Source organism: Amblyomma mixtum, chromosome 1, assembly GCF_055824585.1.
Source record: "Amblyomma mixtum isolate Tamu chromosome 1, ASM5582458v1, whole genome shotgun sequence".
Lineage (NCBI taxonomy): Eukaryota > Metazoa > Arthropoda > Arachnida > Ixodida > Ixodidae > Amblyomma > Amblyomma mixtum.
This window is the reverse complement of record NC_143012.1, coordinates 60,569,493-60,708,209: the sequence shown is the minus strand read 5'-3', so window position 1 is coordinate 60,708,209 and position 138,717 is coordinate 60,569,493. Positions and strand designations below refer to the sequence as shown.

The 138,717-nt window shown below is 46.1% G+C and overlaps 4 protein-coding genes, 1 long non-coding RNA gene and 2 pseudogenes across 6 annotated transcripts; 5 read left to right on the top strand and 2 right to left on the bottom strand.

The window, feature by feature from the left end:
* The first annotated feature begins 2,816 nt into the window (after positions 1 to 2,816).
* LOC149366430 (uncharacterized) lies at positions 2,817 to 8,929 on the top strand. Its single transcript, XM_089550771.1, has one exon. The coding sequence runs from the start codon at positions 3,567 to 3,569 to the stop codon at positions 4,206 to 4,208; it is 642 nt and encodes a 213-aa protein (XP_089406897.1). The 5' UTR covers positions 2,817 to 3,566; the 3' UTR covers positions 4,209 to 8,929.
* Positions 8,930 to 9,017: 88 nt separating this feature from the next.
* Positions 9,018 to 30,275, top strand: LOC149366429 (uncharacterized). The gene is made up of 3 exons (XM_089550745.1): positions 9,018 to 13,038; positions 15,234 to 15,321; positions 18,906 to 30,275. The coding sequence occupies exon 3, from the start codon at positions 23,227 to 23,229 to the stop codon at positions 24,262 to 24,264; it is 1,038 nt and encodes a 345-aa protein (XP_089406871.1). The 5' UTR covers positions 9,018 to 13,038; positions 15,234 to 15,321; positions 18,906 to 23,226; the 3' UTR covers positions 24,265 to 30,275.
* An 11,336-nt stretch (positions 30,276 to 41,611) lies between these two features.
* LOC149366428 (uncharacterized) lies at positions 41,612 to 47,160 on the top strand. The gene is made up of 2 exons (XM_089558851.1): positions 41,612 to 43,436; positions 46,341 to 47,160. The coding sequence occupies exons 1-2, from the start codon at positions 43,354 to 43,356 to the stop codon at positions 47,122 to 47,124; spliced, it is 867 nt and encodes a 288-aa protein (XP_089414977.1). The 5' UTR covers positions 41,612 to 43,353; the 3' UTR covers positions 47,125 to 47,160.
* Positions 47,161 to 70,122: 22,962 nt separating this feature from the next.
* LOC149366427 (serine-protein kinase ATM-like) lies at positions 70,123 to 82,184 on the top strand. The gene is made up of 3 exons (XM_089550739.1): positions 70,123 to 72,763; positions 76,514 to 76,697; positions 78,996 to 82,184. Exons 1-2 carry the CDS (start codon positions 72,619 to 72,621, stop codon positions 76,678 to 76,680), a joined length of 312 nt encoding a protein of 103 aa, XP_089406865.1. The 5' UTR covers positions 70,123 to 72,618; the 3' UTR covers positions 76,681 to 76,697; positions 78,996 to 82,184.
* A 1,956-nt stretch (positions 82,185 to 84,140) lies between these two features.
* LOC149366426 (uncharacterized) lies at positions 84,141 to 91,340 on the bottom strand (annotated as a pseudogene). Its single transcript, XR_016283851.1, has 2 exons — positions 89,871 to 91,340; positions 84,141 to 89,409 (listed from the first exon to the last, which is right to left on the bottom strand). The product of XR_016283851.1 is annotated as an uncharacterized LOC149366426 (transcript).
* A 10,508-nt stretch (positions 91,341 to 101,848) lies between these two features.
* Positions 101,849 to 128,429, top strand: LOC149366424 (uncharacterized). Its single transcript, XR_016283848.1, has 3 exons — positions 101,849 to 102,005; positions 103,002 to 103,106; positions 127,137 to 128,429. It is a non-coding gene; the product is annotated as an uncharacterized LOC149366424 (long non-coding RNA).
* On the bottom strand, positions 117,171 to 120,819 carry LOC149366425 (uncharacterized; annotated as a pseudogene).
* Positions 128,430 to 138,717: the final 10,288 nt, after the last annotated feature.

The following is a 138,717-nucleotide window of genomic DNA, read 5'->3' as shown; positions in this document are numbered from 1 at the left end:
GATGAAATGAGCACGAAAGGTGTGTGTGGCTGCACAAAAAGTATCAAAGTCTCGAACATTGTTCTTAGAAGAGTGGAAATATCAGAGAAGATGGCTAGTACACAGCATTGATCAAGGCTAGCTTGCCATAAGCACAAAAGCACGTTGCTGGGATGAACACAAAAGGTTGTCATGAAGGAAAACCGGCTGCTCCACATGGTCAGGCAGAAGTAGCTCCCTTCTAGCTGAAACGACTTCTCCTGCCACAGAAAATGCCCTCTCAATTGGCACTGAACTGACACGTATTGCGAGGTATTTCGTACACAGCTCTGACTATACCAGCTCGCAGGTATAGCCACAAAGAAGCTCACCAGTGCAGTCAGCTACTGCATGGCCGAACGTTACGCATTGCTATGGGCGCTGCCATGTTGTTATGTCTCTGTCGATAGGACTTGCAGACCGAAATGAACGCCGGTGCTCGCAATAGTATATTCGGCTAGATACAAATATTCGTGTCGTGTCGAATATTCGAAACAACATGAATACTTGAATTTCGAATCGAATACGAATACTAAAAATATAATATTCGAATTAAATTGGATAATTTTGAATATTAGCACACCCTTAATCAAGACATGTCCGGTCGCATCTCGCGTCACAAACAAAATGCTAAAGCTGCGTACTCGTGGCTTCGAGCATCAATAAACACATAGTATGATGACGCAATATCAGCAGTATTAATTTTTTTGACTGCCTTAGTGTTTTTACCTGTAGTTTCGATAAAACTCGTGCATCTCGTATAGTGTGACACTCATTACTGCCACTGCATGCTGCCTGGGTGGCATATAGTCGCATCTACAGAGTTGCATGGTTACTATACGTGCACATTCTGTCCTCGATGTCGGGGTTTTCAGACATAGTCTGCCATGAGAAAATGAGACTATGATAATGAAAATATTCGATTTCAAATGGTTCTGCCGCATATCAAAACGCCACAGCGTAGATTTGCTACGCTGTGGCTCTCAATTGCTACAGAAAAAATTAAGTTGATAAAAGTCAGCAGATTCTCTTTTTAACATATTACTGCTGCTTTCAGTGCTTATTCTAATCAACTTCTCTGCTCTGTTGCATTTTGCAGGCATCAAAACCAGTGTTTGCAACCAATGAGTACACAAGCTGCCCAAAGGACCATCTTGCAGAACCAGTGCTTCCAGCATTTTCAGGCTGAACTGCCTGATGTTCATAATGTGGATTAGCATAGCCAGTGATCTCAGACTGTGGTGGTGGTGCATAAAAATGGGCCGTATTAGTCCCTGCCTTGTTGACGCCTAGATCACAACCATCATTGCAACGAGCCACGGTGACTCAGTGGTGTCGTTGCTCGGCTGCTCACTCGAAAGATGTGGGTTCGATCCTGGCCGATGTGGTCACATTTTGATGGAGGCAAAATGTTAGGAGGCCCATGTACTTTGTGATGTCAGTGCACGTTAACGAACCCCAGGTGGTCTTAATTACCGGAACCCCGCCACTACGGTGCCCCTCATAGCCTCAGTTGCTTTGCAGTGTCAAACCTGATAAACCAACCAACCATCATTGCCTCATTAAAGGGGGCATCAAAGGGGGCAAGGGCCTTAGTCAAGCTGCTTAACTAGCAGCTTTTAGTCCTTGCTCTCGCATTTTTTCTGTACCAGGATAAATGTGGAATAAATGAAATGTGAAAATGTGAAAATTAACAGTGGATATTGTGTAACATTCTATGTATGACATCGTGCACGAGTGCAGAGGAAACCTTGTTATCTTACACATGTACTGTACAAATGCACTTCTCTTTGTTCTTTGTTCTGTTTAGCTTTTTCTAAACAGAGTACACAATCTAGAGAGTACACAGCTAAAGAAAAAAAATACCTGCAGTAGAAAAAGTTGCCTGTGTTTGCGTGGCTGTGCCTTTTGTGCATCATACTTGGTCTTGGTTTTTGTGCTCTAGTCTCACCAGTTTAGGTCTTTGGTTCCCACTGTGGTTCTACCACCCTTTGAGGTTCGATGTCTCATTATTTTATGGCTTATTGTTTTCTGTATTCTTCTGTATACAACATCCTTATGAAGTGAATTCTGAAAAGCAGTAGCAATACCTTTTTGTTTTGCTGTCAGGTGTTTTGGGGGAATATTAATCTACTGTTTTACATGATGTGTACAGGAGCTTGTAGTGCATGTGCTTCTGATTCGATTTGCTGTTAAGAAATGTTATCTAGTTTGATTCATTTTGGATTTATATTAATGATTCATGATTATTTTAGCGTTATGTGTTACATTGGTATCACTGCTGACAGTATTGGTTTTGTCCCTATGGTTTGCGGTGCGACTGCTTCTGTTCTGAATTTATTTTTTGTGACCATCGGGCCTGATTATACTAGATTTAGTATAGATGTTTTGTTTTCATAGTTGCTTTTTTATTTTGCTTTCTTAACATTCAGAACTGCTGTGTATGTTTTAATTATTTATTCATCGCAATTCAGTTTGGTAATATTGTTACGAAGACGAAGCTGGCAGTGGCACGAGACGGAGCGCTCGCGCTAGGCCAGCGGCCATTAAATCATCTCATAGCCATCTGTCATAGCCAGGTGCCCACAGCCAACGTCCACGGCAGGCACAGGATGCCGAAGCTCCGGGACCAGGATGGCGATGAAGGGAAACCCGCACCAACCACCAATGATGCGTGACGGCCAGCTGAGGAATGGGACGAGTTGACAGATGGCTATGAGATGATTTAATGGTCGCTGGCCTAGCGCGAGCGCTCCGTCCCACGCCGCTGCCAGCTTCGTCTTCGTAACAATATCAACCTGCTGCTATTTTTAGTCATGAAGCCTTGTTTTTTTTTCGGCTACAGGAAAAAAATTGTTTGCTTATGATGTTCCCAGAACAGCTTAGGAGGTTCTTGCTTTGTTGGTACAGTAAACTAATTATGGTAGCTGCCAGACGTGCACACTGTGAAATGATACCCGAGATGGTGCTAATTACTGTGTTGTTTTCAATCATGATAGGTCAGCTTAGATATATATTTTGAGCTTTTGGCTACATTTAGCGAAAGGGAATCAGTCGTCTAGCGGTTTTTCTCCAGCAGTTTGCTCAAGGTTTATCTGCAACATGCAGGGTAATGAACGTTTAAGATTTTATAGACAAAAGCTAAGCACTCACCAGCAGTGTACTGTGTCACGAGTGAAAGCTCACAGACATTCTGTAATTCGTGAAGAACTTGCACAGACTTGCGAGATCCCTCCCAAGAAGCCAGGCATTATGTGAGCACTTTGTCTAAGTTGCTCTGACTCTGAAGTTGGCTGTAGAGTATGCTGTGTACTTGTTCGAAAGCTAAGACATTATCCGTCCACCTCCATGCTAATTTATAAGTACCAGAAAATTCGGTTAAATTTTTTTTTCAGGAACAACTCATTGACCCTGAAATGAAATGTTAGCCTAATGTTGTGTAAAATTGTCTTCTTCACTTACAGGTTACTGGCCGCCCCTCCAGATGGGCTGTAGCACGCTATAAGTACTCTGATTTTCTTGGTGCAGGCCTCGTCGCGGCTGGTCCCATGCTCAGAGTCTCACCTGGGGAAAACACCAGTAAGCAGCTGCACCAGTCCTCCCTCTGCAGTCGGAGTTTCATGAAGAAAAGCCCCCAAGAGTCGCACCTTCTCACCCAAACGTGTGACCGTCCGTTCCAGTGCGACCAGTGCGGGAAGAGCTTTACTGTGAAGCCCACCCTGGTGGAGCATCTTCGTACTCACACGGGTGAGCGCCCGTACAAGTGTGACTACTGCGAGAGCGGCTTTGCTCGAAGGAGGAACCTGGTTGTGCACCTTCGCACCCACACTGGCGAGCGTCCTTACAAGTGTGACCACTGCGGGAGCAGCTTTGCTGCGAAGCAAAACCTGATGGACCATCTTCGTACACACACGGGTGAGCGTCCATACAAGTGTGACTACTGTGAGAGCAGCTTTGCTGTGAGGCACAGCCTGGTGGAGCACCTTCGCACCCACACGGGTGAGAAACCATTCCAGTGCCACCTCTGCCCAATGGTCTTTAAACAGAGTTCACACCTTGCAAGGCATGTGCGAGCCCATAGCAGTGAAAAACCTTATCAATGTCAGTTCTGCACGTCGGCGTTCAAAGAAAAACAAGATTTAAAACGCCATGAAAAAAGTCAACATGCTTCAAAAACCACAGTTCGTTGAGGGATGTCAATACCATTGCTAGCTAACCTCTCTCACTTTTTAATTTGCTATGTTGGGGAAAAAATATGTGAATTTATGTGCCTTCAATGTACAAAGCAATTCATCGGTCTCTTTTCCTTCTCCATAATGAACCTGAACATACCAGGCTGGTACTTTACTACTTTAGTTTCAACGCATTGAGTGATGTGCGTGAACTGTGACTGCATTGCTTGGCACTAGGTTGCAAACTGACATACTCACATCAGAGCAGTTCTGTGTTCTTTTAAAAGCGAATGTAATGCCACCAGAGAGGCATGCTGTTTTATTATTGCTTCCATGCTTGTGTTGTGACTGTATTATTGGGACAAAAGAGCAGAGAAACCAAGCCCAGACTCCTGATGATAATCATTGCTCGCTTTTCTTTGCAGGTCTTTAGAGCATTCTCTTGGTTAAGATTTTAAGAAATGAATGCTTTACTGCACTAGATTCCTGTGCGTTAACTTTTGTTCAAATATCCGCTATCTTTGCATGTGGCATGTTTTTATTACAGATTATGTTGACAGCATTGTCAGTCTTGACAAACATGCTGTAGATTTGGAGGCAAACTATCACTGTCTCAACAGCAGTTGTTCTCATTCCATTTTATGGTAATGGTTTCGAGGCATTTAAGCATTTCTACAGCAAGTTCTTGCATATTGTGTTGTGGTTACGAAAACTCGAGTAAACTTCCTTTGGCAACTGCATTGACATAAAAATTGACATAAGTGGACCATTGACATAAAAATTATTGCTATTTATAAAAGCTTGTGGAGTTTCGTTTGTTGAAAACCATTGAGGGACACTGAGGACGATGCCATCATATTTTTTCTATTAGCAAAATCCGATAGTTCGGCACTTTGTAGCTTTGTTACGATTTGTCCTGGAGTGAAAGGTGCATTTATTGCCAAGAGTTCTGGATTCGTAGTTGAAAACCTTTTTCCTGCTCCTACAATTCAGACTCAGGATTCTCTGATGATGAAATAGGAGAACCCCCACCGCGGTGGCTCAATGGTTATGGCACTCGGCTGCTGACCCGACAGGTGCGGGTTCTATCCCGACAGCAGCGGCCGAATTTCGATGGAGGCAAAATTCTAGAGGCTTGTGTACTGTGCGATGTCAGTGCACGTTAAAGATCCCCAGGTGGTCGAAATTTCCGGAGCACTTCACTACGGCGTCCCTCATAGCCTGAGTTGCTTTTGGACATTAAACCCCAATAAACCAAACCGAATAGGAGAACAGTGACTCCGTGACTGCTGGCTGCGGGAGCGCAGCAGCCGAAATGAAAACTACTGCCAGCCTGATGCTGCAGTCCTCTATCACCCATCGTTACTTCTTTTACATTGCCACCAATGTTACGATGGATCCCTTTCCTGATTCCGGCTACGAAGTTCTCGCAGAGAATTTAGGCATGCGTTCAGCGACCTCAACCCCACACAGCACCCGATGCTTTTGAGGGCTGAGGCGGCAAGTCTTGCAAGAAAGTCCTAGTGGAGAGGAGTCGGCAGCATCGCTGTCACCACCGAGCCACCGTCACGACTAATGTGTAGCAACTGGTATGTGCGGGCGTATTGAAATTCTGTGGTAATAATCCTTATAGGGCTGGTTATGCAGCCTAGTGTCTTGGTACGTTGACGAAGCAAACGCACTGAGCGATGTGTTTGCTAATGCGGAGGCACGATGAACATTGGCTGCACATAGCTCTTTTTCCTTGTCACAGTTGCATACCATTGCATGAACTTCGTCCAAGGAGCAAGCCACTCTGCCCTTGTAAAACAAGGTGCATAATAAAACCATACGGGCACGCAGAATGCATAGCTGCGAAGCACCCCATAGCATACCAAAACTCAGTTGGTCGCCTATTTCGCCGCCACTTGCAGGCTTTCTTTCACTTTCAACATTTAAGTTGTCTTTTTTCTGTCTTCCTCCTGTGATAAAAGTGCGCACTAGTGGCTTGAAACAAAACTTGTATACTTCAATATTGATCAAACTCTTACCCTTCATGTACGTTTGTCAGCCTCGGAGTTCTGTGGTACTTTTCGCCTATTTCATCATCACGCTTGTACTTGCGAGATTGGTCCATGGTGGCAATACCTGTATTTTAGTTCTTGCTCTTTTCTACCTTACAAGAGCTTTATTTTCAAAAAGAGCGGTCTTTTTGTGTTTATGAGCTGGTATTCTGTCGATACAAACCAAGTTCATTTTCTCCTCAGTGTCCCTTTAAGGAACATTTACTCCATCCTTTTAAAGACATAGTTATGCGTTGTGAGCTCTAATACTTTGGAAAACAGAGACACCAACGAACCAAAAAAGGTCTTTCTTGACGTTCCTGCTCCCAGTAAGGGGTCCTTGTCCATGGCAAAGATGCAGTCCCCTGCATAAACCACAACTGAGTTTACTTGGAGGAGTCAGGATGCTACAAAAAGTAATTGGAGCAGCGAGCTCATGATATGAAAAATAAATGGATTCTTAACAACGCCTAATCAGCACCCAGTAACGGATAGCCACAGGGCTGACTGCGACAAGGCAAGGATCGTTGCAAGAAAAAAAATGACAGCATCACGGCTGCATATGGAATCTCTAACCATATGTACAGAACACATCACACAAGCTGATTCGAAACGACGAAAATCTAGGCCCGATATACACATGCTCCTTCTGGTGATTTTTTAAGGCTATATAAAATAGACAACTTTTGGTGATGCCTTCATTGTGAACGCAGCCCCCATGCTGGCAGCTGAAATGTCAAGAAAGATCTTTTTTTGCTATTTGGTGTCTGTTTTCAAATGTAAACCCCCCAACAGGATTCTGTCACTCTCTCAACTTTGAGCTACAATATTACATTAGCTTTTTTCGTGATGCTGGTTAGTTTTGAAATGGTTTACTTGCTGCTTTCGAGGGTTTTGTCAGTTGTAGTTGTGTGTTGTAGTAGTTTCCAGCATTTGTGACCGAATCAATAAAATTTTCTTTTCATCCGTACAAAGCACAAGGATGGAGTGCCTGCAGAAAGCTGAAGCTATTGACATCTTGGCAAAGCAACTGCCTTTACACATGATGGCAGCAAAAGCACATTACGGACATGACATGGACATTTGCTGACTAACAAGTGATCTCTTTATTTATAGTGTTTTGAAATCTATGGTTTGAAAGATGGCCCAAAAATACACAGGTGATATAGAAACAAATACAAGTCACGGATTAACCCTGGCTCAGATAGAGTGGAGATATGGCTCAGAGCGACCTAAACCAAAACAAAAACTAGCACAAACAACGCAAGATTTCCTTCTGTTTAGATCCAGAACACTTGTTCCTTTGTGGGAAAACGGGACACATACTGTATTTGTGATTGTAGGTCGACCTTCACTTTTTTTTATTTGGAAATCTGAAGTGGGGCGGTCCACTTTCAGTCGAAGCCACAGCTGGGCACCGTAAGTAAAGGCAAGACAAACGAGATATCAGCAATGTTATAGCGGGGTTGCAAATTTATGTTTGCTCTATATCTCTGCCCAGTAGCATTCAGTTAAAGGATTTTTCATTTTTTCTTTTTTACTTTCAAATGCACACTCGGTGCTCAAAGGAGTGTCTATAGTTGGTGGATGGGCCGCTGTTCGAATCGTGGTTGCACCGTTCATGGAGGGAAAAAAGTTGCGCTGCCACTCGGAACGGCAGTGCTTCTGAGGCATGTTTTGGTAGCTGATGGGAGAGCTGACGTGCTCACGCATTTGATGGCTACTAGCAACGTTTTACCAGTTATTAATGTAGCGTTTCGTCTATCGTCATTTGTGCCCCGGGTCTGGTAAGTGTCCAGCGCTCCTTCATGGCTACATTCAAGATGGCTGTCATTCTTTGCACCGAAAAAAAAACTGTGTGCCGGGACACCAGTTCGACGTCTCGGAACGGGTGGTACAGGTGCGACGCTGCAATGAGGCAAAATTTTCTGCTGTTTCACGTGGTGTCGTGGTGTGGCTCTTTGCAAATTGCAGGATTTCGTGGGACGACGACGTGGTTTGGTTGTTTGCGAAATGGGGGATTTTGCTGGACAACGACGTTACTGCAGGAGCGATGGCAACAGCAGCGTTGCTGTGGGCGATGGTGCAAGCTTGCAAATGTGGACGAGTAGTCCAGTGACTAAAACATTTTCGGTTTGGAAAGGGCCCACTAGCAGCTGACGATAAGTGGCGGCGTCCGGATCACGCTATCGCATTCTGCTCTTCAAGGGGCTCTGAAACATCATGGTATGCCTGGCATGTTAAAGCATGCCGCTTTATGAGTATTGTCCAGCAAGGATTTTTTAAATGTGCTTTGTAGAAGCTGAGTTATCTGTGGTAAAAATTTGAGCTTCAGCGTCATCGCTCCTTTCCCTCTTCTCTCGTCATCTTTTGCACGCTGGAATGTCAGCGCTCCTCCACTGGCCTCACCACCAGGAGCAGAGCTTTCTGACCCGCTACATCTATGCGGCTTAGCCGCGGCCACGGTAGCTGCCTGACGTCTGAAAAAATCTAACCAATAGCCATCTCTCAACTTGTATTTGCAGGTGCGAGCATGAAAAAGTAGCCGGAAGGGCTCGCCAGATTATGGGTCCTCTGCGGCCTGTATAACTGTATTGTTTTGCTCAAGTTTTCATGAAAACACAGTGCAGTTATTGAGCGAGTTGATGTGCTCTTCTTGGAAGGTGTTTCACAGCCCCTTTAAAGGCAAAAGCTTAAGCAACCGCCAAGTTTCTTTTTTTGCCGACCTGCAATATGGGAGTGGGAGGGGGGGGGGGGGGGGGGGCGAATTACATGTGAGTTCACTTACAATCATGTAAATACGGTACGTCCTACTTTTTTTCTTTGCGATCTTTTGAGTTGTGAGCCTAAAACAACTGCATCAATTGCTTTGATATTTCTAGTGCCAGCTTGTGGATGGCCAAAGAATCTTTTCTGCGTTTGTTTTAACAATATTCATCTGGTGGCATCACATACACTTATCTCAAACAAAGCATTCCGCTTGCATGTGTTGCACATGTTTTAGAAAGGATTTTGACAGGATGTGTCATGTCTAGGTAATGGCGCAACTTAAGGGAGCAATTGGACACGCTGACTGAGAGCTGAGAGGCAGAACACTGTCGTGTTTATTTCCGCCTTCCTTATGTACCGGCATGGCATGACAAGATGTGTACATCTGCCACATTACCACTGTTGCACACAATTCAGAGTAACACCACATTACCCTTTTTATTATTTCTCTGCAATGAAAACCCCACTACAGCCTGACCTAACATGTGCCCATATGCGCATCTGTAACCAGAAATACCGAAAAAGCCATTGACATTAACAGATGCCCGGCTAACCGCGGGTAGTCGTTCGGAGAGTTGACAAGAGAAGGCTCTGAAACGTCCCGTAGGGAAAGGCCATTACTGTCCAGCTACCCAGCTTCAAACCTGCATAGTGCCCTATGAGCACAGTTCTTTTGTGTGCTGCATTGTTTAATGGTGGATGCTTTCCATTTGTGTAGAATGGTACATCGTCTGTGTTCGTGACCTACGAAAACCTGAATAATTGAATGTACTGTACGTTTTCAGACAACCTTTGAGTAACCCATGTGGATGTGGTCTTTGAGGCTGCGATTTCCTCTGATTGGGAGAGGGCTGGGATAGTTCAGACTTTATAACAGCCCACACTCAAAGGGGAGCATTCTCCTTATGTAAGAATGATATGATTCCATATTTCTCACTGCTGTGCGAAGCCTCCTCACCACGTAAGTAAAGCTGCGTGCACCTCGAAGCAAAAACGCTGTTTATCATCTGCTTGCCTGACCCGCTAGCTGAATCAAACCCAAAATTCGTGACAAAGCTCTCATAGTCCGCTATGACGCTATATAAGCACTAGTGTGGTTATGGGGGGAACAGGTTACGCTTGCGCTAAAGCCATTGTTTTTAGGAATAAGTGTCGCCTCGTGAGCCACTGAAAAGGATGGCAAGCAGTGCTCATTTCGCAACCCGATTTCTGCTGTTGTGCTCAGCTTGAGTAGGCACTCGTCGCTGGTATGAATCTGTGGTTGCCCTTCTTGTTTCTAACTATTCTTTTTCAGCTGCTACACAGGTGCTTTTTTGCTGCTCGTTGTTTCTCTCTATTTTTCCTTTCAAGAGTGAAGTTTTGTCATGAAAAGCAAACATACCTGTACGGGCCGACCGATTGAGCACCAAGCCAGGCCGGGCCGGTCATTAGAAATTTATAGTGGACTGTGTTCAAGTCCTAACTGAAGAGGTGGCTAGTTGGGCTGGACCCGGTCTAAATAATGGCCTGTGTAGATTTTTAGCCCTGAGTATAAAGTTATGTTTCGTAGCTTTCATCACATCTAAGGCCCGCACTGTGCCGATTAAAGATTCCATTTCAGCACTAGTCTATTTCTGCACCGTTTGAACAGCAACAATTTCTCATTCTGTGTTCACGGTCTCCATATTACTTTATTTTTGGCTCAAAAGACTCTTGACCCTGATATGGTTGAGAGGACATTCGCAATTTTCTAATCTGACCGGCTGTTTTAAGAAAGTGACAGTATTGGACATTGCTCAATGTGTTTCACTTATTTCCTTTTTTTGAAATAAAGATGTCGAGTTGAGATGAAGTAGCTTTATGCATTCCGTTAAGTGAGAGTCACACCTGTCGGAGCCCGTCTCATGCACTGTTATTACGTTCGCTAGGTCCGAACAAGAAAAAGACCCCGAAGAAGGCTTCGAGAGTATGTGTGCTGCTGACCCTCGAATGCGCACGACTGCCATTTAACAACTCTTCTCAATCACAGATTGACTCGGTGCCACAAAAGCAGAGGCTTTAAGTTAAATGCAACCACTTGTTGTCACGGCACGTCCAAGAGCATGAAATGCTGGGCTATGGTCGAATACAACTCAAGAACGAAGTTGCAAATGACCCTCGATGGGGGCTATCCAATCAGTGGTGTTGACTGATTCTCATGATGTCGTTAATTCCCGTTGATCTGCTAGTGTGAAATAGCAGGAGGTTACAGGATAAAGGGGATTAACCACGGCTTAATCAGATTAACCGCTGTGTCATGAAAAGCAAACAACGCCACTGGCTGAAGGGTCTCCTTTAAAGGGGCTGCGAAACACTGCTTGGGGGGATACCGGCTATACTTCAGGTGGGTTCTTTATGTCACACAGATGCTGACTTAAAAAGAATTACAGGAATCGATGCACACGAACGGGAGTTATTCAGTGAAGAAATTTCAAAATACAAGCAAACAAAACGCTGCCCTCAACTCGATTTTGGCGGGGCTTCCCACTCCTATTTCGCTCTCCCAATGACGGCACCTGGCGCAACCAATCAAAACAGCCAGCCAGAGCACGTCGCGGAAGTTTGTACTCCATGGTTGTCTGCTCTCTGTAACTCGTTCTTGCTGAGACTGGCAGCGTCGTTTCCATGCCAGAGCGCCCCTGGTGGTGTATTTTTATTTTACTTGCTTTGCAGGGCTTTCATCTAAGACAAACAAGTTGTTTTTGTTGATCTAATATAAAACGCAGACAGGTGACAAAATGTGTCTATTTATTCACACAATTTGCAGTATATTTACTGTTTGTCCGATCATCAAGCTCGCGCCAGGTGATGTCATATCCGCTGCTAAAAACCCGCCACTGTGTGGCGTCACCATCAGAGCCATGAAGTTGTTTTTGGGAGGACATTAAAATATTAAAAAACGGAATATACGCGGTATTACCGACGCTAATAGCACAATTATAACTCACTGTATGCAAACAACAGGCAAAACAGTTAACTAAGATTGTGTTTCTGGGCCCCTTTAAGTGGTATCTGCCGCTTCGTTCTTGAGTTGTATGTGACTATAGTTGTTTCATAATGCACAGAAGTTGAAACCAACAAAAATGGATACAGGACAGAGGACGCACACACATACAACACCAGCGGCGTTGTGTACGTGTGTGCCTGGTTTTTGCTGGTTCCACTTTCTGTGTATCATGGCATGTCCATTGTTGTAAGATTATAGTTATGACAACACTGTTTTTCAAACATCTGATTTTGCTGAGCCGTGCTGTCGAAGCTAGGGAATGTTGACAGCAAGTGGATGTAGCAAGAACATTTCTTGACTATTTTGTCATAGAAAGTAGGGTTTTGTATGTTCTCTCATTTGCCCTTGTATGCCTACGTCTAGTTCACATCAGATGTTAAAAATTCTTTTTTTTTTTTTCGTGAAGCCCCTGTGTTTCAATGGTCAGTGGGACACATAAGACCCACTTTTTCAGGTGCTTTCACAGGGCAGTGGGATGCATATGCTACACTTTTTTCTTGAGAATCGTAACACCTAGAGAGCTCCCAGTGATGGGAATGCTGCGCCAATTGCGCCAGTCTGTGCCATTTCGATAAAGCTGCTACATGCTGCTCCAAACAGGGGCCTTTTTACGAAATTGCGCCAAAACGAGCCGCCGCCAACGTCAGGTACTACCCTGTGAAGAAACTATGCTTGCGACTGTTGTCCGCCATTGAAGTCTGAGAGTAGCCGGTAAAATCCAATACGATCCAGTTCTCAGTCTTCGTCTAGAGTGCTCCGCATGGTGCTTCGTCTCTGATGGGAGAGTGTGACTGAGTGAGGAGGGTGTCATGCGGACGCGTCACGCTTTCCACCGCGTCCGAGCTCCGAGCGCTTCCGGCGGGCCGGCACCGGAGGCCAGTAGTTGGTGGAGTGGGCCGTGGTTTTGGCGCGTCGGTGCGCGCTCTTGCTCTTTCCCGCCGCTCGTTCGCCTCGACGGCGTGGTTTCAGCGGCATCGTGGTGGCGTCACGATGGCGCTCTCGAAACAGAAAGGTAAGCTTTTTCTCTTTTTTTACGCATTTTAGTTTATTCAAATGAGTCTTTCTGGACATAAGAGCTGATGAGTTAGTGTGGCGGGGTTCAAATTTAGAAACTGAACATGTCTTAACAGTAGCAAATTGAGCGAATGGCGGCGGATGCACGTTGCAGGACCGTGGTAGTTTGAGCCTGCAAGAGAGGGTGCTGTTAATTTTCGGTTTGTTTACTTTTTATGAAAGAGTACTTGTAGTTTTGTGGCGTTCGTCTTACGCTAGTATCAGCTTCGAAAGCCCTGGAGCACGTGGCGTGCTGGGCAGCCGTGTAACGTCGCTAATTTCATATTGCCATCCGCAGTTCTACGAATTCCATGGTTGAAATAAAGCTACAGTGACGTCCGGACTGCCCATAACAACCTTGCGGCACGAAATGCATAAAACTCGCCGGCGACCGGGCCATTCACGCGCTCCTTATTCACTCGGCATGCGTGGTCGCTTGATAGTTTCGGATTGTCCGGCTGCGGAGCCTACGGAATGCGTTTTCCTGACATCACTTGGCTTATTGAAAGACGTTCTTAAAGCAGTACCTTTGCAGCGGGAGCTGAAAATGTTATATGGATATGAACACTGAACTCATGCTAAGGAGTTTTATGTAGCGGCTTCTGAAATAAAGTGTATACCGCGGGCGTATATGACGCCGTACATTTCTCACGGAGTTGGTGGGCCTTCGTGTTGCTGCCGTAATCAAAAAACTTTCGAGGCGAAAATGAAAGAAAGTGCCACGGAATGCGGTATTTTGCGGCCCGCCGGCTATACGATGAAGCAACAAGCAAGCGTCTTCTGGCGCGCCCGCGACGTTCGTACGATTTTGGCGCTGCGCTGACGGCCCTGTCTGTTGTCGAAGCTTGGCAGGCTTCGCGAATTTACGGCGGAAGCTTTCAAAAAATTAGGGGAAACAAGGTCGTTTTTCAGGGCAACAATTAACGGGCGGGTAGGGGATACGTGGTAGAAAGCCTCCACCCTTCCTGGGCGGTCGAGGACTGATAGCGCGATCGCGCGCTCAAAGCAGGTGCGCTCTTTGTCGGCGAAAGTGGTACTGCTTTTATAATTACACGGGTCCGGTTTTTGGAATGGAGCTTGCTCTGCCAAACATCTACATAGACAGAAGCCTTCAATACTTTGCAATTAGTGAGCTGCAAATTTTTGGCACTTTGCTTATTCTGGATTTATCACAAACTGCTCTTTTGTTTTTATGTGTTCAAATTAACGTTTATTCATGCTCTTCATCAAATTAGTGCAGGAAAGATTGCCGGTATGTGCAGCTCAGGTGCACTGAAAGCCCTGAAAAAGCTACTTTTGCAGCTGTTGGTGCAACAGCTATAACCTCCTTTTATTAAATTCTTAATCACTGGATAACATCAAATGAAGGACAGATCAGCAAGTGATGAAAACATGAAACCCTGCATATCAGGGCCGTCACGTATAACAAAAACTCAGGGGGCACTTTGGCTCTCTAAAGTGCTGCAAGGCAAAAGCGTTTCCTGGCCACTGTTTGTTTTTTATTTACTTTTTATTTCTCACATTTTATTTTTATTTTGTTTTTATTTTTGATTATTTTTTTATTTTGTTTTTGTTCACTTTACTCCTTTTATTTGCATTCACTAGACGCGCCTTTATTCATGCTGGAACCTTGAGCCTTTTAAGCAGTGACGCCGAAAGGCGGACGAATCTGCCGACACGGCTGCCGACGCGTCTGCTAACAATAGTATGAGGCGTTAAAGGCTTTCGTCTTAAAATCTTCTCTTCGGTATGTTGGTTTGTTTGTGGCATTTAATGTCCCAAAGCAACTCGGGCTGTGAAGGACACTGCAGTGAAGGGCTCTGGAAATTTCGACCACCTAGGTATCCTTAACGTGCACTGACATCGCACGGCCCTCTGGAATTTTGCCTCCATTGAAATTTTGTTTAAGTTAATTTTTAATATTCAGTTCTGTATCGAGGAACGTGTTTCTATAACTTGTGCTGCCACGTTTGAATGAAGTGTATAATTGTTAACCATGACTGTTGTGGGAAAAGAACCGTAGTGTTTCCTGGGTCTTTATTTTTTTAGAACACGTTTAAGCACTCTACAATTATTCTCTAATTTACAGGATCATATTGCTAGTATAACAGCTTTTTATTTCATCAAACTAACATTATTATTTATCGTTTGCAGGACGCAACAGCAAGTTTAACTCTGGCCTATTGAAAGATGTCGACTTCAATGGAGATTGCTTCGAGGTGTGGTGCAGACCAGGAAAAAGGTAAAGAAAACGCTTATTGCATTATTTGTAACCAGACAATCAACTGTTCACAGCATGGTGTTACAGCAGTGAAACGGCATTCACAGAGTAAAAAACACTTGGAGCTGGCCAGTAAGCTTCGGGGCCCTGACGGGAGTCTGAAGAGGCCGGCTGCTGTTCAAGTAGCGTTGGATTTTTCATCATCGACAGGCATGATGACCCATGCAGACCGTGTCACAGCTAGCGAAGCACTTTTTGTTTTGGCATTGACGATAAAAGATCTCCCATACTCATGGGCCAATACGGCTACACCCCTTCATCGCTTGATGTTTCCCGACTCAAAGGTGGCTAAAGACTTCTCCTGTAGTAGGAAAAAAGTCTTACGTTGTGTCAGATGGGCTTGGGCCTTATTTCAAGGGACTTGTGCATGAGGAACTGAATCGTCCTGGTGTGTTTTACAGTATCAGTGTAGATGAAACACCAATGCCAGAACAGCGGTGCCAGCAGTTTGATGTTCTCGTGCGCTACTTTTCTGATGCTGAAAAAGGAGTAGTGGTCGAGCACCTGCAGTCGTTTCGTTTGGGGAGGGCAACGGCTGATATCCTTTTGAAATGTGTAAATGAAGCCACTGAAAATATTCCTCGAGCAGGGTTTTTTTCATTTTTCAGTGATGGTCTAAATGTAATAAAGTGTTTAAAGAAAAAATTGACCCAGGAAAACGGCCCCTTAATGGAAATCGGAGAGTGCTCGCTGCACAAGGTGCACAACGCGTTTTCATGTGCTCTTGATTCATTCGGTAGTGAAGTTGAAACTGTAGTCAGTGACATGTATTACTTTTTCAAGACATCTTCGGTGCAAAGTGCCCAGCTCCAAGAAAAACAAGAGGCTCTTGGATTGCCTGAAACTGTTTTTGCATCATGTCAACTGTCGCTGGTTGTCTCTTGTACCAGCCGTGGAAAGACTAGTCGAGCAGTTTTCTGTCCTAAAGAGCATCCTAGACTCCCAGAAACCAGTGCGTGCTGCAGGTGGCATGAGGGCGAGACTAAACAGAAACCTGAATGACAAAAGTTTCTACGCAAAGGCTCTGTTTGTGAAGAATGCAGGTGACCTAGTTGTGGGATTTCTGACGCTGTTTCAAAAAAGTGAACCTTTGCTGCGTGTTCTTTATGATGAAATGGTGATGATGTTGAAGAAAATTTTGGGCAGATTTCTGAGGCCTCAGGTGTTCATGTTGAAACAGGGACATGAGCTCGCTGCCATTGATGTCGAAAGTTAGCAGAATTGGAAGGAAAGCATAGTAGTTGGGGCAGACACTGAGGAAGCTATGAAATCTTGGTCTGCTTCAGAGAAAGCTGAATTTTGACTAGGAGCAAGGTCATTTTACATAGCGTACTCAACGTACCTTCTGACAAGGCTTCCTCTTCAGAATTTGACACTTCAGCACCTCAGGTGCTTGCACCCAAACACCCACTCCCAGGAGTCTTCAGCAGAATCCTTCAGATATCTTGCAAAATGTGCAGCTCAAGTGATACAGCCTAGCCAAGTTTCATCTCTCCTTGATGAGGTGACACTCTTAAGCTCTGAAGCGCTGAATATGGGCACTGATGGGCCACTTGACAAATACTGGCATAATATATTTATCATCAAGGGTGCTCAAGGTGAGAGAAAATATCCGCTTTTGACTAAGCCTGTCAAGGCCCTTCTTTCGCTTCCGCATGGGAACGCTGATGTTGAGCGAGGCTTCAGCCAGAATACAAGGGCTTTGAATGAGAGGTCAAACCTTTGTCTGGCAAGCATGAATGGTATTCGCCAGATTATGTCATTTGCCAAAAGGTACAACAGTGACCCATGCCAGCTTTCAATTTGTCCAAATGTCATTAGGGCCGTTCGAGGCGCATCAAAACGGTATGCAGAGCGCATTGCCTGCGAACAAGAGAAGTCGAAAAGGCCACGCGCAGGTGCGGATCCAGTGCTAGAAAGTGCCAGCTTGTCTAAAGCACAAGCGAAACAGAAGGTAGATGAAGCGCAGCACATGTTCAGAAATGCTGAATTGTTGATTGAGCGGGGCATGAAGCTGAAGAACTTCAGTGACATTGCGAGTGGCCAGGCAATATTGAGCCAAGCTAGGGAAAAAAATGAATGATAGTGTCTCTCACCTGGCTGCCTTTAATAAGGGCTCAAAGAAAGGAACATAGGCCTGTCCATCTGATATCAGTATTTTTAAAGCACATGCCTAATTCACTTTCATTTCTCTTGATTCTTGTGCGAAGGGTTGTCATACATGCTTACTGCAATCCAAGATGGTCAGTTCCTTATTTTTTTCTCGAAAGCAGGTTTAGTTCAGTGGCTGCTCCTGTTTACACTAATAATTTATTTTAATATTTTGAGTACTTCGGTCTCAATTCTTTGTTGCTGGCGAAGACAATATTTCTTTGTCTTGCGGTACAATTACCATGGTAATGATAACCAGTGCTAGTCAATATACACTGTGTGTGTTTCTGTATTGCATTGCATTATATGTATGCTCTGCAAATCAGCGTGTAGATTTTTTTATGTCTAGTTTTTTTGCTATGACCTTTTATTATGCTTTTACTTAAAATTTGTGTTGCACAGTGTTTTGTAACTGTTACTTTGCCCGGTTTTATTTTCAAGGTGAATTTTGTTTGAGTTGGTTAGCTTTTGTTTATTATGTGTTGTACTTGGGCTGTTTCTGTCGTAGATGGCAGAGCAGTTTTTAACAGTTGTGCTGCTAGATCTATGTTTTGCTATTCAATAGTTCCTTTCCTCGCTTCTTTTACACGTGTAGTGTGTCATGAGCAAGTCGCTGCAATATTTCTGATACCATGAAAAATCTTTCCTGTTTTCTTGAAGTGTCATTACGACTTCAACATATTCAAATAATTTTGATCTGCTGCTCTGTGCTTAGGTGTATTATTATTTGTGATATTTACAAGAGATGCTGTTACAAATAAAAAACTATAAATTTGTCTTCTAAGCTTTTTTCGGAAATGCCGACTTGCTACAAAACAAGTGACGTTTGCTTGGGGGGAAGGGGGGGAGGGTTCCATGGAACTTATTGAAGGCTTTTGGGGTTCCTCCAAGCAAAAAAGTTTGAGAACCCCTGATCTAAGGGAGCAGATTACCATCGCACATTGCCACTTAACATGTGCATCCAAATTTCACGATTTAATATGCAGTGATATTTAAATTCATTTTGTTTGTTACTTCTTTCTTAGTCATAATTATGTGCCTGCATATGTGTACTAATCTGAGCTGTGTGTGAGAAACGTTGCTGGATTTAAATAGCTTGATAAGAATAAAATGTCCTGTGTTTGTTCATTTCATTTCTAAATTATTGGTTTCCTTTTATACCTTCTGATTTTGTTATTGCATTTAGGAACTCAGTTCCTCGTTCTGTTTAAATTGCTTACACCGTTTAGACCGCTGCAGTTGTTAATTTGTTGCTCTCATTGTCATATGTTTTGTGTTCAGGCTCTGCACAGTTCATTTAATCTGCCATATTGGATTGTTTCTTGTTATTCTTGTTTAATTTTGCACTGTATGCTACATCTTATATTGAAAATGCGAGGTTTACAAATTTCCAGGAGAATCTTCCAAGGGGAACTGCTGCCAACATCAGGAGACCCACAGGTTGATGCTCGTACCCTGCAAAACCCTGTATCCTTTGATCTGAATGTGTTGACCATAGTCCAATATATTTAGGGTGAACCCTTAAAGTGGACTATATTCTGGTTAGAGAGTAATTACATATTAATATCCCCCAGAATGCACCCATATGGTTGCTTCAGAAAGTTAGATTCAAGCTATTCCATTATTCTGCAAGTGTTCTGTCTTACCCGTTTGGGGTAAATGTGCCTTGCTGCGGCTTTCTTTCAGTCATTGTTGCATTCCTTGTGCATGTATTTCTTTGCAGCATCGCACTGCTGCTTGCAGCTTTCTGGGGAAAACGTATGCAAAGGAGAAATTGCAAAAGCTGCAGTGCTCTGGGCTAGGTTGCCCGCAGAAATTTTTGCAAGGTGGGGGGCACCCGATGGCTGGGGATGGGGGACGCAGCAAGTTAGCACCAAAAAGGCAGCACTATTTGTGGTCTACACTACCCACATGAAACAAAAATTACAAACAGCCAATTAGTGCTAGGCTTGGAGAACATGCACTTTATTTTATTAATGAAAAAGAATTAAACTTAATAAGCAAAAGGCAAAAAGTTACTATAATCTAAGAGTGCTAATCAAGCTGTGCAGTTGTTTTCTGCTAGTGCATAAAAAATATCCAAAATTCCAGGAAGGCGGGGCAACTGCGCCCCCCCTCTTGGTGCCAATGGCTCTAGGATATTCAGTGTTCAACGCTAAATAGGGTGGTAGGGGTTTACCATAGTTAAGCTGACTAGATGTGCAAAGGCATGTGTTCATTCTTCAGTCGGATGGGACACTTAAGCTCCTCCTTAAGGGTATGACGCGACAGTTTTACTGGGTTAATGACCATATATGCAAAATTGGTCATCGTCTATATAACATTCACAGACTGCGGTGAGTACTCATACCAATACCAGCGCAGCGGTTAAGCGATGTGCCACTGCACTGGCAGATGGCTGCTTCTATCACAGCCACCGCTACGGATTGTGCAACCATGTTGCTCTTCCTGAGCAACCTCTCGCGCCCAGTCATTAATTTAACTGCCACCTACCAGCCGCCGCAGTGGGTCAGTGGTTATTGCGCTCAGCTGCTGACCCAAAAGATGCGGTTTCAATCAGCCGCAGAGGTTGAATTTTGATGGAGGAGAAATTCTAGAGGCCCGTTTGCTGTTCGAGTCAGTTCATGGTAAGGAACCCTAGGGGTTTTAAATTTTTGGAGCCCTTCACTACAGTGTCCCTCATAGCCTGAGTCGCTTTGGGACGTAAAACCCCCATATACCATAAATCATAGCTGGCACCTGCCACGGTGGTCATTTCGCTCACAATCCGGTGAGCAGGTTGTGGTTTAGTTCTTTTTATTGAGTTTAATGTTCCAAAGCTATGCAGGCTGTGAGAGACACCGTACTGAAGGGCTCCGGAAATTTCAACTACATGGGGTTCTTTAAGGACGCTGGCTTTTTATGACACGGTGCCCTTAACACTGTCGCATTAAAACTGACCTGTTGCAGCTGTTGTCTTGTGAACTCTGCAGTTCCACATTTTCATGCATCCAGGCATGCAAGGCATCCATATTTCATGATTTAAGATGCAATAATTTGGAATTTGTTTTTTGTTGCTTGTTTGCAGTATTTATGTGAATGTGTGTATGTGTGTTCCTTGCTAGTTTAAAATGTTTGTGAGTAAATTGAGTACTCAATATGCTACACTTTTATATATTTTTGTTATTTTTCTAGAAGAAGCTTGGACGGCTTTACTTTTTCTTTTTTAACTAGTCAGCATTTCTAGCATTGCTTAGCCATGCTTTCTCCTCATTTCTTGTAACATTTAAAAAAAAAGACTGCTGCTACTTACTGCCAGCGACATCATGCTGCTGTTGCCAGAAGCAGTTGCTGGTATCTATTTATAGATGTCACTTAGTGGTAACGGGAGTTCGGTGAGCAAGAAGGCAGCAAAAAGCTTCCAAACGAAACTTGACTGGGCAGATCTGTGCCCACAAAGAACTTAATGAGTCGGTGGCTGTGTAGCAACAAGCCTGCTTGGCCGTTGTTGAACAGAATGGCTGCAGCTGTTTCTATGCGGGTATATCCTGTCCTTGATATTGGGGTTTTCAGACACAGTCTGCCATAAGAAAACGAGACTACGATAATGAAAATATTCGATTTCAAATGCTTCTTCTGCACATCGCAGCACCACAGCGTAGATTTGCTTATTTGGACAAGGAGCTCTCGAGTTACAGAAAAGAATAAGTTGATAAAAGTCAGCAGACTCCCTCTAACAAAATACTGCAGCTTGCAGTGCTTATTCTAATCAACTTCTCTGCTCTGTTTCATTTTGCAGGCATCGAAACCAATATTGTTGACCAATGAGTACACAAGCTGCCCCAAGGACCATCTTCCAAAACCAGTGCATCCAGCATTTTCAGGATGAACTGCCTGATGTCCATAACGTGAAAAAAGCACCATAGCCAGTGATCTCAGACTGTGGTGCATGAAAATGAGCCGTATTCGTTTACTGCCTTATTGACGCCTAGACCACAACCATCATTGTAATAATGAGCTACGGTGTCTCAGTGGTTACGTTCCTCGGCTGCTCACCCGAAAGGTGTGGGTTCGATCCCGCCTGAGGTGGTCGCAATTTGATGGAGGCAAAATATTAGGAGGCCCATGTACTTTGTGACGTCAGTACACGTTAAAGAACCCCAGGTGGTCTTAATTACTGGAACCCCTCCACTACGGCACACCTCACAGCCTGTGTCACGTTGCGATGTCAAACCTGATAAACCAACGAACCATCACTGCATCATTAGCAGTAATTACTGTGAAACATTTCATGTGTGACATCGTGCACAAGTGCAGAGGAAACCTTGTTATCTTACACATTTCTGTACAAATGCACTTCTCTATATTCTTCGTCCTGTGTAGCTTTTTTCTGAACAGAGTACTCAAGCTAGAGAGTACTCAGCAAACAAAAATGCCTGTGTCCTTTTGTGCACCATACTTGGTCTTGTTTTTATGCTTTAGTCTCGCCAGTTTGGGTCTTCAATTTCCATTGTCGTTCTACTGCCCTGTGAGCTTCCATGTCTCATCGTTTTATGGCTTATTGTTTTCTGTATTGTTCTGTATACATCAACCTTAGAAAGTAAACACTGAAAAGCACTAGTATTACCATTTTGTTATGCTGTCAGATGTTCTGGTGTGAATGTTGTTCTGTACTCTTTTACATGATGTCTACAGGAGCTTGTATGGCATGTGCTTCTTATTTTATTTGCTGTTAGGAAATATTATCTAGCCTGGTTAATTTTAGCTTGATATTAATGATTCATGCTTATTTTAGTCCTATGTATTACATTGGCGACACTGCTGACAGAATTGGTTTTGTCCTTGTGGTTTGCTTTGTGACTGCTTCTGTTCTCAATATTTTTATGTGACCATCGGACCTGATTATGCTAGATTGAGTATAGAAAATTTGTTTTCTTAATTGCCTCTTTTTTATTTTGCTGTCTTAACATTCAGAACTGCTGTGTATGTTTTAGTTATTTATTCATTGTAATTTTGCTAATATCAACCTCCAGTTGTTTTTTTGAGGATACAGGAAGAAAATTGTTTGTTTATGATGTTTGCATGAGAGCTGAAGAGGTTCATGCTTTGTTGGTACCATAAAATGATCATGGTAGCTGGCAGACGTACACAAGGTGAAATGACACCTGAGATGGTGCAGTGTGCAGAGGTGAATGTGCTAATTACATGTTGTTTTCGGTCGTGGCAGATCAGCTCAGATATAGGTATTGAGTATTTGGCTACATTTAGTGAAAGGGAACTAGTTGTTCAGCAGTGTTGCTCCAACAGTTTGCTGAAGGTTTTTTTGCAACTTGCAGGGTAGTTAATGTTCGAGCTTTAATAGACAAAAGGAATGCACTCATCAGCAGTGTACTGTGTCATGAGTCAAAGCTCACAGACATTCCGTTGTTCATGTAAAACTTGCACAGACTTGCAAGATCCTTCCCATGAAGCCAGCCAGGCATGACACGAGCATTTTGTCTAAGTTGCTCTGGCTCTTAAGTTGGCTAGAGTGCATGGCAAGTAATTGTTCGAAATCTAAGACATTATCCCTCCAACTCCATTCTGATTTATAAATAGCAAAAAAAATCTGTTTAAAAAACTTTTAGGAAAAAGTCATTGACCCTGAAATGAACTGTTAGCCTAAATGATTTGTAAGATTGCCTTCTTCACTTACAGGTTACTGGTTGCCCCAAAAATGGGCTGTGACACGCTGTAATGTATTCTGCATTTCTTGGTGCAGGCCTGGTCACAGCTGATCCCAAGCTCAGAGTACCACCTGGGGAAAACGTCAGTAAGCAGCTGCATCAGGCATCCCACTGCAGTCAAAGCTTCATGAAAAACCCTATAGAGCTGCACTTTCATACCCAAGTGGTTGACCATCCCGTCCAGTGTGACCACTGTGGAAAGAGCTTTGCAAAAAAGTCTGACTTTGTAAGACACATTTGTACCCACACTGGTGAGCGTCCATACAAGTGTAATCATTGTGGGAGCAGGTTTGCTCTCAAGGCCACCCTGGTGGCACACCTTCGTACTCACATGGATGAGCGTCCATACAAGTGTGAACACTGTGAGAGCAGCTTTGCTCTGAGGGGAAACCTTGTGACACACCTTCGTAATCACACAGGTGAGCGTCCATACAAGTGTGACCACTGTGAGAAGAGCTTTCCTCTGAGGCTTAGCCTGGTGAGACACCTTCGTACTCACACGGGTGAGCGTCCATACAAGTGTGACCACTGTGAGAGCAGCTTTTCTCTGAGGCATAACCTGGTGAGACATCTTTGTACTCACACGGGTGAGCGTCCATACAAGTGTAATCATTGTGGGAACAAGTTTGCTCTCAAGGCCACCCTGGTGGCACACCTTCGTACTCACACGGGTGAGCGTCCATACAAGTGTGACCACTGTGATAGCAGCTTTGCTCTGAGGCGAAACCTGTTGACACACCTTCGTACTCACACGGGTGAGCGTCCATACAAGTGTGACCACTGTGAGCGCAGCTTTGCTCTGAGGAAAACCCTGGTGACCCACCTTCGTACTCACACAGGCGAGCGTCCATACAAGTGTGACCATTGCGGGAGCAGCTTTGCTGTGAAGGCCACATTAGCAGCCCACATTCGCACCCACACGGGTGAGAAACCATTCCAGTGCCAGCTCTGCCCCATGGTCTTTGCACATAGTTCAAACCTTGCAACGCATGTGCGGGCCCACAAGAGAAAAACCGTTTCGATGTCAGCTGTGCATGATGCTGTTTAAAGAAAAGCACAGTTTAAAGCTCCATGAAAGCAGGAAACATGGTTCAAAAGCCACATTTCGTTGTAGTTTTGATGCGTTTTCCCAACAGTACGTCAGAACCATTGCTAGCTAACTTGTCTCACTTCTTAATTTGCCTTCAAAGTACATGAGCACAGAGCAATTCTTCGGTTGCTTTTCCTCCTCCATAAGAAACCTGAGCATACTAGGCTGGTACTTTACTAATTTCAACGCATTGAGTCGTGCATGAATTGTGGTTACAGTGCTTGGCACTAACTTGCAAACTGACATACTCACATCAGAGCAGTTTTGTGTCCTTTTAAAAGCGAATATAATGCCACCAGAGAAGCATGCTGTTTTAATATTCCTTCCATGCTTGTGTTGTGGCTGTAATTTTGGGACAAAAGAGCAGAGAAACAAAGCCCAGGCTCTTGATGATAAACACTGCTTGCTTTTGTTTGCAGGTTTTCAGAGTAATCTCTTGGTTTAAATTGTTAAAAATGAATGCTTTACTGCACTAGATTCCTGTGTGTTATCTTTTGTCAAATAATCGGCTGTCTTTGCATGTGGCATGTTTTTATTACAAATTATGTCCTCAGCATTGTCAGTCTTGACGAACATGCTGTAGATTTGGAGGCAAACCATCACTGTCCCAAGAGCAGGTGTTGTTCTCATTCCAATTTATGGTAATGGTTTCGAGTTATATAAGCATTAGTACATCAAGCCCTTGCATATTATGTTGTGATTATGGAAACTCAAGTGAACTTGCATTGGCAACTGCACTGACATAAAAATTGACATAGATTGAGCATTGACATGAAAATTATTGCAATTTATAAAAGCTTGTGGCTTTTCATTTCTTAAAAACCATTAAGCTTTAAAGGGACATTGATGACAATGCTATCAAATTTTTTCTGTTAATGAAATGCGGTAGTTCGGCAATTTGTAGCTTTGTTGCCACTTGTCCTGGAGTGAAAGATGAAATAACTGCCAAGATGTTTGGATATTGCCAAAACTTGTGTGCTTCAATATCGATCGAATATGTAATCTTCATGAACGTTTGTCAGCCTCAGAGATCTGTGGTGACCTGGAATGCTCGGTACATTAGGATCGAGTTCCCATGGTAAAAGGACTTCAGATTCCTCTTTAGTGCACCTTTAAGTGCACCATGTGTTGTTCATCTTCATTTCTTTGCCCATCTATGTCTCACAGTATCATCTCACGGAGCAGATTACCATTGCATATTGCCACTGAACCTGTGCATCCAAATTTCATGATATAATATGCAGTGGTAGTACAATTCATTTGTTTGTTACTTCTTAGTCATATTTGTGTGCCTGCATGTGTGTACTAATCTGAACTGTGTGTAACTTTGCTGGATTTCACTGGATTTATAAGAATAAATTCTCCTGTATTTGTTCATTACTAAATTATTGGTGCCTTTTTTGATATATATATACCCACCGATTTTATTATTTCATTTACAGTTTTCGTTGCATTCCTTGTTCTTTTCAGTTTGCTTACACAGTTCACTGTCGACTTGTCACTGTCGTATGTTTTGTATTCAGTCTTTACATACTTCTTTTAATCTACCATGTTAAATTGTCCTTTTTGTGATTCTTATTTTTAATTTTGCACTGTATGCCACATCCTTCCTGTGTAAAACTGTTAAATTAAGGCCTTAGGAGGTAAGCTGAATAAAGTAACAGGTCCCAGTGGAGAGTCGAAATAGTTTCCAGCCAAAGAATTTCTCCCTCCTACCAAATTCATTTCCGTGCTTCTTTAGATGCCATGGCAGCAGCAAAGATTTTTTATGCCTACTGTTGCACATGATGGAGTTCAGAGAGCAAATTTTTGGGCATATGTTTTTTCCTTTTGAATAGTGCGCAAGACAGCAGTATGTATGTTTCACTGCATGGAATTTGCCGATGCCGGCTGAATAATTAGTAAATAAACTTGTCACATATTATTTAGTTTACGACAGCTGAACAATGGCTGTGTCATAAAAGATGATTTGAACTCAAGCAAGGCAGGCAGGAGAACATGAGCTGACGTGACGTTCTTTTAAGTCGTCTGATTGGTGTTAGCTTGTGGTTGGCCATTGCCAGCCACTCGGAGTAGAGGCATCCGAATCCTGCCTTCAGTCTACAGACAGTCAGGCATCCAGCCACTTTCTATGTAGTTTGGCGTATGCGACAACTCTAAGCTTGATAGGTGGATGATACACTGTCAAGCATCTAATTTGCACTGGAAACTGGCACTTGCGGCAGATTGGCAAAACGGACGGCACAAGATGCAGCACAAATGAAAATCTCACCTCCTCCACAGCCATGCATGCTGAAAAATTGCTATGATGATAGAAACACGCAACTGTCGTTATCTGACAGCACCTCGGCAAATGCATGCACATGTGTAGAACAGTTGATTTCAGCTGTTTTATTATTATTGGCTGCCAAGTTCAGGGAAGTGGCCTATTCATGGGTCTCTTGACCTCATATATGCGGTATATTTTTTCTGAAAAAACTTCAGATGGGCTAATTTTTTCTCTTGCAACTTGTCACCATTTCTAGGATAGCTGAAACATGCACAATTAAGCTTTCCATGCTTTCTCATCATCTCTTGTTATATTTTAAGAAATGATGACTGCTACAATGCTGCCACTGGCTCTGTGCTCCTGCTGGCAAAAGTGCTTGCTGGCGTCTGTGATGGTATCAGGTGTACTGTTTTATCGATATTAATTTCAAAACAACCACACTTGTCATTGCCACGGCACAGCCTCTAAGCAGTGGTGCAGTGATGTCCACAAAGTTGCATGTAGTTGCTGTATCGACTACAAATTACGTGCCCAATGTCGAGGTTTACGGACACCATCTACCATTAGATAGTTAGACTACCATGTCAAAAAATTAAAATTTAAATTAATCTGCAGTGTTTCTCTGTTCCATAAAAAAAATTAATAAAAGTGAGCAGACTGTCCCTTTAACAGAGTGCTGGAGCTTGAGACCGTTGGTTGTTATTATAATCAAGTTGTTTGCTCTCTTTCATTTTGCTGGCATTGAAACGAATATTGGCAAGCCAAAGAGTACACCAGCTACCTGAAGGCGGATCTTCGAAAATCTCTCCTACAAGTATTTGCCGCATGAACAAGTTGTTGTTTATGAAATGGCATACCCAGTGATCTTGGGTTGTGGTGGCAGTGTACAAATTTGCGCGTAGCATACCCGGCCTTGTTAGCATAAAGAGCACAGCATTGCAACATGAACAATGCTGTCATGAAACATATGTATGTCATGAAACATTCCACGTCTAATACTGTACATGAGCGTAGCACGAGTCATATGATAACTTGGGATCCAGCAAACTGCAGTGCAAGTTGCACTTTTTCTCTAAATTTCTCTGTAATTAACAGTAATGAAAAAATTATGCAGGCGATAGAAAAATTGCCTGTTATGTGCCTGTGTCCTTTGTGCATCATGCTTCATCTTGCTTTCTTTGCTGTAGTCTCTCCAGTTTGAGTCTTGGGTTTTCACTGTGGTTCTGCCATCTTACAATTCAACTCTTTTGTCTCATTATTTTGCTGGTTATTGTTTGATTTTCGCTACTGTATGCTATTTTTTTTGCAAAACGAGCTCTAAAAATCTGCTACATTTTAGTGTTATGCGGTTGTATATTCTGGGATGAATCTTGAAGGGACGTTTGTCAAAGCTTAGCGTAAAAGTATCGGCGTGGTAGATTTTGTCCTTTGGTGGCAATAACATCTGCAGAACTTGTGATTTAGGAACAACTTTATGTATCTTAAATTGGAAAAAAAATTCACGTCCGAGTGGATGGGAGCACCAAGCTGTGTTCACTCATTATGGCTAGCATGGTATGCGCCTTTAGTAAATATACTGCATATCCTGTTTATGCGCCAGCGTCTTACAGACAGGTATTTTAGTTTATATAAAGTTAGGGCAGCGTAGTTATTTGCTCTTTCAGTAAATTGCAGCGACTTTTATTCTTTAAGCTTGCTCGGTCATCTTTTAAAATGTTTTTGAAAAACAAATTACAAAGCCAACCGTGTTGCTATGCTTGCAGTGGTGCTGCCATCGGCAGAAATGCTGACTGAAAGAGGAGATACTGGCATCTGTGATAGATGTTGCCAGTGTTATTTTATTGATAGTATATTGTTACGGGGCAATATTTTTATAAAACCACCCTAGTGCACTCAACTGTAGATTTAATACAACTTATGCAGCTCGGTTGATGAACTGAATTGAATTTATTTCAAACAAGCATGCTTACATACATGTCTGAGGTGTGTGGGAGTAAAAGCCGATCAAGACATGACAAAATGCAGATTACACTAACTAGATAACAGATGGTTACAGTGAGACTGAAAAAGCAGTCAGAAGCAGTACAGTGTGGTAACAATAGTGCAAATACAATGTAATTCATACCTATGTGACGTAGAGTGCATCGTGCCTGGGAGAGACTTTTCAGAGTTTCAGGCAGTGCGCATTATGTGGCCCCCATTGTTGCTGTCAGCTTTTACGTTTATATAGTCCTGAGTTTGAAGGAATACTGTCTGGCGAGGAGCGAACATAGTGTAAATAACAAACATACACTCGCCTAAATCTTTCAAAAAATTAAACGATGTTTCGGGGCCCGTATGTGTCCCCTTGATCACAAGAGTGCTGCATGGAACGACAGTGGCTTATATACGGTTAAAATTTCCTAGTGAGCGATTATAGATTTCCGGCAGATTACCACATGTCCTGTTAAGAGCATGCTTTGTGCTATGTATATGGAATGATTCCAAAAGGAGGCGCGATGACAAGTTTTACTCTGTGGCAATGATAGATGCTTCGTCCCAATCAATGGGGTGTCCTGTTGATGCGTTATGTTCCGCCAAAGCATTAGACGTAGAGCGGCCGTTCATGACGTCATTCTGATGCTCTTTGAGCCTTCGTCTGAAATTTCTAGTTTCGCCGATGTAGGCAGCGTCACAGCCCTGGCATGGTGTCTTGTACACCACACCAGGGTATCTTGAGCGTTCTAGGCAGTCTTTAACTCGGACCAGCTGCTGTCTTAACTTGCTGGTAGGCTGATGAGCAATGTGCACATCATATCCTTTGAAAATGCATGCAAGGGCCTCGCTCACCCCCGCAGCGTACGGGATACTTGCACGTTTGGTTTCCCTGTTTTTCTCTTTTTGGCCAAGTCTGGATGCTTGGGCGGAGCGCCCTTGGCTTTTCAGTAGCTGCTGGGGGTATCCGTTGCATTTGAGATCTGCTTTCACTTTGGCGATTTCACAGCGGCGCTTTTCCGGGCTCGAGCATAGGGTGAACGCGCGATTAAACAGTGATTTGTCGACCGAACGTTTGTGTCCAATAGGGTGTGCTGATTCAAAGTTGAGGTACTTTCCAGTGTGCGTCGGTTTTCGATACACCGAGGATTCAAGTCTAGCGTTGTTCCTCTGAATGAGGACATCAAGGAAAGAGATTCGTCCATTCATTTCCTCCTCCACGGTGAATTGTACAGTTGGCTGGATTGAGTTTAGATATCTCAGGAAAGGCTGTACGGCGCTGCGGTGCATGATGCTGAAGCAGTCGTCCACGTAAAGCAGGGATAGCTTCGGTGAAGGTTTGAACGTGGAAATGGCTCAGCTCTCAATGGCTTCCAATGCGAGGTTAGCACAAACCACGGATATAGATGCGCCCATTGCTGTGCCTAAGCGCTGTCTGTACGGTCTGTAGAAGGTCCTATTGAAAACGAAATACGTATTGTCGAGACAGAGTCTCAACAGGCGGCACAGATCGTCCACTTCGAACGGGGTCCTTGAGGGCAATGTGGCATCTGCGCAAAGAGCTTCCTTGCAACACTGTACTGCGAAGTCCACTGGCACGCACGTAAACATGGATTTCACGTCAAATGAAACCATGACGTCCTCGTCTTCAATGGAAACTTCGTTTAGTTTTTGCACAAAGTGGCGAGAGTCCTTAATGTAGGTCGTCGTTTGTCTAACTAGTGGGCGTAGGACCTGATGCAGATGATGGGACAGTTTGTACAGTGGAGAACGCCTGTAGTTTACTGTTGGTCGTAGTGGTACACCCGGCTTGTGCACCTTGGGAACTGCGTAGATCGCGGGAGCCGAACCGTTGTGGCAAAGAAGCTTATTGTACAAGTGTTTTCTTTCTGGAGGTACGTACGTGAACACTTCAGTCAGCAGTTTCTGCAGTTCCAATTCAATTTTTCTTCTTAGATCGCGATTGATTTTTATATAGGTATCCGCATCTTCAAGGAGCGCAGACATCTTTGCGACGTAATCGGATCAGTTCAAAATGACGTTTGTTTACGTTTGTTGTAGTGCATTTCCACTAGATTTTTCATTGCACCACTCAGCCGTTGACTGTTATGTCCCTCTGCCCACCGGGTTGAGGGCAACCTGGCCAAGGTGGAAGGTGGGCCACCCAGGTCATGTGACATGATCACAACCTGACCACTGGATTGTGAGCAGACTGCACACCGTGGCGGGTGGCAGGTCAGTTAATGACCGGTCGCAAGAGATTGCTCAGGAAGAGCAAGTTGAGCCTTGTAAGCCTCACCAGTGGCAGCACCTTACATTGCAGGGAAGTGGCGCATTGCTTAGGCACTGCACCACTGTGCCAGTAGTGGTTTGACGATTCCCAGCTATCTATGAATGTTGAGAGTGACCAGTTCTGCATATATGGGCATTCACACACCTAATAAGCATTTGTCCTAACCACGCTAAGTCATCCACCATTTTTTAAACTTTTACCTTTGAGTAGCCAGCTCTATCTCTAGAATACATAGAGGGAAAAAAAACTCGTGAGGGAGCGTCCGGCGATAACCTTCACGCCTAGTCAGAAAAAGTGAAAAGGAGAGTGATATCTATTGCTGCTGTACACACGCATGCACGGACCAGTGTGGCAAACTGACTGTAGACCAACCTCACTGCTGTAGACGCCCGCGTCATGGGCCACACAGACGCATACACTAAAACCTGCCAACACCGAAACGTTAAGGACTGACTCTAAGACCGAAAACCCGAGGGAGGGAATGACTTCATGAGAACTTGGCTTGCAAACGCTGCCCTCGTGACGTCATGCTCTCTCGGGAGTTGTTTTTCCTCCATGCTCAAAAACGTTTCCAAATCATCAGTGCGGCTGATGGATTGGATTTGATTCAAATGCCGTGCACGTTTGCCGTGGTTTCAGGATTTTCTTATCTTTTTCCTGAGGCGATCCTCATTGATGTCTTAATGCATATTTGAATTACAGAGTGAGCTGGCAGCAAATTTCATTGTCTTTTCATTTGTAATGGCTTTCAATCACTATCTCTGCATCGTGGTCGCAACGCTGTGAGAAATGCTCTGCTGACAGATGTGCGGCTCTCTGTGGAGGCTTCGGACACCTTTCAATTGGCTCTGCAGCGTGTTGCTAATAATGTGCACGTTGAAATTAGGACACAATGTTCACCTTAGGCACACACACATTTGTGAAGGGGAAACAATTGAAAAGTTGACTTCCTGTTCGTGTTGCAGATGGGTCGCTAAAATGTAAATCTTCGAGAAGCTTTCTGGCTTCTAGAGAGAATGCCTACTGTAAATGCACTCAGTTTGTACCACTCTCACAAAAGACTCGTATTCTGCAATGCATTCTTGTGCGCTTTTAAGGTGACCTTAGAATTGTATTAGTGATGGCTTCAATTGAAGTTCATGTATTACAGCCCTAGCCTTTTGCGGCACGTTTGTCCGCTTCAAGGCGCTAGACATCCTACGGGCAGAGTAAGCACAGCTGCAAGCCATCGTTAGATTACGTGGTTAATAAGGGGGCAGACAAACAGATATGAGCGAACACAGGAAAAGCAGGCACTGGAATATCGGACAAGTTTGAACTTGTACTTGAATACAGAGCACACAATGGAAGTCAATTGCGAAACTTATAATATCTTGTTGCGCAAATGACACTGAGTATTAGGCTCTCTTAAGAGCAATAATAAACATAATAAGATGCACACCGTAGGACAACAGCTACATCCTGTTTTTGGGGCATACAACCTTTCCCGTCCACTGCCATCAAACACCCACACGGGTCTCACACCTCCTCAGCTTCTCCACCGTCCACACCTCACTGACAATTCGGAAAGCTTTCCGAGAGATCACGCTGGCTACCTGAAAAAATAAAGTAAAAAGAAACAAAAAGTACCACACCTGCGCGGGGGTCATGTGGTACACACTGCTGACATTCCAAAAAGTGTGTCCCATCATGTCCATAAGTTGAATAGTCACTGCACTGACTTCACTGGCTACTCTCCGACATCCCTGTCCACTCCCTGACACCACGGTTCACAGAAGCAATCTATCACGAGCAAGGGAGACTGCCACATGGAACAAATTAGACTTTAAATTGTTCTGCTCTGCTTCTCAGTGCTATAGTTGGATGTTTGTTTATTTGGGAAATAAATTTTTGATATCTCTAAAACATTTTGTCGATAAAAGTTAGTAGACTGCCCCTTTAACCTGAATTTTTTTGACCTGATGTGTACAGGAGCTTCCAGTGCATGCATATGCTTCTGATTTTTTCTGCTATAAGGAAAATTGTCTTGCCTGGTAGTGCATTCAATGATTTATGCTTATTTCATTGTGTCCATGTGGTTTGAGACTATGAGCTGACTTTTGTTCCTCTCCTTTTTTTTTCAGAACAGGCGGCCATATGATGCTAGATTGATTGGGAAAGCGTTTCCTTTGTATTTTTTTTCTCTTAGATTCAAAACTGAGTGTATGTTTTAACTATGTACTGATTGCATTTCAAGATGCTGCTATCAACCAATATGAAACTTTGTGTCGAAGGCTCTTGTCTTTTTGTGGGGCTGTACGAAGAAAATTGCTTCCTCCCATTTTCTGCAGAACAGCTGTAGAGTCGCTTGCTTTTTTGGTACTATAAACATTTGAACAAGTTAGCTCCCATACATGTACACTCTCAAATTGTACCCGAAATGGTGTAATGTGCAAAAGCAAATTTGTGTAATTACATTACTTTTGGTCGTAAGAGGTTATCTTGAACTCACTATTAAACATTTGGCTACGTCGCTAGGCAGGGAACTAGTCCTTCAGCACTTTTTCTCCAGCATCATGAACAAGGTTTTCTTGAAATGTGCACAGTAATTGATGTTGAAGTTTTAAAAGAAGGAATGCAGTCATTAGCAGTGTTCTGATTTGTCGATCAAAGCTCATTGAGTTTCTTTTATGGAATAAATTCTGTTGGGCATGACTTGCAAGTTTCCTGCCGATGATACGAGCAGTTTGTCATAGCAGCTCTGACTCTTAGGTTTACCGCAGAGTATGCTCATTGCTCTCAGTAATTTTTCGAAAGCTAAAACATTATCCCTTCATACAGATATATGAATAGAAAATTGTGTTTATAAGGGTTTTTTTGGGTGGGGGGGGATTAAACATTTGACTCGCACGTTGCCTTCTAGATATGCAGGTTTCTGGTCACATTACCAAACGAACTGTGACATGTCTTAATTGTTCAGCATTCCATTGAAAACTCCCTGTCTTTCATTGGTGCAGGCCTGGTTAAAGCTGATCCTAACCAGGGTGTGCCGCCTGAGGAAAATTTGCAGGGTGACAACACCCATATGCAGCACTCCATGCCAAGTGTTCGTAACACTGTTGGAAACCAGCAGGATGGACATGCGAACAAGCAGTTGCTTCACTGTAGCCACTGCAGTAAGGGCTTCATGAATAAAAGCCACCTAGAACAGCGCATTTGCTTCCACACCGGTGACCGCCACTACCAGTGTGACCACTGTGGATTGAGATGTGTAAAAAAGTGTGACTTGGTCAAACACATCCGTACCCACACAGGTGAGCGTCCATACAAATGTGACTGCTGTGGGAACAGCTTTGCTGAAAGAGGCAATCTGGTGAACCACCTTCGCACCTACACGGGTGAGAAGCCATTCCGGTGCCATCTCTGCCCTATGGTCTTTAAACAGAGATCAATCCTTGCAATGCATGTGCGAGCCCATAAGAGTGAAAAACCGCATCAGTGTCAGTTCTGCACATCGGCGTTCAAAGAAAAACACCATTTAAATGCCATGAAAAAAGTCAACATGCTTCAAAAACCAAAGTTTCTTAAAGTTTTGATGCGTTTTCCCAACTTTAGATACCGAAACAATTGCTGGCTAACCAGTCTCACATTTTAATTGGTCAGGTTGGGATAAAATATGCAAATTTACTTGATTTCAAAATGCATCGGCATGGGGCAATTCTGCGGTTGCTTTCCCTGAACTAAGCAAACTGCTGCTGTCATGAATGGGACTTAAATTGTGGCATGTGCAGATGTCATCATGTCATCATTTTACTACTTTCAGTGTGTTGAATGGTGTGCATGAATTCTGGTTGCAGTTCAAGAAGGTGATATATTCTTGTGAGCAGGACTTCGTTTAACTCTGAAAAAATAACCAATAGGTAAATATGTTTTATAAAACGTGGATGTTTTTTCAGGTCACAATAATTATTTCTCGCTCCCTTTTCATTTCTCATTTTTATCAATGCATTCATTTCTGTGTCCCCTGATCATTTCAACTTCGCTGTTTTTTTTAGACAAATGTTTAAATAAATAAAAGAAATCAGTTTCTGAAATGAGGTTTTTAGCAACAAGTCTAAAAGTTGTGCATCTATGTATGTGTCCTACTCACTTGGTTTCTTGTGCCTTAATCCAAAAAAAAAGCTTTTGATGGAGAAGAAAACAAGTTCTCGGTGTTGTTACAATGTGTGTATGTTTTGTACTAAAACTTTTGGCGCTAGCTAACGAACTGACATACTAATGTCCGAAAAATTCTGTGTTCCTTTCTGAGTGTAATACCACCACAGAAGCATGCTGTCTTATTTTTCTTTCCATGCTTGCGTTGTGGCTGTATCATTGTGATGCAAGAGCAGGGAAGCAAAGCCCAGCATCATGATGATACACTCTGCTCATTTTTGGTTTACTTGCTGCTTGGGGGTGTTTTATTAGTTTTAATTGTGTGCTGTAAAAGTTTCTCGGATTTGCAACCAAATCAATAAAATTTTCTTCTCATCCAATCAAAGTCAAGGATGGAGTTCCCGCAGAAAGATAATGCTTTGGCCAGCTTCACAATGCAGCTGCCTTTACACATGGCGGCAGTGAAAGCACCTTGCGGACATGACACGGACATGCACAGACTAACAAACGATCACTCTATTTATAACGTTTTCAAATTTGCAGGCTGCAAAATATGCTGCTAGAATATACAGATGAACTATAAGAAATACAGATCATGAATTAACCCGTGCTTAGATGGAGCATATATGTGGTAAAGAGCGACGGGTCAAAGAACTAAAACAAAACCAAGTAGTACTCCACATTGGGGGATTCCCCTAAACATCTGACCAACCCTCCAAAAAACCTGTTCACATCTAAAGCACTGTTGGATCATACATTACATAAGATGGGCAATAAATTACAGATGGTTTACATGTTCAGTGACCGCCGCAGTGGCTCAGTGGATGGTGCTTGGCTGCTGACCTGAAAGACGCGGGTTCAAGCCCGGCCATGGTGGTCGACTTTCGATGGAGGCGAAATTCTAGAGGCCCGAGTTCTATGCCTTGTCAGGTCACGTTAAAGAACCCCACGTGGTCGAAATTTCCGGAACCCTTCACTACGACGTCTCTCATAGCCTGAGTCGCTTTGGGACATTAAACACCACAAGCTAAGCCGCATTGGTAAAATGCTGGCAAGGTTGACATAGAAAAGAAAGCTGCATCGCTATGAGCTTCAACAATGGCAAGGTGCAGGCCGAGAACATTCCAAGTGGATGCTTCAGAGAGGTGGCAGAACGGGCCAAGGCTAAGCTTTGGAAAAACATGAAAGGTGAGAACCTCATGGTTCTCCACGCAGGGGTCAACGATGTGTTGCAGGAAAGAGGGAAGCACTTGGGAAAACAAATACAGACAGGGGTGGAAAAACTCAGGGCGACCTCCGAGGCAGTGCACATTGCTCTGTGCACAGTCCCGGAGATCAGGGGACAGGGCCCATACGTTGAGGACCAGGCCATGAGGGCCAACTCAGTAATCAGAGAGATGGGAAAGTCCCTCAGGTACGATGTGATAGATGTCAACCTGATAATTGACGGAGACGAACTCCCACCCATTCTGCCCTGATGGCATCCATTACACCGAGCCAGCGGGATGGCAGGTTGGGAAGAGGATGGGCCGTAGGGCACTGGCTTTTTTACAGGCACGCAGGATACCCTTGCAGGCCAAGGAGTAGACAGCAAATGTGAAAGGGGGGGGGGGGGGGGGGGGCAGGAGAGGGCATGGCGAACGAAAAGGAAGCAATCTCTCAGTGTTGGGTTCATCAACATACAAGGGGGAAGAAGTCGAATTAAATGGGATGAAATCGAAGAACAACTAAAATCTGAAAACTTTGGGTATATGGGGTTGCGGAAACTCACCTGAGAGACATGGAAGAACCGCCACACATTGCAGGTTACACTTGGATAGGGTGTAACAGAAAAGAGAAAGACCGTAAAGGTGGAGGCCTAGGAGCATTAATAAAGGGGCAAGATTGGGAAAGGATAAGAGATAACTGCAGAGCGCATCTATGGCTTCAGGGCGTAGTGGGGAGTCTAAGAACAATAACAGGGTTTGTATACCTTAAAACAGAGAGTGAGGAGAATAAAGGGCATTTCGAATGTATGTCTAAAGACATCACGGACCTAGGCTCGCATCAGGAAATAATCAACTTGGGAGATATGAACGCTCACTTCGAATACTTTGACGAAGCTGCAGATGCAACGGGGAAGATGTTAGGATAATTCTGCGAAGCCCATGATCTAGTAATGGTTAATACGGAAATAAAATGCAAAGGGAAAGTAACATGGGTAAGAAGTAATTCGCACTCAACTATTGACTATTATTACCGAAAGTCACACAAACTGTATAACAGGTTAGAGGACATGAAGATTGACGAAGAAGGTATGAAAAGCCTGGGAAGCGACCACACAAGAATCAAAATTACATTTGGTAGCGCAATACCAGCAGTAGGAACTCAAGGGAGGGAAAGCAAACATAACCTCACTGATGCACAACTGCAGGAAGTGTCGGGACACATTGAAGACATAGTGTCCATGCAGCCGGATAGGGAGTGGACATATGATGCCCTAGTAGGCATTTTTCAAAGGGAGTTAGAGAAGGCCCAAAGGAAAAAGGGAAGAAGAAGAAAAGCAAGACACACCAAAAAGCTGGTGGGACAAGGAAGTGAAGGTGGCCATAGCACGACGACAAGAGGCATCTAGGGAACTTCAGATTTGCAGAGAAAAAGGGGGCCCCACCAGGCAAAGTGGATGCAAAATGGAATGAATACCTTGAGAGCAAAAGGGAGGCACCGGCATTAGTCCAAGCCAAAATAGGAAATGCAGGAGTCCAGTGGACGATGGAGGTAAATAAGAAAGATAGGAATGCTGCAAAGAGGTTTTGTGAGCACATAAGGCTACAAGAGAAGAGGACAGAGGGCATCCAACACATTCTGAAAACACAGGATGGAAAAAGAGTAGAGGGAGAGGAAGCACAAGAATTTCAGACAAACAATCGAAGCAGCATTGGCAGAGCCTGTGGCGGATGGACTTGGGGAGAGCAGGGACAGCAATGGGACAAGGGAGGAAGAGCTTAGGGAGAGGACAGCAGGGGACTGGGACAGAATAGAAGGCAAGGTTCCCATCAGAACTGTGACAGGACCAGACGGCACACCTATGAGATTAATTATCATACTAGGCGAAAAAAGCAAATTGAAATTACGACAGATGATTGAAAAAGTAGTAGGGGAAGGAGGCATTCCAAAAGACTAGAAAGTGATCAGGATGAGACTAATATACAAAGGCAAGGGAAACAAGGACAATATTAAATCCCACCGACAAATCACGGTCACATCAGTTATATACAGGCTAGCAATGCAGATGGTGAAAATGAGAATGGAAGAATGGGCAGAGCGTGAGGAGATCTTGGGAGAATTGCAGAACGGTTTCGGAAAGGACAGACGTACGGTTGGAGGACAATCTATTTTTGATAACGCAGTGTATAGAGATAGCTGAGGCAAGTCGGAGGCCTCTATGGATGGTATTTTTAGACATTAAGGGGGCATGTGACAATGTGAATCAGGAAAAACTTTGGGACCAATTGAAGAGATATGGTGCTGATAGAAATCTGGTTAACTTTCTACAACGTGTATATTCAGACAATGAGGTGGTAGTAACATGGGAGGGAGAAACTACAAAACCAGCTAAAATTAAAAGAGGGCTAAGACAGGGCTGCCCACTATCACCCTTACTTTTCATGGTATATGTGAGTCCAATGGAAAAGAGGTTGGAAGAGAGTAGGGTAGGAGTTGACGTGAGTTATATGCATGAAGGTCAGCAGACAAGCGAGATAGGCTGCAGGAACTGGTTAAGATCTGTGGTGAGGAGGGCAACAAGCTAGGACTCCAATTGAGCAGAGAGAAGTCTGGGATAATGGTATATAATGATGAGAGGGGAGACCCACTAGAAATACAGGACACTATGATAGACCATGTGAGAACTTATAAGTTGCCAGGTGGCTAAGTGAAGGGAAAAAATATCTGGAAGTGCATCAGAGGATTCTAAAGGATAGAGCAAAAAGGAATTAAGACATTAGGGTCATTTTTTTTTTTACCTACACTGGTTACACTAGTGTAGCAAGTGTATTATAAAATTATGATACACTGGCTACACTAGTGCAACGGTGTAGGTAAAAAGAATGGCCCTGTTATGAAACATAGAGCACTATGGATGCGGTGGTTAGAGTGGTATATATAAGAGAATCATGGTACCGGGCCTCACATCAATGTTGTCTCACATTTGGAAATGCATTCCGGTGCATGAAATCAGAAATACAGTCAAGTTTGGAGGTCAGACAAAGAAGTGTAGGAAGGCTAGCTTTGGAGCCCATGGGAACACACTGAATGAGGGAGTCCAGGGAGATATGGGCTGGGCGTCGTTCGAGATTCGGAAGGCAGGAAACAAGGTGGGCAAAAAAGGTGTCGTATCTATACATGAATAGTATTAACACAAAATGGACAAATAGAGCCCGAAAGCTAAGAATGAAGTATTTACGGGCAAGGGATGGGACGCAACAAAATACTAGCGTGAAAGCGGAGGTAAAGGACACAAAAAGAAAGATGTCGAAAGAAAGAATGCAAGAAAAATCGGCGCTAGGTATATGTAGGACACGAAAACGGGACATAAAAAAAAGAGCGGTTATTTCATAATTCGCGGGGCAGTTAATTGCTTTTTGAGGCTAGGACAGGGACTCTCAGAACAAAAACGTATAGGTCCAAATTTCAAGAAGGGGATATTTTGTGCTCTGCTTGTAAAACGAAAACGGAGACCATTGAGCACTTGGTTCTGAGTACTAGTTCACTATAGTTCTGAGGTGCGTAAGGACAGCAACAGACATAGGGACAGCGCTTGGATTTGCTGGGGAGGACTGGTGAGTGGATGGGATGGGCGTGACATTGACGAAGGGGTGGTTGGAAGATTGGTGGAGGAAATCAAGGGAGCGGTGAATTTGGAGGGGAAAAGGTATCCAAACTAGACATTGTAAGAGCGAAATTGAAAGAAAGGGAAAAGAAAAATCATTTAACAATGGGGGAAGTATAGGCTAGGTGGCGTAAGCTGCCGCCCGTGGTAAAGCCATTGTCATCCATCCACCCATTCCACAACGCTGTGCGACCAAATACGAAGGCGACCAGCTGCTGTCATGGCAAGTAAACTGAGGGCGTTCGCAAATTTGTGGGTCACAAATACGTGTTTTCTGTGTTTATACTGCTGGTCTATATGCATGTCAAGCCGCAGCATGTCATATAGAAATCGTGTTTTGTCTTCGCGCGTGCATGGCGGTTTTCCGACTCGTTGGCGCTTTTGCCGGTCGGAGCAAAGCCAAAGCTTTGCAAATGTCTAGCCACAGATGCAAATCATTTTGCGCAGTCAAAGCTACTTGTGTAACCAGAGTTAAAGCAGTTAACTTTGGTGCAGGTTGAAGTACTTTGCCGTTCGAAGTGGATAATTCATCGCGTGCACCCGCGTGCAAGTAAACGCAACAAGTGCTAAGGTGGCGATTTGCACTGGCTAGCCGCGAAAAATTGAATGGATCTCCGTGTTCTTATGTGACAGTTTTGCTGACACAGTCGTGATAGAGCTTTTCGTAGCTGCTTTCAACTCTAGCGGATCTGACTAAAGTCGATGCGCCATCTACTCTGTTCCGAGGTTTATGCGGTCCATTCTGCCTTTAATCGCTGAGTGAGTGCAATTCTGCGATTGTCGTGGTGTGCTTGCTTTCTCGGGGACTATTGTAGCCATAAAAGGTATGGTTCACATGTGCCTAGACACTCGAGAAACTGTGATACCGTGCTTAAAGCTCTGCTGTCTATTCTGGGGCCCGATATAGGTGATACAGGTGGCGGTACTTGTAGCCAACTGATCGCGCCGACAAGTTAAAAAAAAAAAAAGAGCATTTCAATTTTAATGTTTTTTTTTGGGGCAAAGAAACCACTGCAGTCTGCTGTTATAGAATCATTTAAGAATTAACAACTAAGCGTTTTAATAGTCTGCTCCGAGCAAGGACAAACTCTTTACACTCTTCCATCGCATTATTTATCTTCCCTTTGACATGTCCTCGTGGCATTCATGTTACTATTGTTAAATGCAAGTAGCTTAACAATGCTGATTGTGGCTGTGGGACACTATTTTCATTTGGTCTGCTTTCCTGTGTTCCATCTCACAGGTGTCATAAATGATGTTGAAAAGATGACTGCAAATTGCGAGGAGAATCTTCCAAGGGGAACCGCTGCCAACGTCAGGAGACCCATAGGTTGATGCTCGTATCCTGTAAAACCGTGTATCCTTTGATTTGAATGTGTTGACCATAGTCCAATATATTTTGGGGGAACCATGAAACTGGAATATATGCCAGTTAGAGTGTAATTACTTGTTAATATCTTCCAGAATGCACCCCTATCATGTGTCGGCACACTCACTCATGAGTGCACTCATATCGCCTCACTCACACTCACGTCTGTGAGTGTGAGTGGACGTGAGTGTGAATGCGAGTGAGTGTATGTGAGTGTCGGTGGTCACGAGTGTGAGTGCGAGTGAGTGGTTGTGAGTGTAAGTGGAGATGAGTGTGAGTGCGAGTGAGTGAATGTGAGCGTGAGTAGAGGTGAGTGGTGAGTGGACATGATTGATGATTGGACGTGAGTGGCAATGAATGGATGCGAGTGGTGGGTAGACGCGACAGCGAAGTCGGTCGCGTATTTTTTGCGACAGCGATACCCCCTTAGCTATGTTCATGTTGTTGACAGCTGAGGGAAGCCAATATTCACTACTGATGGTGCTCGAGGCATCATGCCGGTGTCTTTGGACAACCGAAGCAGAGGATTCCGCTGGCACGGGAACGGCAATCTTTCGTTGCATTTGTAGTTCACCACTGGCACGGGCGCAGACGCTTTGCAGATGCAGTGAGCTGCTACTTGTTTTTTGAGATTCTTTATCGAATTCCGCATTTCCAGTCCTGGAAATATAGACAGGTGTATCTTGCCACGCTCCCTGCACGGCTCGATCACATATACACAAGAGTTACAATGCTTACTGCTGAAACAACGATCGTCCGCTTCTTGGCAATAACTACTGTAAGAAGGGATCTTGAGTGCTGCAGTGGACTCGGGTTTTTTTCTGGGCCCAGGTGTGCGCATTGCAGAGCTCTGCTCTGGCCATAATTTGTTGATTGGGCCGGACCCACGCGAAAACCTGACCTACTTGGCCCAGCTATTCAACTGCACAAGCTCGGCTCAGGCCCGAAAACGACGCGATAACCAAGTGCGCTTTTCGGCAATGCCAGAGGGTTCTTGTTTCTATCATGTACCTGAAGGCGCCCAGCATCACAAATCAAACATGTGGTTTTTATTTTTTTTTTATGCATAGCATCAGACATGGTGATGTCTTTGACGCCAAGAAGATATCCAAAATGGTAATATTTTATGTTTTAATTTGCGCCAGAAATTATTGTTTCGTGCTGATGGTGGTAGTGAAGTTCACGGTGCTGAGCATTGTTTGAACCGGTACGTACTTGCGTGAAGAAGACAGGACACAAAAAAGGAACACACTTTGTTGTGTCCTGTCATCTTCGCACCAGCACATACCAGTTCAAAGATGAATCAACTCGCCGAAACAAGAGCATTACTTGTGCATTGTTTGCCGAGTCCGGGTTCGCGATAAAGAAATGTCCACTGGGTTTTTTTTTTTCCTGCCCTCCGCACAACTGCAGAGAAGGGGGTGAGTCACACTTGCCATCCAGCTGGATAAGGGCAGCCGGACAGCGGAGGATTCCGAGATTACTGCAAAAGGTCAAACCCTCTCCGGGAACGCTTACATCAGGTCGCATCCCACTATACACGTTCTCGCGGCAAGGCCGACCCGCGTCTCGTCACGTGGCTTTTGTCCCATGTCTATGGCGGCGCGCGTTGTCAGCTTGAGGCGGGGTCAACAGGACATTGCCATGCTACTGCAGGCATGAAGACAGTGTGTAAGTGAGGGTACTGAACAGATGGTGACCAGAGGTTGAAACGACTTGCACCGTGGGAAAGCGAGAATGTTCGTGAAACTCGTGGGAGGGAGGGAAGGATGCTCTGAAATTTTGATGATGGAAAGTGTACTGTGACGTAGTGCAAGTCATGCACACGCGCCTAGCCGGATAGAAGCCGCCCCCATTTCTGTTATCTAACCGCTTTCCTATATAACCGCTCGCCTTCTTGAATAAAGCGTCATTCATGCACCATGCTTCGTCGTGTCCACATGGTGTCAGAAGTGGCCGGTTAGCGACCGCGCAACGCAACCGGGCAACGTAACCGACGGCAGAAGCACGGCAATCCGGGAGGCCCGGGTAATTGCATCGGACCAGAGCCATGACAGACGCCGAGCAGCACGTCCCCCAGCCTACCGCCCCCGTCACTTCGCTGCTGCCACCACCGAAGGCCCTGGATACAACGGGAGATGTCTGGCATAGCTGGGAAGCATGGAGGCAAGAGTTCGAGCTCTTCTCAACTGCAACCTACCTGGACCAACAACCGAAAGAGGTACAGGCAGCAACCTTTCTCATCAGTATTGGAGAAGACGCACGCAAAACGTACAGCACTTTCGTATTTGATGCTGGAGAGGATAAAAGCGACATTGCCGTCCTGAAGCGAAAGTTTGAAACGTTCTACAAACCAGCACTAAACCTAGCTTATCACGAGTTTCGATTTGGAAAACGTGACCAGAAGGAAGACGAACATTTTAACGATTGGTTAACGGAGCTGCGTGTACTAGCAAAAAGCTGTGAATTCGGCGAGCTGGAAGAACGCATGCTAAGAAGCAGAATCATTCTGGGAATGAGAGACAAGAAACTTCAAGAAACGCTTCTTTCAGAAAATGCTTCCTTCACCAAAACTTGAAATTTGTCGAGCTCGGGAACACGGCAAAGAGCAAAGTGAAGAAATACACTCCAGCAAGAACCGTCAAGTGGAGGTCAATGCAGTCTTTCAAATGCAAAGTCGCTGTAACAAATGTGCTCGCGTTCACAAAAGTGCGACATGCCCTGCTAAGGGACGCACGTGCTTAAAATGTGGCAAAAGAAATCATTTCGCAGCTGCGTGCAAAACGAAGAGCGCGAACCTCTGCGTGAAAGAGCAAAAAGTGGCGTCACTAGAAGCGCATTCAGACGGACAGACAGATAATTTCTGGTTGAAAACTTTATCGCCAAGCAGCAAGAAAGACGACCGCTGGACTGCAATCGTGAAAATAGAAGAAACGCCAGTTGCCTGCAAGCTTGATACAGGAGCCAATTGCTCGATCATATCACGTAGCCAGCTGCAGAAGATAACTCAAAAGCAACCCGAAAACTGCGCTGTCGGGCTGAACACATTTTTTGGTTTTCAGAAAAAAGCAACGAAACGTAGTCACCTTCATGTGACCGGACCCGAGGGAACATTTGAAACAACATTCTTCGTAATGGAAGACGACGTATCCCTGACTCTTAGCGGCTCAGTCGCCGAGAAGCTGGGCTTGATTCGCCGAATTGCTTCACTGGAGCACCAAGAGATGTACGACGTAGTCAAGCCGTATGAAGACGTCTTCTCCGGATTAGGCGAGCTCAAGGGTGTCGTTTACCACTTGAAGCTCAAGCCAGGTTCCCAAGGGGTGGTCAAAGCAGCACGCCGGATTCCGTTCGCAGTCGAGGACAGAGTAAAAGCGGAACTGGACCGCATGGAAGCAGCCGGAGTAGTTTCCAAGGTGACCGAGCCAACCGAGTGGTCCAGCCACATGGTTACCGTCATAAAGAACGCCAAGGTACGCATATGTCTCGATCCATCTGATTTGAACAAAGCGCTGCTGAGGGAACATTATCTTATGCCAACGCTAGAAGACATTGCACCGTCTCTGTGTGGAGCACAATACTTTTCGACTTTGGATGCCGCTACGGGATTTTGGCAGATAAAACTGGATGAGGAAAGCTCCAAAATTTGCACAATGAGCACTCCGTACGGTCGTTACAGGTTCCTACGTATGCCTTTCGGCATTTCTTCGGCTCCCGAAATATTTCAGCGCGCCATGCACAAAGTACTAGAAGGTCTCACTGGCACAGCAGTCGTAATGGACGACATTCAAGTCTGGGGTCGAACTAAAGAAGAGCATGACGCAAATCTTGTCAATGTGCTGACAAGATGTCAGGAGCACAACTTGAAATTGAACAAAAAAAAGTGTAACTTCTTGCAGGAATCCGTCAAGTACCTAGGCCACGTGTTGACGCGCGACGGGTTGAGCCTGGATCCAGGGAGACTGGAAGATATTTTCCACGTGCAGGCCCCTTGCAACCGGAAAGAGCTACAGACATTCTTGGGTATGGTGAACTTCGTTTCCCGCTTCATTCCTAATATGTCAACGCTCACAGCATCGCTCCGAGAACTTATGAAAAAAAATGCTGCATGGGTTTGGGAAGACAGACATCAAAAAAGCTTTGAAGCACTGCGCGAAGCACTAGCAGCGGCTCCCATATTGGCATATTACCAGAAGGGCAAACCAATCACCCTATCTGTAGACGCCAGCCAAAACGGAATTGGCGCTGTGATAATGCAGGATGGACACCCCTTAGCTTACTCATCTCGCTCGCTGACAGAAGCGCAGCAAAGGTACGCGCAGATAGAGAAAGAGATGCTAGCAATCGTCCACGGCTGTGAAAAATTCAAGGACTACATTTTCGGGCAGCCAGAAGTCATTGTGGAATCTGATCACAAGCCGCTCGAAATGATTTTCAAGAAGCCATTATGCCAGTGCCCTCTCCGCCTGCAGCGTATGCGTCTAAACCTGCAAAAATACCATATAAATGTCAAGTATACTCCGGGAAAACAACTGTTCATCGCTGACGCGTTATCACGTTTTCCTAATAAAGCACAGCTCGTAGAACATTGCGCGCATTTCCACGTTAACACTATCGCTTGTCTTCAAGCTTCAGAAAGGCGCCTGGAGCAAGTTCTGCGGGAGACGGACCGTGACCCAAGCATGGTGAAACTTCGCCAGTATGCAAGCACAGCGTGGCCCATTGACAAGGCTGACGTCACTCCCAAGCTACGCAGCTACTGGAGCTTCCGCGACGAGCTGCATACTGAATCCGGCCTTGTGTTCTGGAGCAATCGCCTTATCATTCCTGCCAGACTGCGCAGTGAGGTACTGGCTTCTCTTCATGCTGCGCACACAGGAGCAGAAAAAATGAAGGCACGCGCCCGAACCGTTGTCTTCTGGCCAAGTATAAACAGCGATATTGAAGAAGTCGCTCAACGCCGTCAAACATGCCAAAAGTACAAATCAAGAAATGTGCGACTACCGCTGTTAAGTCACGAGATACCAACTCTGCCCTGGGAGTCAGTAGGAGCTGATATTTGTCATCACAACGGTGCCGAGTACTTAGTTGTTGTTGACTTCTACTCTTTCTTTTTTGAAATCAGGCTTGTGCAAGCGCCGTCAGCCAACAAGGTTATTGCAGCATGCAATGACATCTTCGCAACACATGGCTTCCCAAGGCGACTTTGCACAGACAACGGACCACCCTTCAGTAGCCAGCAGTTCAAGGATTACGCCGATAAGATTGGCCTGCAACACGTCCGGTCTAGTCCGTACTATCCCCGCTCGAATGGAATGGCAGAAAGAGCAGTACAGGAAGCTAAGAAGCTGTTAAGGCGGTTCCGTTTCGGCAGCACTGAGTTTTGTGCCGCATTGCTTGAGTGTCGAAATTCACCTCGGGACTCTTCTCTGAAGTCCCCTGTGCAGAGGCTCATGGGCCGACAGACAAGAACTCTGCTTCCTGTACCAGCCAGCCACCTACAGCCACAAACAGTGCCACCCAAGACCGTGCGACGAAGGATAGAAGACATCAGGAGCAAGCAACGCTGCTTCTACAACAGAGGTACACGGCCTCTTCCAGAGCTTCGCACTGGCTCGACCGCAACTATGTACAACGTGCCCTCAAGATCGTGGTCCCCTGTCATGGTCGTACAGCGGGCTGAGACTCCTCGTACCTACATCGTCAAAACGGAAGAGGGTCAACAGTTAAAGCGCACAAGAGAACACCTCAATCCGGCTCCTCCTCCCTCGTCTCCAGACCACGAGACTCCCGCGCCGCTGCCAGCTGTGGGAGTCCCAGACACTACAGGGACATCCGAATCTACACAACTCCGCAGGAGTGAACGGAAGCGCCAACCACCACGAAGATACCTGGCGCCTGAGTTCTAAAACTCTGCTTGTTTCGACGATAAAAAAAAAAAAGAGAGAGAGAGAGAGGGGAGATGTGACGTAGTGCAAGTCATGCACACGCGCCTAGCCGGACAGAAGCCGCCCCCATTTCTGTTATCTAACCACTTTCCTATATAACCGCTCACCTTCTTGAATAAAGCGTCATTCACGCACCATGCTTCGTCGTGTCCACATGTACATATTTGCACAATGACAGAAGCCAACAGCCACAGAAACCAAGGGGCACAGGGGATTTTTTTTTAAATTTATTTATTTAATTTTGTGGTGTTGATCAATTTAGAATATTACTGAATATGTTATCAGTGATAACATATGATAACATATTCATTAATATTCTAAATTGATCAACACCACAAAATTAAATAAATAAATTTAAAAAGAAATCCCCTGTGCCCCTTGGTTTCTGTGGCTGTTGGCTTCTGTCATATTTATAACGAGCCCCTCATTCCCCTTCCCTTGTTTGCATATTTGCACAATGTTTGTCGAGATGAGTAATCTTCTTTCCAAAATTATTCATTGGCTGTGTTGTCCTTTCCCAATTGTTGATTGGTGATGTTTTCCTTTCCCAATGATTTATTGGGTTGATGTTTGTGGGGTTACCGGATCGGTTATTGTCCCCACCGAGGGCGGGGACATAGGTTTTAAAAACAGCTATTTTGGCGGGACGGAGGGCTGTTTTCGTCGCGTAAAACTACGAGTCAGTCGAACCTAAATAAGTTTTCTCCTTGCTTGTACCTTTCTTTGTTTTATTACTTGTTAATAAAAAGTTAACCTATCCAGAAGTGTCCTCTAGCAACGTGATTGAGCAGTATTGAATCTGCAAGACGTCAAGCACCTTTCAATAATATTCAACGAAATTCCCCTCCACCAGATTGATAGGGAAACTCAACTGTGATGAAACATTGCGGCGATTTTCGGCTCTGGATATGAGGTGGCAACCAAATTGGCCGCACCTTTTTGTTTTTGGTTGGACGTACAGTTCAAACTTAATTTTTATGAACTCGAGAAAGGGATATAAAATAGAATGTCTCTGACTATTGTCACCGTTTTGCTAGAAAAAAAAACTACAAAAGAAAAGCAGTACAAGTGAATTAAAGCTAATAAGAATCAAGATAGGGTGACAGTTTCGTTTCGCCTAAAATTATCGTGCAAGCGAGTGCTGCAGTTCAAACAGCCAATACCGATAAGGCAGCGAATAATAAACCGTCCGATGGGCGCCACAGCCAAAAATGTGACCAGAAGAAAAATAAGGATGAGGAGGTCAACATTTTTTTATCTTCTTTAAACCACAGTTTTGACGTATTGGCATTCAGTGAAACTTGGTATGCAGATACTGCCGACATCGTCCACTTCGAAGGATACAGGTGCGAAACAATGTCTAGAAAAAATAAGAAAGGCGGTGGAGTTGCACTGTACATTAAAAATAATCTTTCGTATCAGGCTATGCCTGAGTACAGTTTCTCAAGTCTGCACTATGAGACGCTTTTTATCAAAACAAGTGGTTTTGTGTTTGGTGTTTTTTATCGGCCCCCTTCCGCGTCTATGCAAGAATTTTGTTAGATATGCTGTCTTCTGATAAGAAACCAATTGTAATTATGGGTGATTTTAACATAAAAATGTTGGAAGAATCACCGGCAACAAATTACTTTCTCGACATCATATCTTTATATGGCTTCTCTAACATTATTAATGTGCCTACATGTGTTACTGGCTCGAGTGAGACCCTAATTGATTTATGCCTGACTAATTACGATGAACAGGACCCGACATCAGGTGTCTTGTTAAGCGATTTTAGTGACCACCTGTCAACCTTTTGCTTTATTCCAAGATCGCGTGCACAAATCACTGCACTTAAATGCTTGGAAATTACGGTTCAGCCTACAACACAGGAAAAAATTCAACACTTACGAAACTTTGTTTCCTCTGTAAATTGGAATGACTGTCTTTGCGAAATCGACCCTGATGTAGTATACAATACTTTTATAGAAAAAATAATAGAGTTTTACAATTGCACTTTTCCTATAGCAATCTTAACCAAGTGCAAAAAAGCACGAAAACCTTGGATTACTTCTGATTTAGTAAAGCGCATAAGAGCCCGAAACCATCTGTTTAGCAGATTTATAAAAATGAAAGATCTGTCAACTTTAGAACAGTATAAAAAAGTTAGGAATAAATTAGGCTCGGACCTAAGAAAATCTCGAATTCATTACTACAGTGGAAGGTTTTCAGAAATTTACTACGATCCGCAGAAAACCTGGCGTACTGTCAAGGAACTTCTGCAAAGATTGCAAACACAAATCTCGCTTGAAATGGAAATAGCGGGGGAGGTCCTAAGAGGTGAAGCTCTTGCCAATGTAATGAACGAACACTTTTTAACTTCTGGAAATTTTGATGGGGCTGACTCTGGACATTTTGAGAAATACTTAGAGCATAGGCTAGCAGATACGATGTTTTTGTCTCCAACTAGCCCTGCAGAAATCTGCAGCCTAATATATAGCTTAAAAAACAACTGCTCCTCTGGTTATGATGGTATCAAAGCAGCACCAATAAAAGCAATTTCTGACTTGATATGTGTTGTGCTCTGCCGTATAGCAAATCTTACTTTAACAACAGGCATTTTTTCCAGAGAAAATGAAAATAGCAAGGGTGGTTGTCCTTTACAAAGGCGGCACGGTGAACGATCTTGGAAATTACAGGCCAATTTCAGTACTTCCTCTGTTTTCAAAAATCTTTGAAAAGGTTATTAATTCTCGGATTACTGGTCATCTACAGAAACACAACTTGATATGTAGCAGTCAATATGGGTTTCAGAAACATAAGTCAACTGAATCTGCCTTACTTAGTATAAAAGAAACACTTATTCAGAACATAGAAACTCATATTTACACCCTGGGCATATTCTTAGACTTCAGCAAAGCGTTCGACTCCATTAAACATGACATACTTATTAAAAAACTCCTGTTTTATGGAATACGAGGTATTTCCCTTACACTACTAGAAAGTTATCTCTCAAATCGTTCCCAATATGTCGTTGCCAACAACATTAAATCTGAACTAAGAAACATAAAATATGGTATACCGCAAGGCTCCATACTGGGTCCTATGTTATTCCTTCTCTATATTAACGACATTGTATCAATACCAGGCATGCCAGAAATCATTTTCTATGCAGACAACACAAGCGTTTTCTTTTCTACACCTGACTTATCAACTGCAGTTGCTACTATGAATATATGGCTGATGAATTTGTCACAGTGGCTTGCAGCCAACCAACTAGCACTCATTGTTAATAAAACCAAAATATATTGTATTCTCTTCTAGCAACAGACCAATTCACCTCGCTAATCTGATAATTTTTCAGTATCGACCTTTAGAGCGCGTTACGCAAGTAAAATTCTTAGGTGTACAATTCCACGAAAATCTCCGCTGGACACCACATATTCAGCGCATTAAGCGTACCATAGCACAATGCATTAAAATGCTCAACAGGCTTCGCCCATTTCTACCGCTCCGGCTCAGGCGCCAGCTTTATTTCAGTGCAGTTCATTCAAGGTTGCGCTATTGTTTGCTTACCTGGGGAGTCACTGGAAAAGCAAATCTTGAAAGCCTTTTTTTATTGCAAAAGAAATCTATTCACTTTATTGAAAATTTATCAAGATATGACTCCATATCTTTCTACTTCAGCAAAAACCAAATACTACCTATACAAACATTATATTATGGCCGCCGCGGTGGCTCAGTGGCTATGGTGCTCGGCTGCTGACCCAAAAGACGCGGGTTCGATCCCGGCCGCGGCGGCTGGAATTTCTTTGGAGGAGAAATTCTAGAGGCCCGTGTACTGTACGATGTCAGTGCACGTTAAAGAACCCCAGGTGGTCGAAATTTCTGGAGCCCTTCACTACGGCGTCTCTCATAGCCTAAGTCGCTTTGGGACGTTAAACCCCATAAACCAACCAACCAAACATTATATTATGAGCGACTGTCTCAGGTGGCATTCTTGGAACTCGTAGCCAATCGTCAACAATTTTTTTCTAAATACACGACTGATCAAACACAATACGAGTTCAGACGCACAAATATACAGAAACCAAGAAACAGAACAAATTATGGTAGGCAGTCTTTAAACTGGCAAATCCCAAACCTTTTGATCTCCCATCACGAGTTAATTAATATTATGGAGAAATCTTCCTCTCTCTTTGCTTTTCGTAAGTGGGTGAAAATTTATTTTCAGGAAAATGCACTATAATTTTTTTTTCTGCTTACATCTTTCTATTGATCGCACATTTGTTTTATTTTTTATGTACACAGTTAGTTTCTATACATATGTGGGATGTGTATCTTCTCTTGCACTGCTCTGCTTTGTGTTTTTTCTTCTTTCTTTTGTTTTTCTAGGTATAATATTAGTTTCCATACGTATCTTCGATCTATGCTCTAGCACTGTCCTTTCCTGTTATTTTTTTAGATGTGTTTTCTGCTTAATAAGAATATAATGAATGTTTATATTAGGAAGTTGTGTTGTGCAAACATTTACACTGTGATCATTATATTGTTTATGTATGTGTATGTATGTGCCCCTTGCTGTTGTGTTCGAGTGGCGTTTAGGGCCCAGTCAGGCGGATTGATTTTCGCCTTTTGCCCTCTGCACCAAGGCACTGTGTTGTCTAAATTTCTTGAATAAGAGAACAGAAAACTGAGGGTGGCGGGTGGAAGGAGGGCCAGGAGCGTTTCATAAACAGGTCGAAGGGTGCCAGTATGTTCGGCACTGGACAGTGCCCGTAGAACAGAAAAGAGTTGAAAATTTAGCTCCCGCACGCTCACCCAGAGTCCCCCCAAAAAGGCTTTTTTTTTTTTGTGGTAATGAAAAGGCTCCCGTCAGCATCATGTAAGCGGAGCTCTGTCGCCGGCAATTTTAGCGGGTGGGGGCTGCCCTGGCAAGTCAACCACTGCATACAAGTTTCCATGTATGTGTGCAAGGCGTGGTTCTGATTTCTGGCTCCTAATTTTTGTCACTGTGGGAGTGAAATCGAAATGAGCTTGTGAAATGCGATTTCGTTTATTTTTAATGTTTTCAGTGAAGTAAGTGGATTAACTTCTGTTTGCACGCATCGATTTCAGCCATGGGCGTCCGGAGGGGGGGGCAAGGGGGGGCGGTTGCACCCCCCTGGAAAATCACTCACTCGAACCGTGAGTGATGGCCGCACACCAGGGGCGGTGGTGCGCTCAGTCAAAAGGGTAAAAGCAGCCCCGCATGGTCACATCTGCGAAATGCCGCGTCCGGGCGTGCGTCGTTCCGCCGTTTTCAAACCACGCCATCGTTAGCTCTACTGAAGGGCGACCTGTTCCAGACATACAGCGGCACCGGCGAGCATGTGTTTCGAGCCGCCTTGAGATGGGTGTCTGTTTCTTTGATCTCTAGAGAGATAGCGACACGGAGGCAGACAGTGCACGGGGCATCTTGTTTTCGCCTATGTCGTTACGCCGGTCACCGATGAATTCTTAAGGAGGGAAGGACAAATCAGCCGTGTCCACCCCCGCTTTGTCGGGCTGCTCAGGGGCAAGCGGGCGATGAGTTGGTGCCGCCGCCGCTCGCTGTCTCCTCCGATCCACGTGTAGCGCAGTTCGGTAGAAGCGCCGCTTTCAGAATCTCCGGCAAAGGGGATTAGCTGCTTTTGTTCACGGCGACGCAGTCTCCCGAGGCGCCCCCACACCAGCGTTCTTTGCGTCTTCTGTGAAAACCAGCGCCTTTGGTCAACGCAGCCCGATGGCGCCTGCCTGGCTCGCCTGTCACCTCTGGCTGGGCCTCAAATCACAACAGCGCCCATGTACTGTGCGTGTCAGTGCATGGTAAAGAGACCCAGGTGGTCGACATTACCCGGAACTCCGTACTACTCCATCCCTCATAGCCTGAGTCGTTTTGGGGCTCTGAACCCCATAAAAACACAAAAACAAATTTTCCGATCGGAGTGGCGAGTGTCCCTTCCCCTCGGAAGTTGCGCGGCGTTCCTTTCACCCCCAAAGTGCGCATTCGGGGATACTGCGGCAAGTAAGCCCTCGCACGTGTGCGCGCCTCTGTGTTTGTGCTTGGGTGTTTTTAGTGGCCGGTTGTCAGCGAAGCTGAGAACAACCAAGACAGCGGACGAGAAAACGACGAGCGGCGAGCAGTGTGTGTGGGGTTGCTCGACTGTGCGGATGCGCGAGCAAGATGGAGCGAGGTGTATGAAGCTGCGAGCGTGCATTTATCTTGTAAATAAGTTTTCGTTGTATATATAGTCATCTTTTGTTTTCAACGTACGCGTTCAACAGTTTTTCCAATCAATGTGTATGATGAGTGTGCACCGAGAGCGTGTAATGAAGCACAGAAGTGAATTTATCACACGTGTAATTACGCAATTCGCCCAGAAAAATCCGAGGCGCCTACAGTTGCTGTTCAAGGAAGACTGACTGAGTGACTGTAGTTGCGTGTTTGCGAACATATTGTGCTGTGTGCTGGTCATCAATCCGGGTGAGTCGAGAACCCGTATGCAGGAAGACTGAGCACTCTTCTCCACGAAGTGATATAGCATCTTTTTGCATTTTTTATTAATTTTAGTTGTTTCTTCGTTGACAAACTCCAATGTACCTCTCCTAGCCGCGCTTTAATTTGCTGTTTGTAATTTTTCTTTCATGTGTGCATTTTGTTTAATTTTTATTTATATATAAATAAATAAATTTACTCCGCAAATAGCGCCTTTTTGCTACGAACATACCCCCCCCCCCCCCCGGGGCACCAACGGGGCCCCCCCCTGCAAAAAATTCTGCGGACGCCCTTGATTTCAGCAATCCTACGCACACTGATATCTCGACAGCATGAGGTATCCTTTGAACCGGATACTACGATTTCCTCTAAGAACTTCTGGATAGCACTTTTTCGCAGTAAAGTCCGATCGTTTCAGAAAGGCATGCACTACAAAATGGCTCACAAGTTACCTGCATACGCATTCTTCCGTGAACGACGTTGGATAGTAATCAGGTGCAATGTAAGCACCCCTATTGCCAAGTGGATGCGCACGTTGCTTCCGCATGCACTGGTCTCAAAAACACCGTGCCGGTTTGTAAAACCTCCTTCAGAAAGGGATTAAGTGCAATGCAGAAAGCGTTGTGCGCTGTAGACATGTCCACAGATCGGTCACACATAGTAGCTTGGGAGGTTTTGTAAATGGTCTCCTAATGGCAACTTCCCCTAGCATCGTTATTACGCGGGGAAATCCTCTACTTGCGGCCCATTCCAGCCAATTTCCTTTCCGTGAGGAAATCATTCGATCGTTTGAAAAACACGCTCCATTTTCCATGCCGCCAAAAGTATTCATGGTCTCTACTTGACTCCGATGTGTTTATGCAGAGTCACAAAACTTCATTGTCAAGGAAGACCAAATGTCGGTAATTAGACACCATCCAAGACTATCGTCAAGGCAAACTCAGTACTGTGACTTAGACACCGTCATATGTGCACGCACAAGGGAGAAGGGCGCCCCCCCCCCCCCCCCCCTCGCCATTGTCTAAGCCTCCTAATCGCCAAGTCTGCGCCATACATGTACCCTGTCGGACCTGTTCCGTCATTGTTTACAGTGCAATGCTATGGCCAATCAGGTTTTCTAGTGGCCGAAGACCCACAATGTTGCGTTCCAAGAACTGTTTACTTACCGGGCCATTTTGAGGCAAGCTTTCCTGGTTCTTTGTTGCAGTGACAGTGACAAAAAACAAATCTCACATTTTCTGAGGTCTAGAGAGAATGGAAATTACTCCGGAAGCGCGATGTTGCATTGATGCTTCAGCGACGCAGTGAGTGCCTTCCTCTGCCGGTACTCGCGTGTTGAACAAGGGAGGGAAAGCCTCAGTGTGCTTGCGGAGGTTTCAACAAGAGGGCTGTCTTCGTCTGGGTGAAGACGAGACCTCTTGTGGAAATGCTGGCAAGCACCCTGAGGCTTTCCCTCCCTTTGTTCACATTTTGACTGTGAAGAAACCAGCGGCTTATCCTCTCTATACCCTATATTCGTCTGCCAATGTTACAGATTAAAATTAAAACTACTGCTGAATAATATCTTGTATGTTTTGAAATTACACCTCATGGAAATAAATATATAGTCATTTTATAGTCATTCCTCACCTTTGCGCTCTGTTATAGCCGTAAGGGCCTAGGTGAGAGGAGGTTGGGGTGGGGAGCACTGTGCTGAAACTTGGCTCATTCTCATGGAGAACCCTGTGCCCGCCTATGCACACAGTTAAAGGGATACTGAGGCGGTTTTCGAATCAGCTAACCTTCTAGGGTTTTGAAGTAGTGTCATTGCTGATCACGTCTGTGAAATTATTTTTTCGATTTTGGCTAAAACAGTGGCGCAATCACCAATTAAAAACGCGATGTTTAAATTTCCCGCGCCCCGCGCGAGCGCAGGAGACGGGAACAGCGGAGAGGGAAACCTCGTCCATGTCGGCCAGCGTGACGTCATGTTGAGGAGCCGGGGATGCTTCGGCGCACCCGAGCGCGCTTTCAGCGCGCGTTGTTTCTCGTGCTGCATGCGTTGTTCCTCGTACTGCGTGCGTTGCGACGTACAAAGCGTGTCAGCCGACCTTGAGAATCAGATTCAACAGGTACTACTCTGCGTTCGTGTCCACGAACAACTACGGCCGCGACTGTGTCGTCTTCCACTGTTTTCCGCAAGACCACAAGCTCGCAGCGCAACCGCTCGCTGCTGTGACGAAGAATTCAAGCCGACTAAAGCAAGCTTACTCTGCTCGAAACACTTTCGTAATAGCGGCTACAGGCAGAGCTTGTCCTAGTGTGATCTCTGGAGATTTCTGTCGAAAAGGCGCGGCTGAACCATGACACAGTTCCATCGATTTCCTCGCGCATAAGAGGCGTGTCACCATTCCGAAGAAGCGCCTCTTTTAAAAGTAGAAACATGCTCACTTAGCCCCTGAAGAAACCTTATAGAGGCTTAAGCATGTGTCGCTCTCCTCAGCTTAGGTGCGGCCAGACCACCTGAGGCGTGCTCAGCAAGGCTCGGTTAGTGATTTTATACTCGGTTCGACGTGTCCAAGCAAGCAAGCAAGCAGAGCAAAGCACAATAAAGCAAAGCAAGCAAGCATCGAAGCTCTTCATATGCGGCATCTCGTTTAATCCTAGCTAAGCAATTAAAATGAAAGCGTTCGACGTTGATTTCGGATGCAAATTTATGAGAGAAATGAATGCCAACCGAGTTTTTGCAAAAAAAACACCGCAACCTTACTCGGTTTCTTCATCAAGTTGTGGCAGCGGGCGAGTTGCAGCTAGCTTGGCTTTTAAACACACATATAGTTGGCAACTACTTCACTGAACCTAAACTGCAAATCTAGGAAGGGCGAACGTTTCTGAGGCAGCGATTAATATTTTCTGGCATCTGCTGAACGCGCCAGGAGTGAAGCGCATTTGTGCGCGTATTTGGCGTGGTTTCCAGCGCACCATGATTGCGTCACTATCTTGTGGTCACACGCCTCGCAGTGCTTGGCCACTGCGCTTCGCTAATTTTGACACCAACTTTGTGCTCCTTCATCGTTCACTTGAAATACTCGTTCACTTCATCGTTCACTTGATGAATACGAGCCGATGTTGTGCTGGCACCTTTTACGCATGGTCTGTATCGCGTCTTTGACGCTGGCGTATGCTTGTGCTAGGCATAGAATTTTTTGCTTGTGTCTTTTTTGGTTTCAGGCGATACGTGGAATGCGCAAACTGTAGTATCCTTTTCTTCGGTGATCAGTAGAAAAAAAATAGCCGCCGTATTCGCTTTTACAACGACACGAAAAGCTGCGATCTGCCCTCAACGCAGCGCCGGATCCGCATCGGCAGCTTCTCCGGTCCTCAAAGTGACGTCACGACCTCTCTTGACCAATCACGGGCGGCGGCGCGCCGCGCGGCGTGCCCCGCGGCACAGGCCGCATATTTCGGCTCAAAAAGGCAATTCGCGCTTGTTTTTGCCTTATTTGGATGCGATATTCCAGTATACAGCATGAAAAACTATAGGATGCCACTGCCAGCCCGATTTTCAGAAAAAGTGCTTCAGTCTCCCTTTAAGAAACGTGTCCAAGCATCTTAGCTGACGCTGAACAGGCCCTCATCATCTCAGCAGAAATCCCGGGAGCACACGTGCGCAACATTCGGTGCATGGAATATACGTGATGAGTGACCACTTCCTTTGAGCATCGAAGCTGTGAAAATTGTCCAAATAGCCCAACGAAGCCTGGGTGGCTCACCACTCCATCTTACCGACTCAGGCTATGCTAGGGGAGTCACGAGGGCAGTCGGCTGCTGCAGTAAATCTCTCATCCCATCCATTGTTAGCAAACAAGGAAAGAGTGAGTGAACCTGAATGAGAGTGAGCGGACATGAGTGTGAGTATGAGTGGTCACGAGTGTGAGTGCGAGCGGTGATGAGGTTGAATCAGTGGCGGTCCCAGCGATTGGTTCTAGGGGGGGCGGACGGACTTCCGCATACCGAAAAACAAAAAAAAATAGAGAGAACAGTTTAATTTTTGCACTCTATTTGTACAACAATTTTTGTGCGCTTCTTTGTTGGAAAATCAATGGCAAACTATAAAATGTTGTACCATCACTTATGCTTTGAATGCTAATGGCTACGTGAACAATACTCATACGTAATTCGTATCTATTTATGATTTCTATATGAATATTGCTCACATGACCATTAACTTATATAATTCATGTACATTCACGCGGTGGTCGAATTTCGATCGAGAAAAATTCTAGCTCCCCGCGAACTGTGCGATGTCAGTGCATGTTAAAGAACCCCAGGCGGTCGAAATTTCCGGAGCCTTTCGTTACGACGTCCCTCATAACCTGAGTCGCTTTGGGACGTTAGCCCTCATAAAACACACAAACAAAACAGATACATTTATCTTTCAAATTTCGAATTGAATGACAGTGCCAGTCATGAAGCACAAAAGTAACTGTAAGGGCACGGCAGGGCCACGATACCTCGACAGTCACGTACGGAAAATTGACATCCGAGCAAGTTGGTACAGCATGTTGGAAAATTTCCAGCGCACACAGGACTTCAGCGCTTGTGAAATCACGTATGAAATGCACTCGTGTAACTACCAACCTGAACAACTAATACTGTAGTAAGACTGTATTAGCTTACAACGTGACTTACTAGCAGTAGGAAACTGGTGTGAAAAATGACAAATGTCTTTAAATATTGCTAAGTGTAAGGTCATGCGTTTCCATAGACGCTCCAACTTAATGCCACATAGCTACTTTATCTGCGGTTCTCGCTTACATGCTACTAACGAATACAAATATCTTGGATTACGCCTGTCTGACAATCTTACGTGGTCAACGCTTATCAACCACATCACTGCAGCGTCCAGCCGATCCCTGGCTATCTTCAACGCGCAATGAAGTGTGCCCCAGCACATGTAAAATTATTAGCCTACACCATATTAATGCGCCCAAAATTAGAATATGCAGCCGTCATTTGGAACCCACATGAGGAATAAATACCTTTCTGAGAGCATAGCAACTATCAAAATCACGCCATAGATTTGTTCATTCCGATTATTCATCCTACATAAGTGTAACCAATCTGAAGAACCGATCCAGCTTGCCATTATTAAAGCACCGTCGAAAACTAGCAGTTTTGCCCTTTTTCATAATTTCTACTATTCATTTCTTTTAAGCATCTACGTCACAAAACACTCCCTGTTTTCAGCTCGTCATAAAAACAATCAACAGGTGTCATACCCCTGCCCAAAAACACAAACAGTTGCACAGTCTTTCTTCATCCGAACAGCAAAATATTGGAACGGTCTTCCCAATGCCGCTGTAATAATAGAAGACACGCTTGCATTCAAAGATAAACTTAAATCTCTAGGCATATTTTTGGCTTCCGTGTACCTTTCCCCTCTAACGTTGACCTATTGCACTTTGTTTTACTATGCGGTTTTTGCTGTTGTCTAATCCGTTACTGAATTCTTACCCACCGTTCAGCGCTTCTTCCTGCCTTTTATTCTTGTCTTGTTTTTTTTTTTGTATTCGAAAGCATTTGAGCGCTTTGCATTTTGATTTTCTGAGCTGTTTGCATGTTTCATTTGTATTTTGAACCTTGACGTTGGCATTGTGCAGAATATGTTCGTTGTTGATATTTCTGTGCAACCCACCCCTCATGTAATGCCCCGCTTTGGGGTCTTGAGGTACTAAAATAAATAAATGTGTATAGAACGTATAATTGTGTGAAATAAGGTAGTGGCTAACACGGTGAACGTACAGTAGGGGACTACTTGACGCATCACAGATGAAAAATCTTTCCATTCAACGTCAAAAATCACATCTCGCCCTACGAGAGCCCAAAAACGGATGTTCGGGAAAATGTGCAAAGGCTTTTGGAGGGGATGGGGGGGGACCGCCCACTCCGCCCTCCCCCCCCTCGGACCGCTACTGGTGTGAATGTGAGTGAGTGATTGTGAGTGCGAGTAGTCAAGAGTGTGAATGAGTGGATGTGAGTGCGAGTGGCCGTGAGTGTGAGTGTTATTGAGCCACCTCTATTGGTGCTGAGGTATGACCCCTATGGCTGCTTCAGAGAGTTAGATTCAAGCTATTCCATTATTCTGCAAGCATCAGCTGCCTTACTCGTTCGGGGTGAATGTGCCTTTCTGCAGCTTTCTTTCAGTCATTGTTGCATTGCTTATGCCTGTATTTCTTTGTGGCATCACATTGCTGCTTGCAACTTTCTGGGGAAAACGTGTGTAACAGAGAAATGGCAAAAGCTGCAGTGCTCTGGGCAAGGGCGTCCGTAGAACTTTTTGCAGGGGAGGGCAAACCGATGGCCAGGGATGGGGATGCAGTAGGTTGCCACCAAAAAGGCACTATTTGTGGTCTAAACTACATACATGAAACAAAAATCACAAACAGCAAATTAGTGCTGTGCTTTCAGAACACACAACATTGGATTTTATTAATGAACAGAGAATTGGTCTTAATAACCAAAATGCGAAAAGTTACAATCACCAAAGCGTGCTAATCAGGCTGTGTAGTTTTCTGCTAGTGCATAAAAAATATCCAAAATTTCCGGAGCCCTTCACTACAGCATCCCTCATAGCCTGAGTCGCTTTGTGATGTTAAACTCCCGTAAACCATAGCCAACACCTGCATGGTGTTCAGTTTACTCACAATCGGGTAGGCAGGTTGTGATGATGCCACAAGGTTATGTGAACTAGGTGGCCCAGCGCTCTCCTCCGTACAAGACAAGGTTCTTGCTAGGGATTGGTACGTATAGAGTGGTGATTTTGCACTAAAGCTGGAGGAGACTCTTAAGATCTGCCTAAAGGGTATATGACCTGGTAGCATTGTTGTGTTAGTGGCCATATATGGGGATGTGGAGATGCTCTACGTTACATTCATAAACGCGCCGCCGCGGTGGCTCAGCGGCTATGGTGCTCGGCTGCTGACCCAAAAGACGCGGGTTCGATCCCGGCCGTGGCGGCTAGAATTTCTTTGGAGGAGAAATTCTAGAGGCCCGTGTACTGTGCGATGTCAGTGCACGTTAAAGAACCCCAGGTGGTCGAAATTTCCGGAGCCCTTCACTACGGCGTCTCTCATAGCCTTAGTCGCTTTGGGACGTTAAACCCCATAAACCAAACTAAACCAAACATTCATAAACCCCTGGGAGTCCTTAATACCTCTCCTATTGGTGTGGTTAAACAATGTGGCACTTCTCTGCTATGGCAGGTGGCGCCACCGGTGGGGCTTGTGCGACCCTGGTTGCTATTCCCAAGCAACTTCTCATGACCAATCATTGATTAAAACTCGCGATCCGGTAGGCAGGTTTTGATAGTGTCACAACGTCATGTGACCTAGGTTGCGTCCCTGGGCATTTTTCATGGATTTTTTACTCGAAACCAGTGACGCCAACAACGCTGCTGGCTTTTCTGTGACACGATGCCCTTAACATTGTCGCATTAAAGCTGACCTGTTGCAGCTGTTGTGTTGTGAACTCTGCAATTCTACATTTTCAGGCATGCAAGGCATCCATATTTCATGATTTAAGATGCAATGGTGTTGGAATTTATTTTTCGTTACTTGTTTGCAATATTTATGTGAACATGTGTACGTGTGTTCTTTGCTAGTTTAAAATGTTTTTGGGCAGCTTGAGTCACTTGAGTCAGTATGCTACTCTTTAAGAGCCTTACTCAGAGTAGGAAATAAGTATATTTTTATTTTTCTTCATGAAGCTTGGACGTTTTTACTTTTTGTCTTGCAACAAGTCGGCATTTGTAGCATGGCTTAGCCATGCTTTCTTGTCATTTCTAACATTTTCAAAAAGACACTCTGCCGCCACTTACTGCCAGTGGTGTCACGCTGCTGTTGGCAGAAGCGGTTGCTGGTATCTATGTTTAGATATTGTCACAAAGTGGTAATGCCAGTCCGATGAGGAAGATGTCGGCAAAACGCTTCCAAACGGAACTTGGCTGGCCAGATCTGTGCCCTCAAAGAACTGAATGAGTCGGTGGCTGTGTAGCAACAAGCCTGCTTGGCGTTTGTCGAGCAGAAGGACTGCAGCTCTTGTGCACACTCAATCTAAAGCTTTGCAAGAAACCTTTGAGCTAAGGAACCAAAGGTATAACCACAACAATCTGGAAAAATGTGGAAGGAGTTCCTTGTGGCTATGATTAATCAAGACATGTCCGGTCGCATCTCGCGTCACAAACAAAATGATCAAGCTGCGTACCTGCGGTTTTGAACATCAATAAACACAGTATGATGATTTGCGGCAATATGAGCAATATTAATTTAGTTATAGTATGTTTAAGACTGCTTTAGTGTTTTCAACAGTAGTTTTGATAACACTCGTGCATCTCATGTAATGTGACACTCATTACTGCCACTGCATGCTTCCTGGGTAGCACAGCAGTCGGGTCCACAGTTGCATGAAGTTGCTATACGTGTATATTCTGTCCTAGATGTGGGGGTTTTTAGACACAGTCTGCCATGAAAAACGAGACTACGATATGAAAATATTCGAATTCAGATGCTTCTGCTGCGTATTGCAGAGCCACAGCGTAGACTTGCTTATTCGGATAAGGAGCTCTCAATTGCTGCATAAAAAATTAAGTTGATGAAAGTCAGCAGGCCGTCTCTTTAACAAAATGGTGCAACTTGCAGCTTGCAGTGCTTATTCTAATCAACTTCTCTGCTCTGTTTCATTTTGCAGGCATCGAAACCAATATCGGCAACCAATGAGTACACAAGCTGCCCAAAGAACCATCTTTCAAAACCAGTGCTTCCAGCATTTTTAGGATGAACTGTCTGATGTTCATAACCTGAAATAACAGCATAGCCAGTGATCTCAGACTGTGGTGATGGTGCATGAAAAGGGGCCATATTAGTCCCTGCCTTGTTGATGCCTAGACCACAGCCATCATTGCAGCAACGAGCCGCGGTGTCTCAGTGGTTACATTGCTCGGCTGCTCACTCGAAAGATGTAGACTGGATTCTGGCCGAGGTGGTCGCATTTTGATCGAGGCAAAATGTTAGGAGGCCCATGCACTTTGTGATATCAGTGCACGTTAACGAACTCCAGGTGATCTTAATTAAACTGGAACCCATCCACTACGGTGCCCCTCATAGCCTCAGTTGCTTTGCGGCGTTAAACCTGATAAACCAACCAACCATCATTGCATCATTAACAGTGGATATTGTGTAACATTCTATGTATGACATCGTGCATGAGTGCAGAGAAACCTTGTTATCTTACACATTGCTGTACAGTTGTTCTCTGTAGCTTTTTCTGAACAGAGTACACAAGGTGGAGAGTACACAGAAAAAGAATACTTGCAGTAGAAAAGCGCCTGTCTGTGTGAATGTGCCTTTTGTGCATCATACATGGTCTTGCTTTTTGTGCTCTAGTCTCACTAGTTTAGCTCTCGGTTTCCATTGTGGTTCTACTGCCCTGTGAGCTTCCATGTCTCATGATTTTATGGCTTATTGTTTTCTGTATTCTTCTACATACAACGGCCTTTTAAATTGAGCTCTGAAAAGCAGTAGTAATAACTTTTTGTTATACTGTCAGATGTTCTGGGATGTATATTAATCTGTACTATTTTAAATGTCTGCAGGAGCTTGCATTACATGTGCCTCTGATTCTATTTGCTGTTATGAAATGTTATCTAGCCTGGTTCATTTTGGCTTGATATTAATGATTCGTGCTTATTTAAGTGCTATGTATTATGGGGTTAAAAATAGGGGAGATAAATCCGTTCTCCCCGCTTAAGCGCGGCAGACCTAGTTCAAAACCGTGCGGACCCCACCCTGTGGTCGCGTACGCTACCGAATGCACGCCGACCACGGCGGGCCTTGCTCTGCGGGAACAAAGGAACGACACACTGGCTGACACAAAGAAGGCATTTATTGCTATAACAACAATAACGCCAGCTAGCAACAAAATACACCGAGGAATCGAGGATGTCCGACTCACCAGCACGGTTACGAGTGAATGTTCGCCCACGCTAGGGCAGGGGAAATACTCCGAGGCCGGACGGGACGAGCTGAGGGGAACATGTTTCTACACAAGGTCGTCGCCGGCGAAGAGCGGAGCGGAACGCGAAGTGTCCGCGTCCTTTTCCGGTACCAAGGAGAAGCCAGCCGGCTATCCCCCGCGCGCACACGCAGCAAAACGCCATCCGTGGCGCTGGTGTCGCCGCGACGCGAGCGCCCTCCCCTGTTAGTTAAAGTAACCGAACCGAGAAGAGTGCTTTGCGGGGGAGCTAACCACAGGGAACTAGTGCGTTGCTGGAAACTGAACGCAGGGGACGAAGGCGTCCCCACATCCCCCCAACCTTAAATAGACCCCTGCGCCTGCAAGTTACATGCTATGGAGGAGTCTCCTGGTCTTCATGTGCTTAAGGCAGGTCTTGCAGCGGAGGTCACGCCGACAGCGTGCACGCAGTCTTCCGCGGTATTCCGAAGGCGGCGTGAAGGTCTCCGCTGGGACGACTTGCATGGCCCACGGACTACGTGTCCGCAGGCCCGCGAAGAGGAGGGCCGGTTGACCACTGCAGGCCAGGATTCTGCAGTAGTCGCCAGGGTAATCGCAGCCAGAGGTGGCTGCTGTCTGGTCTCGCCACGGCTGCCCCGGATGGATGCGGCGAACAGGATACAGGCCGCTCCATCGTAGCAGGCGGCAGCGAGACGATGTGCACAGGACAGCAAGCCGGAGTGGCTCCACTGGATCTGCAAAATTTCCGAAACACACTCCGCATGCCTTTAACGTAGGTCACGGGAGGGGAAACGGCGTACACAAGGCCCTCGTGGCTCAATGCTCAACTCGCTAGCAAAACGTGTCGGGCGGCTGTGCAACGCAAAGTTCGAGTGAACAAAGCCCTTTCTTGAGTTGAACGAGAATGCTCGGTTCATGCGAGGTTACAAAAAAGGTGGGCAGCAAAGTGCGCCCCCTCTCAACACCACGGTCCGGTGGTCGTGTCACTTTTGACATGGTGCAGGCAACTCTGAGAAGCCTTAGGCCTCACTACCATAGTGACGGTCGACGTCCCCCTTGAATTTATTTCAAAGAAGCATGCTTACATACATGTTTGAGGTGTATGGGAGTAAAAGCCGCTCAAGAGTAAACTTGACAAAATGCAGATTACGCTAACTAGATAACAGATGGGCCGCCGCGGTGGCTCAGCGGTTATGGTGCTCGGCTGCTGACCCAAAAGACACGGGTTCGATCCCGGCCGCGGCGGCTAGAATTTCTTTGGAGGAGAAATTCTAGAGGCCCGTGTACTGTGCGATGTCAGTGCACGTTAAAGAACCCCAGGTGGTCGAAATTTCCGGAGCCCTCCACTACGGCGTCTCTCATAGCCTTAGTCGCTTTGGGACGTTAAACCCCATAAACCTAAACCTAAACCATAACAGATGGTCACGGTGAGACAGAAAAAGCAGTCAGCAGCAGTACAGTGTGGTAACAATAGTGCAAATACAACGTAACTCATACCTATGTGACGCAGAGTGCATCGTGCCCGGGAGAGACTTTTCAGGCTATCGGGCAGTGCGCATTACGTGGCCCCCATTGTTGCTGTCGGCTTTTGTGTTTGTTTTAATGCGTTGCCACTGGATTTTCCATTCCGCCGCTCAGCCGTTGACTGTGGTGTCCCTCTGCCCACCAGGTTGAGGGCAACCTGGCCAAGGTGGAAGGTGGGCCACCCAGGTCATGTGACATGATCACAACCTGACCACTGGATTGTGAACAAACTGCACATCGTGGCGGATGGCAGTTCAGTTAATGGCTGGTTGCAAGAGGTTGCTTGGGAAGAGCAAGTTGGGCCTTCTAAGCCCAACTTGCAGTGCTTAGGCCCTGCACCACTGCACCAGTAGTGGTATGAGAATTCCCAGCTGTCTATGATTGTAGAGAATGACCACTTCCACATATACGAGGGGGTACCCAAAAGAAACCGGACTTATTTTTGTTTGAACTTATTTGTTCGCATTTTCAGCACAGACCTTCAATATCCTTCAAAGTACTCCGCTTACAATGATACGTTTGTCGAATCTTTCATTCCATTTTTCAAAACATTGTTTAAATTCATCTTTTGTGATGCTTGACAGTCACTCCGTCGTTTTTTTCTTCACCTCAGCAACATCAGCAAAACGCTTTCCATTCACCTGTCTTTTCATTCTACGAAACAAAGAAAGTAGCACGGGGCAAGGTCGGGTGAGTATGAGGGTTGAGGAACAGAGGTCATGCCATTTTTGGTTCGAATTTGTCGTAGAGACAAGGCTGTGTGAGCAGGGGCATTGCCACGGTGGAAAAACCAGTCACCCGTCTGCCACAAATCTGGCCGCTTCCACCGAACACTGTTGCCCAATCTTTTCAAAGCATCCAAGCAGAAAGCGTGGTTAACTGCCTTACCCTGCGGAAAAACTCTGAATGGACGACTCGTCTCAAGTCGAAAAAACAAATCAGCATTGTTTTGAGGTTTGGTTTCACCTGACGAGCTTTCTTGAGGCGGGATGAATTTGAAGTTTTCCATTTGCATGACTGTTGCTTTGATTCAGGATTTAATTCAGGAACACTTGAGTTGTCCCCATAGCATCGTCATTGTACGTCTTTCTGAATATTTCAAGGGTTTCCGTTCCAATTTTTCCGAGAAAAAATCAGAATTTCACCGGCGCACGCTGTTCACGAAAATCAGCCATTGCAAAAACGACACTCACACAAAACAGTCGTCACTCTAAAACCCTGCCTAAACTAGTCTGACCTCCTTCAGCGAAGGCACTCGGCTTACTGACTCTGAAATGTTCGTTCTATGCACTCCTAGCGGCAAAACGCAGTACCACAGAAGCTGTGCCGATTCAAAAAATTAGTCCGGTTTCTTTTGGGTACCCCCTCGTATGGCCATTAGCACATCCAAGTAGCATGCCCCAATCGCACTAAGTCGTCCACAATTTTTGAATTTTTATTTTTAGGTAGCCAACACTGTCTCTAGAAAACACTGAGGAAAAAATACTCGGGAGGGAGCATCCGTTGACAAACTTCAAGTTTAGTCATAAAAAGTATAAAGGAGCGTGATATCTATAGCTGCTATGCACACGCATGCACGGACCAGTGTGGCAAACTGACTAGACGAACCTCACTGCTGTAGGCGCCCGCGCCATGGGCCGCACAGATGCGTACACTAAAACCTGCCGGCACCTAAATTGGAATTGGTGGTGGTGGCGTGACAATTTTATTAGAACATCCTTTCTATTAGGCATTCAGTACATTCTGGGCCAAGGCGACGAGGGCACGTTGCAGCCTCAGATCCAGGGAGGCGAGCCAGATGGGCCACGGTCGGGGTGGGGGGAAAGGATAGGCGGGGGACTGGAAGGCTGCATGGCACTGTGTAAGGCAGTGTTCTATGTCTGCATATGTGTGTGGACAGTTTGGGCACTGAGGTGTGGAAGTGTACCGGTATAGATAAAGTTTGGCTGGTGTCTGTAGGAGATTAAACTGTATTCAGGGAAGAATGCGAGCTTCACGGATCGATAAGGATGGATGTGGGGGTGGTAAATCAGCTAATTTCAATTTTTGCTGCACGTAGTATTTGTTAACAGTGCGTTTGTAAGTCCTGACCACCTGCTCCGTCGGTGGGCTCGTTCATGGGATCCCTGGCGCCCGGTGTATAGTTTCGCAGTCAAGCTGATGACCCAGCTCATTGCCGGGGATGCCCATGTAACCAGGGATCCACCGAAGGGTCACCGGTAGTGGGCTTAATGCTAAGAGGGTGCCATCTAAGGCCGATCGGGTAGGGAAAGGGAGGGCTCTTTCATGGAAGGCACGCAGAGCTGCCTGCGAGTCTGTATAGACAACGTATTGGGGGGGGGCGGGGGTAGGGTGGCGAAGTGTGTGATGGCATCGGTGGTCCCGTGTGTTTCTAGGGCGAGCGTAGAGGGTGCGGAGGTGTATGGACAATACCTCGTATGGACCGGTTGTGTGAGTGCTGGTTGTAGAGAGGCAAGGGTGGAGGAAGAAGGCTGCTGTGGAGCCCGCGGTTTCCGTGAGACAGGCGTCTGTGTAGGCCACCGCTGCAGCGTCCAAAGGTGGCTTGTGGTTGTATGCGTATGCTTGGCGGCGGCCTGCGTGTGTGTGTGCGGACATGTTGCGTGGAATGGGTGCGAGGCGGAGGTTAGGGGGTTAGATTGGAGACTGCGGTGGGTCTGGGAAAGAAATGGGTGTGTAAGGAGTCTGGGATAGGATCCACCGCCCAGCTGGTGTACAGGCGGATGATTTGTCTCTCCCCGTCCAGGTTAAGGAGGGCTTGAAGAGGGTGGAAAAGGCCTATTCTGTACAGGGTGTCTGCAGAAGCCTGAGGGGGGAGTCCTGGTGTTGCTTTATATAGTGTATCGAGGGCCCGGGTTAGTTTATCTTGTTGTGTACTTGTAAGTGGGCAGTAAGGCATGTAGTACAGGAATTTGTTCAGAGCCAGCGCTTGAGCAAGGCGGCTGGCGTGTGTCTCGGAGAGGCGAGCATGTTTTAAAACTATGCGGTGCAGTAAGTGTGTTATTGAGTGGCATGTGCTTATGGACTGATTGATGGCAGAGGGGAAAGTGTTAGAGTTGATTGGCATACCCAGGATGCGACAAGATTCGACGCGGGGGATGCGCTGTCCGGCAAGGGTGAGGGAGATGGAGGGGTTCATCGTCCGTTGATATTTACTGCGTGTTATGAGTTGAAGTTCTGATTTCTCTGGAGCGGGTTGCTGGGCCGCTTGGGAGAGGTGTGAGGAAATGGTGTTAAGTGCATGTTGGAGTGTGGTTTGGACCTCTCCCAGTGAGCCTGTGGTGACCCACAAGATGAGATCGTCTGCATAGAAGACCAAATGAAGGTCGGCATTACCGGCTAAGGCCTGGCCGAGCGGGACCATGCCTAGGTTAAAGAGGATGGGAGATAGGACAGCACCTTGTGGAGTGCCACGAGTGAGCGGGATGGGTTGAGACAGTTTGTCGAGGTAGTAGATACAGGGAGAGCGGTGGGAGAGGAAAGCTCTTATGTAATTGTGCATGCCGCGTCCGCACTGCGTGTCAGCTAGTATGGTGACGATGTGGTCGTGTGATATGTAGTCGAAAGCCTTGCGTATGTCAACGGTTACTAAGGCTTTGACCTGCACAGCGTCTGAGGCATTTGAGTTAAAGAAGGTGTGTTGAAGGAGAAAGAAAAGGTCTTGGGTGGATAGTGCTCGGCGAAATCCAATGAGGGTGGGGGGAGATAGTTGGTGGCCTGGAGATGGGAAGTGAGGCGGGCAAGCACCATGTGCTCCATGAGCTTGCCTGCGCAGGAGGTGAGGGAAATAGGGCGGAGGTTATTGATGCTGGAGGGTTTATTGGGTTTTGGTATGAATGAGACCAGGGACGATGTCCAGTCCACTGGCAGGGTGCCATAGGGCCAGGCGTCGTTGATGACATTAAGAAGAAATGTGTTGGCTTCGGGAGAAGGTTCTTGTCTGCACCGGGGGCAGAGTGTGTGTTACAACGCGTGAGTTCTGTGTGTGTGAAGGGGACATCTAGTGCGGGAAGGGCTGGGCCATGATGTGGTGAGTTTTGAAGAGGATTGTAAAGGTGGGAAATAAAGCTGTTGGAGGTCAGTGAAAACCTCTGTTGGAGTATGGGAGGCAAAGAGGCGTTCAAGAGTGGGTGTGGGATGAGGTTGAGGTCCGATAAGGGAGCGGAGAAGGTAGCAAGATGATTTTTGATGTAAAGTTCCGTCTAAGCGGTCGCATGTTTGTGACCAGTGTTTGGTGTCTAGTGTCTTGCAGTGGGAGGTAATGTCGTTGCGGAGTGCTTGTATTCTGTCGGGGAGTTGTGTGTTGTGTGGTTGTGTAGCTAATGCGCATTATTTTCTCCGCTTCCATAGTCATAGAAGGTGAGGATCAGGGTTGTCACGGGGAGTAGGATTGGAAATTTCACATGTTGCCCGTGACTGGGTGTTTCTGTGGTCACTAACCCATGAAACGTAGTCGGAGAGGTTAGATGGGGGTGGGGGTAAGAACCGGCGAAAGTTTGAGCACGAAGTGTGTCGCACCTTCGCCCTGTGTCGGGGGTGTTGTGTGGGTATGTTGATGACAAGGATGGAATGGTCGCTGAGTAGGTATGTGTCAGTATTGTGCCAAGTAACATGTGGAATGCATAGAGTGAAGGTCAGGTCGGGTGTGGTGTCTCTTTGATAGGAGGAACGCTGTCTAGTGGGGCCTAAAAAGTCGTTCAGCAAACAGTAGTGTTGCGAGTATATATGATCGGGGAGTAAACGCCCTGCCTTGTGTGTGGTTCTGTAGCCTCACTGTGTGTCTGGTGCACTGAAGTCGCCTGCCACAAGCAGCGAGGAAGTGATGGTTTGGAGGAAGTTGAAAAGATGGGGTAGGAGGGAATGCTGTTTGAGGGGGTTGTAGTATTTAACGAGAATGGTGGGAGGGGATGTAGGTGCGAGGAAGAGCTCGACGGCAACTAGATGCTGTGAGAGTATATCAGGAATTTGGAGGACTGAGAATTTGAGGTCTCTTCGGATATATGTTGAGATCAGCGGTATTCGATCCGTAGAACTCGCATGAATCGCTCTGTATCCCGGGAGGGTGCGTTCGCCTCTGGTTTCCTGGAGTAGGAGACCAGAGGGGGGTGTGGAAGGGTAAGGAGATGCTGGGAAAGGGGCGTACATGCAGTGCGAATGCATCGGCAGTTCCATTGGAGAAAGCTATGGAATGGGGGGCGTGTCATAGTCTGATATGTCCTCGGGGTGGGGGCTGTGGGGACGGCCACAGGCTTTTTCTTTTTAAGGAGTGGGGAGTCAGATGGGGAGGAGAGGGCTGTAAGTGTATGCTGAATTTGTTCTATGAATTCCGCCTGCTTGGCAGTGGCGTTGGAGAGTGTAGTGACTAGAGCTGTGAGTTGAGTTATCTGCAGTGTTTGTGCCTGTATTTGTTGTTTCAGGGCCTCTTGGCGTTGTGGTATGGTGTCAAAGAGGGAGACGAGGTGGTTCATGTGTGTCTCAAGGGCCTGCATGTCAAGTTGAAGCTGGTCTAGGGTATCGCGTTTATCGGGTTGTTGTGGGGGGGGGTGACGGAGTGTGCTGGTGCAAATAGCGAAACTTGGTGAAGGGAACAACTTTATAAGCACTTGGCTTGCGAAGGCTGGCCGTGTGAGTTCTTGCTCTCTCAGGAATTGTTTTTCCTCCTTTCTCGAAAATGTTTCCGAATCTTCGGTGCAGCTGATCGATTGAATTTGGCTCAAATGCCGTGCACGTTTGCAGTGGTTGCACAATTTTCTTATCTTTTTCCTGTCACTAGTTTGTCTGCTTTCTTTCTTTTTGGTGAGGGGATCCTCATTGATGACTTAACATATGTTGGAATTACACAGCAAGCTTGCTACAAATCGCATTATCCTTCCATCTGTAATGGCTTTCGATCACTATCTCTGCATCGTGGTCACAATGCTGTGGGGAATGCTCTGAAGACAGATGTGCGGCTCTCTGTGGAGGCTCTGGACGCCTTTCAGTGGCTTTGCAGTGCGTATCATAGAACATGTACATTCAAATTAGCAAGCAATGTCACCTTAGGAACACACAGAATTTGGAGGGGAAACGATTGAAAAGTTGCCTTCCCTTCCATGTTGCACATGGGCAGCTAAAATGTATATCTTCTAGGAGCTTGCTGGCTTCTAAAGAAAATCCCTACTGTAAATGCATTCAATTCGTACCACTTTCACAAATGACTCGTATTCTGCGATGCATTCGTCTGCGCCTTTAAATACAGGGGTGCTCCTCTGTTTTCCAGGTGACCTTAGAATTGTATTAGTGAAGGCTACCACTGAGGTTCATGTATTACAGCTCTAGCCTTTTGTGGCACGTTTGCCCACTTCAAGGCGCTGGACGTTCCATGGCCAGAGTAAGCACAGCTGCTGGCCGTGGTTAGATTACGAGGTGAATAAGTGGGCAGACAGAGATATAGCGACCACTGAAAAATCGGACAAATTTCAACTTTTCATTCATTAAAAATACTGGGCACGCAATGGAAATCAATCTTGAAACTCAAAATATTTTATTTGCTAATGACACAGAGTATCAGGCTCTCTTAAGAGCAATAATAAACACACTTACAAGATACAGCGGAGAACAACAGGTATCTCCTGTTTTTGAGACATACAACCTTTCCAGTCTACTTCCATGAAATACCCACACGGGTCTCACACCTGCTCAACTTCTCCCCCATCCACACCTCACTGACAATTTGGAAACCTTTTTGAGAGATGACGCTGGTTGCTCAAAAATAAAAGTAAAAAGGAACAATGTACATCTGCGCAGGGCTCGTGGTGCACACTGCTGACATTCCAAAAAGTGTGTCTCATCTTGTCCATAAGTTGCATAGCCACTGCACTGACTACTCCCCGATATCCCTGACTTCTTCCTGATATCGAGATTCACAGAAGCAATCTACCACGAGCAAGCGAGACTGTCACGTGGAACAAATTAGACTTTAAAATGTTCTGCTCTGCTTCTCAGTGCTATAGCTGGATGTTCGTTTATTTGGGAAAGAAATTTTTTATATCCATGACAAATTTTGTCCATAAAAGTTAGTAACCCTTTAACCTGAATTTTTTTACCTGATATGTGCAGGTGCTTGCAGGGGATGTGTATGCTTCTCATTCTGTGTGCTGTAAGAACAAACTGTGTAGTCCAGGAGCGCATTCCTTGGTATTAATGACTCATGCTTATTTCCTTGTGTTCCTGTGGTTTGTGACCTGACTTTAGTTCCATTCCTATTTTTATCACAACAGCCGGCCATATCATGCTAGATTGATTAGGAAAGCGTTTTCTTTGTATTTTTTGAAAACTCCCTGTCTTTCATCGGTGCAGGCCTGGTTAAAGCTGATCCTGACCAGGGTGTGCCGCCTGGGGAAAACTTGCAGGATGACAACACCCATATGCAGCACTCTATGCCAAGTCATTGCAACACTGTTGGGAACCACCAGGGTGGACATGCGAACAAGCAGTTGCATCATTGTAGTCACTGCAGTAAGGGCTTCATGAAGAAAAGCCACCTAGTACAGCGCATTCATTTCCACACAGGTGACCGTCGCTATCAGTGTGACCACTGTGGATTGAGATGTGTACAAAAGTCTCACTTGGTCAAACACATCCGTACCCACACGGGTGAGCGTCCATACAAGTGACCACTGTGGGAACAGCTTTGCCGAAAGAGGAACTCTCGTGACGCACCTTCGCACCCACACGGACGAGAAACCATTCGAGTGCCAGCTCTGCCCCATGGCCTTTACAAACAGTTCAAACCTTGCAAGGCATGTGCAAGCCCATAAGAGTGAGAAACCATATCACTGTCAGTTCTGCACATCAGCGTTCAAAGAAAAACGCCATTTAAAACGCCATGAAAAAAGTCAACACGCTTCAGAAACCACAGTTCCGTAAAGTTTTCATGCGTTTTCCCAACTTGAGATACCGAAATAATTGCTGGCTAACCAGTCTCACATTTTAATTGGTCAAGTTGGGATAAAATATGCAAATTTACATGATTTCAAAGTGCATCGGCCTGAGGCAATTCTTTGGTTGCTTTCCCTCCTCTATAAGAAACCTGAACTAAGCAAACTGCTGCTGTCGTTAAATTGTGGCATGTGCAGATGTCATCATTTTACTAGTTTCAGTGTGTTGAATGACTTGCATGAATTCTGGTTGCAGTTCAAGAAGATGATATATTCTTGTGGGCATGACTTCGTTTAACTCTGAAAAAATAGCCAATAGGTAAAAATGGTTCATAAAACCTGGTTTTTTCAGGTGCGTCACAATAATAATTTCTCACACCCCTTTTATTTCTTATTTTTATCTGTGCATTCATTTCTGTGTCCCCTCATCTGTTCAACTTTGCCATTTCTCTCAGACAAATGTTTAAAGAATTAAAATAATTCACTTTCTGGAATGAGGTTTTTAGCAGGAAATCTAAAATTTGTGCATCGATATGGAGTACTCACATAATTTCTTAAGCCTTATTCCCAAAAAAGAAGCTTTTGAAGGAGAAGAAAACAAGGTCTTGGTGTTGTTACAATGTGCATATGTTTTGTACTAAAAAGTTTGGCGCTGGCTAACAAACTGACATACTAATGTCCGAGAAGTTCTGTGTTCTTTTCTGAGTGCCATACCACCAGAGAAGCATGCTGTCTTATTGTTCTTTCCATGCTTGTGTTGTGGCTCAATCATTGTGATGCAAGAGCAGGGAAGCAAAGTCCAGCCTTTTTATGATATACTATGCTTATTTTTGGTTTACTTGCTGCTTGAGAGTGCTTTATCAGTGTAATTGCATGCTGTAATGGTTTCCAGGTTTTGTGACCAAATCAATAAAATTTTCTTCTCATCCATTCAAAGTACAAGGATGGAGTACCCACAGAAAGCTTATGCTTTGGGCAGCTTGAAATGCTGCTGCCTTTACACATGGTGGCAGTGAAAGTACATTATGGACATGACACGAACATACGCTGACTAACCACCGATTGCTCTATTTATTGCGTGTTCAAATTTATAGGCTGAAAAGTATGGTGCTAGAATACACAGAAGAACTAAAAAGAAATACAAATCGTGAATCAACCCGTGCTTAGATGGAGTGTATATGTGGTCAACGGGTCAAAGAACTAAAACAAAACCAACCAGTCTCTGCCTTTGGGGATTCCCCTAAATATTTGACCAACCCTCCAAGAAACCTGCACGTTCGGCATCTTCATCTTGGAAAGGAACGGCCTTCAGTATTTGGGAACAGTGAATGACCAAATGGCTACCTGTTCATTGTTTCAAGGAACAAGTGTGTTCACATAGCCTCCTTATGCAGAAGTGCAACATAAGAGGTTGAAACGTCTTGACAGTAGTGACGATGATGCTGCTGATGGCACAGTTGTCCTTGGGCTGGAGAGCTGGAGAACAGAGGGATTCTTTTAGAAGTAGTTTGCTGAAGAAGCAGAAATGTAGACTGGGCAAGTTCGTCATCATATCAGCCTTACTACACCCACTGCGGTTCAAAGGCCTCTAACACGTCTTTCCAATTAACCCTGTCCTTTGCCAGTTGCGACCACTGTATCCCTGCAAACTTTCTGCCACCCCCTGCTACGGTTGTGTTCTCTTGGAATCCACTATGTTACCCTTAAGGACCAGCTGTTATCTTGCCTTCGTATTACATGCCCTGCCCAAGCCCATTTCTTCCTCTTGATTTCGACTAGGATGTCATTAGCCCGTGTTTGTTCTCTCAGCCAATCTGCCCACATCTGGTCTCGTCATGTTTCACCCATCATTTTTCTTTCCATAGCTCGGTGCGTTGTCCTTAACTTAAGCTGAACCCTCTTCATTAGCCTCCACGTTGGGCAAGTTGGTTCATCACCAATGGGAATGGCTGCAGTGTGAACAGCAAAACTTTTAAACCTGTTTTAATTACCAGTATGTGGTGTGTGTGCGCACGAGCGTGCCAGCCCACACGAGAAAAGGGAAGAGTGACTCAATGTTTCTATTTTTTTTAAATTAATAGTGCATGATTATTGTCACTCAAACATAATGAATTAGAAAGCAGAAGAAAAAACAACCATGTTTTTTATGGTGTGTGTGCACGTGTGCATGTGTGTGTGTGTGTCTGAAAGTGTCTTTATACCGCAACCTCATGTGACGTGAAAACAAAAAGCACTGAACTACCGGAGAATTCCAATGAAGTATGCTCAACACATTGCATGCCGGAGGCTGAAATCGTACACCTCTGTGGGGTGGCAGCATTATTTAGGTGGTGTTGCTAATTTAGTTTGGAATCCACATGTTCTTGATGGTTGAAAAAGAGTAAAATGGTGATTAGACACACCTGTACACAGAGGATGTTAGTTAGGTCTGCCGCGGTGGCTCAGTGGTTACGGTGCTCGGCTGCAGACCCGTAAGGCGAGGGTTTGATCTCGGCCGCGGCAGTAAAATTTCAAAGGAGGCGAAATTCTAGACGCCCGTGTTTTGTGCGAAAGAACCCCAGGTGGTCGAAATTTCCAGAGCCCTTCACTACGGCATAATCACTGATTTGTTGAGCACAAATCTGCAAATGCTTGAGTTTGCGGTCGTGGTTTGCAATGACAGCACTGCTCTCATGCTCCAATTGCTTTCTTGTTTTGTTGATGTTCACCACGATGCAGCTTTCTTTTCTGTGTTACCCATGCCAGCATACCCACCATTATCCTAACATTTCCCAGTGTGTTCACTAAACATGTAAATTATTGCCAAACTTTTGTGTGTGTATGATCCAACATCGCTTTAGCTGTGACTGTTGTGACCCAACCAGTTGAATGAAAACTGGCAGCCAGCTTGCAGATTTCATGGGCCAAATTTTGTCTATGGCACCTTTGCCGGTGGCCTACAGCACGTTCTTCAACTTGCAGTATTTGTGCACGAAGAATGAAGAATTGATACTAGGGAAAGCGTCAGGTATTGTTGTGCTTACGGATCAGGCTGTGGAGCAAGTTTCCCGCACAAATTTTTTTTCAACGCTCTTCACAAAATACATGGATAAAAATTACACAAGTGCTGAAGGGATTGTTTTACATGAAATGACATATTTAGAGTCTGCACACAAAAATGCATATTCCCTGAAGATTTCTCAACTGTGACTTCATTGATAATTTTTTTTTTCAAGACCAGGCTGCCCCCTTGAGAGTCATGTCGTCGTCTTCTTCAGAAGATTTTACTCCCGAGATGCACGCCATGCCTTCTTTGTGCCCACCAATCCAAGCAGTTCATGTACAGGGATTGTTCGTGCATCCAGTGTCACCCCCTCCCGTGCCACTTTTCTTCCGCGTGCAGGAAACCGGCTGGCGAGGCGCATGCTCCTGCGGCTGGAGCAGAAGCTCCGCGGCGTAGAGGAAGGGGCCCCGTTGAGCGTGGCAGGCCAGGTGAACCTGCTCATCCAGCAGGCCGTGGACCCGCAGGACCTCAGCCGCCTGTTCCCCGGCTGGCAGCCCTACGTCTGACCTCCACTTCCGTCCAGGTAACTATACTGCCGCTGCTGCTGCTGCTCGACAAACTGCTGTACTGCTGTGCTCTTCTCCTTCAAATGGTTCACCTCATAAGTAGTTAAATTCCTAATTATTCATGCTGATTTCTCTCTTTCCTTTAATCTCTCTTCCCCAAGCTCTGCACAGAGGATAGCCCCATGCTCCTTTGTTGGGCATAGGCACTTTCGTAGGGGCGTGTTTACTGTGCTTGACTGTGACTGCGTCCTTGAATGTGTGATTGTGACTGGGTCTTTGACTGTGTGACTGACTGGGTCTTTGACTGTGTGACTGTGCCCTTGACTGTGCGACTGCGACTGTGTCCTTGACTGTGCAACTGTGACTGGGTCCTTGACTGTGTGACTGCGACTGTGTCCTTGACTGTGTGGCTGCGACTGTGCCCTTGACTGGGTGACTGCGACTGTGTCCTTGACTGTGTGACTGTGTCCTTGACTGTGTGACTGTGTCCTTGACTCTGTGACTGCGACTGTGTCCTTGACTGTGTGATTGTGACTGGGTCTTTGACTGTGTGACTGACTGGGTCTTTGACTGTGTGACTGTGTCCTTGACTGTGTGACTGCGACTGTGTCCTTGACTGTGTGACTGTGACTGGGTCTTTGACTGTGTGACTGACTGGGTCTTTGACTGTGTGACTGCGACTGTGTCCTTGACTGTGCAACTGTGACTTTGGTTTTGTCTTGATTATGTTTTTATTTTTCTGATTTTCTTTGTCGCCAGCACTCGGCGCTTTGTTTAGACTGTGGCTGTGCCCATGACTTTGCAGCGACTTCGTTTTTTTTTCTTTTTTATTATTATTATTTATTCCGCGGACTGCACACTGTGCTTTGGCTGTCTGCCTGTGACTAGCTTTTACTGTGATGAGCCTTTTGTTTTCTCTTCTTTTAGTTTTTTTTTACTGCTCTGTTTTTCACTTTAAATTTTTTTCTTCTTTGGAACATTTGCTTCTTTTTCATTTATCTTGAAATGGCGTTAAGCCTGGCAAAGCTTTGCTGGTCCGGGCACCCTCTCTCTTTCTTTTATGTTTTTTTTTTACCTTTTCTGAGAGGACCAATAAAAGGGTAGAAGCAGTATGACAGGGTACACGCAAGACTGCATCCGATGTGTGAGCAGCCGTAAGTCTATTCAGAAGGGCTACCGAGTGCTGCGGATATTGTTTCGAGGAAATGTTTACAGAGGGATGCAATCAGGTAGTCTAAAGCCCATGGCCATGTGAAATCTCACTCTTCACTCATCCACACCACTGGCCCGTTCTCGTGGGAGTTAGTGTAACGCTTACAGGGCTTGATGCCGCAAAGTTGGCGTGCAGCGAAGACAAACATAAGGCCATGCAATAGTGGCAGATGTTCTATGAGTTAAACAGGTCAAACGACGATATTAATTAATTACGGCGATATTAATACAACGAATTAATGGCTGTATTGAATTGTTCCTAAATATTTTTAACATGCACGATTCTTCTTTTATATATCAAATGCGGCTTGCCATAAAACAGATATATCAAACTGTCGGGCATCAAGCTGTGCGGTGCCCTGCTTGGATGACAGGCGGCAGACTTTGCCTCACTACACGAGTGACTGGTGGTGATGCGGTAGCATTTGCTCCACAGTGTCACGGTACATCTCACACCAGCTAATAATACCATGGAAAATATGGCTGCATGAACATTTGGTAGCCAGGTGTTCAGCACCTGTTTGCACCTCTTGCTCCAGTCATTAGCGCCCCGTAACCAGCGGCATGGTCGGTTGTAGCCTTCCAGTAGGCATCCTATGCTCTCTGTGAGCTGTCATGGAGGTGATGAAAACGGTGATAGCCTTAGTTCTGTAATCTCATGTTTCACGCTAAACCACTTTAACGTGGGGAAGCCACCCTAGCTGACGTTTGACCTGCCACCATCCCGTGCTCGCACTGGCACGTGGGGAAGCCAACCTAACTGGCATTTGTCAATGTTTTTTGTGGCCTCCACGAGCGGTTTTGAAACAGCTCTAAAGCTTTGGAAAAGGCCTCTCCCAGTTGCCGCCCTTTCACCAACTAAATTTCGTTTCTCCTGCACAATTTGTTGGCAAAATTTATATTGCTAACTTATGTTACAATTGTGTTATTTTGCTGCAAAACTAGCTGCCAATTTCTTGCTGTCTGATAAGTGGCGCATAAAGCCTAGGTCACAGCGTCTTGCTATTTTCTTTTGTTTTCTTAGCAGTCGCTCACCATTTGTATATCATCTTCAAACTCACCTTGTATCACAGAAATATTGTACGCTCCTATACGTCTTGCAGGAATAGCGCCGTCCATTCAGTCGCCACCGCCAGGTGTTCATGCGCCGTTATCCAGACTGCCATTTCAGCGCACACTGTTTCCCCCTGGTGTGGTGTGCCGGGACACGTGCCTAGTCGAAGCTCAAGGTTTGCAGTCGAGGGTGGGCCTTCGGTCACAACTCCACCCTCTTTTGCATTTTGTCACAGAACTGGCTGTTGCACGGGTCCCAGTCCTGATTGTTTGTGACAGCATTTGTCTGTGATGTTTAAACTTTTCCAGCTTTGCATTCCTTTATAGCCACAGTAGCTAAAAAGCATTTATGTTGCATGCAATGCTGGCATCTTTGCCTTACGCAGTCTTATTAACTTGCGTGCTGTGGTTTCTGACTGTGGTAGAGAACAAATGCGGTCAGAGTGTCGTTACTGGAAACGCTGGTCGACTCCGAGTATAGTTAGGATGGCTGTAGAATGGTTAATTACTCTGTAATTACCAGTGCGTGTAGGATGTTAGTCTTTGACTGTTAAGGATAGTATAGTGACCTATAGGGCTTTCAGCTTTCCTGAGTCACAGTGCGTCGTGCAAGGCTTGCCACATATCTGTGAGGACCAAACCCATGTGGGGTCCTTGTTGTGCTTCTTATGCCTAAGAATGTTGAGCGTCGTGTTTTTGTTGCATAAAAAAAAAACTTTTTTGCTCACTTTTTCTTCCTTTGTCAGTCAACTGATGTTGCTACCCAAATACCTAGACCACTTTTGACGGCATGCATAATAACACAGTGTGCATAATGTGTAGGAGACCGCCGAGTAGGTGGTGTTGTGTGTTGACCATGCAACTTATGTGTTCACATTGATGTTGCCATGTTTGAAATGTGCACCGTACTGTCTTCATTACGAGTCTCATGTTTGCATTTACTAGTACCAGCAGAATTTTCAGTTTTTTTTTATTATTACTTTGTATTTAGAGTTTTGTGTTTAGTAACTTCTCGCTGTCAAAAGGTCGGACAGGCTTGCAGTTTGTTTCTTGCAGTTAAGGCCACAACTTTGTTTCTGCACATTGCAGTTGTGCTATACATTCTTGTTGTTCATCTATACAGTTAAACCTGGATGTGACAAAATTGAGGAACGTCCGCACTTTTTCATTACATGCAGCTCATGCATGAAAACTCTACGGAACATTGCAGAACCAAAACGAAAATAAAAAATGTAGGTGAAATTGCCATGCAAACATTCACATTCAACCCCTGTAGCGCAAGTTTGTAAACAGAAAACATTTCACTGTCACGTTGACAATACGCGTGAGGCAGGGCAGCCGGAGGTTCCCGCCAGTACGACACTGTTCATCCCCCCCCCCCCCAGTGGGCTGTAGAACTCCTTTGGACATCCTCCGGATGTCCATGGGACATCTTCTACTGGATGGAGTGTCAGTGCCCGCTGAGCCATGTCTTATAGCTACATCCAGTTGTTTTACACTGCTTGGTTTGAACACACGACCTGGTGTGGCGCTGCATTTGCCATGAAGAGGCGCTGATCGTGCTCGGCCCTGAGGCGTTGTGTCAACTGCATTCGCTCGTCGCAGTCATGGCAGTTCTTGTTTTGTCACTATGAAACTTTCTCATGTTTCGGCCAAATTTCAAGTTACACAGCACCAGCTAATAGATAGTCTGCATCGCAAGTTTGTTATATCAAGTTCGAGTGCCACAGTATCTTCCTTACAAGGAACTCATGAATACACACACCTCGGTTGGGGGTGCACTGGGGAGTAATATCGAAAAATCAGCTTACATGGGGGTTTGTTACGTCCAGGTTTAACTGTTGTCATATTAATAATGTGCGACAGGTTAGGAAGGCAACAGATGTCCGTGTTCCGTGGAAGTGAGCTTACCCATTCTAAATGCTTTGCACTATTGCCTCAGTTCATTTGCACAATAAAATTTAGTACAAGTTGCTCGCTGCTATATGAGGTTTAATCTCACTTTACGCTGGCCTTTTCATGACCTCACAGTAACGTTGCATTTATGTTGTTTTTTAGAGGCTTGTTCTTTTAAAGCCATTTTCAGCACTGAAGTGTGCGTTTACCCTGTAGTATTATTTTTTGCTTGTCATTTGCTTACAGAGATCACCTGGTCTTTGTGCAAGCATTATGACGCTGATTTATTTCTCTCAGGATTGATTTTTTTTTTCATTCAAAAGGCATACTGTATACCTACCTCAGGTTCATTCTTTTTCTGTGAATATTGCTTTCACTTTTTTGGTTACCTCACGTAAAACTAAAACAACATGAACGTTTTCCTGGTGCAGTGTTGCGGTTTTATCAGTGTTTTTTTTTTGCATTGGCATGACACTGCCTACATACGCCTACATTTTTAGGGGTTTTCTAAGAATCCGTAACCTCTGAAGCTACCTCTAATGTTCAGTCAAATATGAAAGGAGTACTTTGTTTCGCTCCATTCTAAACAGTTTTGCGACTGGCAAATGATTCTCATCGTACTTTTCCAGGTTTGATGAGACAGCAAAACGAATTCTGGTTCTTTAGGAGGAACTGTTTGTCCTCTTTCATACTGGGCTAGACTGTAGATCTTTTTCTCATGCCAAAAAAAAAATGTTTGGGCATGGCCTGTTTCTACCAGATTCTTTGAAATTTTCCCCGTTAGAGACATTTCTCACATTTTTAACACATTCCTTACTGCAGACAGTGTTACCCATCCACCTAGCATATCACTTTTTTTTTGTATCTTTGGTGTTTTTAAATCCTTATCACACACAGTCCAGGCACTGTGTGTCCATATTGTGAATATTGTTGTCTTCTACACAGTTTGTACTGTAGTTGAACGGCACAGAGCTTTCGCACACTTGCAAAAAAAGGATAGTGAGCTGCATATCAGGCCATGTCGGGAGCAACCTTAGATCGTAATGCACGAAGCTCACTAAAGGGCGAGTCACTTTGTTGTGCCAAAACTTGCGACACCCTAAACATGCAATTGTAGTGTTGTGTGAACTTCTAACGAATGTTGTCTTTAGAGCTCACAATTGGTGGCTTGTTGTGCAGCAGTTTATGTATCCTCTGTTTCACCCTTTGCATGCTTTCTGCAATGTTAACTGTTTGCAGCTTTGATTTTGTTGTGCGCATTACATAGATCAGCCTGCTGGAGAGCAGCAGGTTGTCTGAACAAAAACTTGAATAAAGTCTTTATCGTCCACAAGTTTGCTCAAGATCGTGCTCTTCCAAAGCTGAACGTGTTTCGTGCCGACTCAGAAAATGGAAGTGTTCTGCTGCCTCAAATTCTTGTGCTGTGTTGCAGCAAATGAAGTTGGAGCAGGTGAAGTAAAGCCTCATTATTTTAGACTTTAAGGAACAAAAAAAAAACGCCCGAATGATCTTCAAATCAAATGGTCTCCAGAGAAGTTTGAAAAATAATTCAGATCGTAATAAATTTAATTGCTGAAAACTCATCAGTGATCTTCCATCTTTATAATATTATATATAGAGCCTTGTTGCATCCCTAGAGCCACCTAGCGGTGACTCTAGTGACTACATATATATATAGCCTCGCTGCGTCACTAGAGTCACCCAGGTGTGACTATATATATATATATATATATATATATATATATATAGCCTTGCTGCATCACGAGTCACCTAGGGGACCTGTACTCCGTTTCATGCATAGCTGCTAACACCGCCAAAGCTAGCGCACCTGTTGCGCAAGCTAAGTCCACACCCGAAAAGTAATTTGCCATGCAACAAAAACGAACGCAGGCATATTTCGTTTCGACAAATGACGAGTACCGTGACTGGCAACCTCCTGCACTTTGTTCAACGCGACAAGGGAAGAACGTCCCCTAGCTCCTGCTCTCCTAGAACACGCAGGACTGTAGGCTGTTCTCCAAGCCCTGAGCATGCCAGAGGAGCTCCTGCGGCTGCTGCAGGCCCTGTATGCAGACACACAGGCCATCATCCATTGGAGAAGTGCGCTAAGGCTGTCCAATGTCTCGTGCGTGATCGAACGGTGGCTTAGAGAAAGCAGGCTGGGTTTTGATCTCGGTTTCATGGAGGGGGACATCAGCGTAACACGTCTGCCACTGCCAGCGCTCTTCTATGCAGACGACATTGTCCTGCTGGCTGGAGGCCCAGCAGAACTCATCTTTGCTGGACCTATGTGCAGAAGAGGGAACTTCTGTAGGATTTGGTTTCAGTGCCAAGAAATCGGCGGCCCTTCTCTTTCCCAGCGAGGGGGTGAGTAAGAATTCGTCTCTCTGCCTCCAGAGAGGCTACATTGAATGGGCTGAGAGCTACCGACACCTGGGGGTGGAAATCATGGCACAGCCTAACTACATCCGGCGTTACGATGAGCAGCTTGGAACGAAGGCAACAGCGTGACGATCGTTTCTGGGAACATGCACACTGTGGGCCTTCAGCCGCTCTGAAGTCACACAGTGTTTGTGAGAACGGTGGCCGTATCTGCCTGGACATTCGCGAACGCAGTCATCTGTGTGTCAGTGGCGACGAGACGACTGGTCCTCGAGACCAGGCAGTGAGAAGCTGGCCTTACCGCCCTGGGAGTACTTCGTTGCACCCCAACCGAGGCCGTACAGGGGTAGCTCGGCTGGTCATCTTTTGAGGCATGGGAAGCGGTCACCCAGCTCGTGTATGAGAAACGCCTGTCTCACATTTCCAAAAACTAAGACATTCTTTGTCAAGACGAAGACGACGAAGTATTTTAAGTGTTTTGGATCCATAAAGAAGGCAATGCTTGCATTCACATCCCATCAATAAGCGTAGCAGTGCTTGGTTTTGTTTTAGTTCTTTGACATGTCACTCTTCGCCACATCTGTGCTCAATCTGAGCATGGATTAATTCATGATTTGCATTTGTTTTTAGTTCATCTCTGTATTCTAGTGTCTTATCTTTCAGCCCATAAATTTAAAAACATTATAAACAGGGCGACCAGTTAGCCAGTGTATGTATGTGTCACATCCGTAATGTGCTTTCACTGCCATCATGTGTAAAAGCAGTTACTTTGCCAAGCTGCCCATAGCTTCAGTTTTCTGTGAGCACTTCATCATTGTACTTCGTATGGATGAGAAAAAAATTTTATTTGGTTACAAATCCTGAAAATGCTACAACACACAATTACAACTGATAAAACACTCCCAAACAGCACGTAAACCATTTATGAACTGATCAACTTCATGAAAAAACCAGATGTAGTATTGAAGCACAAAATTGAAATTGCAACAGAATCCCTTCAGGCCAGGGGGGGGGGGGTTCATTTGAGAACAAACAGATGCCGGCCGGTAAATTGCATCTTTGTAGTTAACAAGGACCCTGTGGGAGCATAAACGTCAAGAAAACTTTTTTGCTGGTTGCTGCCTCTGTTTTCAAAAGTATTAAAGCTCACAACACATAGCTATATCTACATAGATGTTTCGTCAAGCTCTGGTTTTTAACAAATGCAACTCCACAAGCTGTTTATTAAGTGCAATAACTTTTGAGAAATGCAGGCACCAAAGCAAGTTTAATTGAGTTTTCATTAACAAAGCATAATATGCAGGGGCTTGCTGTTGAAATCGTTAAACCCGAAACCGCTGCCGTAAAATGGAATGAGAATAACTGCTGCTGAGGTGATTAATTGCCTCCAAATCTACAGCATGTTTGTCAAGACTAACAATGCCGAGGACACAATTTGTAATAAAAAAAAAGCCCGCCACTGCTGGAAGACTAAGTAAGGAGCATAGCTGTTTGGCTTAGTGGAATTGATATGAATGAGATTAAAGCATACGGCAGGTGGTTGTTTCTAAAATGCTATTGTGGATGGCACTAAAGTCTCAACGAGAGATGTTTTTAGTTGCTGCCACAGATGGCGCTGTGAACTCGGGGTGGTAGCAGACCCCACGAAATCTCGAAACGTTTTGAGTAAGACTAAGGCTAGTGGATTATTTGAGAAAAGATAAAGCTTAGGACTACAGCACAGTAAAGCATTCATTCTTTTTAATTTAAACCAAGAGAAAACGCTAAAAACCTGTAAACAGAAGTGAGCAATGTTTATCATCAGGAGGCTGGGCTTTGTTTCTCTGCTCCTGCATCCCAGTAATACAGCCACAACACCAGCATGGAAGGAATAATAAAGCAGCATGCTTCTATGGTGATATTACACCTACAAAAGAAAACTTCTCTAACATCAGTATGTCAGTTCGCTAGCCAGTGCCACACTGCAACCACAATTCACGCACATCATTCAATGCGCTGAAACTAGTCAACTGACACCTGCACATGCCACGATTTCAGTCCCATTCATGACAGTACCAGCCTGCTACGGGTTTCATATGGAGGAGGAAAAAAAACCGAAGAATTGCTCTGTGTCGATGTACTTTGAGGGCATGTAAATTCGCATATTTTTACCCCAACATAGCAAATTAAAAACAGACAGGTTAGCTAGCAATGGTTTTTATATATAATGCTGGGAAAAGGCAACAAACTTCAACGAGCTACAGCTTCTGAAGCATGTTTACTGCTTTCGTGGAGTTTTAAACTGTGCTTTTCTTTCAATGTTATTGTGCACACCTGGCACTGAAACGATTTTTCTCTTGTGGACTTTCATATGGTGTGCAAGAACTGATCTCTGTTTAAAGGCCATGGGGCAAAGCTGGCACCTGTATGGACGTTCTCCCGTATGGGTGCGAAGGTGTTGCACCAGGTTGACCTTCTGAGCAAATTTGCTCCCACAGTCGTCACACTTGTAAGGACGCTCACCAGTGTGGGTGCGAATGTGGTGCATAAGAGCGGTCTTGAAAGCAAAGGTGCTCTCACAGTGGTCACACTTGTATGGACGCTCACCCGTGTGAGTACGAAGGTGCTCCACCAGGGTTTGCCTCACAGCAAAGCTGCTCCCACAGTGGTCACACTTGTATGGACGCTCACCCGTGTGAGTACGAAGGTGTACCACCAATGTGTACTTTACAGCAAAGCTGCTCTCACAGTGGTCACACTTGTACGGACGCTCACCCGTGTGAGTACGAAGATGCCCCACCAGGGTGGTCTTGAGAGCAAAGCTGCTCCCACAATGGTCACACTTGTAAGGACGCTCACCCGTGTGGGTGCGAAGGTGCGCGATAAGGCTCCTCCTTTGAGCAAAGTTGCTCTCACAGTGGTCACATTTGTATGGACGCTCACCAGTGTGGGTGCGAAGGTGTGCCACCAGGATTCGCTTCAGAGCAAAGCTGCTCTCACAGTGGTCACACTTGTATGGACGCTCACCCGTGTGAGTACGAAGATGCTCCACGAGGGCGGCCTTGATAGCAAAGCTCTTCCCGCAGTGGTCACACTGGAAGGGACGGCCACACGTTTGGGTGAGGTGCGAGTCTTGGGGGCTTTTCTTCATGACACTCTGACTGCAGTGGGAGGACTGGTGCAGCTGCTTACTGGTGCTTTCCCCAGGCGAGACTCTGAGCTTGGAGTCAGCTGTGATCAGGCCTGCATCAAGAAATGCAGAGTACTTTACAGCATGTTACAACCCATTTGGTGGGGTGGCCAGTAACCTGTAAGCGAAGAAGGCAATCTTACACAACATTTAGGCTAACATTTCATTTCAGGGTCAATGAGTTGTTCCTCAAAAAAAAAATTTTTGAACCAAATTTTTGGGTACATATAAATTAGCATGGAGTTGGAGGGATAATGTCTTACCTTTCGAACAATTACTCGGTATACTCTGCAGGCAACTTAAGAGTCAGAGTCACTTAGACAAAGTGCTCGTATGCCTGGCTTCATGGAAGAGACCTTGCAAGTCTGTGCAAGTTTTTCACGAATTACAGAATGTCTACGATCTTTCACTCATGACACAATACACTGCTGATGAGTGCATTCGTATTGTCTATTAAAGCTTGAACATTCATTAACTTGCATGTTGCATATAAACCTTGTGTAAACTGCTGGAGAAAACCTGCTGGACGACTGATTCCCTTTCACTAAATGTAGCCAAATGCTCAATACCTACATCTCAGCTGACCTCTCACGACCGAAAACAACATGGTGATTAGCTCATTCGCCTCTGCAGACTGCACCATCTCGGGTGTCATTTCAGAGTGTGCACGTCTGGATGTTACCATGATCAGTTTATTCTACCAACAAAGCACGAACCTCTTCAGCTGTTCTGCAAACATCATAAGCAAACAATTTTTTTCCTGTAGCCTCAAAAAAAAACACGGCTTCGCAACTAAAAATATCTGCAGGTTGATATTACCAAACTGAATTGCAATGAATAAATAACTAAAACATACACAGCAGCCTGAATGTTAAGACAGCAAATAAAAAAGCAATTACGAAAACAAAGCATCTATACTCAATCTAGCCTAATCAGGCTCAATGATCACAAAAAATAAGTTCAGAACAGAAGCAGTGACACCGCAAACCATAAGGACAAAACCAATTCTGTCAGCAGTGTCACCAATTTAATACATAGCACTAAAATAAGCATGAATCATTAATATCAAACCAAAATGAACCAGACCAGATAATATTTCCTAACAGCAAATATCAGAAGCACATGCACTACAAGCTCCTGTAGACATCAGGTAAAACAGTACAGATTAAGATTCACCTGAGAATGTCTGACAGCATAACAAAAAAGTATTACTACAGCTTTTTTACCACATCTTTCAGGTCAGCAGCTGTGCACCATAACCACTGAGACAGTGGTTCGTTTTAGCTATGATACGGTTATATTCTAGGCGTTAACAAGGCAGGGTCTGATATGTCCCATTCTGAGCACCAACACCATAGTCTGGGATCACTGGCTATGCTGCTATTTTACATCACGGACATCAAGCAGTTCAGCATGCAAAAGCTGGAAGCAGTGGTTTTGGAAGATGGTTCTTTGGGAAGCTTGTGTACTCAGTGCCTTGCCAATATTGGTTTCGATTCCTGCAAAATGAAACAGGGCAAAGTTGATTAGAATAAGAACTCTGCAAACAATGGTACTGTGTTAAAGGGGCAGTCTGCTGACTTTTATCAGCTTATTTCTTCTGCAGCAATTGAAAGCTCCTTGTCCAAATACGCAAATCTATGCTATGGCACTGCGATATGCAGCAGAACCATTTGAAACCAAATTTTTTCATTATCATAGTCTTGCCTTAACATGGCAGACGGTGTCTACAAACCCCGACATCGAGGATATGATATACATGTATAGTAACTCTGTGGACATGACTGCCGTGCCAGCCAGGTAGCAAGCAGTGACAGTAATGAGCATGACATATTGGGCGCATAAGTTTTACTAAACGTATGGATGGAAGCACTAAGCCAGTCTTAAATATACTACAATTAAATTAATACTGCTGACATCTATCATAGACACCAGTAACTGCCTCTCCTAGCAGCAGCGTAGCACCACTGGCAGCAAGTGGCAGTCTGTCTTTTTGAAAATGCTAGAAGAAATTGAAGAGGAAAAAACACAGTTAAAGATTTAACCATCATGGAACAAGCTCACGTCATCAAAAAATTAAAAGAAAAATGGCTGGGGTTCAACGTGGCTTGAACCTAGTTATTTATTTATTTATTCAAAATACCCCCAAAGGCCGTCATTTGAGGGTATTACATTGGGGGGGGGTAAGTACAAAGCATTGTTATAAGGTTAAAAATATTGCACTAAAATAAAATAGAAATCACAAAATATTAATCATAAATAGGCATTCACAGAAAGGGTCGCAACAATGCACATAACAGCAAAATTTGAAAATAAATAAATAACAGCACCGCTAGAAAAAGAAAAAGACGACACTGGAAAAAGTGCGCTGAAGTACAAAACTAACAAAACAAGTACAAAACAAAAAAGAAGACAAGGCGGAAGAAAGAACCCTGAAAAAAATACCTTTTTAGTTGTTGAAACATGAGTGCATAAGATGTTGGAATTTATTTAGATCAGATTCTGTGGCAATTTCTGATGGCAAAGCGTTCCATTCGGTTATTGTGCGTGGTAAAAAAGAATAGGCATAATGGAATGACTGGCAGTTAATGCGTTTAACTTTGTAAGGATGACCGCAACATGGAAAGATAACTGGCGGTGGGTGAAAGAATTCATCATGAAGGGAAGGATGGTGATAAAGCTTGTGGAAGAGTGATAGACGGAAATTTTTTGGCGCAGTGCTAAGTTATCTAACTCGGCTTTAGTCTTCAATGAGGTGACGCTGGTGTAACATGAATAATCAGAAAAGATGAATCGCGCAGTACGGTTTTGCAGGGCTTCGATGTTACTGATGATATAATTCTGATGAGGATCCCAAATGGCAGACGCGTACTCGAGTTACGGATGGATACGAGCGAAAGCTCTGTTAAGCAGGATACAAGCATGAATTGTGGGTCTCCTCAAGTAGGTAGCATTTTCTCTTGGAAGATTTTCCTGGCAACTTGCACTTCTCGTCTTTTCAACATCATTTATGACACCTGTGAAATGGAACAGGAAGGCAGTACGAGTGAAATGAAAATCCCAACGCCACAATCAGCATAGTTCATATGCTCCATATCCCAAACTAAATGTCAAGGTCATGTACCCAAAGGTCATAGTCATGATCACGTGGTGATACTACCATAGCATTGGCTATGCCACCAAGCAGTTAAGTTCACTTTGACCTTATGAGGCATTGAAGGTCATTGTCAATGTGGTGCCCATTGTTTCAAAACAAAGGTCAAAGTCAGGTACCCAGTGGTCGTAGTGATATGATCATATGGTCATACTACCATTGCTTGGGCCATACCACCATGCAGTTGAGTTCGGTTTGACCTTGGAAGGCATTAAAGGTCACTGCCTCATTCACATCGAAACTGAAGTTGTACCCCGAGGAGTAGAGCTATCGCTCCAAAAAAAATAAAAATTAAAACTCATTTGCTGATTCGTAAGCACATACAGGCATTCATCACGTTCCAAAAGTCCATTCTCTTGCTTAGTCAAGGCCCCGGAAGTGCTGCTCACAAATAAGTCTGCTTCCTGGAAGATAAGATAAGCCTCTATTTCCTGCACAAGTTGGTCTCTGTGGCGATACAACACAACAGAGTTGTCGAAATACAGAGTGTATGTGCAGGTTTTGCAATGTAACAGCTAGTTCAAAGTTCAGCATCTGTGCCTGTCTTTTTTCTTTCCCTGGTCCTTCATTTTAGCTGCGCTGTTTCGTTCTTTCAAGATGCAATACCAACATGCCCACCATGCTGTGCTGCTGAAATAGAGTCCAGTTTCAGGGTTCACCCTAAATACATATCACCAGGGTCAACATATTCAGATCAAAGGATACTCGATTTTACAGGATACGAGCATGAACCTGTGGGTCTCCTCAGGTAGGCAGCAGTTTCTCTTGGAAGATTCTCCTGGCAACTTGCACTCCTCGTCTTTTCAACATCATTTACGACACCTGTGAAATGGAACAGAAAAGCAGTCCAAGTTAAATGAAAATCCCAACGCCACAATCAGCATAGTTCATAGGCTCCGTGCATTTAACAGAAACAACATGAGTGCCTTGAGGGCGTGTGAAAGGGAAAATAAACAATTCGATGGAAGTACATCAAGAATTTGTCCTAGCTTGGAGCAGGCTTTTAACACACTTAACTGTTAAACCTTGAACGAATTTATGTGGTTTCTTCGCCACAAAAACCAATGCTGATATGCTCTTTCTTTCAACTTGTCGGCGCGATCATTTGGCTAAAGTACCGCTGGCTGCATCACCTACATCGAGCCCCAGAATAGAGAGCAGCACTTTAAGCACAGCATCACAGTTTCTCGGGTGTCTAGGCGCATATGAACCATGCCTTTTATGGCTACACTAGTCCTCGAGAAAGGAAACACACCACGACAATCGGAGAATTGTACTCGCTCTGCGGTTAAAGGCAAAAGAAGTAAATGGCACATCGACTGTAGTCACGTCCGCTAGAGCTGAAAGCAGCTACAGAAAGCTCACCCGCGACTTTGTCAGCAAGGCTGTCACAGAAGCACACAGAAGTAGATTCAATTTTCAGCTGGTGCGCGCGACGAATTATGCGCTTCGAATGGCAAAGTACTTCAACTCTGGTTACCCGGGCAGCTTAGACCGCGGCAAAATGATTTGTATCCGTGGCTAGACATTTGCAGAGCTTTGCTCCAACTGGTAATAGCGCGAACGGGTCGAGAACTTGACAAGCACGCGCAAAGGCATAGCACGATTTCATTACTGGCATGCTCCGGCTTGGCATGCACTGAGCTGTATGAAGCCAGACCTGCAGCATAAGCACAAAAGAAGACAGATTTGTTGAGCGACATTTGCAGTCGTGGTTTACAATGACAGCACTTTTCTCAAGTTCAGGTCTTGGTTCATATATGGTTCATGATCAGTTGGATGGATGATGGATGGATGATAATGGCTTTACCCTTTGTACCGGGCTGTAGCTTTCGCCTCCTAGCCTATACTTCCCCCATAGTTAATTTATTTTTCTTTTCCCTTTCTTTCCCTTTCGCTCTTACAATGTCTAATCTGTCTATCCTTTTCCCCTCGAAAATTCACCCCTCCCTTGATTTCCGCCACCAATCCTCCAACCTCCCCTTCGTCAATGGCACGCTTTTCCCATCCACTCGCCCGTCCTCCCCAGTAAATCCCAGCGCTATCTCTTCGGCTGTTGCTGCCCCCTCTGGGAGGGTTGGGCGGAGTTCTGCGCACTTCAGAACCAAATGCTCTATGGTCTCCATTTCCGTTTTACAAGCAGAGCACAAAATATCCACTTCTTCAAATTTGGACCTATACGTTTTTGTTCTCAGAGTCCCTGTCCTAGCCTCAAAAAGCCGTGAACTGCCCCGCGAATTATCAAATAATCGCTCTTTTTTGATGTCCTGTTTTCGTGTCCTATATATGCCTAGTAAGGTAGAAAGTTGGGCGAGTTGAATCTTATTCATGATGAAGCGCTCGTGTTGTGTCTTCACTCCTACTTTGTCCTCGTTTTTGGCGCTAAACTTCATCATGTATATATGCCTAGCGCCGATTTTTTCTGCATTCTTTCTTTCCGTCTCCTTTACCTCCGCTTTCACGTTAGTATCTTGTTGCGTCCCATCCCTCACCCGTAAATACTTCGTTCTTAACTTTCGGGTTCTATTAGTTCATATTGTGTTAATACTTTTCATGTACAGATACTTGTACACCTTTTTTGCCCACCTTGTTTCCTCCATTTGAGTTAGCCTCTGAACATACTTCAGTTTGTTGATGGATTCCCGAACCTCGAACGACACCCAACCCATATCTCCCTGGACTCCCTCATTCGGAGGGTTCCCATGGGCTCCCAAGGCTAGCCTTCCTACACTTCTTTGTCTGACCTCTAGCCCTGACTGTACTTCTGATTTCATGCACAGGACTGTATTTCCAAATGTGAGGCCCGGTACCATGATTCCCTTCCATACCCCTCTAACCACCTCATACCTATTATAGTTCCATAGTGCTCTATGCTTCATAATGTCTGAATTCCTTTTTCCTTTATCCTTCAGAATCCTCTCATGCTCTTCCAGATATCTTTTCCCTTCACTTAGCCATACACCTAGATACTTATAAGTTCTCACATGGTCTATCATAGTGTCTTGTATTTCTAGTGGGTCTCCCTTCTCATCATTATAGACCATTATCCCTGACTTCTCTCTACTGAACTGGAGTCCTAGCTTGTTGCCCTCCTCACCACGGATTTTAGCTAGTTCCTGCAGCCTATCTCGCTTGTCTGCTAGTAGAACAATATCATCCGCATACATTAGTCCAGCCAACACTTGGTTTACCTTCTGACCATCCTGCCTATAACTCACGTCAACTCCTACCCTACTCTCTTCCAACCACTTTTCCATTTGGCTCACATATACCATGAAAAGTAGAGGTGATAGTGGGCAGCCCTGCCTTAGCCCTCTCTTAATTTTAGCTGGTTTTGCAGTTTCTCCCTCCCAGGTTACTACGACCTCATTGTCTGAATACACACGTTGTAGATATTCAACCAGATTTCTATAAGCTCCATATCCCTTCAATTGGTCCCAAAGTTTTTCCTGATTCACATTGTCATATGCCCCCTTAATGTCTAAAAATGCCATCCATAGAGGCCTCCGACTTGCCTCAGCTATCCCTATACACTACGTTATGACAAATACGAGGGGGTGCCCAAAAGAAACCGGACTAAATTTTTTGGTCGGCAAAGCTTCTGTGGTACTGCGTTTTGCCACTAGGAGCGCATAGAACGAACATTCCAGAGTCAGTAAGCCGAGTGCCGCCTTTGAAGGAGGTCAGACTAGTTTAGGCAGAGTTTTAGAGTGACTACTGTTTTGTGTGAATGTCGTTTTTCCAATGGCTGATTTTCGTGAACAGCGTGCGCCGATGAAATTCTGATTTTTGCTCGGAAAAAGTTGAATGGAAACTCTTGAAATATTAAGAAAGACGTACAAGGACGATGCTATGGGGACAACTCAAGTGTTCCTGAATCGAATCCTGAATCAAAGCAACAATCATGCCAATGGAAAACTTCAAATTCACCTTGCCTCAAGAAAGCTCGTCAGGTGAAACTAAACCTCAAAACAGTGCTGATTTGTTTTTTCGACGTGAGAGGAGTGGTCCATTGAGAATTTGTTCCGCAGGGTCAGACAGTTAGCCAGGCTTTCTACATGGATGTTTTGAAAAGATTGGGCAACAGTGTGCGGAGGAAGCGGCCAGATTTGTGGCGGTCGGGTGACTGGTTTTTCCATCATGGCAATGCCCCTGCTCACACAGCCCTGTCTCTACGACAATTTTGGACCAAAAATGGCATGACCCCTATTCCTCAACCCTCATACTCTCCCGACCTTGCCCCGTGCTACTTTCTTTGTTTCCTAGAATGAAAAAATAGGTGAATGGAAAGTGTTTCGCTGATGTTGCTGAGGTGAAGAAAAAAACGACGGAGGCACTGTCAAGCATCACAAAAGATGAATTTAAACAATGTTTTGAAAAATGGAATGAAAGATTTGACAAGCGTATCATTGCAAGTGGGGAATACTTTGAAGGAGATTGAAGGTCTGTGCTTAAAATGTGAACAAATAAGTTCAAACAAAAATAAGTCCGGTTACTTTTGGGTACCCCCTCGTAGATTGTCCTCCAACCGCCTGTCCTTTTGGAAACCATTCTGCAACTCTCCCAAGATCTCCTCACGCTCTGCCCATTCTTCCATTCTCATTTTCACCATCTGCATTGCTGGCCTGTAAATAACTGATGTGACCGTAATTGTTTGGTAGGATTTAATATTGTCCCGGTTTCCCTTGCCTTTGTATATTAGTCTCATCCTGCTCACTTTCCAGTCTTTTGGAACATCTCCTCCCTCTACTACTCTTTCAATGATCTGTCATAATTTCAGTTTGCTTTTTTTGCCTAGTATGGTAATTAATCTCATAGGTATGCCGTCTGGTCCTGTCACTGTTCCGATGGGACCCTTGCCTTCTATTCTGTCCCAGTCCTCTGCTGTCCTCTCCCTAGGCTCTTCCTCCCCTGCCCCATTGCTGTCCCTGCTCTCCCCCAGTCCATCCGCCACAGGCTCTGCAAATGCTGCTTCGATTGTTTGTCTGATAAATACTTGTGCTTCCTCTCCCTCTACCCTTTTTCTATCCTGTGTGGTCAGAGTGTGTTGGATGCCCTCTGTCCTCTTCCCTTGTAGCCTTATGTGCTCACAAAACCTCTTTGCAGCATTCCTATCTTTCTTATTTACCTCCATCATCCACTGGACTCCTGCCTTTCCTATTTTGGCTTGGACTAATGCCGCTGCCTCCCTTTTGCTCTCAAGGTATTCATTCCATTTTGCATCCACTTCATCCGGTGGGGCCCCTTTTTTCTTTGCAAATCTGTGTTCCCTGGATGCCTCCTGTCGTCGCGCTATGGCTGCCTTCACTTTCCTGTCCCAGCAGCTTTTTGGTGTGTGTCTTCCCTTTCTTCTTCCCTTTTTCTTTGGCCCTTCTCTAACCCCCCTTGAAAAACCCCCACTAGGGCATCATATGTCCACTCCCTATCCGGTTGCCTGGACACTATGTCTTCAATGTGTCCAGACACTTCCTGCAGTTGTGCAGCAGTGAGGTTATGTTTGCTTTCCCTCCCTTGAGTTCCTACCGCTGGTATTGCGCTACCAAATGTAATTTTGATTCTTCTGTGGTCGCTTCCCAGGCTTTTCATACCTTCTTCATCAATTTTCATGTCCCCTAACCTGTCATACAGTTTGTGTGACATTAGGCAATAGTCAGTAGTTGAGTGCGAATTATTTCTTGCCCATGTTACTTTCCCGTCACATTTTATTTCCGTATTAACCATTACTAGATCATGGGCATCGCAGAATTCTCCTAACATCTTCCTCGTTGCATATGTAGCTCCGTCAAAGTATTCCAAGTGAGCGTTCATATCTCCCAAGATGATTATTTCCTGATGCAAGCCTAAGTCCCTGATGTCTTTAGACATACATTCGAAATGCCCTTTATTCTCCTCACTCGACTCACTCCCTGTTTTAAGGTATACAAACCCTATTATTGTTCTTAGACCCCCCCACTATGCCCTGAGCCATAGATGCTCTCTGCAATTCTCTCTTACTCTCTTCCCAATCTTGCCCCTAGGCCTCCACCTTTACGGTTTTCTGTTACACCCTATCCAAGTGTAACCTGCAATGTGTGGCGGTTCTTCCATGTCTCTCAGGTGAGTTTCCGCAACCCCATATACCCCAATGTTTTCAGATTTTAGTTCTTCTATTTCATCCCATTGAATTCGACTTCTTCCCCCTTGCATGTTAATGAACCCAACACTGAGAGGTTGCTTCCTTTTCGTTCGCCGTGCCCTTGTCCTGCCCCCCCTCCTTTCACATTTGCTGCCTACTCCTTGGTCTGCAGGGGTTTCCTGCGTGCCTGTAAAAAAGCAAGTGCCCTACGACCTATCCTCTTCCCAACCTGCCATCCCGCTGGTTCGGCGTAATGGATGCCATCCGGGCAGAATGGGAGAAAGTTCCTGTCTCCATAAATCACCCGGTTTACATCCATCACGTCGCACCTGAGGGTCTTTCCCAGCTCTCTGATTGCTGCGTTGGCCCTCATAACCTGGTCTGCAATGTACGGGCCCCGTCCCCAAATCTCCGGGACTGTGCGCAGAGCACTGCCTCGGAGGTCGCCCTAAGTTTTTCTACCCCTGCCTGTATTTGTCTTCCCAGGTACTTCCCTTTCTCCTGCAATACGTCATTGACCCCTGCGTGGAGAACCACGAGGTTGTCACCTTCCATGTTCTCCCACAGCTTAGCTTTGGCCCGCTCTGCCACCTCTCTAAAGCACCCACCCGAAATGCTCTCAACCTGCATCTGCTCACTGTAATTGACTGTTTTAAGTAGTGCTTGCTTTACCCTATGTACGTTTGAGCTACCCACTACCCAAACCTTCCTACCACTGCCTGGTTTTGCTCGGTCTACACCTTGCTCCTTTTGCTTATCTGGTCTTGGAGCCTGGGACCCCTCCACAGTACTTCTGTTCTCTGCCTTCTCCGGCTGCTCCCCTCTCTTCGGCGCGCTCCACACTGACGCGTCTGCCCCCCAGTCTGTTATGCCGGCTGGCCGTCCTGCCTTCCTCTGCTCTGCCTCCAACCTTTCCGACTCTCGTTCTCAGCTCCACAGCCTGCTTTGCCAATTTGGCTTTTCTCTCTTTCCTCGCTCAATTCTCGCTCTCCCTCCAATCTTTCTGCCTCTCTCGTTCTCAGCTCCTCAACCTGCCTTTCCAATTGGGCTCTTTTCTCTCTTTCCTCGCTCAATTCTCGCTCGAGGGACGCTACCCTGCTGCTCCATACCCTCTCGACTCTAGTCTCGGATTCCGCACGCCTCTCCCTTTCCTCGCTTAATTCCAGGCTTATCTTATCCAATTCGCTCGCCAGTTGTTTTTGCAACTTCGCGACTGTTCCACACAAGTTGCACACAAAGCCTCCCCCTCCGCCTCCGTCACATTTTCGAACCGCGTTTCGTCCATGTAGCACCATCTTTTGCATGACTCGCATTGGACGAGGTCTTCTCCTTCCTCCTTGGCTTTTTTTGCCGGACGCCCCATGTTAGCCCTGAACGAAGGGCCCTGCCCCGCCAATGTACCGTATTGTGCGTTTTTATCGTAAAGATTTTCAAAATTTTTCTTACCTCAACCGCTGGCTCGTTTGCGCTGAAACTGCACACAGAGCTTGCGTATTATGGTAACTTTTGTATCGTAGCAAGTTTTACAATGGTACTTACTTAGTTGAGCCGTGCATGATGCAAAAGCGCAATCGTCTGCGTCGAGATCGGCGAGCCGAAGCTCAAAACACCGAGTTTTTGCTGAATGGCGGCAGTAGCGCCATCTGTCTTCCACAATGAAATTAAACAAGAAAAACACAACTCAGGACATCGCGACGTCGTCCTCCGACGCTTTAGGAGACCCACGAAAGCAGACGATATAAGCTGAATTGGATAGTCATTGGACGAAAAAAAGAAGACGTAAAACAATATACTTTTAATGGCACAGCCGCGTTAAAATAGTTGTTTCTGTCATTTTTTCCGCTCAGTTGGCCGAAGCGCTTAACCCCGCGCTCCTTGCAACGCTCGCCTTGGCGGCTTGTGACGCTTTCCACTGCAGAAGACAGATGGCGCTACTGCCGCCATTCAGCAAAAACTCGGTGTTTTGAGCTTCGGCTCGCCGATCTCGACGCAGACGATTACGCTTTTTTATCATGCACGGCTCAACTAAGTAAGTACCGTTGTAAAACTTGCTACGATACAAAAGTTACCATAATACGCAAGCTATGTGTGCAGTTTCACCGCAAACGAGCCAGCGGTTGAGGTAAGAAAAATTTTGAAAGTCTTTACGATAAAAACGCACAATACGGTATGCTGTCTACATGCCCCAGATCAAAACACACTCAAAAAGAGAAGCTACACCAGTCAGAACAGTAACCTGCACATCCAAGACCAGATTGCACACACAAAAAAGAAAAAAAGGCAGAAAAGATCGAAAAACTTCTTACATAAAGGCCTAGCACATGGTTCACGCTAACCCTACATGGGCCCAACGCTAACTTCAACTCCCTGAAACCTACTTCCTATTCTGCTTCCCTAGTCATGCCACCTGTTTAAATCTGCCGCCGCTTTCTAGTCCATAATCAACCCAAACAAAACAAAACAAAACAAAACATAGATGGTACTTAGCCTGCGAATGGATCGATGCTGCGACGAACGATGGTGATGCTGCGACGAACAATGCGACTATCAGTTCTTGTTTTGTTGATGTTCACCGCGATGCAGCTTTCCATGCCAGCATCCCAGCCATGATCCATCATTTTCCAGTGCGCTCACTATGATCCAACTCTGCTTTAGTTGTAACCGTTGTGATTCAACCAGTTAAATGGAAACTGGCAGCCAGCTTGGAGATTTCACGGGCCGAATATGTGAAACACAAGAAAACTATATTAAAAATGCATTGGGTGGTTTTGTTTTCCCTACGGCGCCTTCGCCGGTGGCTTAGCGCGTTCTTAAAAACTTGCGGTATTTATGAGCGCAGGGAAAGCGTCAGATATTGTTGTGCGCACGGATCGGACTGTGCAACACGTCGCTGTCACGTGGTCGCAAACTTTACTTGCCTTCAATACTCTTCCGCTGAAACGAATCTGGCAGAGCTCAATACGTACCATGAGCTCTTCCACTGAAACGAATCTGGCAGAGCTACGTACCATGAGCATTTGGAAAATTGTTCTTCCTGAGTTTAGCAGCAAGTATAGCACAGAGAATTCATTGATTGTAAAACATTTTACCGTATTTTTCGGTGTATAAGATGCACCCTTGTATAAGACGCACCTGCCATATATGCGGGCTGTCTTTGAAAAAATTGGTATATAAGACGCACCCGTGTATAAGACGCAACCCAATTTACCCAGTTAGGCTAGCGAGACTTAATTAAACATGCTTGCGTGACCATCGTGAAATGCACCGTACCTGTGAGTTCTTAAGCAACGCTAAGTGATCGATAAGGCAACACTCATGCCATACCCACCCACGTTTTAGCAAAAAAAACGAAAGAACTCTCCTTACGTCCATAACAACATTTTATTTTTACTTAAAACCTTCGAAGTCTTCATCTTCGGATGCACTATCAAAAAGTTTGCCCGTTCCTAGAGGCAATGCAGCTGAAACATTCTCTTTGCACTACGTACACGGAGCAAACAAAGTTGCAAAGGGAAACTAAAAAAAAAATGCCGGCGTGTCTTCACAATGGCGAAAAGCGCGATTGTCGCTATCTTTTGGCATTTCACATTACTTTTGCTTGGGGCCTCCGAAACGGCTGCTTGTTTATGATCCCGGAAGTCATCATCCCCGCCGTTTCATGATAAAGTTCACCTAAAAAAGTTGCGCATGGCAGTCCCCATATTATAGGCGTGTTACAACTGCGTTATTCGTAGTGATATTTTTCCGGTGAAAAAAGCTTGAACATGAACCTGAGTAATTTCTGAACTCGCAAAAAAAAAGCTGAAAAAATTCGCATATAAGACGCACCCTTGTATAGGACGCACCAGAAAGATTTTTGAAAAAAAGCCGCGCCTTATACACCGGAAAATACGGTATTCGCCGGGAAGAGCTTGGCAAGAGGTCGCGTTAAGTGGTCGAGAGTACATAGCCCTCGACGACTGTCAGCCCACTCCACCGCCAAAACTTGCGTTCTGGGATCAGAGCTAGCCAGCACGGTCTCCCACCGCTCGAGAGAAGGAGCTGTAACTAGATCACCCGGAGGTGGCGTTGCTTTAAAACGAGTATTTGATGTTGCCGCCACATACAGTATTTGTAAAATTCAGGCACTAAATTCTGCGAATCACCTCACGAAAGCAAACACCACGAGAATCAGAGAATCGTTTTTCGATTATAAAAATTTGCTGTGGCTTAGCTTGGTTAAGCCTGGTGGCCATGGAGGAAGGAAAGAACTAAGGAGAGGCCCTGACGTCACTGTTTGTGAAGCCGCCCCGCAACCGGAAGTTGGCTCGGCTCTCCTCACTATCTTTTTCTCCACCGAGCTAGGTATCAAAGAAACCGCGCCGCTCGCCGCTACACTCCTACAAGTTGGTATATTAGCTCTATGCTCCTACACCTCCCTTCCCGCAAACACTCACCTAGACACAGACCAGCGCACAGGTGCGCTGAACCTTCTCCGACGCCAGGCAAAGGAAGACGACATTGCGCGTCGCTTATAGCTCTGCTCACCATCCTCCTCGGGCTACCGTACAGCCGCCGTGTGGCCTTCGAAACGCAGCTCAGCATCGCCGAGAGCGGCTTCATGTTTCTGTGCTGTTTGGTGAGGTGCGAAAGTTCGCTGATCAAAACAATCAACGCTTCTTCGCGTGTCGAAGCGCGGTTCCGGAGTGCCACGAGATTCATTTCAATGCATCGATCGCTCCGCGTAACGACACCAAGTTTGATGAACAAAATATCAAATGAGCGGTTATTTGCTGCATTCAAAAGCAATCTTAGATGCGTGCGTAACGTCACGACGCCAGGCATGTAGGCTTTAACACGCAAGGCCGAACACACCGTGCCGAAAGCCCGTCCACCGCCACCGAGAAACACTCGGGCCCCTAGCAACAACGACGCTAACGACGCCGTACACCGTTGCTAGTGGCCCGAGTTTTCTTAGCAACTAGAGGGAAAGCTGGCAAGCCGTCTATGGGAGTTTGCATGGAGACACCACGTGACCACCTCAGCCACCATGGGCGCTCAAAGCATCATGGGGCGGTGAGCTACTTGTTGCGGAACTGTAACTTTTGGCCAAAAAATAATAAAAAAACAAAGCTGTTTGATAGCTACAAACGTCCTAACATTCAATATCTTGCCTAATAATTGCAACAACCGAGCAGAAAAGCATTTAAGTGCAAAGTTTGCCTAAAATAAGAGATGACTAGCTTTCCTATTGGCCAAGTGATGAACACTAAAAAAACTAATATTTCGTAATTAACAGGCGCACTTTTAAAAGTAAATATGTTTTCAAAAAAAATGTTGTTGTTTAGATACTTTAAGAGGTTTTTTAATGGCATTTCGGAAGAGTAAAACCTTTTATTGGCGTCGTGTGTCGTCGCGTCTTCACTACTATGGCTTTTGCACACTGCGTTCGCGCGAAAGTCGTCTGCGCACACACGAACTACGTTTTCGGAATGAAACGCCTTAGTACTGCCACTCTGTGTTCCCGAAAAACTACGACTGTTCCGCAACAAGTAGCTCACCGCCCCATGATGCTTTGAGCGTCCATGTTGGCTGAAGTGCAGCGCCGCCAGCTTTCCCTCTAGGTAGTAGTAAGAAACTCTATGGCAACAACGACAACGTTGCTAATGGCCCGACTTTTTAAGCCTAAATTTTGACGTCACTTCCGCCACATTCTTTCCAATGCATTAGGAATACGAAGGGCCTCTCCTGCCGGTGGCCTTGATGATGATGATGATATTGTGGCATTGCCCTTTGTAGCGGGCGGGCACAGAATTTGTGTCCTAGCCGAAGAAAAAAAGAAAGAAAAGAAAAAAAATAACGAAGAGAAAAAAACAGAACGAAGCACACGCAACCAGAAGTCACAACGTATGTGCACCGCGACTACGTCTGTGTCGGTTCAGTTCGCGGAATAGTACACCGCCGCGTCATCTGCCACCATCGTTGTAGCCGGGCCTTCGTGGATATTAGCTCTATGCTTCGTGGTGGACACGGCTTTTGTTGGTGTGCGCCTATTAGCACCGCGCTCTCCCTCCTGTTCCCCTTCGCCTGCTTCAAATCCCAGCGCCCGCGGGAAGGTGGCGCCATCTGCCTGTGGAGGGGACAACCCGTCGCAGTGAAGCACCAAGTGCTCCGGGAGCTCCATATTGGTTACGTCGAGGAGCGCAGACGACGCTACCGACGCTTCTACGGCACCATATTGTGGCTCGCTCGGCACGTATGCGTTCATTGCACGTTTTGTTACCTTTGTTGCCGCAAAGATGCCGTTTCACTGCTGCGTTCCACTGTGTAAACAGCGTGGAGTCACCGACAGCAACGGAAACAAGGTATGTACGTGTCACAGCATTGTAAATGCTACTCGCGGGTGCGTTTGTTCTTCGGTGATAAAATGATCGCGTCTGGGGAGAGACTCCGACTTGTTTGGTGTACAGCTGAGACATATAAAGGAAGCTTGCCCTACGCTAACCGTTTTTCGTAGCGGGAATGTGTAAAATTACGACAAGATTATATTCTGCGTCGTTTGATGAGCTGCGGCACCAGCTTGCACGTAGAGTGCGTCCGTGCCGCCGGTTTCCCACGGTGCCTCGTTGCAAGCTGAAGCTTCGCGCCGCTTAGGAGTAGAAACAGGCGCATTGTGTCACGTACGGAATCGAATGACGCTAGCGGTTATTCGGTATTCTCGGTGTAGGAGGTGGCGCATAGGTTTCGTATGTCGCATTTCTGCACCCAGTCGCGTCGAGGATTCGGCTGCGTGACGTGCCCATGAATGTGCTTCATGCGCCCAGAATTTTTTCGCGGCGCAAACTGATTAAAAAAAAAAAAGTGGCATCATTTAAAATAGTACGACGACCGTCGCATGTGAGCAGGCTTGCCTCTCGAGCGGATCCCTGAGGAGAAAATGAAGCTAAGTTTTAAACCTGGCACTCGGTTCCACGCACTGAGCCCGATCTCGAGCGCGGCTCTGTATACATATAAGCAACGAAAGTACGAACGCAGTGCCCTTTAAACATATTTGCGCTGTGGTTTCACTTTGTTAGTTGGTACTTCGCTTAAAACAACTATGCTCACGGTTGTGCTTCAGGGGCTAGGTGATATCACAAGAGCCGCAACAACTTGAAACTCTCCACCGCAGACTAGAAGTGCGTGTCCGATGTTACCATCTTATGCTTGGGACGTTTAGTTAAGCTGTCGCTTTTTGAGAATAGGAAAGTTTTCATGCGGTGACAAGATACAGAGCAACTTCTAACAATTTGGTTGAGTCATTTTGTTGCAAAAGGTACTAGAAAATGAAGATCAGGTTACAGCTCTGTCTTTCTTTATAGGTGTCCTTTCACCGTTTCCCGAAGGACGCCACACTGCATAAGAAGTGGATTGTAGCCATACGAAGAGATGAAGGCCCAAATTTTGCTGTGACCAAGTACACAAAAGTATGCTCTAAACATTTTCGAGTGCATGATTTCATTCCTGGTGTGGCTAGTGGCCATAACATTCTCCGAGAAACAGCAGTGCCGTCTGTGTTTAGCTTTGGTAAGCAGTGCCAACAACGCAAGCCACCAAAGCAGCGTGGAGCACTGCCACCTAAACAAGGCGCCAAGCCGCAGAATCAGCTGCTGCCCGCACAAGATCACACGCCAAGTCTGACAGCAGAACAGGCACTGTCTACTTCTAGAGATGCCAGCATGGAGGCAGAAACTGAAGATCTGCCGGAGCTTGCATCTTCAGATCAATCACATCAGGGAGAAATTGAGCGTCTTGTTGCCATTGTCGAGAAGCAAAACAAAGACATCCGGAAGCTTCACGATGAGTGTGGTCTTTTAAAAGAACAGCTGCAGTCAGCAAGGGCTGAAGTTCTTGAACTACGAACAGAGAAAACTGCCATGGCTCACCAGCTTACTTTAGAGAAAGAAAGAACATCTGCTTTTTCTATTGAACATTTCAAAGATTGTGATGAAGATGTGCATTTCTATAGCGGGCTGCCAAGCTATGAGCACTTCATATCTCTCCTGGTCTTCCTGGAACCTGGGGACGATGGCTGCAATGTTCTGCGTTCTGAGGGCAACAGTTCAGCTAGGTCGGCAAAGGGCCGCAAGAGGAAGTTGAGCGCTGAGAATCAGCTCTTCTTAGTCTTGGTTAGGCTGCGTCTCGGATTGTTTGAGGCTGACCTAGCACATAGGTTTGGCATCGCACAGTCTACAGTGTCAAGAATATGCACATCCTGGCTGAATTTTCTGTATAACAAATTGGGCAGTTTACCCTTGTGGGCAGCTAGAAACGTGATTAATGAGCACATGCCAGCTGTGTTTGTTGGTGACTATGCCTCAACAAGAGTAATCCTAGATGCCACAGAGATTCGCTGTGAAGTGCCATCATCTCTGTCACTTCAGTCGAGCACCTATTCCTCTTACAAATCCTCGAACACGTTCAAAGGACTCATAGGGGTTTCTCCTAATGGGCTCGTAACATTTGTGTCTGAGCTGTTTACAGGCTCCACTTCCGACAGAGAGTGTGTAGTAAGGAGTGGGTTTTTGGAGCTAGATTTTGAAAAGAATGACAGTGTTATGGCAGACAAGGGGTTCGTTATTGATGATCTTTTGAAAAAGATGGGCGTGAAATTGAACACACCCCCATTTTTAAGAGGCGGCACATTTTCAAGAGGCCAGGTGCAGGAAACTAAAGAGATTGCATCGCTCAGGATACACGTGGAGCGGAGAATACAGCGAATCAAGGGGTATCATGTTTTTGACCGACCAATCCCTCTTACTCTAGCTCCAATGATTAATCAGATTTGGACAGTAGCAACTATCCTCACAAATTTCCAAAGTTCTCTAATTCAGTGCCAAAACAATGCCGATGCATTTTCATAACAGCTCCATGCGAGCTTACCATGGCAGATAAACAGCACGTGTGCAATGAAGACCTAACACAAAAGAGGCTACGCAGCGCTGCATTTGCAGCACTGTTATCTATTTTTGTTCTGTATTTGTTGCTCTTCCTACATTTATCTGCCTGAATGAATTGAGGCAGTGCTCCAGCCTGTCTGTTATTTGTTGTATTTTATCCCTTCTTACAAGCTTTGCTTTGGGTTATGGTTTATGGGGTCTAACTTCCCAAAGCGTCAGGCTATGAGAGACGCCGTAGTGGAGGGCTCCGGAAATTTCGACCACCTGGGGTTCTTGTACGTGCACTGACATCGCACAGTACACGGGCCTCTAGAATTTCTCCTCCAAAGAAATTCAACCGCCGCGGCCGCGTCTTTCGGGTCAGCAGCCGAGCACCATAGCCATTGAGCCACCGCAGTGGGCACCACTCTGGTTATGGTGCTCGGCTGCTGACCTGAAAGACGCGGGTTCTTTGTACAAACTCTGCTTGTTTTACGTAACCTGTTCTGCAAGGTCATTGTTTTTTTTTTTGCTTTTTGATGGCTTTTCACATCCCCAAGGGACTCAGGCTATGAGGGGTGCTACAGTGGAGGGCTCCGAAAATGTTGACGACCTGAAATTCTTTAACTTGCACTGACATGGCATAGTACACGGGCCCCAGCATTTCGCCTGGATCGAAATGCAACCGCCGTGGCCGGAGTCGAACCCGTATCTTTAGTGAACAGGCGAACACCATATAGCCACTGCAGCGGCGAAGCTTGTTGTTCCAGTGAAATGCATGTCCATAAGTGCTTTCTCCATTCAAGAATCCTTTCGTGTTGTATACTCTTGACTATTGTGAGCATTGCTTTATTCAAGTCTTGTGCAGTTTGTGCCATTAAGGCATAGCCATACGAATGATGCTTCACATTTGTCACTGTGCTTAATATATGTAATACATACTTTTGAAGCATTTTTCTACATTGTATGCTTTGTGCAGCAACAGCATTTAAAGCACTTGAGATGAGGCACAACGCTAATGCAGCCCGTGCTTTCACATGCTTCTGATGTACGTTGTAGTAGTAAGGCCTGTATACTTTATGCCATCACATTGATGTGTTTTAGTTGCTGACATACTCTTTTATGCCCAATTTTCCTTCTACTATGAAATCTGAATAGTGTTGCTTACCACTTTTTATTCTCCACTTTGTACCAAGCATAAAATGTGTTGCGCTCCCACTGGCAAAGTCGGGTGCATATTGTCTGCAAACCACACGAAAAATGAGGCCGAACCTATCTGAAAACCGCACTTCTCCATCAGAGTGATAGCTAGTAGTGGTAGCTGTAGTCTGATGTACACACTGTACGAGGCAAAGTGCTTGTAAGAAGTCTGTTTATATTCACTGAAAGAGTTTTCCTTGGTGGTGTAGAGGTAGCGTACCCAGCTATTGCGTTAAAAGTGGCTTGTGGCAGAGGATGCTCAAACTGTGAGAGCAGCCAGGATGACCATGCCTACTGCCTAGCTCAAGGAGAAGCAGGCGGAGACTGGCATTCAAATAAAATTAAAAATGATATCGCATCATGGACACTTAATAACTTAGGTGCTCTCATTTTCATGTGGTTTGTGGACTTTGTATGTCCAGATTCTTTTCCTTTGTGGCCCACTGGCCTGCAGATCAGATGTGATTTAAGGGATCATGTATTACTGCATACAGGTCATTCATAGAAAGCTGGTAGGTTGTGCTGGCAGGCTATTTATAGGCACTTTTAAGGCGAAAGCTTTTCTATGCTCATGGAGCGAAAATCTGCGTGGGATCTGTGCGCTGATGAGTCACTCGATAAGAAAAAAAATCCTAAAATCTTGTGGACGGCGAGATTCTAACCACCATCCTTCCGTTCCATAGCTGAGTATGCCAACCACTACGCTACGCCGGCTTCCTGCTAATGCCTATGCAGTTCTTGTCTAGCATAAAGACCCTGGAGAGCGTTGCACGAAAAGCTTTCGCCTCATCGCACTTTGGTTCACCAAAGTGCCCTCTCGAAATTTTTGTTCCAAAGGATCGCAGTAGTAAGCGGCATGTTTTGTATGTATAGGTAATGAAGAGTCTTCTGTTAACATGTCGGGCTGTAGTTCTTACTCATTTATTCACTATTTTATATTTATATTTCTGGCATTGCTACATTTGTAATGATGTCTTTTGTGATGTATGGATGTTTTTTTCATTGCTTCCTTGTTTTGTTGTGCTGCTTGTATATTTTGCATACTTTAACAATACTTCTCTGTATCATGTTATTCAGAGCAATTGAATAAGGAGACAAAACTTGTAGCTGTAGCATGTGTAATGTGGGGACTCGCACAGGTAGTGTGGACGGCCACAGTCCTTGTTCCAGCAGTGCTTCTCAGTACGCCGGCGTTCGCAAGCGCGCACCAGAGCTTGTTGGAGCTTCGTCAACTTTGTCTTCTGTCTTCTTCCTCTCCTTCATCGGCGCTAGCCGCTAGGGCAGCAAACCCCAACTCTCTTTCTTACAATACCCCCGGGATGAAAAGGCGCCATCCTGGCGGCCTAAGGGCACGAGACGATGGCTGGGTCGTAGTACGGCTTCAGGCGGTCTAAGTGCACAATTTCACGGCCGCGGCGGCGATGATCAGACGAAGGCGTGATGGGCTCCATGAGATAGTTAACTGGCGATGTCTGCTGCACAACGCGATAGGGGCCCTGGTATTTGCTCAGCAGTTTTGCAGACTGTCCTGGGCTGGAAGAGGGCACCCAAAGCCAAACCAAGGATTCAGGAAGATAGGGCGGCGGCAGACCGGGAGAAGCGGCACGGGAGCTTTTCTGACTGTGCTGGTCGTGTGAAGTAAAAGAACGGGCGAGTTGACGGCATTCTTCGGCATGCGCAGCGGCCTGAGAAACGGTTGTAAATTCGGACGAATCGGGGCGGTAAGGAAGTACGGTGTCCATGATGGAGGAAGGCTCGCGTCCGTACAGAAGAAAATACGGGGGAAAACCAGTAGTGGCTTGTGTTGCAGAGTTGTAGGCATATGTAAACGAAAGGTAGAACGCGGTCCCAGTCTGAGTGATCGGCAGAAATGTACTTGGCCATCATGTCGCCGAGGGTCCGGTTAAAGCGCTCGGTCATGCCGCTTGTCTGCGGATGGTACGAAGACGTCGTGCGGTGAACGATATGACACTCCTGAAGGAGGGCTTTCACGACGCCGGACAAGAAGACGCGACCCCGGTCGCTGAGCAATTCCTGAGGTGCACCGTGACGAAGAATGATGTGCTGAAGTATGAAACCGGCTACGTCAGAGGCCGTCGCAGCTGGCAACGGGGCAGTTTCGGCATAGCGCGTGAGATGATCAATGGCGACGATGATCCAGCGGTGCCCTGCGGCAGTGCTGGGAAGAGGGCCATAAAGGTCGATTCCAACACGGTCGAATGGCCGGGCCGGACACGGTAACGGTTGCAGAGGAGCAGGTGAGTGCGGTGGTGGGTTCTTGCGCCGCTGACATTCCAGACAAGAGCGTATGTACTGGCGGACAAAACGGTACATACCCTGCCAATAATACCGAAGGCGCAGGCGGGTAAAAGTTTTCAGCACACCGGCATGAGCACATTGCGGGTCGTCGTGATAAGTGGCACAAATGGCGGAGCGGAGATGCCTGGGGATCACGAGCAGCCATTTGCGACCATCGGGGAGGTAGTTCCGACGGTACAGCAGCTGGTCACGCACGACAAAGTGATGAGCTTGACGACGGAGCGCTCGACAAGGGAGGCGGGCTGATCGGTTGTCTAAGAAATCCAGAAGAGAAGTAATCCAAGGATCTTTGCGCTGCTCAGAAGCCATATCAATAGTGTCAAGAGAAGGTGTGAGGCCGGAAATAGATGGCGAGTCAGGCTCAGAGGTCACAGGGGAGCGCGAGAGAGCGTCGGTGTCGGAGTGTTTACGACCGGAACGATAAATGACTCGAATGTCGTAATCTTGTAAACGCAGAGCCCAACAAGCGAGGCGGCCAGATGGATCTTTGAGTGACGACAGCCAACAAAGGGCATGGTGATCTGTAATTACATCGAACGGGCGCCCATATAAATAAGGACTAAATTTTGTGATCGGCCAAATAATTGCCAAACATTCTTTTTCTGTGACGGAATAATTAGTCTCCGCTTTTGTGAGCGCACGGCTCGCGTATACAACGACGATTGATTGATTGATTGAAAACATCTTTATTTATTCAGTATTTTCAGAACATGTGGGTGGGCCGCCTAGTCCGGTAGTCCATTGGCTGCTGCTGCTGCGGTGGCCCTCCCCACCAGCCAGTGCTGACGGTCAGGATCATCGCTGAGCAGAATAGCCTCCCACTGCTCCTCCGAGGGGTTGGGAATGGGGTCAAGTAAGGGATTAAATTGGCATGCCCACACCATATGGTAGAGGTTAGCTACCTCTCCACAGTGTGGGCACTGCGGAGAGTATAGTGTAGGGTACCACAGGTGTAATTTAGCTGGTGTTGGGTATGTGTTGGTTTGTAGTCTCCTAAGGGTGTTCTCTTCTAACTTATTGAGGGATTTGTGTGGTGTTGGGTACTCCTTTCTGGCTGTTCTGTACGGCGCGAGATTGTCAGTATACACTGCTAAACCTATCAGGTCACGGCACCCTTCATGGTCATCAGGGGGAGACGCCCGGTATAGAAGAGCTCGGGCATGCCTGTGAGCGGCTTCGTTTCCTCCTGGTAGTTCCAGGTGACCGGGAAACCAGATGATTGAGGCTTGGTTGGGTGGATGCTTAGTCAGCAATGACAACCCTGACTTATGAATTAATTCGGAATTGTAGTTGCGACAGGCGTTCTGGGAATCAGTGAGCACAACGGCATTAGGGTTATATGCTACAGCTAATGCAATAGCTGCCTCCTCTGCGTGAGTGGGGTTAGATGTTTTCACCGAGGCGCAGTTCACCATCGACCCTGAAGGCGTTGAGACTACAATAGTCATGACTCCATTCTGTGGTCCTGCTGCGTCCACGTAAAGGGTGTTAGTCTGCTTGTCCCATTTCTTCTGCAGGGCTTCCCCTCTTGCCTTCCTCCTCTCGATGTTATATGCGGGATGCATATTCCGCGGAATGGGGTGCACGTTGATGCGTCTTCTTACATCGCGTGGGACCTCTTCCCTTTGGTCAATTGTATAGGGCTGATTAACATGGATCTTCTCGAGCAGTTCTCTGCCGGGTGTTGTGAGTGCGAGCCTATTGAGTTGTGAGAGCCATTGTGCTTCCCACATCTCTTTGAGGGTATTATGTATTCCTAGAGCCATGAGCTTGGCCGTTGGCGTGGAGTTCGGTAGCCCCAGTGCCGTCTTGTAGGCTTTCCTGATGAGTGTCTCCAACTTTTCAATTTCCGACCTGGAGAGGTTAAGGAATGCCGTCCCGTACATTATCCGCGAGATCACGAAAGCTTGCACTAAGCGGATGGTGTCCCTTTCCTTCATGCCATGGTGTTTATTTCTGATACGATGTATCATCCGGAGGATTTGCTCGGTGGATGTTGTAAGCTTCTTCATTGTGGTGGTGTTCTGTCGCCCCTGCGGGATATACTGCCCTAGGATCTTGATCTCCGTGGGTTTCTGTACTGGGTGGCTCTCTATATACACCGAGATGTTCTGCGCTAGGGGTGTCCTCGGGTTCTTCAGAATTAGCAACTCGGACTTTTTCCGGCGCACACTGGAGGCCTCTCTCTCTGGCGTACCGGGCCACCGTGTCCGCTGCTGCTTGAAGACGCTCCTCGATCTCGGCGTCACTCCCCGAGTTGCACCAGACAGTGATATCATCCGCATACAATGTGTGTTTGATGCCGGGAATTTCGGAAAGAAGGCCTGGTAGATCTTTCATAGTCAAGTTGAACAAGAGGGGTGACAGTACCGCCCCTTGCGGAGTTCCCCTCGGGCCTAGAGTGATGGGATCTGATTTTATTCCACCGAAGTTTATAGTGGCTTGCCTGGCTGATAAGAAGTTTTTGATATAGTTGTAGGTTCTTGCGCCACAGTTGGTATCGGCGAGGCTTTGCAGGATATTTTTATGTAGAACGTTATCGAACGCTCCTTTCAAATCTAGTGCCAGGATGGCCCTTGTCTGTGACTTGGGAGGTGTCTCATGGAGGTCTTTGTACAAATACAATAGGGCGTCCGGTGTTGATAGGTGAGGGCGAAAGCCGAATTGAGTGTTAGGTAGGAGGTTGTTATCTTCTAAGTATCTACTCAGTCTCGTGTTGATGACCCTCTCTATGAGTTTCCCCAAACGAGGTCAGCGATATCGGCCTTAGATTATCCAGTTTAAGGGGTTTGTTCGGCTTCGGAATGAACCGAACCTCGGCTGTCTTCCAGGATATTGGTAACGTTCCAGTAGCCCAATGCTGCTCATTGAAGCATTCCACCAGCGAGGTGATGGTGTCATCGCTGAGGTTAAATAAGAGCTTCGCTGTTATCTGATCTGGACCTGGAGCTGCATTTTTTCTCATGGCCGCGATTTCTGCTTTGATTTCTTCTTTCGTGAGTGGGATGTCCAGCTCGGGATTCGGCAGCCCAGAATACTCCGGCTGTTCCACGACTTGGTCCGTGCACAGATACCTGGTCTTGAGCTTTTCCATCAACTCTGTGTCCGTACCAGGGGTGGCGTGTACGATCTTCGTGAGCCTGTCTTTAGTGGCCGACTTGCTGCTGCTGGGGTCGATTAGGACACGTAGGAGCTTCCAAGTCTTTGACACCCCTAACTTCCCCTGAATACCATCACAGAGCGAATTCCAGTTCTGTCTGGTTAAGGATATGGCATAGGCTTCTGCCTTTTTGTTTATCTCCTCTATTTTTTTCTTGAGTTTGCGGTTAAGCCGTTGTCTGCGCCACCTCTTTGTCAATGAGTGCCTCGCTTCCCATAAATGTAGAAGGTGCGGATCGACCGCTGGGCAGTCCTCTGTCGTGCAGACCTCTTTTGTAAAGGCTTTCAAAGTGTGCACCTCATCTTTAACCCATTCCTCTAGGTCGGTAATAGGGTTTGCAGTAGATGTGTGGGCCTTTCTCCACCTGTCCCAGTTCGTAACTCTTGCGATGCCTATTTTGCGCTTGCACGCATTTGTGCTTATCTCCAGAGAGAGTATGAAGTGATCGCTTCCCAGGTGCTGTTCGGTATTCTTCCAAATGGCGCTTTGTATGTTCTTGGTGAACGTCAGGTCAGGACACGTATCTCTACTGACACTGTTTCCCAGCCTCGTAGGGTAAGTGGGATCGGTGAGGGTCGATAACCCTTCTTGCGTCACTACTTCTTCCAGTTTTCTGCCTTTTGGTGTCGCTGCCGGGTAGCCCCATGAAGGGTGTGGTGCGTTGAAGTCGCCCCCAATCACGCAGGGGGAATGGCCCGCTAAGGTCAGAAATTTCTTTATGAGGGAGCCCAATTTTGCGTGCCTGTCTTTAGGAGGGCTGTATACGTTCAATACGTGCGTGCTTGCCGCTCCTCTTTGGAGAGGAAGAATAGTTATATAGCAGTGCGCAATATCCGGCTCGAAAGGGTCGTGCAATATGGCAGTGTATAATTTGTGCACTAACGTGGCAGTTAACTGGTCGTGCTGGTAAGTCACATAGTCTTGGAGTTTAATAGGTATTAGGTGGGGTTCTTGAATTAGGATAGCTGCCGGTGGGTCAGATTCCTGAGATATAAGGAGATTTAGAGCAGCCTGCTTTCTCCTGTATCCCCGGCAGTTCCACTGCCAGATCTTTACTCTAGGTTTGGCTGGCATGTTGAATCCGTATCGGATGGCTCGTCCACTTGCATTGTACGAGCGAATTTCGACTTATGTCTTTTATACGCATGTTCCTTCCGAAGTGCAGAAATTGCCGTCTCCGTGTATCGTCGGTTGTTTGCAATCTGCTCTCGAATTTCTTGGAATTGGGCGTTCACGTAAATTGGAAAAGCTTGGAACTCCTCCTTGAAGGACCTCAGTTCTTGGATAATTTGTTGATAGACCTCGCCTAAGGCGGGCTGGGAGCTAGGTACTACCTGCTGTTTTTGGTTTTGAGGAGTCGGCTGAGTTACCGGCGTTATTGCGTTAGTAGTTGCTCGCTTAAGCTCTTGGTTTTGGATGGTTAAAGCACTGACTTGTTTTTTCAGACTTTCTATCTCTTTTTTGAGTGCTGCCAACTCCGTGTTATTCTGAGGGGAGGACGAGGGGAGGGGAGGCCACTCTGCAAAGCTCACCTTCGAATCTGAAGGCTGGCCCGAGGACGTCTTCTTCAGCGCCCCGGTGGTCTTGATGAGGTTCTCCTTCCCTTGTTCTTTACCCGCCTCCACGTGACTGCCGTTCTGGGTGGAGCCTGTTGCCCGGCGTCTTGAGCTGGAACGGCCGCGGGAGGCGGAACGAGAGCGGGAGACTGATGACGACGCTCCTCTGTGTCGCTGTGCAGGCTGCCTCTTCTGCCTTGACCTGCTCCTACCTTCGTCATCTTCAAGTTGCGTTGTTGATGCCACGTCTGATGACGCGGTACTAGCGTTCTTGTTCAGCGGTCTCTGGAATTTCTCCTTGCAGTCTCTTGCATAAGTCTTGTGCGGGCCCTTGCACAGCGCGCAAACGGGTGTGCACTCGTGCGTCTCATCTGGACTCGGCGTTCCACAGGTTTGGCAAGCAGCCCCCTTGGGTTTCGGGCAGACGTCTGCTCGGTGACCTGGCGTTCCACAGTTGATACAAGCAGCCCTCGTTTTACGGTAGATGTAGCAGCGGCGCTCTGACCACCCGTAGTTGACCGCGAAGGGAACCTTCTGCCCGGCGAAGACGATGACTGCCGACGTAGTCTTGCCCAGTCGGCGCGCTCCCAGGATAGTATGGCTGGGTGAGGAGACGTCTTGGAAGATAGAGTCATCACTCACTTCAGGCTTGATATTATGTATGACACCCCTGCAAACATCCTCTGGCAAGGCAACATAGGCGGTGACCGTTATACTCTTGCCGTCGAGGTGCAGACAATTAAGCTTGGCGAGGCGGAACGCGTCTTCCTCACAGTGAGTACACACCATTATAATGTTCTGCTGGCTAACAACGCGCAGCGTTGGCTTTTCCTGTAGAGGGGTGTTGAGGGCAGCTTGGATCCCTAATTCGAGATCGTAGGAGCGTGAAGCCACAGATTGCAGATCCACCGTGGTTTTAGGTCGAATGATGACTTTGTATGGAAAATTCCTGAGACTCGGTAGACGCGGAGGTCTTGGTGCAGGAGGCTCTCGGCGTTCTTTCTTCTCCGGCTCTTCCTTGGGAGGCGTGGATTTAGCTTGCGCCGCTCTGTCGTTGTTGCGCCGGGACCATATGTTCCAGCCATGGCTGTTGTCTTCCTTCGGGAGATCCTGCGGGGGCATCAGCTGCTGCTGGGATGTTGGTACATGACTGAAGTCCATCTCCGTCGGGTCGTAGCCTCTTAGAGAATTCATCGTGGTCGTGGTAGTGATGAATGAAGCGGGAGCACTCACTGGCGAGCGTCGTTAGACCCGCGTTGCGCGAACGCTATGCCGCGCATCCACGGGCGCACCGGCGTCTCCGCGGCGGTAAGGCACCCCAACCCCTTGGCCGTTAGGGTTAGCGCTCTTCTCGGGGTGACGAGAAGTCAGACAGGCTTTAGCACCGAAAATGTGGCACTCACAGGCTCACTGGTCGTACCAGGCGATGTCAGGCGTTGAAGGCAACCCGTGGATGGTAAATATACGGTGATCCAATATTCTAATCCGCCGCAATCGAAGATTGTCAACGGAGCCCATAAATCGCACGTCCGCTCGTGACGAACGCTTGCAGCGCCCCCTAAGCAACAACGTACTCATTGAAACCAGGTTTCCGCTGAGCTAGAACGGCACCGAGACCAATGTCGCTGGCGTCTGTGTGCAGTTCTGTAGGCGCGGAAGGGTCGAAATGGCGCAAGATCGGAGGAGAGGTGAGGAGCTGGCGCAGCGTAACAAAAGCTTCGTCACATGCAGGGGACCAAGCCGACAAGTCGTGGCTACCAGCGAGAAGTTGCGTCAGCGGGGCGATAACAGCAGCAAAATTCTTGACGAACCGGCGAAAGTAGGAGCAAAGGCCAAGAAAGCTTCTGAGTTCTTTCAGGGATGTGAGCTTCGGGAAATCAGCAACTGCACGGAGCTTGGCAGGGTCCGGGAGTACACCATCCTTGGACACGACGTGGCCTAGAATAGTCAGCTGTCGGGCGCCAAAGTGACACTTGTTTCAAGTTCAGCTGCAGGCCAGCGTCACTGAGACAGCAGAGAACACTCTCCAGGCGAAGAAGATGAGACGGAAAATTCTGGGAGAAGATGACAACATCGTCCAAGTAGCAGAGACATGTCTGCCATTTAAGCCCACGGAGGATGTTGTCCATCATACGCTCAAAAGTGGCAGGCGCGTTGCACAGACCAAAGGGCATCACATTAAATTCATACAGCCCATCAGGTGTGATGAAAGCTGTTTTCGGGCGATCAACGTCGGCCATCGGCACCTGCCAGTACCCAGAGCGCCGATCCAACGAAGAAAAGTACTCCGCTCCCTGTAGGCAATCCAGCGCGTCATCTATACGAGGCAGGGGGTAGACGTCCTTCCGAGTAATTTTGTTTAGCCGGCGGTAGTCAACGCAGAATCGAATGAAGCCGTCCTTTTTCTTGACGAGCACGACTGCATGGAGAAGCCCACGGGCTGTGAGAGGGCTGGATCACGCCGCGGTTTAGCATGTCGTTCACCTGTTCATCAATGATGCGGCGCTCGGCGGAGGAGACGCGATAGGGGCGTTGGCGCAGGGGTCCATGTGTACCAGTGTCGATATGGTGGCGAACCGCTGTTGCATGACCCAACGGTGCTTGAGGAGAGTCGACGGATGCGCGGAAGCGCTGCAGCAAAGCGATGAGCTGGGCGCGTTGGTGAGGTGGTAGAGCGGCATCGACAGAATGGGAAAACATATCCGGGGAGGACGGGTCGTGGACGTCGGCGGGAGGGGTGAGGGCGTTGATGTCATGGGCGTCAGGGTCATCAAGGACAGGAGAAGCGTCGTCGAGATCGATGACATCAACCGTGCCAAGCGATTCTCCCCGAAGTAAAGTGGTGGGGAAAGGCAACGGGTTCGCAATGTACAGAGCGCCACAACCACCAGAAAGGGTGAGCACAGCATTAGGGAGCAAAACAGACTTGCGGTGCGCACAAAGAGGAGAGGGTGAATAAAGAACAGTTGCGTCAGAGAGGGCAGCACAGGTCAGCGGCACAAGAACAGAAGAGAAAGCTGGCACGTCGACGTCGTCAGCGGCGAGAATAGGCGCGGCAGTAACAGGGGCGGCGTCCACAAGAGCATCACACAGCGGCGACAAATCAATTTCAGCACGTGCACAGTCAATGATGGCGCGATGCGCGGACAGAAAGTCCCACCCGAGGATGATGTCATGAGAGGAGCGGGCGAGAACGAAGAACTCAGTGGTGTACGAGAGACCTTGGATGACGAGGCGGGCAGTGCACGCTGCGAGAGGGCGAATGGGGTCAGCGCTGGCGGTGCAAAGCGAAAGGTCAGAAAGCGGCGTCATCACTTGTTTTAATTTGCGGCACAAGTTGCGACTAATGATGGACACGGCAGCACCAGTGTCAATAAGCGCGTCAACAGTAACACCTTCAACGATCACTTCAATAACGTTCATAGGAGCGGCGATAGGGCTTGAGACGGTCGTTGACGGCGCAGTTCTTGTCTCCGGAACTGCGGCGCCTTGTTTTCCGCTTGAAGTGGTGGGGACCAGCGGCGCATAGGAGAGAGCGAACGGCGTCGAGGAGATGGCGACCGATGGCTTCGGTTGTAGGAGTCAGAGCGAGGCGGAGAGGGATTCGGAGGCGGCAGAGGAGAAGTGACAGGGACGGAAGGCAACGGAACATCGTACGTCGGTGGGTGCCCGTAGTCGTAAGGACAGGATCCGCGTGTGCGGCACCAGCGGGCCACATGACCAGCGAGGCCACAGGCATAGCAAATTGGGCGGTTATCTGGGGTGCGCCACGGATTCACAGGGCGGGGACCAGTGCGAGGCAGAGGATGGTGAGGGAGGGGCAGTGCAGGGGCGAGCTGAAGCTGAGAGTATACGTTGACAGGTGGCGCATAAGCAGGCATAACCGGCTGAGGTCGTGGCCGGGCGACTGCTTCAGCATATGTCAGCGGTGCAGTGACCAGAGGGGGTGGATTAGCAGGCGGCAGGACCTCAGCTACCTGCTCCTGGATGACACGCTGAATAGAGGGCGACAGCGATGGCGTTGGAGCAGGTTGGCAGGTAACCAGCGATAATTGACGAGCGACCTCCTCCCGCACAAACTGCTTGATGTGCTGAAGAAGTGTCGGCTGATCGTGGGCAGGACTGTCTGCTGCCAAGCTCGAAATGGTGTCGTCCGAGCAAATGGTACGGCGGGGGACATGTCGCTGCTTGCGGAGCTCATCGTAGTTCTGACACAAAGACACCACGTCGGAGACGGTTTGGGGATCTTTAGACAACAACATTTGAAACGCATCGTCCTCAATCCTTTTCAGAATGTGTCGGATTTTGTCAGCCTCGCTCATAGATGGATTCAGCTGCTTACACAAATCAATGACGTCCTCGATATAACTGGTGAAGTTCTCGCCGTTCTGCTGGGCACGACTGCGCAACCGTTGTTCAGCACGAAGTTTTTGGACAGCGGGGCGGCCAAAGACGTCCGTCAGGCTGGTTTTTAGAGCCGTCCAGGTAGTAAAATCCGCTTCGTGGTTGCGGAACCACAAATTGGTGACATCGGTCAAGTAGAAGATGACATTCGTGAGCTTAACGACGTCATCCCATTTGTTGTAAGCACTCGCATTCGTAGGAGGCTAGCCAATCTTCTACATCTGTGTCGTCAGTGCCGCTGAAAATCGCAGGGTCGCGCTTCCGGACGGCACCGGAAGAGACGACAGCGGTGGGTACAGGTTGGGCTGAAGTTTTGGTTGTCGTGGCAGAGCCTGGTAGCCTGGGCATCGTGGCGTAGCTCCAGGAGAAGAGCAAGCAGCACCTCCACCAAGTGTAATGTGGGAACTCGCACAGGTAGTGTGTACGGCCACAGTCCTTGTTCCAGCAGTGCTTCTCAGTACGCCGGCGTTCGCAAGCGCGCACCAGAGCTTGTTGGAGCTTCGTCAACTTTGTCTTCTGTCTTCTTCCTCTCCTTCATCGGCGCTAGCCGCTGGGGCAGCAAACCCCAACTCTCTTTCTTACACATGTATATTCACTAGTAACACATTCCAAGCATCCACTGACTTTTGTTAAGTCTTTATGTGGCACTGTGTCTGCGTACAACATGTGGCAGCATTTGAGTAAAAAAAAAAGCTGTCCAGCTTTGTCTTCATGCATGCCCACTCTGCTTCATCGAAACGGATGCGCTCTATGGCAGTCCATTTTTCTGAACAGACAACAAAGTCTGCCCACTGGCATTCTGTGAGAGCCATTTGGCCAACTACTTGAGCATAGTATTCGTGGTCAGCTCTTCTGGGTCGTACACAAGCCTGTCGGGGCTGGCGCCTAGCCATGGAGATGTTGGGTGTACCACCAATCCGCAGTGCTGAAGAGTGATTTGATGGCCAAGGCGCCTCATAGTAGCACAATATCTGGCTGAGGCAGCACTTTCGTTTCTCCGGCCGTACTGAATTGCACGGACACGGGACAAGTCCTTTGGGTCAATAAGGTTCCGCAGGCCCTTGTTGGTCCACTGGTCGCTCTTCAGTACCCTGCCGAAGCAGGATGCAGTCAATCTGTTGAGCCGGCCCTCCTTCCAGCAGGAGCTTTGTGCCTGTTGCCTTGAATTCCGCTCAAGTTGTCTGGCATCTTCGGGAGACACCTGGATTTCCTGCAGGAAATAGAACAAAGTGTGAACCAGCAACGTCTAGCAGCTTGCTGTTGGGTGCCTCATTTTTGTTGTTGGTCTCGACTCAGGTAGAAATAAGTTCTGTGATCTCTTTCATTTTAATAGGGTTAAGTCTCGCCATGCTCCATGATGTACCCTTCTTCATGCATCATTGAAGTCTGCTGTTTTTACAGATGCACCTACCTTATGTTCAACTCTACAAGGAACTCTATAGCTACTATAGCAGGCAGCGGTGTGCATGCTTGCACAATTTCGGACAACCATATTACAGGGTTGCAGTTCGCAAAACTGCACAAAGAGGAAAACTAAATTGAGGTACTAGACCTAAGTTATACTTACCTTCAGTATACTCCATTCATCTTCACTGAATGTGTTGGGAAAGGTATGTTACACAGCTCCGTCAAATAGAAATAGCTCTGGAACTGGTGCAAATGCTCCACTTCCCACTGGAATATTTGTCCATGTCTTGAAGCCTGCAGGCAGCTTTGTTTGCTGGTAGGACAGTGGTGAACCAGAAGGCACCATTCCCAGTTTTGTGTCACTGAAAGGCCCCTTTGCAGCACACAGGACAGCAGCGAATTCACTGCTTCCAAGTTGATGGAGACTTTCGCCCAGCTTGTGAAAACTGTCCAGCTGTTGCTGCTCCTCCAGCTTTTTTGCTTGAGCATCATACACCTTTGCTGGTGTTGGCAGAAGTGTGCCGCCTTCACGAGGGCACCTCCAATCAATGTCCAGCACGCTCATAGGTCTGATGTTGTGCTGTCGAGGGCGCCTCCATTGCTGAGGGAGCTCAGTGCAAGCTAGCTCTGGTGGTGCTTCTTGAAATCCTTTTTTCTTTAGGAAAATCATGAGCCGCACAGCAGCAAGAATGTGGCTACAGGATCCACTTGATCCAGCAGCGCACTCGCATGTCGCATCAGTGATTGAACCACTGTTTAAAAATGCCAAAAGGACCTTGTACGGCCGGCCCATCTTTTTCTGGCTTCGAAAGCAAGTAGCCCTTGCATAGATGATGCCGAGTCTGTGAACGAAACAGAAATAAAAGTTTTTAAGTACACAGAATGATTTCACTTATTCGTTGTACAGCAGCACTTCAAATTTCTCATGAAGCCTGTGAATAAATCACGACTTGACTTGTAGTTAATGCATATGCATGCCTTGCTCTGATAAATTCATGCAAATTTTGGCTCAACTACAGCTCAGCAGTAGTCCTTCTGAGGTATAACCGGTGTGTCTACTGTAAGTATGCAAATGAGAGGAAAGAGGCCATGTAAGCTATGGTGAAGCAATGCATTGCTTTCACATTTAAGACTTAAGGCATGCCCCAATCAATGTACAGGGTACCACACGAGAACGTGCTATCACTATATAATTTGTATAGCAGACACAAAGATCATATGTAGAAGATAACACCAACGTTTCTGTGCAGAAAGATTACATGGTGAAGTGGGGTGTATGAGTAATCATTCCATGCCATCCATTAATACATAAAAAAAATTGAAGGATGCTTAAGCTTCGCGAGAGCATGTTGCAGCGTTGCCAAGGAGTCCATGGAACAGAACGCCATCGCCTGTTCCGTGCAATGCCTTTCCGGCAGGAAAGGAAATGATGCCTGTCTCTCATATCTCGGTGGACACCCGAACCGCGCCGTAAGGGCAGGAAAACGAAATGAAAATTGGTCTTAAGGAAACGAAATGACGCCTGTCTCTCATATCCTCATATCTGGGAGGACACCCGAAAGGAATATTCCCGACGCGCGGTGCGGACTACTACTACGAGGCGGTGCGAACTACAACGAGGCCGGCGGCTTTTCAACCGAAAGAGCTGCATCCGCTGTCGCGTAATATTGAAAGCAACACTTCATGAGCAGTGGCCAAGACGCGAGAATGTCGCGCCGGGATCGTGTGTAGCTATGAGCACGGTGCGCAACTAGCCATGAGACTACGCAAGCCCTGCGCCACGGAGCCCTGTGCTCACAAGAACTGTACAGCCAACATTTGCAGTCGCATGTTCTGTGCTGCTCAGGAGTAAGCAGTATGTTTTTGTTGGCTTTTTTTTACTCTTCATATACGATATCGCTGACTGTCCCCGCTCGTGAGCAGCGCACGCTTGAGTAAAAACGTTCGCGCAAGTGGCCTCTGGCTAGGAGCAGTGTTTACAAGGAATCCTAGAAATCAAGCATACGCACCTTGAGTCGCAGGCGTTGGTAGATACCGATGAAGGGAGCGTATACGATTCGACAGCAAATATGTAGGACTTATTCTGCTGCCGACTCGACGGCCCTGCCAACGCACACAAGTCTGCCAAAGCACTGTCTGACAAATGCGGAAGGGCTTCTAAATCGTTTTTCCACATCTCGTGGTCAGAGTTCGGAAAACGCCGATGTTCCGCCATGTCAACGCCGCACGTTGCGCAAAAAACTTCGGCACGCAAAGACTCTACGGCTGCTTCGGGCGCACGGAGCATGTATAGGAGGTATTCACTGAGGCCGCGCTACCAGACGGCGCGAGCGTCGTCGCGGCAGGCGCGCCATGTTTGCGGTCGTTTCAGGCCAGCTCGCGCAGTGTCACGGTGCGCCGTGAGGTACCCGGCCTGAACTGTTAGTGATCCGTAACATATTTGTACGTTGATGAATACGTCAGCGACCACTTATCTTTGTGGAGCGCGTATTGTGCATGAAGTTTGCAGCAGAATTCTTCTGCGCCGTGATATAACCGAGTTGCCTCAACTGGGCAGCAAAACTGGCTGGCTGCGCTGCACGCAAGAACGTACACGACTTGCAGCTTTTAATATCAGTTAACTGTCAGCTAGTCATGCAGGGCACATCGTGGATAAACAGCACGATTAATTACCGAAATTCCAGAACTGCCACCGCAGAAATTGATAATTCAAGCGCCTAGCTGTAGTCCACGAACTGCTGACGCTTCTCAGACGTACGGTCTTTCAGCAGAAAGGCAAAGCGTCATAGCTGCCTTATTTACCCGACAGAACGGCCAAACAAATACTGCCATGCGCTCGCAGCACGAACGGCAGACACAGCGAGAATGTTTTGCAGTTTTGATTGTAGCTACGTAGCGCTGCTTCGTATGCACAAGACCGTTTTCGCAGCCACGCAGTGTGCAGCCATTCCGCTAGATTCAGTTGTAACACGTCACTTTCAGCAGGTAGAGATGACAAGTTAAGCTACAGCTAAGTGAACAGACCCTTCGAATTACTCACCTCTTCAAAAACGGCATTTCGGCTGTCCGCACCGCGGACGTCGGCACCCACAGCACGGCTCTTGGACTCACCCGCTTGTCAAGTAATTGCACTCTCTCATAGGTTTATATCCTTTAATTCCTTGGCCTGCCAGCAAACTTAAGCCGTGCACAAGGTGGGCCTCGATACCGGTGAATTCAACGCGCGGCAGCAGTCTTGTATACGTCGCACACCATGCCGGTGCCTCCGCATTCCTACGGGGGGTCGACCTTTTCACAAAGTAGAACCTTCTGAGCGCACCCGCTCTTTTCTGCTTCGCACAGTTCACGGAATATTCACTCAGTCACGCGGCGGCACGGGTCGGACAGAAATTACGTGCGGCGAGATGCGAAATACACTCACATTTCACCCATCACCAGCTATTCAAACGCTGCGGCTGGCTGCGGCGGCCGCGCGCGCGACCACCAACATGGCGAATGCCGCGTCGGCCGCTAGCGCCCCTTGCGGATGACGTCATGTGAATACCTCCTTATAGACCTTATGCGAAATGCACTGCCATCTAGCGGTCGCCGCGCGCGATCCGCCATGTTGGAGGATAGCCGCCGGATTCACAGCACGTACTGGTACACGCTCGTCGCGCGCGCTCGAGTTTCACCGTCCTCAGCATGCCCATATATTGCTTAGTGTCTTGCTGTACGCAGAAAGGTTAAAAAGACGCCCAAGGAAAAAAGGCAAGAGTGCTTGATTTGAGCGCATTTCTATTTTTGGACTTCGATCCCCGACATCGGCGATACAAATGCTGCAGTATACCGTCGCTACATGTCGAGACGTCGCGAAACGCATTGCGTTATCGCCATGTATCACATGAAATTAGAAATAAGGTTTGTAGGCACGAAGAAAATATCACACAAAAGTAGTTTTTCTCCTGCAATTGCCCGTGAAGTGCTGCGATTATCGGCCTCACAAGAGAGTAATCGTGATCAGCTGTTCAGTGGTACGGGTCGCGCTTTGTCAGAACCATCGCTCCTAGCGTTATCCGCCGCAGCGGTTACACTCGTTAGTTTTTAGTGCGAATATTTGTTTCGACGGAAACACCAGCAAGGGTCAAGTGCCCGTGGCACGAAACGTTTGTGCACTGCAAGTCAGTCAATCGTTTCTGTTAGACCAGGGAAAGGTGCCTATTTTGTGGAGCGACGGCTTGATTGCATCATTGCATGTAGCGATTTCACTTAACCGACCGGTTTCCCCGAAACCGTGCGTTGTGTAAAAAAAAAGAAAGGACCGTAAGGGAAGCCGCTCAAGCGGTACCATAGTTGCAACTAGTAGCGGGAATGCATAACGCGTGTAGAATCCTCCAAAAATCTCAGTGCACAACTGCTTGCTCGTCGTGGTAAAGCCACAGACACTGCTGCATTCACGGGCTACGTGTTTTTAACGGCGATAGTCCAAGAATGGTAAACAGTTGTGTAGTGGGGTCGTGCGAGGACCTAGGGGTCTATGTGCCCGGTAATAATAATAACGTGTTTTCTTTCTCTGTCTAGGGCACTAAGGCAAACTAGGGGCTCTGGGCGCTAGAGCACTAGGGCAAACAAACAAATGCTGTATGAACTTTTCAAGGAAAACGAAAAGCGTCGCATGTTGACAGGCCACTTTTTTCGACACTGCCAACATGAGCGTGAAGTTTACTATCGTTCGCTTTCGGTGTCGACGCAACACACAGAAAACGCTACCACATCAGCAATTCAAGCGGCATGCCCGTTCGCAAAAAGTATCCAACCAAATAAAAACTGACTCAAACTAGACTGAGATGCGCACATTTTTAGCCGTAAACGAAAATTACACTTGCTTCGTACATTTCTTGGTGTTCAGCGTCGGCAAACTGACGTAGGACTACGTGAAAAACTTGTATCTCCGTACCAGGTGGCGTTCGGAAAGTGTTTTGGACGCGTAGTAAGTGTCTGCGAAGTCGCTTGGAAACTTGGGCAGCAGAAACAGGTCGACTGACCATTCAGTCATGTTTACAGGCTCAAGTGACAGGAAATAAGATTTTCGAGCCAGCACAGCAGTAAGGAAGCTAACGCAGGGCACGCCTAAATCCAGAGAGTAGAGGCGGAACGAGCTTCAGTCATCCTCCAACATGGCGGATTTCTGCTGGTTCTTCTTTTCTCCAATAGATGGCAGCAATTTTGCATAAGGTCTATAGGAGGTATTCACATGACGTCATCCGCAGTGCTCCGTGCTTCTCGACGTAACCAAGATGGCGGCCGAAATTTTGCACCCAGTGTTGGCCGACGTACAAGTAATTTTGCATATCACCAATATCCGTACCTACGCCATGGTTCAGCTGGTATATAGTTAGGGTGGTAGTGTAGCTGGTGGTTAGACTTGTGGTGATGCATCGGTTATACAATCCAATCTAATCTAATCTAATGTAATATAATCCAATTAAATGAAATCCAATGCAATCCAATTTAATTATCTAATCTAATGTAATCCAATCTAATCTAAGGCCGCCGGTGGTGGTGGTGGTGAAAACTTTTAATTACTGAAATAGAGTTTGGGAGCCACAGAGTGGCCCCGCTACATGGTCGGCGTCCCTAGTCCGGGACACCGCATGACAATGCCCCGTCTCTCGACCCGTTTCACCAGAGCCCTTTGGGACTCAAGCGAGGAGCAGTTGAGGAGGGCAGTCTCCCATGCCTCTCTGGAAGGGGTAGGGGAAGGGGGGACGTGGGGATTTTGAGTACACGCCCACACCATGTGGAAGATATTTCGCCGGTGGTGGCACCGCCACTACTCGCAGACGGCGCGAGATGGTCGCCCCATAGAGTTTCTTACTACTCTATGGGTCGCCCAGCTCTTCGGCGTGACGTCACACAGAGGTCATGCGAAAGGTCATTTCATGTGCACCGCCGTCGCTCGGCAAAGGCTTGAAAGTGCAAGTAGTAAAGCTTTTGCTTTAAAAGCAGTATATGTGGACGGCATAAACCTCAGAACAAAGTAAACGGCGCGTCGACTAGATGTATAGCCACGCCCGCTAGAGCTGCAAGCAGCTACGGAAAGCCCACTCACGACTGCGTCAGCTAGAGTCAGAGAAGAACACATAGGTCCATTCAATGGCTAGCAGCTTGGCTGGCTTCGAATGGAAAGTTCCTCAAACCTGCATGAAAGTTAACTGCTTAACTGCATGGTTACCCGGATATATAGCCTCGACCGCGAAAAAATGATTTGCATCTGTGGCGGAGCTCTGCTAGCTCCTATTGGTATACAAGCGTGAACGGGTCAAACCCGCCAAGCAAAAGGCAAAGCAAGATTTCATTATGACACATTGCTGCGGCTTGACATGCATTGAGTCGCATGAAGCCAGACATGCAGCATAACCAAAAAAAAGCACGGATCTGTTGAGCACAAATTTGCAAATGCCTGAGCTTGCTTTCCATACGGCAGCACTCGCATGATCACATGTACTAGAGCATGCACTCTAATTTGTTGTCATTGTTGATATACTCACAGCCATGAAGGAAAAACAAAAACTCGGCGGCCAGTGCAAAGCTAAATTGTGAAAACTATATCGACGAGCGGTTGCGATAATGATTGAAGATATGATAATATATTTCTGTAAACTACGTGGCGTCGCAGCTCGATTCGGACATGTATTCATGACTCGGGAATGAAAAATTTGTGGGAAAGCTGATTCCTTAAAATTACGTGAACATTACAAATACTGCATGCGGCTGGACAGCAGTCGAGAGAAAGAAATACTCGTTTCTCTTTCAAGCAACATCGGATCCTTTGTACTAATTTTCCAAATGCGCATGATATCACGCTCTGTTCATCGTAAGAGAAAGGTAAGAAAAACTTGCGACAACGTGACAGCGGCATGTGGTTCATCACGAGGAACTAAAAACTCCGCGACCTGTTCTTTGATGTGCACTGACATCGCACAGAATCACGGGCCTCTAGAATTTCGCTCCATCGAAATTCCACCGCCGCGGCCGGACTCGAACCCGCGTCTTCCGGGTCAGCAGCCGAGCACCATAACCACTACCGCGGCCGTCACTGAACATGTAAACCGAGTGTAATTTATTGCCCAGCTTACGCAATGTATGATCCAACGTAGTTCTTTAGATGTGACCCAACCAGTAAATTGGAAACTCAGCCGGCTTGCAGATTTCACGGGCCAAACATGCTAAACACGAGAAAAGGGATGGTTGCGTTCCTCATCTGAGTGTCTGTGCGCGAAGGGCGAAGGATTGCTATCGGGAAAAGCGTCAAATTGCTTTTCGTACGGATCAGGTGGTCGAAATTTGCGGAGCCCTTCACCAAGCCCTTAATTACGGCGTCTCTCATGGATGAAAAAAATGAGTCGCTTTGGGACGCCAAACATTACAAGCCAAGCCAAGCCGCATTGGCAAGAAAAGAAAGCTGCATCGCTAAGAGCATCAACAGTGGCAACAACTTCGAGTGCGGCCAGGTGCTGTCATATGGCAAGTAAACTCAGGCGTTTGCCAATTTTTGCTCAAAAATACGTCTTATTTTTGTGCTTGTACTGCTGGTCTGGCTTCATGCGGCTCAATGCATGTCAAGCCGCATCATGTCATATAGAAATCGTGCTTTGTGTTTGCGCGTGCTTGGCGGGTTTCCGACCCGTTGGCGCTTTTACCAGTCGGAGCAAAGCCGTAGCTTTGCAAATGTCTAGCCACAGATGCAGATCATTTGCCGCAGTCAAAGCTACTCGTGTAACCAGAGTTAGATCAGTTACCTTTGGTGCAGGTAAGTACTTTGCCATTCGAAGTGGAGAATTCATCGCGTGCACCCGCGTGCAAGTAAACGCAACAAGTGCTAAGGTGCCGATTTGCACTGGCTAGCCGCTAAAAATTGAATGGTTCTCTGTGTTCTTATGTGACAGTGTTGCTGACACAGTTGTGAGAGAGCTTTACGTAGCTGCTTTCAGCTCTAACGGGCGTGACTAAAGTCGATGTGCCATTTACTTTGTTCTGAGGTTCATGCGGTCCATTCTGCTTTTAATCGCTGAGTGAGTGCAATTCTCCGATTGTCGTGATGGTTGCTTTCTCGAGGACTAGTGGAGCCATAAAAGGCATGGTTCATATGCGCCTAGACTCCCGAGAAACTGTGATACCGTGCTTAAAGCGCTGCTATCTGTTTTGGGGCCCGATGTAGGTGATGCAGGTGGCGGTACTTGTAGCCTACTGATCGTGCCGACAAGTTAAAAAAAAAAGAGCATATCAATTTTAATTTTATTTTTGTGGCAAAGAAACCACCGCGCTCTGCTGTTATAGAATCATTCAAGGATTAACATTTAAGCGTTTTAATAGCCTGCACCGAGCAAGGACAAAGTCTTGACACTCTTCCATCCCATTATTTATCTTCCCTTTCACATGTCCTCGTGTCATTCATGTTATTATTGTTAAATGCACATAGTATAACAATGCTGATTGTGGCTTTGGGACGTTATTTTCATTTGGGCTGTTTTCTTTTTTTCCATCTCACAGGTGTCATAAATCATGTTGAAAAGACGAGGACTGCTAATTGCCAGCAGAATCTTCCAAGGGGAACCGCTGGCAACATCAGGAGACCCATAGGTTGATGCTTGTATCCTGTAAAACCGAGTATCCTTTGATCTGAATGTGTTGACCATAGTCCAACATATTTAATGTGAACCCTGAAACTGGAATATATTCCAGTTAGAGAGTAATTACGTATTAATATCCACCAGAATGCACCCGTATAGCTGCTTCAGAAAGTTGGATTCAAGTTATTCCATTATTTTTCAAAGGCTCTGCCTTACTTGTTCGGGGTGATTGTGCTTTTCTGCAGCTTTCTTTCAGCCATTGCTGCATTGTTTATGCATGTATTTCTTTGTGGCAGCACACTGCTGCTTCCAACTTTCTGGGGAAAACGTGTGTAAAGGAGACATGGCAAAAGATGCAGTGCTCTGGGCAAGGGCGTCCGCAGAACTTTTTTCAGGGGGGACACCCGTTGGCTGGGGATGGGGTACGCCGCGAGTTGGCACCAAAAAGGCACTATTTGTGGTTTAAACTACCCTCATAAAACGAAAATTAGAACAGCAAGTTAGTGCTAGGCTTGGAGGACGTGCATTGGATTTTATTAATGAGCCAAGAATTAATATTGATAATCAAAATGCAAAAAGTTACAATCACCAAAGCATGCTAATCAGGCTGTGTAGTTGTTTTCAGAGAGTGCATAAAAATATACGGCATTCCAGGCCTTGCTCCTCGTGCAGACGCCCATGGTTCTAGGATATTCAGTGTCCAACACTAAAATGGTAGGGGTTTATCATAGTTTAGCTGAGTAGATGTGCAGAACCATGTGTTCATTCTTCAATCGGAGAGGACACTTAGGGGGGGATAAGGGTTTTAAAAATAACTTTTTTTATTTATGGCTGGAATGTCATGAAAGTTTGCACACAGATGCATTTTTCTCTTTTGATTCCAAATATGTAATCATAACTGAGCTGGCGGTCTTAAATCTTTCAAAGTCTAGAATGTAATTAGGTAATTTCTTATGCAGCTTTAATGAACTTTCTCATTGCATTTTGTTGCTTTTATTTACAGGAATTGATAGCCAGAGAGTTCCCATACCGGGTGACATTCTTCGATTTTCTCTGAAGGCATGTCACCCTGTTATACTGTGTCGAGAGTAAAAGGTCCCAGTATTTGACACTGCAACTTGTTAAGCCAATTGCAAATTGCTATTTATACATGGTCTAAACAAAATAAGTAAGAATGCCATTGGATATGGAAATTTGCTAGCTATCAATTCATGTAATTAAAAACAACAAAATGTAATGAGGAAGTTCATTAAAGCTGCGTAAGAAATTACATAATTACATTCTAGAATTTATGATAACTTTTGATCTAAGATGAGCAGCTCAATTATGACTACATTTTTGGAATCAGAAGAGAAAAATACATCTTTGTGTAAAATTTCATGAGATTATAGCCATAAAAAAAAAGGTCAGTTTTAAGACCCTCGTCCCCCCTTAAGCTCCTCCTTAAAGGGGCACCGCGATGATTTCCTCAGTACCAGTTAATATCATTAAATAGATTCGCCATGCTTTCCAGAGACCAGAGCAAAAAGAATGATTGAAATCGGAGCACGCAAACGAAAGTTATTCCACTCTGAAAATTCAAAATGAAAAGCTCGGGCGAAAACGCATTTCACTCGCCCATTTCAGTCACCCAGTACCGAGATTGGGCACTACCAATCAGAACCACACCTAGCGCACACGCAGCGGAAGCGTGCATGCAGTTGTTGCTTTGTCGGGGCTGTAGACAGCCGCGCATTTTGACGGCGTCTTCCCTCATGTACGCGGCGCCGTAGTCAAGGCAGGGGTGACAAAGGAAGCTCCCCGAAGTTTATTAGTCGGACTGGAAGGCTGTCGGCAGTAGCTCCCCTCGTCCCCAAACTCGACTCCCGTCTCCTGTCCGGCCTTTCCCTTCACAATTTTGGGCAAGGTGTGTCAACTGGCTTTTTTTTTCGCTGCGGTCTTGGTATGGTCACGGCTGGTCTCGACGTGTGCGCTTTCTGGTTTGAGCCAACGTTTTTTGAACAGCGCTGGCCGCCATGAAGATTTGAAGCGGAATGGAAAGTGTTGCCCCTCGCTGTATTCTTGTTAGTTTTCGTTCGCTTTCCCTGCTTCTTTCCAGTTTTTGTGGCATCCGAAAAGCTTTCAGTACTCAGAGACAATCAATATTTTGGATCCATTTCGCGATTATACAGGAACAATATGCAAACTGGACGCCCAACCAATGAGAAAGGCAGCGCCCTATCTGGATGCCACCTCATTTCCGCTGCCGCAAATGGCCGCCGCGTTGCGACACCATCGGCTCGAAACAAGCATTTCTAGCGAAGATTAAAAATCAAATATGATTTCGGTGATCTCATTGTGCTTTCAAGACTTACAATTTCCCTTACTCTGCATACAAAGAATAAAGACCCCATGCTTTATCTATGTCGCAGGGCACCTTTAAGGGTATGACGCGATAGCTTTACTGGGTTAATGACCATATATACGAAATTGGTCATCGTCTACTTAACATTCATAGACTGTGGTGAGTTCCACTACTAATACTAGTGCAGTGGAGCAGCAGTTAAGCGATGCGCCGCTCCACTGGCAGGTGGCTATTTCTATCACAGTCATCGGTAGGGATTGTGCGACCATGTTGCTCTTCCTGAGCAACCTCTCGCAAACAATCATTAATTTAATTGCCACCTGCCAGGCACCGCGGTGGCTCAGCGGTTATTGCGTTCGCCCGCTGGCCCGAAAGATGCAGGTTCAGTCCCGGCCGTGGCGGTTGAATTTCGATAAAGGTGAAATTCTAGAGGCCCGTGTGTTGTGTGATGTCAGTGCTCGTTAAAGAACCCCAGGTGGTTGAAATTTCCGGAGCCCTTCACTACAGCATCCCTCATAGCTTGCGTCACTTTGGTACGTTAAACTCCCATAAACCATAACTGCCACCTGCGTGGTGTTTAGTTTACTCACAATCGGGTAGGCAGGTTGTGATGATGCCACAAAGTTGCGTAAACTATGTGACGCGACACCCTCTTCTGCAGAAGGCAAGGTTCTTGCTAGGAGTCAGTAGGTATGGAGCGATGGTTTTGCACCGAAGCTGGAGGAGACACTTAAGATCTGCCTAAAGGGTATATGACCTGATAGCAATGATGTGTTAATGGCCATATATGGGGATGTGGAGATGCTCTACGTTACATTCATAAACACCTGGGAGTCCTCATACCTCTGCTAGTGCGATGGTTAAACAATGCGGCACTTCTCTGCGATGGCAGGTGGCGCCACTGGTGGGGCTTGTGCAACCCTGGTGGCTATTCCTAAGCAATTTCTCATGACCAATCATTGATTAAAACTCGCGATCCGGTAGGCAGGTTATGATAGTGTCACAACGTCATGTGGCCTAGGTTGCTTCTCTGGGGATTTTTCATGGATTTTTTACTCACAACCAGTGACGCTGATAACGCTGCTGGCTTTTCTGTGACATGATGCCCTTAACATTGTCGCATTAAAACTGACCTGTATCAGCTGTTGCGTTGTGAACTCGGCAGTTCTACATTTTCATGCATTCAGGCATGCAAGACATGCATATTTCATGATTTAAGATGCAATGGTGCTGGTATTTATTTTTCGTTACTTGTTTGCAATATTTATGTGAATATGTGTGTGTGTGTTCTTTGCTAGTTTAATATGGTTTTGAGCAACTTGAGTTTCTTGAATCAGTATGCTATTCTCTAAGGATAGTAGTAGTAGTAGAAGACCTTTATTCGGCAATAATTTACAGGCCGAGCATGTCGACCGCCTGGGCGACCAGAAGTCGCTGTTCTTCCTCCCCTTCAGCGCCAAGCCAGTCGAGCCACGTGGTGATGGATAAAGAAGGTGGGGGGTAGGAACCCGACTGCTGAGCAGCCGGGCAATAGAAGAGGCTGTGGGCAAGGTCCGCTTATATACAGGGAGGGGCAGTTGGGACAGGAAGGGTCTGATCGATAGCGATAGAGAAAGAGGCGAGATGGGGTGATGACTGCATTCATTTGAACATGCCGAAGAAGGCGAGCCTCCGGCACTGTGAGTGATGGATGAGGGGTTAAGGCGTTTGTCGTGTTCAAATTTATAGGCTAAAAAATATGGTGCTAGAATACACAGAAGAACTAAAAATAAATACAAATCATGAATTAACCCGTGCTTAGATGGAGTGTATACGCGGTCAACGGGTCAAAGGACTAAAACGAAACCAAGCAGTACTCAACCTTGGGGGATTCCCCTAAATATTTGACGAACCCTCCAAGAAACCTGTTTTCCTTCTTTCTCAGTGTTATAAATGGAATGTGAATGCAAGCGTTTCCTTCTTTATGGATCGAGAACACTTAAAATAATTTGTGTGCGCACGTCTGCACGTTCGGCGTCTTCGTCTTGGCAAGGAATGACGTTCAGTATTTGGAAACAGTGAATGACCAAATGGCCACTTGTCGATAGTTGCAAGAAACAAGTGTGTTCGCATAGCCTCCTTATGCAGATGTGCAATACGAGAGGTTGAGACATCTTACCAGTAGTGAGGATGATGCTGCTGATGGCACAGTTGTGCTTGGGCCGGAGAACGGAGAGGTTCTTGTAGAAGAGGTCTGCTGAAGAAGCAGGATTGTAGAGTGGGCAAGTTCATCATCATCATCAGCCTGACCACACATACTGCGGGGCAAAGGCTTCTCCCATGTCTCTCCAATTAACCCTGTCCTTTGCCAGTTGCGGCCACCGTATCCCCACAAACTTCTTAATTTCATCTTTGCACCTAACTTTCTGCCGCCCCCTTCTATGGTTGCCTTCGCTTAGGATCCACTTCGTTACGCTTAAGGACCAGAGGTTATCTTGCCTTCACATTACATGCCCTGTGACGTGGTCGCAAACTTTAGTTGCTTTTAATTCTCTTCCGCTGAAACGATTCTGGCAGAGCTCAATACCATGAGCGTTTGGAAAATTGTTTTCCCTGAGTTTAGCAGCAATTATAGTACAGAGAATTCGACTTTGCTTTAAGGTGAAACGAGTATTGGTTGTAGCTGCCACATAAAGTTTTTGGTAATATTCGTGTACTAAATTTTGCGCATCACTTCACGAAAGCAAACACCACGACAATCAAAGAATCATTTTGCGGTTATAAAAGGAGAATATACGGATGGCATAAACCTCAGAACAAAATAAATGGCACATCCAATACCTGTAGTCCGCTAGAGCTGCAAGCAGTTACGGAAAGCCCACTCACGACTGTGTTAGCTAGAGTCAGTGAAGAACAGAAATCGAGATCCACTCGATTTTATCAGGTTGGCTGGCTCGAATGGAAAGTACCTCAAACCTGCATGAAAGTTAACTGCTTAACTGCATGATTACCTGGATATACATCCTCGACCGCGGCAAAATGATTTGCATCTGTGGCTAGACATTTACGGAGCTTTGCTCCGATTGGTGAAAGCGCGAACGGGTCAAACCTGCCAAGCAAAGGCAAAGCACGATTTCATTATGACACATTGCTGCAGCTTGTCATGCACACATTGAGTCGCATGAAGCGAGACCTGCAGCATAAACACAAAACAGGACGGATCTGTTGAGTACAAATTTGCAAATGCCTTAGTTTGCTTGCCACATGGCAGCACCGCATGATCACGCGTACTCCTAGAGCATGCACTCTATGTTGTTGCCATTTTTAATGCTCACAGCCATGAAGGAATAACAAAAACTCAGCTGCCATTGCAAAGCCAAATTGTGAAAACTATTGACGAAGGAAATAGTTGCCATAATGATTCAAGATATTATCTTCATATTTCTGTAAACTACATGACATCGCAGCTCGATTCGGACATGTATTCATGACTCGGGTACGAAAAATTTGTGGGGAAGCTGATTTTTTTTAATAAATTATATGAACATTACAAACACTGCATGTGGCTGGACAGCAGTCCAGCCACATACAGTGTTTGTACAAACGCTCATGATATCAAGCTCTGATTTGGTTTGGTTTATGGGGTTTAACGTCCCAAAGCGACTCAGGCTATGAGGGACGCCGTAGTGGAGGGCTCCGGAAATTTCGACCACCTGGGGTTCTTTAACGTGCACTGACATCGCACAGTACACGGGCCTCTAGAATTTCTCCTCCAAAGAAATTCATCGAAATCAAGCTCTGCCGGATCCGTTTCATCGTAAGAGAAAGGTAAAAAATCTCTGCGTTTCCCGTAAACGAGAGTAGAGTAAGCATGAAATGTTTACGGGCCTAATGTCATCTCGGTGGACACCCGAACCGTACCGTACAGGAAGGGAGGAACCCACCCATTCAGCGCCATGCCTTGCCATTTTTTGAGGAAAGGAAATGGCGCAGTAATTCTCTGTGGTCTCGGTGGACACCCGAACCGCACCGTAAAGGAAGGGAGGAGAACGCCACCACCCGTTCCGCGCGATGCCTTGCCCTTTGAACGCAGCGCTTCTCCCCCAGGCCCCTGTGCGCCTGCGCGGCTTTGCTTCGATGCGCGAAGCCCCTAAGAGATCACGTATGAGAACGAAGTGTAACGTGGCACTTATTATTTCAGCAAAATTATTTCAGCAAACCCTACAAGACGGTGAACTCCCAGATGACTGGAAATTGGGTAAGGTGGTTCCACTCCACAAATCAGGCGACAAACACCTTTCACTCAGCTATCGACCAATATCATTAACCAGCATTCCTTGCAAGATAATGGAGCACGTCATCCTGTCTCGCGTAGCTAACTTTCTTGAGTCATCTTCGTTCTTCAAGTGTGCACAACATGGTTTTAGAATATACTTCTCTTGCGAAACAATTAATAAGTCTTACGAGCAATATTAACTTCATACTTGATCATGGCAATGAGGCTGACTGTATAAACTTCGACTTTCGCAAAGCATTTGACACAGTGTCACTAACACACTTATCGACGCCCTAGAAGCTGTGCAGAATAGAGCAGCGCGTTTTATTGTGCGCAACTATGATCGTGCTTCCAGTGTCACAGAAATAAAAAAAAGTTTATCATTAATCCCTCTTGCTCTGCACAGAAAAGTGTCCCATCTGTGTCTGTTTTTTAAAATTTACAGCATGAACTCTACTCTGAAGGATGCATTGATCACAACACCAACATATGTTTCATCCCGCATCGATCACTCACGGAAAGTTGGCGTTCCTCGTTGCCGGACAACATGCTGCATAAATTCTTTTATTCCAAAAACATCGTCGGAGTGGGGCCACCTACCACCACATATTGTAGCTGCAAAGGACGTTGATGAATTTAGGACACTGTTGTCATTACAATATGGTTTACCATAGCCTCAGTTGGTTCACTTCATTTTGAATATTGTGTATTTAGCTCTGTTTCTTTTTTTTTCGCATGCACTTTATTTTATTAATAGCCTTCTGCCATCGTACCCGTTCAATGTTTCTATGAATGGTGATGTTTTAGTTCATATCTTTGTGTTTACTTGCAAAGTTTTTCGACTGTTTTTGTGGATTTATTCGTTTTGGTGTTGGTATTCCTTATTATTGTATTGTTTCGCTTTTTTGAATCGCGTATTTTCTTGCAGCTAGTTTTCTTTTTGCGATCTTGCATATCATTTTTTGTAGGCATGTCTATGTATGCCTTACCCCCCTTTTTGTAACAGTTTCATTTTATATTTATGTACCACTCACCTCAATAATGCCCTGTGGGCCATGAGGTTATCAGAAATAAATAAATATACAGGGGTAGAAAAACTCAGGGCGACCTCCGAGGCAGTGCACATTGTTCTGTGCACAGTCCTGGAGATCAGGGGACAAGCCCCATACATTGAGGACCAGGTCATGAGGGCCAACGCAGTAATCAGAGAGATGGGAAAGTCCCTCAGGTACGATGTGATGGATGTCAACCGGATAATTTACGGAGACAGCAACTCTCACCCATTCTGCCCTGATGGCATCCATTACGCCGAGCCAGCGGGATGGCAGTTTGGGAAGAGGATGGGTCGTAGGGCACTGGCTTTTTTACAGGCACGCAGGATACCCCTGCAGGCCAAGGAGTGGACAGCAAATGTGAAAGAAGGGGGGGGGAAGGACAAGGGCATGGCGAACGAAAAGGAAGCAACTTCTCAGTGTTGGGTTCATTAACATACAGTACAAGGGGGAAGAAGTCAAATTAAATGGGATGAAGTCGAAGAACAACTAAAATTTGAAAACTTTGGGTATATAGGGTTGGGGAAACTCACCTGAGAGACATGGAAGAACTGCTACAGATTGCAGGTTACACTTGAATAGAGTGTAACAGAAAAGAGAAAGACCGTAAAGGTGGAGGCCTAGGGGCATTAGTAAAGGGGCAAGATTGGGAAAGGGTAAGAGAGAACTGTAGAGAGCATCTATGGCTTCATAACAATAATAGGGTTTGTATACCTTAAAACAGGGAGTGAGTTGAGTGAGGAGAATAAAGGGCATTTCGAAGGTATGTCTAAAGACATCAGGGAGTTAGGCTCGCATCGGGAAATAATCATCTTGGGAGAAATGAACGCTCACTTGGAATACTTTGACGGAGCTACAGATGCAACGGGGAAATTGTTAGGAGAATTCTGCGATGACCATGATCTAGTAATGGTTAACACGGAAATAAAATGCAAAGGGAAAGTAACATGGGTAAGAAATAACTCGCACTCAACTATTGATTAGTATTGCCTATGTCACACAAACTGTATGACAGGTTAAGGAACTTGAAAATTGACGAAAAAAGGAATGAAAAGCATGGGAAGCGACCACAGAAGAATCAAAGTTACATTTGGTAGCGCAATACCAGCAGTAGGAACTCAAGGGAGAGAAAGCAAACATAACCTCACCAGGGGTGGAAGTGTTGCGCCAATTGCGCCATGCTGTGCCAATTTGATCTCCTGCGCCAAGCTGTGCCTAAACGGCAATTTACGCCCATTGCAAGTATACAGAGCCAAATTTAGCCGAGTGTCATTGTCGGCTGGGAAACACTGGGCACTTGCGACGATACAGACGCAACGTGGTATGGTCCCTGCTCGTGGTGGTCGGTGCGGCTGTCACGAAAGGCTTGTACAAGCATGAGTAAAAGTACTGTTAACTATTATCTGGTAATATAACCTGAGCGCGGCCGGTATTGTGAACTTACCTCACATAGCAAGCTGTAGTTACAGTGAAAGCTCGTTAATTCGACCCCCGTTAATTCGTAAAATCGGATAATTCGACACGCACGCGAGGTCCCTACAATTATACATCGGAGTCTATGGGGCGAAACTCTTGTTAATTCGAACAAATTTTGACGTGCGTCGGTTAATTCGACTTCACTCCGCAGTCCGCCAAGCCGGTGCGCCGAGAGCAAAAAGAAAAAAAAACTGCCACGAGTGGCGCTACTGTACGGCTGATAGGCCATTTGTATGGTCATCATCATCAGCAGCGAGGGGGAGGTTGGAGGACTGGTGGCGGAAATCAAGGGAGGGGTGAATTTGGAGGGGAAAAGAATAGACAGACTAGACATTGTAAGAGCGAAAGGGAAAGAAAGGGAAAAGAAAAATAAATTAACAATGGGGGAAGTATAGGCTAGGTGGCGAAAGCTACCGTCCGGTACAAAGGGTAAAGCCATTATCATCCATCCATCTGGCGTCTTTTTTTTGTGCTTTGTTGTGTCGCAGCGGTCGTGTTGGTGTCGTCCGCTTAACCCTCTCGACAGCAAGTCTCGTTTTGGTCTGTGTCGTTGTTTCCACGTTTTCTTTCTGCTACGATCGCGGTTATTTAACCGTAAGGCGGCGCCTTTTTTGGTAATTGCGTGCTTTGTCAGCGTGTTTACTGCGCTGCTTGTTGTTGCTGTTTTGTTGCGACTGAGAGAAGGGTGAGAAGGAAATTGCACAGGCCTGCCTACTGGCTCAGCCGAGCCACCACCGCTGCCATGTGCAGATAGAGGAGAGTGAAAAGATCAGAGGAAAGATAAAGAGAAAAGATAAGACGCGCATTGCAGCAACAGCCGCGTCCGCCGAAGCGGACGCTGGCTGAAAAAACAGATAAGCGGCGGAAGCAGCGCTCGCTTCACGTCCTCCCCGTGCTGCTTTCGAGTGGGCAGCGCGCAGTGCCTGCGTGCCTCGCCTTTGTGTCCTGTCAGCTGACCGAGGATGAAATAATTGAAGTGACAGGCGCTGACAACGACGATTCGTCGGAAGGTGACGATTGTGAGCAGTTGCCCCAAATGCTGAAGTGCACGGTGAAAGAAGCCTCAGAAGCCTTGTCCGTGCGGGAGGACTTCTGTGAACAAATCCCTGACGGTGCGTGTGCCGCGGAGCACCTGGCAGCTGTTAGAGCTATCGTAGTCGCTCAAATTCGCCCGAAAAAGCAGACGACGATAACAAATTTCTTTGCCAAATAAAGGTACATCCTGTTGCGGCAAACATTGTTTTTTGTTCATTCGATAATTCGACAATTTTTCGCTGTCTTGTCAGTGTCGAATTAACGAGCTTTTGCTGTATTGTGCGGACGAGATACCAGGTTCACTCGCGTAAGTTGTGCACTTTTTTTCAGTAATTTAGGGCTTCAAAAAAAGATGTGGAGATTTCGCGAAACACGTCCTAAAAAAACTCCATAAAGGTCATAACGCGCATATATGCCCTACATTATCGCACATACGTCGACCCCCACTTGCACCCCTCGCTGTCGACGCAACCCCCGTCCCCGCGGGATGGCATGACGCCGCGTGCACAGCTCTAAGCAATAAACGTGCAACGATACAATCGCAGAGCCAGTGGTCAGGAACTAGTGGAGATAAGCGGCGCTAAAACAGCGTTCTCACGATGGGTCCGGCTGACTAACGGCAAACCGAACAATTCAGTTGTTTAGGATTTCGGGCACCTTGTTCATGGAAAGCAACCGCCAGCACGAGTGGGCCGGGTAAACGGCACGCGAATATAATTTTCTTTACCGGAGCTAATTTAAAAAACGAATTACAAACTTCTTACACATGGAGCTGCCAGGGAATGGGCACCGGGCTTACTATACCCGTCGTGCTCGCACCTCGCATGCCGTTGACATTGCTTTGGCTTGGCCTGGACAGTTAATCTTCACAGTGGCGCGGCCGGCGTCCCCTTGCTACTCGCACCTTTCACAGCCGTATACCGCAATGCGTTCGCCCTGATCTTCCGCAGCCTGCCGCCTTGCGTGCACGCTGGTGCATTTTTTTTTCATATATGCTTAGGTAATAAATTCTGGGTGCGCATTTACGTGAGGGCACAAATTATGCCAGTAAATAGGGTACAAGTTAGTCCCCCTCCTTGTTGGTTTGGCTGGCGCAATTTTCCGAATATTAAAATTCACCAGTTGGCGGGCATTGATTCTTTTTTTTTTTTTCCAATCCTGTCATAGTATATTCGAGATTCTGCTGCACTCTTTTGGCGGTTTTGACGAACTGTCCGTATTATGTTGTTGCTTTCTTTTTTTTTCTGAACTGAAATTATTAACAGCTAATGTACTGCAACTACTGTTTGTAGCTGCTGCCACATGTCTAATTTTTTTTTGTGAACTCTAGCAAATAACT

Bases quoted from the DNA above. Each gene is read 5' to 3' on its own strand.
- LOC149366430 (XM_089550771.1), top strand. From the start codon at position 3,567: ATGCTCAGAGTCTCACCTGGGGAAAACACCAGTAAGCAGCTGCACCAG.
- LOC149366429 (XM_089550745.1), top strand. From the start codon at position 23,227: ATGTATTCTGCATTTCTTGGTGCAGGCCTGGTCACAGCTGATCCCAAG.
- LOC149366428 (XM_089558851.1), top strand. From the start codon at position 43,354: ATGTCTGGCATAGCTGGGAAGCATGGAGGCAAGAGTTCGAGCTCTTCT. The intron at 43,437-46,340 runs GTACAGGCAGCA...TTTTGAAATCAG, and splicing joins TGGACCAACAACCGAAAGAG to GCTTGTGCAAGCGCCGTCAG.
- LOC149366427 (XM_089550739.1), top strand. From the start codon at position 72,619: ATGCAGCACTCTATGCCAAGTCATTGCAACACTGTTGGGAACCACCAG. The intron at 72,764-76,513 runs GTGACCGTCGCT...TTCCGCGTGCAG, and splicing joins GCGCATTCATTTCCACACAG to GAAACCGGCTGGCGAGGCGC.